General features: G+C 42.0%; 1 protein-coding gene across 1 annotated transcript; it reads left to right on the plus strand.

Moving 5' to 3' along the window:
- Positions 1-30,361: 30,361 nt before the first annotated feature.
- Positions 30,362-93,189, plus strand: LOC122550660 (transmembrane protein 182-like). The gene is made up of 6 exons (XM_043691742.2): positions 30,362-30,557; positions 48,690-48,860; positions 61,619-61,715; positions 76,250-76,345; positions 85,842-85,979; positions 92,128-93,189. The coding sequence occupies exons 1-6, from the start codon at positions 30,417-30,419 to the stop codon at positions 92,367-92,369; spliced, it is 885 nt and encodes a 294-aa protein (XP_043547677.1). The 5' UTR covers positions 30,362-30,416; the 3' UTR covers positions 92,370-93,189.
- Positions 93,190-144,179: the final 50,990 nt, after the last annotated feature.

Below are 144,179 nucleotides of genomic sequence, written 5' to 3' on the forward strand. Positions count from 1 at the left end.
AGGTACGATTTAAAGAGAGAGTTAAGAAGAACAAGGAGAGGACATGAGCAGTCTTTAGCAGGTAGAATAAAGGAGAACCCTAAAGCTTTCTATAAATATGTGAGGAATAAAAAGATTACTAAGGTAGGAATAGAGGCAGTCAAAGACAGAAGTGGCAAGTTGTGTGTGGACCATGTGGAGATTGGAGGGATGCAAAGCGAATATTTCTCATCTGTTTACACTCAGGAAAAAGAGAATATTGGAGAGGAGAAGACTGAGTTATGGGCTAATAGACTTGAAAGGATTGAGGTTAGTAAGGAGGAGGTGTTATCAATTCTAGAAGGTGTGAAAGTAGATAAGTCCCCAGGGCTGGATGGGATTTATCTGAGGGTTCTCAGGGAAGCTAGGGAGGATCTGGCGGAGCCTTTGGCCTTCATCTTTGAGTCATCGTTGCCTACAGGTTTAGTACCAGAGGACTGGAGGTTTGCAAATGCTGTGCCTTTATTCAAGAAGGGCAGTAGAGATGACCAAGGTAATTATAGACCGTTGAGCCTTATGTCTGTTGTGGAAAAAGTTTGGAAAGGATTATAAGAGATAGGATTTGTAATCATCTAGCAAGCAACAATTTGATTGGAGATAATAAATATGGTTTCATCAAGTGCAGGTCATGTCTCACAAGCCTTATTGAGTTTTTTGAGAAGGTGACCAAGAATGTGGATGAGGGTACGGCAGTTGACGTGTGTACATGGACTTCAGTAAAGCCTTTGATAAGGTTCCACATGGTAGGCTTTTGGAGAAAATGTGGGGGCATAGGATTGAGGGTGATTTAGCAGTTTGGATTAGAAACTGGCTTTCTGTAAGAAGGCAGTGAATGGTGGTTGATGGAAAATATCCAACCTGGAGTCCAGTTACTAGTGGACTCCAAAGATCTGTTTTGGGACCACTGCTGTTTGTCATTTTTTAAAAAGGCTTGGGTGAAGGCATAGGTGGATGGCTTAGTAAGTTTACAGATGACACTAAAGTCAGTGGAATGGTGAACAGTATGGAAGAAGGTTGCAGGGGGACTTGGATAAACTGCAGAATTGGGCTGAGAGGTGGCAAATGGAGTTCAATGCAGATAAATGTGAGGTAATTCACTTTGGGAAGAATAACAGGAAGGCAGAATATTGGGTCAATGGAAAAATTCTTGCCAGTGTGGATATGCAGAGGGGTCTTGGTGTCTATGTACATTGATCCCTGAAAGGTACCACCCAGGTTGGTAATATGGTTAAGAAGGCATATGGTGTGTTAAGTTTTATTGGTAGAGGGATTTAGTTCCAGAGCCAGGTCAGACTGCAAATGTACAAAATGTTACTGCAGCCTCACTTGGAATATTGTGTACAGTTCTGGTTGCCCCATTACAGGAAGGATGTAGAAGCATTGGAAAAGGTGCAGAGGAGATTTACCAGGATGTTGCCTGGTCTGGAGGGAATGTCATATGAGGAAAGGCTGAGGGACTTGGGTCTGTTCTCATTGGAGAGAAGAAGGCTTAAAGGGGGTTTAATAAAGACATACAAGATGATCAGAGGATTAAGACCATAAGACCATAAGACATGGGAGTGGAAGTAAGGCCATTCGGCCCATCAAGTCCACTCTGCCATTCAGTCATAGCTGATGGCCAGTTTAACGCCACTTAACCACTCTCTCCTGTATCCCTTTATTCCTTGCAAAATTAAGAATTTATCAATCTCTGCCTTGAAGACATTTAATGTCCCAGCCTCCACTGCACTTCGTGGCAATGAATTCCACAGGCTCATCACTCTCTGGCTGAAGAAATGTCTCCTCATTTCCATTCTAAATTGACCCCCTCTAATTCTAAGGCTGTGCCCACAGGTCCTAGTATCCCCACCTGATGGAAACAATTTCCCAGCATCCACCCTCTAAGCCATGCATTATCTTGTAAGTTCCTATTAGATCTCCCCTCAACCTTCTAAACTCTAATGAATACAATCCCAGGATCCTCAGCCATTCACTGTGTGTTAGGTCTACCATTCCAGGGATCATCCGTGTGAATCTCCACTGGACATGCTCCAGTGCCAGTATGTCCTTCCTGAGATGTGGGGCCCAAAACTGGACATACTATTCTAAATGGGGCCTAACCAGAGCTTTATAAGTCTCAGAGGCACATCACTTCTTTTACATTCCAACTGTCTTGAGATAAATAACAATATTACATTTGCTTTCTTAATCACAGACTCAACCTGCATGTCAACCTTTAGAGAATCCTGGACTAGCACTCCCAGATCCCTTTGTACTTTGGCTTTGGAAATTTTCTCACCGTTTAGAAAATAGTCTATCCCTGTATTTTTTTTTCTGAAGTAAAAGACCTTGCATTTGCTCACGTTGAATTTCATCAGCCATTTCCTAAACTGACTAAATCTTTCTGCAGCCTCCCCATCTCCTCAGTACGACCTGCCTGTCCACCTAACTTCGTATCATCGGCAAACCAGTCCTTTCATCCAGATCAATAATATATAAAGTGAACAGCTGCGGCCCCAACACCAAACCCTGCGGGACACCACTTGTCACTAGCTGCCATTCCGCTAAAGAATCTTTTATCCCAACTCTCTGCCTTCTGTCAGACAGCCAATCCTAATCCATGCCAATAGCTCATCTTGAACACCATGGGCCCTCACCTTACTCAGCAGCCTCCTGTGAGGCACCTTATCAAAGGCCTTTTGGAAGTCTAGGTAGATATCATCCACTGGGTTTCCCTGATCTAACCTTCTTATTACCTCTTCACAGAATTCCAACAGGTTTATCAGGCACGACCTCCCCTTACTAAATCCATGCTGACATGTTCTAATCCCACCCTGCACTTCCAAGAATTTAGAAATCTCATCGTTAACGATGGATTCTAGAGTTTTACCTACAACCAAGGTTAGGCTAATTGGCCTATAATTTTACATATTTTGTCTTGATCCTTCCTTGAACAGGGGGGTTACAACAGTGATTTTCCAATCATCTGGGACTTTCCCTGATCCAGTGACTTTTGAAAGATTATAACTATTGCCTCCACAATTTCTTCAGCTATGTCCCTCAGAACTTAAGGATATAGCCCATCGGGGCCAGAAGATTTATCAATTTTTAGACCTTTTAGCTTTTCTAGCATTTTTTCTTTTGTAATGGCTACCATACTCAACTCTGCCCCCACTCTCCTTAATTTTTGGGATATTACTCATGTCTTCCACTGTGAAGACTGACACAAAGTATTTATTAAGTTCTGAAAATGTGTTGCTGGAAAAGCGCAGCAGGTCAGGCAGCATCCAAGGAACAGGAGAATCGATGTTTCGGGCATAAGCCCTTCTTCAGGAATGAGGAAAGTTTGTCCAGCAGGCTAAGATAAAAGGTCGGGAGGAGGGACTTGGGGGAGGGGCTTTGGAAATGCGATAGGTGGAGGGAGGTCAAGGTGAGGGTGATAGGCCGGAGTGGGGTGGGGGCGGAGAGGTCAGGAAGATGATTGCAGGTTAGGAAGGTGGTGCTGAGTCCGAGGGATTTGACTGAGACAAGGTGGGGGGAGGGGAAATGAGGAAACTGGAGAAATCTGAGTTTATCCCTTGTGGTTGGAGGGTTCCCAGGCAGAAGATGAGGCGCTCTTCCTCCAACCGTTGTGTTGCCATGGTCTGGCGATGGAGGAGTCCAAGGACCTGCATGTCCTTGGTGGAGTGGGAGGGGGAGTTAAAGTGTTGGGCTACGGGGTGGTTGGGTTGGTTGGTCCGGGTGTCCCAGAGGTGTTCTCTGAAACGTTCCACAAGTAGGCGGCCTGTCTCCCCAATATAGAGGAGGCCATATCGGGTGCAGCGGATGCAGTAAATGATGTGTGTGGAGGTGCAAGTCAATTTGTGGCGGATATGGAAGTGTCCCTTGGGGCCTTGGAGGGAAGTAAGGGGTGAGGTATGGGCGCAAGTTTTGCATTTCTTGCGGTTGCAGGGGAAGGTGCCGGGAGTGGAGGTTGGGTTGGTGGGGGGTGTGGACCTGACGAGGGAGTCATGGAGGGAGTGGTCTTTTCAGAACGCTGATAGGGGAGGGGAGGGAAATATATCACTGGTGGTGGGGTCCGTTTGGAGGTAGCGGGAATGACGGCGGATGATACGTTGTACATGGCGGTTGGTGGGGTGGTAGGTGAGGACCAGTGGGGTTCTGTCCTGGTGGCGGTTGGAGAGGCGGGGCTCAAGGGCGGAGGAGCGGGAAGTGGAAGAGATGCGGTGGAGGGCATCGTTGACTACGTCTGGCGGGAAATTGCGGTCCTTGAAGAAGGAGGCCATCTGGGTTGTACGGTTTTGGAACTTATTTATTAAGTTCATCAGGTATTTCCTTATCTCCCATCACTAGCCTTCCTGCATCAATTTGGAGCGGCCCAATTTCTACTTTTGCCTCTCGTTTGTTTCTTATGTATTGAAAGAAACTTTTACTATCATTTCTAATATTACTGGCCAGTCATAATTGATTCTCTCCTTCCTTATTTCTCTCTTTGTTATCCTCTGTTTGTTTTTGTAGTCTTCCCAATCTTCTGATTTCCTAGTGCTCTTGGCCACTTTATAGGCTCTCTCTTTTTCTTTGATACATTTTCTGACTTCCTTTGTCAGCCATGGCTGTCTAATTCCATAAGCCCTCCCCTCCCTGTCGCCCCCATCCCCCCACAAGATTTTGCCTTCTCTCTTTCAAACTGCAGACTGAACTCTACTATATTGTGATCGCTGCCTCCTAAGTGTTGCCTTACTTTAAGATTGCTTATAAAGTCCAGAATAGCCTGCTCCCTTGTGGACTCAATCACAAAATGTTCCAAAAAGCCATCCTGTAAGCATTCCATGAATTCCTTTTTTTGGATCCACTGGCAACATTATTCACCCAGTCCACCTGCACATTGAAGTCCCCCATAACCACCATGACCTTACCTTTCTGGCATGCCCAAGCTCTTTCCTGGTATATCTTACACTCCTGGTCCTGACCACTGTTGGGAGGTCTCTACATAACTCCCATTATGTTTTTTTTGCCTTTGTGGTTCCTCAACTCCACCCACAAAGACTCCACATCATCTGACCCTATATCATTCAGCGCCATAGATTTAATTTCATTCTCAACTAACAAGACAACCCTGCTCCCTCTGCCCACCTCCCTGTCATTTTGACAACTTGTAAATCCTTGGATGTTTAACTGCCAGTCCTGAACTCCCTGCAACCATGTCTTTATGATTCCAACCACATCATAATCTTTCCCGATGATTTCTGCCGTTAATTCATCTACTTTGTTACGAATACTATGACCATTCAGGTAAAGCACTTTAATGCTAATTTTCTTATCCTCAGGATTTCCATCATCTCCACTAGTATGTCCTAAGTTACCCTTCCTTTTTCCTTCAGTCCTAGCCTGTCTTGAACTTAAACTCTGCACAAATGCCAACCTGCTGCTTATCTTTCTACTTTGACTCCATACTCCCTGATGTTTTCCTTTTCCCTTCTCCCCAACTCACAAGTTTAAAGTTCTAGTGATGACCCTATTTATCCTTTTCACCAGAACACTGGTTCCAGATCGGTTCAGGTGGAGGCTGTCCCATCGATACAGATTGCCCTGGTTCCAAAACTGATGCCAATGCCCCATGAAATGGAATCCCACTTTCCCACCAATATCTTAGCCACATGTTTGCTTCCCTAATTTTCTAATCCCTATGCCAATCAGCACCTGGCTCAGGCAGTAATTCAGACATTATGACCCTCGAGTACTTCTTCTTCAATTTCCTTCCTAGTGCTTGATACTCCCCAAACAGGTGCTCCTTCCTAGCCTTGCCTATGTTGTTAGTGCCAACGTAGACCACAACAACTGGCTCTTCTCCCTTTCGCTCCAATATCCTTTCAAGCCGGTCGGAGATGTCCTGCACCCTGACATTGGGCAGGTAATACACCATGCGGGACTCCGAATCTGGCTCACAAAGGATACTATCTGTCCCCCTAATTATAGAAGCCCCTACAACAACTACTTGTCTTTTTGCTCCCTCCTCTTGAATAGCCTTCTGCACCATGGTGCCGTGGTCAGCTGGCTCATCCTGTCCACAGCCCTTTCCCTCATCCATACAGGGAGCAAACATCTCATACCTGTTGGACAAGGACAAGGGCTGAGGCTCCTCCACTCCTGAACTCAGAATCCCCCTACCTGTCTCACTTACAGTCACGCACTGTTGTTCCTGATCACTAACTAAATTTGAATTACTTAATCTACTGGGTGTGACTGCCTCCTGAAAGAAAGCGTCCAGGTAACCCTCCCCCTCACAGATGTGCCTCCCGAATGATTAGATAGGGTGGGCAGTGAGAGTCTTTTTCAGAGGATAATGATGTTGGCTTGTACGAGGGGGCATAGCTTCAAATTGAGGGGTAATAGATTTAAGACAGATGCCAGAGGCAGGTTCTCAGAGAATGCTAAGGGTGTGGAATGCCCTGCCTGCAAGTATAGTTAACTCAGCCACATTAGGGGCATTTAAACAGTCCTTGGTTAAGCATATGGATGATGATGGGATAGTGTAGGAAGATGGGCCTAGATTAGTTCACAGGACAGCGTAACATCGAGGGCCGAAGGGCCTGTTCTGCGTTGTATTGTTCTATGTTCCATGTTCAAACATTTCTCAAGTAACTATTCAGGTACATATGTAGGAATGTCCAAAGTCTCTAAATAATAGTACAGGAATAACAGGATGTGAAATAATATGAACCCATGCAGCAGTGTATACAGCAGATACTCCCATGAGTAATAAACAAACAGAATAAACATACTCTGGAATCATGGCCAGGGTAATTGCTAAATTGAATTGAGAGGCTGAACTTGCTTACATGTAAACTGTAACTCAGAGCTGGAAACTTTTTCAGAAGGTTCTAGGGAACAAAGGAATTGTCTAGTGGAAGTTCATACTTCACAGCTAATACCTACCATCTCTGTAGGTCCAGAATTGCAAAGGTCCCAACATGTATCCTGGGTTGTATGATGATCTGGGATAACGTCTAAGGATGGAGGAGTTAGGGGTGATCACTTCCAACAGGTTGTGCTCTGTTTCTTCTTGTTGGAGATTGTACCAGCAGCACCTTCTTTCAGAGAGAGTGCATGGGTCAGTGTTGTACATCTACTTCCCTTGCCTGTACCTCACTTCCTAATGATATCTCTGTGAACAAAAATCCTTTACAATGGATTCAGGTAAAGAGAAGTGATTTGAGAAAGATGTTTCAAAATAGTTTGTTGTCAGACTCTACCATCACTTCCTCTCTCCCGAACTGGTACTGGTACTGGTTTAATAGAATCACAGAATTGAATCCCTATAGCGTGGAAACAGGCCCTTTGGCCCTACAAGTCCACAATGACCCTGCAAGGAGTATCCCACCCAAACCTATTCTCCATTACTCTACATTTACCCCTAACCTACACATCCATGCACACAATGGATAATTTAGTATGGCCAATTCACCTAACCTGCACATCTTTGGATTCTGGAAGGAAATCGTAGCATCCGGAGGAAACCCTCGCAGACACGGGGAGGAAGTGCAAACTCCACTCAGACAATTGCCCAAGGCTGGAATCAAGCCCAGGTTCCTAGTGCTGTGAGGCTGCAGTGCTAACTACTGAGCCACGGTGCCGCCCTGAACAGTTGAAAAGTTCACAAGCAAACATAATATCTGGAGTCGCTCTCTCAATCTGTGTACAATGTTATTCAGTCTGTGTTAAATTTCTGATTACAAATCACAAGTTAACTTTAATTTGGCTACTTAAGAAATCTCATAGACATACAAGTATTGAAACAATGGTTTAAACTTTATTGAACATAGCAACCAAAATAAGAACCCTCAAGTTAACAAGTTAAGCCTCACAACACAACTTGGCGATTACCTAATTAATGGTGGAATTTAGCTATGATTCCAACCAACAGTGTCTGTCTTTGGGTGTGTCCTTGGTTCAAACCTTATGGAGTATTGTTCTCCAGAGTTATGCTAAAGGTGGAGTTCTGGTGTTTGATTATTATGCAGGGTTTTTTTTTGTTTATGTAACCTCCACTCCTTATTTTCCCGGATATTGTTATTTGTTTTTAATCCCTATGTAACAACTTGTCTTTGTCCTTGAATAGTTTATTCCAGGCAGAGTTACTGCTACAGCTTTCTATATCTAACAGTCTATCTTTGTTGACTGAAGAATTATTAAAGTTCCGAAGTCTATAATATCACAGGATCTCCTCTTTGTTCATTACTTTTAATATGATGAACAAATACTAGCAATTAGCCATATCCCACCATATTGATTCATATTCCAAGCTGAGTTACTGCACTATACACTTTAAAAATGCACCATTTCATTTTACAGTACAGTTAAACGCAAATCAATAATCAATCAATGAATTACAGAATAATGATCAGTAAATAAATCACAAGAGTAATAAACATACACAAAACAAAAATAGAGTAACAAATATGCATATTCTCCATCCATTGCAGCTTTAAGATTCTCATTCTTAAGAAGACTAATTCCCATTCCAACTGCTACATGTGTTACTGACACCAATGTTGAATCAAGTGTAGAAACAAGTTTCAGCTTTGATCTCCAGCGTCTGCAGACCTCACTTTCTCCTAGAAACAAGATAGACACAAGTAAACAAAATAATAATAAGATAGGGGTCACCTAATAAAGGTTTATGAAATTATGAGGGGCATGGATTGGGGTAAATAGACAAGGTGTTTCCCCTGGGTTAGGTGAGTCCAGGTATGGAGGGTATAGGTTTAGGGTGAGAGGGAAAAATTTAAAGGAGACCTAAGGGGCAGATTTTTCATGCAAAGGGTGGTGGAGGCTGGTACAATTACAATATTTAAAAGGCATCTCTATGAGTATATAAATAGGAAGGGTTTAGAGGGTTGTGGCAAATGGGACTAGATTAATTTAGAATATCTGATCAGCATGGACAAGTTGGACTGAAGGATCTGTTTCCATGCTGTACATTTCTGTAACTCTATGATTCTAAGTCCCCAACGTCACAGATATCAGTTTTCAGCCAATGCAATTAAATTCATATGACACCCAAGAAAGAGCCAAAGACTCTGAACACTACAAAGACGATGGGCCCTGACAACATTCTGGCAATGACAATAAAGACCTGTTCTCTGGAATTAGTCTTGCCCTCGCAAAGCTATTCCAGTACAACTACAATACTGGCAACAACCAGGCAATGGGGAAGATTTCTCAGGCATGTCCTCCCCAGAGAAAGCAGGGCAAAGCAAGCCAAGTAATTACTGCCCCATCAGTCTACTTCAATCATCCAAAAAGTGATGGAAAACCTCATCAACATACAATTTGTGGTTAGCACTGCTGTCTCACTGCTCCAGGGTCCCAGGTTTGATTCCAGATTCAGGTGACTGTGTGGAGTTTACACATTCTCCCTGTGTCTGTGTGGGTTTCCTCTGGGTGTTCTGGCTTCCTCTCACAGTCCAAAGATGTGCAGGTTAGGTCGGGTTACCTATGGTAATAGGAAAGTTACAGGGACAGGGTTGGGGGGGGGGAAAGCTCTGTGTGGGATGCTCTTCAGAGCGTCGGTCCAGACCAATGGGCTGAATGGCCTCTTTCTGTAGGTATTCTATGATTCCTTCACCTTAGTGGGTAGAGTAAGACTGCGCTCATATTCTGGTGAGTACGGGCCGATAGCCAGAGGAGGAAGAAACGCCCGGGTCTTTGATGCTCAAGGGCTGCTACAAAACGGTCCCAATAATAAGCTGATGGAGCTGCATAGGTAATCAGAAGGGATCTAGCAGAGTCAGGCAAAATGTCTGTCTGGTATTGTTGCTATAGATTGCAATCCCATGGTTGCCTCCACTGAATCTGTATTAGTTACTTTGGACAGCTAGATCCAGTTGGCATTTGCAGGACAGACATGGGAATACTCATTCCATCGCTTAAACCAAGGATTCCTTTACTCATTGGCTTTGTGAGGGGGGGCTGTTAAACCCAGAGACCCAAGTAATGTTCTAGTGGTTGGTGGAAATAATCCAAGATGGAGGATGGGAAAATTTCAGGCTGTAACAGCTCCTCCTTTTTTGAGGTATTTTAGGTGTTGGAGGTGATTTCCTTGAATTCCAGGAGCAGCAATTACTGTTTTATATGCTGTTGCATTGTTTTGGAACTTCGGGGAAAAAAAAAGTCAAAACAACAGCAGTTTTAAAAGGGAAAAGAACAGACAAAGGAAGCACATGGTGAGGTCAGTGCAGGAGAGAGAGAGAAAGAAAGAAACTGATAGAGCAGTGAACCTGCACAGTTACTACTGCCTTTGCTGTTTGAATTCATGTATCGCTGGACATCAGAGTACGGCTGGGAAAATTAAAAAAACAGTGAAATTCACAACTGATCTTGGAGGAACCTGTCTGGGACAGGTAACAGCACAGAAGCAGAAAAGTAGATTTTAAGCGCGGCCTTACAATAAGTCTGCTGTCGTGCGTAGAGTGGGTTCTTTCTTGATTATATGTTTTATTGAACTATGTCTCTTGATTAAACTTAATATATAAGCCATTAGTACTAATTTAATCTGGAGCAATGTTTTGTAGAGGAATAAGACAGTGCTATTTTCTGGGTCTGTAGATTGAAAGAAGCAAAAATGGGCCTTAGTAGACTGATATGCTCTTCTTGTCAGATGCGGGAGGTTAGGGAGAATTTATGAGTTACTGAGGATTATGTCGGCAGTAAATGCCGTTGGTTGTGAATCCTATCAGATCGAATGGATCAGTTGGAGAGGCAGTTAGAGGCAATGAGAAATTTACAAGAGCAAGGGGATGTGATGGATAGCAGTCATAGGAGGGGGTGAAAGTCTCAGATACAGTCACATAGATGGGTTAACTCCAGGAAAAGCAAGCGAGGTAGGCAGGTAGTACAGGGGTCTTCCGTGGCTATCCCCATTTCAAGCAAGTATGCTGATTTGGAAAATGTAGGGGGTGATGGATTTTCAGGGGAATGTAGCATGAACAGCCAAGTATTGAGACCGGCTCTAATGTAATGAGAGGTACATTGGGTTCCAAGCGATTGACTGTGTTAGGGGAGTCTCTAATCTGAAGTACAGACAGACCGTTCTGTGGCCAGCAGCGGAAAATCAGAATCGTGTGTTGCTTCCCTGGTGCCAGGATCCAGGATGTCACAGAGAGGGTGCAGAATGTTCTCAAGAGCGAGAGGGGGCAGCAGGAGATCATTGTCCACATTGGAACCAATGACATAGGAAGGGAAAAGTTTGAGATTCTGAAGGGAGATTACAGAGAGTTAGGCAGGAATTTAAAAAGGAGGTCCTCGAGAGTAGTAATATCTGGATTACTCCCGATGCTATGAGCCAGTGAAGGCAGGAATAGGAAGATAGAGCAGATGAATGCATGGCTGAGGAGCTGGTGTACAGGAGAAGGATTCACATTTTTGGATCATTGGAAGCTGTTTTGGGGTAGAAGTGACCTGTACAGGAAGGGCAGATTGCACCTAAATTGGAAAGGGACTAATATACTGGCAAGGAGATTTGCTAGAGCTACTCAGGAGGATTTAAACTAGTAAGGTGGGGGGGAGGATGTGGTGGGACCCAGGGAGATAGTGAGGAAAGATTTCAATCTGAGACTGAGAACAAAGGCCAGTCAAACTGTCAGGGCAGGCAGGGACAAGGCAGAGAACAAGGTAGGATTAATAAATTAAACTGCATTTATTTCAATGCAAGAGGCCTAACATGGAAGGCAGTTGAAGTCAGGGAATGGTTAGGAATATGGGACTGGGATATCATAGCAATTACAGAAATGTGGCTCAGGGATGGACAGAACTGGCAGCTTTATGTTCCAGGATACAAATGCTACAGGAAGGATAGAAAGGGAGGCAAGAGAGGAGGTTGCATGGCGTTTTTGATAAGGGATAGCATTACAGCTGTAATTAGGGAGGATATTTTTGGAAATACATCCAGGGAAGCTGTTTGGGTGGAACTGAGAAATACGAAAGGGATGATCACCTTATTGGGATTGCATTCAGAGTCAGAGGGAAATTGAGAAATAAATTTGTAAGGAGATCTCAGTTATCTGGAAGAATAATAAGGTGGTTATGGTAGGGAATTTTAACTTCTCAAACATAGACTGAGACTGCCATAGTGTTAAGGGTTTAGATGGAGAGGAATTTGTTAAGTGCATACAAGAAAATGTTCTAATTCAGTATGTGGATGTACCTACTAGAGAAGGTGCAAAACTTTGCCTACTCTTTGGAAATAAGGCAGGGTAGGCAACTGAGGTGTCAGTGGAGGAGCACTTTGGGGCCAACAGCCATAATTCTTTTAGATTTAAAATAGTGATGAAAAAGGATAGACCAGATCTAAAACTTGAAGTTCTAAATTGGAGAAAAGTCAATTTTGACGGTATTAGGCAAGAACTTTCAAAAGCTGATTGGGGGCAGATGTACGGAGGTAAAAGAGACGGCTGGAAAATGGGAAGCCTTCAGAAATGAGATAACGAGAAAGTATGTTCCTGTTAAAGAGAAAGGGAAGGCTAGTAGGTATAGGGAATGCTGGATGACTAAAGAAATTGAGGGTTTGGTTAAGAAAAAGAAGGAAGCATATGTCAGGTACAGACAGGATAGATCAGGTAAATCCTTAGAAGAGTATAAAGGCAGTAGGAGTATATTTAAGAGAGAAATCTGGAGGGAAAAAAGGGGACATGACATAGCTTTGGTAAATGGAATTCACGAGAATCCAAAGGGTTTTTACAAATACATTAAGGTCAAAACGGGAAATAGGGAGAGAATAGGGCCCCTCAAAGATCAGCAAGACTGCCTTTGTGTGGAGCTGCAGGAAATGGGGCAGATACCACACGAGCATTTTGCATCAGTATTTACTGTGGAAAAGAACATGGAAGGTATAGAATGTAGGGACATAGATGGTGATATCTTAAAAAATGTCCATATTACAGAAGAGGAAATGCTGGATAAAACGCATAGGGAAGTGATTGCTGGGCCTCTTAGTAAGATATTTGTATCATCAGTAGTCACAGGTGAGGTGCCAGAAGACTGGAGGTTGACTAATGTGGTGCCACTGTTTAAGAAGGGCGGTAAGGACAAGCTAGGGAACTATAGACCAGTGAGCCCGACGCTGTGGTGGGCAAGCTGTTGGAGGGAATACTAAGGGACAAGGATGTACATGTATTTGGAAAGGCAAGGACTGATTAGGGATAGTCAACATGGCTTTGTGCGTGGTAAATCATGTCTCACAAACTTGATTGAATTTTTCAAAGAAGTAACATAGAAGATTGATGAGGGCAGAGTGGTAGATGTGATCTATATGGACTTCAGTAAGGCGTTCGACAAGGTTCCCAATGGTAGACTGGCCAGCAAGGTTAGGTCTCATGGAATAGAGGGAAACCTAGCCATTTGGATACAGAATTGGCTCAAAGGTAGAAGACAGGGTGGTGGTGGATAGTTGTTTTTCAGACTGGAGGCCTGTGACTAGTGGAGTGCCACAAGCATCAGTGCTGGGTCCTCTACTTTTCATCATTTATATAAATGACTTGGATGGGAGCATAAGAGGTATAGTTAGTAAGTTTGCAGATGACATCAAAATTTGAAGTGTAGTGAACAGTGAAGAAGGTTACCTCAGATTACAACAGGATCTTGAACAGATTGGCCAATGGGCTGAGAAGTGGTAGATGGAGTTTAATTCAGATAAATGCGAGGTGCTGCATTTTGGGAAAGTAAATCTTAGCAGGACATATACATTTAATGGTATGGTCCTAGGGAGTGTTGCTGAACAAAGAGACCTTGGAGTGCAGGTTCATAGTTCCTTCAAAGTGGAGTCGCAGGTAGATAGGATATGAAGAAGGCGTTTGGTATGCTTTCCTTTATTGGTCAGAGTATTGAGTACAGCAGTTGGGAGGTCATGTTGTGGCTGTACAGGACATTATTTAGGCCACTATTGGAATATTGCTTGCAATTCTGGTGTCCTTCCTATTGAAAAGATGTTGTGAAACTTGAAAGGGTTCAGAAAAGATTTACAAGGATGTTGCCAGGGCTGGAGGATCTGAGCTATAGGGAGAGGCTGAACAGGCTGGGGCTATTTTCCCTGGAGCATCGGAGGCTGAGAGGTGACCTTATAGAAGTTTACAAAATTATGAGGGGCATGGTTAGGATAAATAGGCAAAGTCTTTTCCCTAGGGTCGGGGAGTCCAAAACTAGAAGGTATAGGTTTAGGGTGAGAGGGGAAAGATATAAAAGAGACCTAAGGGGCAACTTTTTCACGCAGAGGGTGGTGCGTGTATGGAATGAGCTGCCAGAGGATGTGGTGGAGGTTGGTACAATTGCAACATTTAAAAGGCATTTGGATGGGTATATAAATAGGAAGGATTTGGAGGGATATGGGCTGGGTACTGGCAGGTGGGACTAGATTGGGTTGGGATATCCGGTCAGCATGGATGGGTTGGACCGAAGCGTCTGTTTCCATGCTGTACATCTCTATGACTCTACGACTCTAACTTAACAGTTAAAAATGCCATCCTGTTTTTCCAACCTATTGTCATAACAAGTTTTTGCTCTCCTGCATTTATTAATGACCTTCTATAATTTCTTGCAGCCCTCCAATTCAACTGGAACTAACCAGCAATACATCAGTGGAGAAAGGAATTCAGTTGGATCAAATCAAGATTATTTCACTGGGATGGAGAATTCAACCAGAACAAATCAACCACCTGACCATAAACAATTTTCAAATGGCAGAAGAGTATTCAAAAACACAGAGTCTTTACTGTGGTAAGTTGTACATTCAGACAACTTAAAATTTCCTTTTATTACTTACCCTTGAATGTACTCAACTTTGGTCTCCTAGACTGCGTGTTAGTACTGAACATCTAAAATTTCCATAAGTTATGATGAGTTGAAATTGTTGGTACGTATGCATGAATGTGCCAGGTAAAGGCTCCATTTCCTCATTGGCTTCCTACTTGTGATCATGTTCCTTGGTTCCATGTTGCCCAAAAGCATCAGCACAATCAAGCAGGTGGGACTAGATTGGGCTAGGATATCTGGTCAGCATGGACGAGTTGGACCGAAGGGTCTGTTTCCGTGCTGTACATCTCTATGACTCTTTGACTCTATAAGTGTCTAATGATGACCATGAAGCGAGGTCGCTTGTTGGCAATGACCTATCTACTTCACCAACATCCTTTAGGGAAGGAAACTGTCATCCTTACCTGGTCTGGCCGACATGTGACTCTAGACTCTTAACTCCTCTCTGGGCAATTTGGGATAGGTAATAAATACTGGTCTAGCCAGCAACTCCATCATCCCATGAATGAATAAAAAAATTTGATGAAAGGATCTAGCATTTTAAGAGGTTTTTGGTATTCTAATAAATCGTGTGATTCTCCTATGATTTAGGGATTAAAAGGTTAACTGTTGTGTTCATCTTGGCAAGGAAATGACTGGAAATAAGCCCATTTCCTATCTACTGTGATACATTTTATTCATATTGTTCTTTAATTCCTTAATATAACGTAGCTTGCTTTGAAACAGAAATTTGCTTTTGAAAATTTTCAATACTCAGTAGATCCCCGGTGGGAAACAATATTATTTACTATTTATTCCTCTCCAGGGCAAGTTTGCAAACAGAATAATGGCAGAACCCATGACTTATGAGGAAGGTTAGAGGTAGTATTTAATGCAAAAAAAAAACAAATTAGTAAGAATAAAGAATAGACCTAAGAATTGGGAATACTTATAAGTTAGTAAAAGAAAGCCAAGGAATTGATTAAGAAGAAAAATAATAGGAAACATAACTGGCTGTAAAAGTTTCTCTAGGCATGTGAAGAGAAACAGATTGTTGAAAGTTAATGTAGATCTCTTACAGTCAGAAATGGGGAGGTTCATAATGGGAAGCAAAGAATTGGCTGATGAACTAAATGCATACTTCCCTTCTGTCTTAACATAGGAAGACACAATAATGTTCCATAAGTGATGGGGAACATGGAGATTTACGAGAGGTAAGAGCTGAAGCGAAACTGAGTAGTAGAGAAATGCTTTTGGAGAAATTGATAGAATTGAAGGCTGATAAATCTCCATGGCCTGATAATCTACATGTCAGATTCCTTAAGTAAGTGGCCTTAGAGATAGTAGGTGCTTTGGTGATCATCTTCCAAGATTCTTTGGATTCTCGGACAGTTCCTACGGATTGAATGCTCGCTAATGTAACTCCAGTATTTGAAAAGGGAACTAGAAGGTGAACAAGAAATTATAGACCAGTGAGTCTGACACTAGTAGTGGGGAAGATGCTACGATCAAGGATGTTATAGCAGAAGACTTAGAAACTAGTGGTAAAATCAGATACAGCCTGTATTTATTTATAAAGGGAAATTATACTTGACAAACTACTGGAATCTTTCAAGGATGTTACAAATAAAGTTGATCAGAGAGAGCCGGTGGATGGCGATTTATATAGACTTTAAAAGTTTTGCGACAGTACCACCTAAGAATAATGTGTAAAATTAAAGCACAGGGGACGGGAGGTAATGAACTGAGGTGCTTAGAATATTGGTTTGCACTCAGGAAACAAAGAATAGAAATAAATGGATCTTTTTATGAATGGCTGGCAGTGACTAGTAGAGCACCTCAGGAATTGGCACTAGGACTCCAGCTATTCCCAACATATGTTAATGATTTAGATGAGGGAACTAAGTGTAATATCTACAATCCACAGATGACACAAAGCTGGATGGAAGGGTGAGCTGTGAGCCAGTTGCAGAAATATTGCAGTGTGATTTGGACAGGCTGAGTGGGCAACTGCAAAGTAGGTACAGCATAATGTGGATATATGTGAGAGAATAGGAAGGTTGTTTATGAGTTGAATGGCTGTAAATTGAGAGAGGGAGATGTTCAATGAGATCTAGGAGTCTTTGTGCACCAATCTCTGAAAGTAAATAAGTGCAGCAGGCTGCAAAGAAGGCAAGTGATGTACAGTATTGACCTTCAATTTGAGAGGCTTCGAGTACAGGAACAAAAATACTTTACTGAAAATATACAAGACATTTGTGAAACCCACCTGTAATATTACGTGTAGTTTTGGTTTCTTTATTTGAAGGATGATGATCTTGCTATGGAAGGACTACAGTGAAGGATTAACAGGTTGATTCCTGGGATGGCAGGACTGAAGTATTGAGTTGGTTAGGATTATATTCACTGGAATTTCAAAGAATGGGGCGGGATGGGGGGGGGGAATCTCATAAAACCTATAAACTTTGAACAAGATTAAATAAGTTAGATGGAGGAAGGAAGTTCCCAATAGTGGTGGAGTCCAGAAGCTGAGGGGCCATAATTTAAGGATAAGGGGTATATATTTTGGACTAAGATGAGGAGATTTTTTTTTACCTAAGAGTGGTGAATCTATGGAATCCATGCTGCAGAAAGAGATTGAGATCAAAACATAATGTGCTTGCAAGAAGGAAGTAGGGGTGGCTCTTCTGACTGAATGGATCAACCATCATAGGAAGGGCAGGATTAGGGCATTGAACTTGATGATCAGCCATGATTGTACTGAATGGTGGAGAAACCCAAGGCCTACTCCCACTCCTATAATCTGTGTTTCTATGTTTATATAGGCCCAAAACAGATGAGCAATTCTACTTTCCAAAAACATTCTTCTAAATCACTTAATCTAGACAGCTGAGTCCTAATCAAAGAGTGTGTTGCTGGAAAAGCACAGCCAGTCAGGCATCATCTGAGGAGCAACAAAATCGACATTTTGAGCATAGGGCCTTCATCAGGAATGAGGCTTGTGGTCCAAGGGGGTTGAGAGATAAATGGGAGGTGGGGGGCTGGAGGGAAGGTAACTGGGAATGCAATAGATAGATGAAGGTGGGGGTGAAGGTGATAGGTAGGAGAGGAGAGTGGAGCAGATAGGTAGGAAGGGACTCTGGACAGGTAGGACAGTTCAAGAAGGTGGTGCTGAGTTGGAATATTGTATCTGGGATAATGTGGGGGGAGGGGAAATAAGGAAACTGGTGAAATCCACATTGATCCCACATGGTTGGAGGGTCCTAAGGCAGAAGATGACGCGTTCTTCCTCTAGGCATCAAATGGTTAGGGTTTGGCTGTGGGGAGGCCTAGGACTTGCATATCCTTGGTGGTGTGGGAGGAGAGTTAACATGTTCAGCCGCACTTGGGGTGGGGTTGTTTTGTGTGTCTATCCTGGAGATGATGCCTGAAATGTTCCGCAAGTTGTTGTCCTGTTTCCCCAATGTAGAGGGAACCACATCAGGAGCAATAGACACAGTAGATGACGCGTTTGGAAGTACAGGTCTCCTCTACATTAGGAAGACAGGACACCAACTTGCGGAACATTTCAGAGAACACCTCTGGGACACACGCAATGAACATCCCCACCACCCTGTGGCCAAACACTTTAACTTCCCTTCCCACTCCACCAAGGACATGCCAATCCTGGGCCTCCTCCACTGCCAAATCCTTGCCACCTGATACCTGGAGGAAGAATGCCTCATCTTGCACCTTGGAACCCTCCAACCACATGTGATTTCACTAGTTTCCGCAATTCCTCTCACCTCACCTTATCCCAGATCCAACCTTCCAACTTGGAACCACCCTCTTGAATTGTCCTACCTATCCGTCTTCCTTCCCGCTTTTCCATGCCACCTTCCTCTCCGACCTAACACCATCTTCTCCCACCTTCATGCCTATCACATTCCCAGCTACCTTCCCACCAGCCCCACCCCCCTCCCATTTAGCTCTCAGCCCCCTTGGGTCACAAGCCTCATTCATGACGACCAGCTTATGCTCGAAATGTCGATTCTCCTGCACTTCAGATGCTGCCTGACCAGCAGCACCATACCTTTCCAACACCATACTCTTCGACTCAGATCTTCAGCATCTGCAATCCTCAGTTTCTCCTAACTGAGTCCTAATGTTAAGTGACGATTCTCTAACAAAGAAGTCACCACTAGATTCATCTCTTTGTCATCTGTTCGTTCAGATCATGTTGACTAGCACACATGATATTAGGTTTCTTGCTGGTTCAGCTATTCTACTAGAATACATATTGGAATCACATCGGGGATTGTGGAATTCACTGGATTCACTCCATCATCTTTTATGGTTAAAGAACTGTTACAGTGGTGTACAACCGTTAGATCTCCCCTTGACCGAAAGATTTCTTACTAAATTCTGTAGCTGTCTACTCAGAGACTTAAAATAAATTCTGCTGTCTCAAATAACTCTTTTGTATATTAAGTTAGTTTGGATTCTCTGTTAGAAAGAATAATTAATGTTCTTTTCCTGGAACAAATGGGGTTGTGACTGACTTGTTACCCATCATAATTTAAATGTTTGGTTCTTTAATAAACTGCTAGGTAATTTGAAAATGTAGCTTTTGTAAGCAAACTCAGGGACCCATCTCCCTGCACACTTCAATGGTGGATAAATTGTTGAGATGCTGGGAACCTTACGAAATCTGAGTTATTACAATCTGGCTAACATTCACCAAAAAGGCTATCTGGAGCAAGGCAATCTTCTTTGCTGGTTCCTTTCTTTCAACAAGAAGTAGAATCTATTCTTCAAAATGATTCAAGCATCAGTTAGGTCTGTTATTCGGAACCTTAAATGAGAGGGATCACCCATCGGGCATATACGCATAATCCTGAATAGTATCAATAAAAGGGCTAAAGTTATTGTTTGCTTTATGTCAAGTGGATCAAGTGCCATTGAAGGGACAGTGTTCAGAATCTTATAAATTTTAGATTATCAATGGAAAAGAATAAGGTAAAAATCTAGAATAAAAATATTTAATTGGAGGCTAAACTGTAATGGAATTGGGATATGCTTTTGAAACAAAATATGGTTCAATAGCAGTTCATGAATGTATAGTTCAGCAAGGGGAAAATATTATGGTATATAAAGCCAGAACTATTTAGATGACAGTAAAGATAGTATTGTGAAGCAGAAAAAGATGCATACAACAGATATCAGTGAAATGAGTCGAATCGGAGGGGACCTGTCGACAAGTTAGTGCAAAGCAGATCTTCGAGATAACAGAGTAAGCCCCTATGTTAGGTTGTAAGTCATCTCCAAGATGTCTTTGATGCATGGTAATGTGGCTAGAGTTTCTGGGTGTGTTGCAGCTACTTGTTTGGGCTTGGTGTTAAGGAATCAGCGGATTATGTTTATCGGGTACCCGTTATTCTTGAATATGCTGTATAGGTATTTTTCTTCTGCTGCTCGTAGTTCCTGGGTGCTGCAGTGTGATATAGCCTGTTTAAACAATGTCCTGATGCAGCTCTGTATTGAGGTATTGGGATGATTGCTCCTATAGTTGAGTATCTGGTCTGTGAGTGTTGCTTTCCTATAGACGCTGGTCTGCAGCTCTCCATTAACTGTTCGTTCCACACTGTGACACCTGGGAAGGGGAGTGTTGTTATTCTCCTCCTCTTTTGTGAATTTTATGCCAGTAAGGATGTTGTTGATGATGTTGTAGGTTTTCTCTAATTTGTTCCATTTTGTGATGACAAAGGTATCATCCATGTAATGGACCCAAAGTTTGGGTTGGATCATGGGGAGGTTTGGTTGTTTGAGTCTCTGCATTACTACTTCTGCTAAGGAGCCTGATATTGGTGATTCCGTTGAAGAATGGATACCCGATAAATACAATCCGTCGATTCTTAAACAATAAACCTAAACAAGTCAACACAACATGCCCAAAAACTCTAAACACACTACGATACATCAAAGATATGTTGGAGATAAATACCAGACTACTCTGACCCCTTGGCATCATGGTAGCCCACAAACCTACCACCACACTGAAACAGCAGCTATTGAACCTAAAGGATCCTATACCAACAACCAGCAAAATGAATGTCATTCACAAAATGCCATGCAAAGATTGTAACAAACACTATATCGGACAGACAGGTAGAAAACTAGCCACCAAGATACATGAACACCAACTAGCCACCAAAAGGAATAACCCACTCTCACTAGTATCTTTACACACAGACAATGAAGGACACCACTTCGACTGGGACAACACATCCATCCTTGGCGCGCATGGGAATACCTAGAGGCCTGGCATTCAAACCGAAACTCCATCAAGAAAAATGTCGATTTGGACACAATTTACCAACCTCTCAGAAAAAGAACTGCAAGTCATATCACCCACTACAACAGATCAAGACAGATAAATAGCAAACGGGACAGAACACCAGCCCTTCACTGGAGACTCACTGATGATGCTACTGAGCACGGTGACGAAACATCTGAAAACAAACCTGCTAGCTCAATGAGCAAACTTACAACCTGAACCTCAGCCTGAGCTACAAATCTTCTCAAAAATCACAAGCCCTTATATTACTTGATTCACCTACAAACCTGCTCTATCTTAAGAAAACATTAAAATGCAGTGAAGCAGTATATATGTAAAATATGTTCTTTCAAATTGGTTAAACCTTACAATGGCTTGCATTGTACAGTAAAAGACATTGAAAAAGTTTTGGGAGTCAGCTCTGGAAAGAAAAACGTTTTTCTCTGCTTTGAATGCTGTTTTCAGAGAAGTGATAACAGTCCACTTCGTTGTTAATGCAGTCATGCATGATGTGTTTTCGTGCTGCAATGTGAACTCTTTCCACTGTCTTTGTGACTTCAGCTGAAGTTCACCATGGCATGAAGTCAGTTAAATATTTGCAGACAGTCGTGTTGTCCAAGAATGTGTTTGCTGGTGGGCAAGATTTTTCATGCTGGCTCACCATACTGGTACAGCTGCTAACTTAGCGGCCTGAGTGCTCAGTTTGTTGGAGAGCTTTAGTGTTAATTCTATTAAGAGTAACCATTGTGGTTCCATCAACAAATATTCAGCCAGGAGATCTCTCTGCCACTTCCCAGGCTCCCTTGGGTCTTCACCCATTTTGGTTTTAGCATAAATTGTCCATAAGGACTTTTGTTGCCATCCAACTGACCCTCATGAGGTTCCCTTCTATAGCTCAAATTGTCAGCAAGGAAAGTAAGTACTTTGAATCATTTGACCATACTTTCACAGCCCATAAACATTAACACCAAGCGAGCTGTGCCATTTGGCTGACTATACAGTCTTTAATCCTGCAATCCCGTAACAGCTGAATGAGGGAGTGTTCATCATAATGGTTCGGGGTTCAGGCTAATAATGTGGCGAAAGCACTGTAGGACTAACAAGTGCTTCTCACACACAGAGATGTCCTGCTCTAATGGTGAAAGAATCTGGGAGGCATAAGCTACTGGTCTGAGTTGATTGTGCTAATCTTGGAGAGGTACTTATGGCTGCAACTCCCAAGGTGAAGGGACGTTCTGGTTCAGGAACCTCAGGCTGGAGGCCTGCACTAGGACAGCAGTATCCATGTACTGCTCTGTCCACTTCCACAGGACATCCTTTTTAAGGGGTTTTAAGGTTAGCCAAAATAGGTACTGTACTGTGAAGAAGGTTATCTTAGAGTACAACAGGACCTTGATCAGCTGGGTCGAAGAGTGTGTTGCTGGAAAAGCACAGCCAGTCAGACAACATCTGAGGTGTAGGAGAATCAATGTTTTGGGCATAGGCCCTGCATCAGGAATGGCCATTCCCAATGAAGAACTTATGCCCAAAACGTCGACTCTCTTGCTTCTCACATGCTGCCTGACTGGCTGTGCTTTCCCAGCACCACACTCTTCAACTCTGATATCCAGCGTCTGCAGTCCTCACTTTCTCCTACTTGATCAGAAGGGCCAATGGGCCGAGAAGTGGCCAATGGAGTTTAATTTAGATAAAGGCAAGGTGCTGCATTTTGGAAAAGACAAACCAGGGCAGGACTTATATACTTAATGGTCGGGTCCTGGGGCGTGCTGCCAAACAAAGAGACATAGGGATGCAGGTTCATCGTTCCTTGACAGTGGAGTTGCATTAAACAGGGTGATGAAGAAGGCACTTGGCACCCTCGCCTTTACTCATCAGTGCATTGAGTATAGGAGTTGAGATGTCATGTTGTGCCTATACAGGACATTGGTTAGGCCATTTTTAGAATACAGCCTACAATTCAGGTTGCCTTTCTATAGGAAGGATGTTGTGAAACCTGAAAGGATGCAGAAAGAATTTACAAGCATGTTGCCTGGACTGGAGAGTTTGAGCTACAGAGAAAGGCTAAAAAGGCTGGGGCTTTTTTCCTGGAGCATCGGAGACTGGGGTTAAGGGGGGTGGGGGGGGGTGTTCAAGGTCCTGTTGTACTCTAAGATAACCTTCTTCACTGTACAGTACCTATTTTGGCTAACCTTAAAACCCCTTAAAAAGGATGTCCTGTGGAAATGGACAGAGCAGTACATGGATACAGCTGTCCTAGTGCAGGCCTCCAGCCTGAGGTTCCTGAACCAGAACGTCCCTTCACCTTGGGAGTTGCAGCCATAAGAAGTTATAGAAGTTTATAAAATCATGAGGGGCATTGATAGGATGATTGGCCAAAGTCTTTTTCCTAGGTTGGGGAGTCCAAAACTTTAGGGCATAGGTTTAAGGTGAGAAGGATAAAATTTAAAAAGGACTTGAGAGGTAACATTTTCACATAGAAGGTGATGCACATATGGAAACGAGCTGCTAGAGGAAGTGATGGCGACAGGTACAATTAGAAAAGTTAAAAGGCATCTGGATGGGTAAATGAATAGGAAAGGTTTGGAGGGATATGGGCCAAATGCTGGCTAATGGGACAAGGTCAGATTGAGATGTCTGGTCATTGTGGATGAGGTGAACCAAAGTGTCTGTTTCCTTGCTGAGTGACTCTATGATGCTTTGGCTATAAGTTGGAGAGTGGGGTGGCTGTAATGGAGAAACCATCAATGTAGTTCTGTTAGTATCCCACTAAACTCGGACAGAATCACCTGAGCTCACCATCTGGGGTGAGGCAAACTGGCTCTGGCCACGATGTTGTTCCCTTCTTTATTATGTTACCCTGAGTTCTCACAGTTCCCAAGTTTGAGACTCTTCTTGGTGTTAACTTCCAGTCCTAGCATGGTAAGGAGAGATAACAGCTCCTTCAACTGTGTCAAATATTCAGTCCTTGTCTCTTTCTGCAGGAGGAGGTTGTCCACATACCATACCAAGCAGTCCGGTTCAGAAAATCTCTCCAGTTCTTTAGCCAGCTTCTGCAGGAGTATTGATGGAGAATTGTGAAGACACTGGGTCAAGCAAGTCCATGTGTATTGCTGACCCTGAAATGTGAGGGTGAATTTATATTGGCAGTGTCAGTGGAGGGGCATGGACCAAAGTCCATTGCTACTTTATGGGTAGCATGGTGGCACAGTGGCACAGTGGTTAGCACTGCTGCCTCACAGCGCCAGAGACCTGGGTTCAATTCCCACCTCAGGCAACTGTCTGTGTGGAGTTTGCACATTCTCTGCATGTCTGCGTGGGTTTCCTCCAGGTGCTCTGGTTTCCTCCCAAGTCTAATAATGTGCAGGTTAGGTGAATTGGCCATGCTAAATTGCTCACAGTGTTCGGTGAAGGGGTAAATGTAGTGTGGGTTGCTCTTCGGAGGGTTGGTGTGGACTTGTTGGGCTGAAGGGCCTGTTTCCACACTGTAAGTAATTTAATCTAAAAAAAACTACTGCCCAATACAGTGAATACATTTTGCTCATGGCCTGTCTTGACATGGTTTCAGGGCTAGTCACTGCCATTAGTGCCGTGATTCAGATAATTTTATTTGGTTTCCTGCAATCGATGATGGGCTGCCATCCAGTTTCTTAATAGACCATGTTGGTGAGTTATTGATAGATGCTACGGGACGTAGGACTCCTGCTAATGATCTTGGCCCACCTTGCTCTTCGCCTTATTTGGGAAAGTCGATTGTCTTTGTGGATTTGGCTCTGGTTGTTTATCACTGCCACTAATCATCTGCAGTCAATCTTGTGACTGAGTGAATGCACGCTTGTGCTCCACCAGGATTCCTTGCGCTTCTGGTTTCTCAGTCATTTCGGTGGGTCTCATCCACAATTCCCCCATGGACACACTCCCTGTGTATATGTGCCTGTCACAATCTCTGTTGGGGCCTCAATGAGGTCGGGCATTTGCCAATTGTTATTTGCCAGTAACAACAATTGACCAAGTCAAATGTTTCCCTCATAAAGAACCAAGCTTAAAATGTGCATAGTTTCTGTCTGGAGAACGACTCAGACTGCTGGGTGATGACAGACTAGGTTCCCGGTTTAGATTCCATAGGGTCTGCTGTCCCATCCTGTGAAACTGCCCAGGACAATCTTCCTACAGGTGCACCATGTATTATCTAAATGGTGGGATGCATTAAGAGAAGTTCTGGATCCCCCTCAGTCCTACAGGAACATGATGGGACAACCTCTGACCTCGCCTTGCCCTTGGATTACCCTTCACTATCCCACTTGGCACAGCACACTCACTGTGGAGGGGCCTGGTACCACCACGCTCTGGACTGAGTGTCTAATTGAGGATACATGGGGCTGGAGTGAGCCACCTCCCCCAATATATTTACGGCCCTTACTTTGTCAGTCCCTCTAGTAGCAAGGGTTAGGGTGGCGTTTGCTGACGGGGCTGCCCTACAATATTGAACAAAGTGGCCTGTGTGCACACAATTAGAACACTTGCCTTGCAACATCGATGGCTGCTGCCTTGAACCTCCCTGCTGCTGATGCCTGTCTTTCACTGTGAGGTGGAGGGGCTCACTCAGATAATAACTCCTTTGCTTCGGTCACCCTCCTTGTTTGTCTGCACAGGACTGGGGTTTGGGACTTTTATGGGTGGTCAGTGCCTTGCCTGATTTGGAGTGCTCTGATTCATGAATCTCTTTCTCCCAAGCCTGCACCATCCTCCTTATCACCCAGTTTTCTGTGTAGGTGCTGTCCATGGGATCAAATTTTGCAGAAGCTTTCCCCACTGCCTCAGTGACATATAAGACAAGCATTTAGGTCAAATTTGCCCTGCTGTGCAGTGACTACTCAGTCCGAGGTAGATTATCACATACTTGTGTGAACCATGTCCACAGGCTCCTGGTAAATAGTCGGGTGCTCTCCCTCTTACTACTTTCACTTATTTAATCCCATCATGAGCTCTCCCCTGTTGTCGCCTACAGAGCTAGCATTGCTGTTTTCATGTCCTGCAGCTCCCCTCCTCCCACATTTTGAGGATTCGGGAAGGCAGAGTGGATCACGCGGCTCAGGCACATTGACAATAATTTTACCTCCACAACATTGTGGGGCCTGTGGAGAGGCCTTTGTTGGTGTGTGCTATGGAAAAGATACATGAGTCAGCTGTGGGATCAAATTTGGGGATTTTTTTTGCTAGCTCTGCCAATTGGGCCACTGCAAGTGGGGTTGTACAAGTAATTGGATTATTGTTCTGGCCATTCTGATGGGTTGTGGTCACTGGGTTCATTGGGCCAGGGTAAGATGGAGTGCCGAAGGATCTACTGCCATCAAAATGGGAGTTGGAATTCCCCAGTCCTCACCACTCTCAGCGTTTCTACAGGCTTGTTTTTTCATTTCCTCCCAGTCTGTCGCGTAAACACTGCCCTCATCTGATTCTATTACCCTAAATGCATATATTTCCTAATTAAAGTTAGGGCTTTAATTCTTCAATCTTGTCCTGGCATTTTGAGACACCTGCAGTGTGGGCTCTGTTTTTGTAGCCTGTTGGGTGTAGAACTGTGGGAAAAGATCTGCCGCCCTGCTTACCCATACTAAGCCCACACAGAACATAGGAAAGCAAACTTGGCCAAACTATACCAGAAAAACCCAGAATGCCTCAGCAGTGACCAAACAGGCTGACAAGTGACACCAGACAGCACTCACAGACAAGGGAATACACTTCCTAAAACACACTAACAATAGCAGATCAACACAGCTGTCCCAAAGTCCCAAGGGCAGTCTCATAACACAGCAATAGCAAAGCCACACAAAGAATAGGTCAGACGGAGAGACACCACCAAGAACTTCACTCCCAGGACAGGCACATTCTCACCTACCCGCAAAGAGAACTGGAATTCCCTGATCCCTTTGATACTGTCAGGATGTATCAAAAATCAGGACAATTATCCAATAACTGTTTCTCAATTATTATCAGTGTAAATGGATTACTCCATTTCCAGATACATTGTATCTTTCCCCATTTCTAATTAACCTTATGATACAAGATTCCTACAAAACCTGGCTTCTTCCTCACCTCGGGGATGAGAACCCTTGATCTACCTGTACAGATTGTCAGTCCTGTGTCAGCCTAGTCAATTTCTCTTCCAGTTTGTCAATTTCATCCGATCTGGTTTGTATGATCTCTGCTTTATTGGGCTAATTTCTCTGATAAGAACTCTAAATATAATCTTTGCATTTCTCAATCTGATCGTCCACGGCTTCTTTGGGCTGTGTCTCGATCACTGACTGCACGCTATGGCTCCTGGTATGTTTTCTAGCAGTGAGTCTGAAACTGTTCTCTGTGTATCACATTCACCTGGATCCTCTACTCCTACTCTGCTGCTTTGAATCTTACTTTCTCCAGTTCCTATTTCATGTCCCCCAGCTTCTTACTGAACTTCACCTTCTCCCATTCTCTACCTCTCAGTTTCTCCAGCCAGCTGGCTATTACTGTAGCCTGTTGCTGAATTTCCCTTCAGCTTTCCATCCCGCCACCAGCAGGTCAGTGCTGTGGGTTCCAATACCAATATTTACTCACTCTAATGGTTGACCCATTTGGGCCACTTGTTATTGAGGTTCTTTCTACTTTGAGCACTGTGCCATTTCTCCTGTTGTTTCCTTTCAACTTACTGCTGTCACTCTCTCTCATGGGCACCTGACATAACATTAACTGCTTTTCACCTCTCTGTGATGCTGACCTGGATCCTTTTCACTATTACCTTGTGGGTCCCTGAACCTACTTGCACTTCTCTGTATTCTCATGGGTCACTAACCCTGTATGCGGCTTCCTTGCTTCTGTTTTCTGCATGTCCCTGACCCTGTACTAGCCTATGCTAGATGTTGTTATGATAAGTCACTCTGGTTCAGTCTGCTCACTCTCTGTCTCCCATGAGGATTCACCCCGGGTCAAAGAATGGGTCCTGTGTTCTTGCTAAATTCCCTCCTGATGGCACCTGCTCTCTGGACTATCCGAGGTCTGAAGACTAACTGTTTGACTGCCTCACGTTACAAGTACTTGGTTTATGGCCCAATCACTGGTCAGAAACCTTCATTCTCTTTCACCCACTCCAACCCTGGCCATCATGTGGGGCAGCTCTCACATAATCCAGGCTCAGGCTGGACGTCTAAGAATTCAAGGTTGGTGGGAATTGACATTGGTAGGTATACAAGCACTTCTCACCAATGCCCACTCAGGGAGGCCAATGTTGTCCATGTTTCCCACATCTTGACCAGTTTATGTATGAACAAATTCTTACCCTTGTTGGCGAGGCAGGCAAAGGGACTCATAATATGGTTTTTGGTTCAACTTAATTTTATTGACAATATATTCCTTATTAAGAACATCATGTGAGCATTTCCCAATTTCCCACAATATTTACTCCCTGTCTGCCTACCTCAACTCAATTTTTTTAAGATCATAAGACATAGGAGTGGAAGTAAGGCCATTCGGCCCATCAGGTCCACTCCGCCATTCAATCATAGCAGATGGACTTTCACCTCCACTTACTACACTCTCTCCATAGTCTTATTTCCTAGCAAGATCAAGAATTTATCAATCTCTGCCTTGAAGACATTTAACATCCTGGCCTCCACTGCGCTCTGTGGCAATGAATTCCACAGGCCCACCACTCTCTGGCTGAAGGAATGTCTCCTCATTTCCATTCTAATTTGAATCCCTCTAATTTTAAGGCTGTGCCCACGGGTCCTAGTCTCCCTGCCAAACGGAAACAACTTCCCAGCATCCATCCTTTCTAAGCCATGCATTATCTTGTACGTTTCTATTCGATCTCCCCATAATCTTCTAAACTCTAATGAATACAATCTCATGATCCTCAGCTATTCATCGTATGTTAGGCCTACCATTCCAGGGATCATCCGTGTGAATCTCCACTGGACACGCTGGCCAGATGAAAGGCTTAACAGACAATCAATTTTTCAATGTATAATTTCAGTTACATCACACTGCAAATTTTTGCTATAAATTCTGTGTTACGATCGAGCCCTTCACTATCACCTGATGAAGGAGCATCGCTCCGAAAGCTAGTGTGCTTCCAATTAAACCTGTTGGACTATAACCTGGTGTTGTGTGATTTTTAACTTTGTACACCCCAGTCCAACACCGGCATCTCCAAATTATGCCAAATAAACGTGTTGGATTATAACATGGTGTTGTGTGATTTTTAACTTTGCCTGGAAACAGAGATGGTTTGTGTTCTGGAAGGTGCAGCAGGGCATGCTCACCCTCCCTGACCACCTTTTTGTTTCCAAAAATAAATCTTTGTATATGTACATAGTCACAAACGCAGTTTGGTTCTGTGCAGTAGCTTATCAGGGAAACAAACATTGGAGTTTGTCTCAATCCAAACAAATCAAAGGCACATCTTATTTGAACCATGCTCTATTTACATGCATTTGAGGCACTAGGATGATCTGATAACTGAATGTACCCCCATTTAGCTTCACTTCTCTTTCAATTTTGAGAGGATGGTGTCTATGGGCATGCAGTGGGGATGTTGGGGTTGGGGAGTGAGGGGGAGAGAATGTGGTGAAGGTGGGAGTTGGCTGAAGGCCCAGATCAGTAAGTGTAGGGGTTGCTGTTGCCAGGTAACTCGCCTGACTCTCATGTTGGAAATGTGTTGCTGGAAAAGCGCAGCAGGTCAGGCAGCATCCAAGGAGCAGGAGAATCGACGTTTCGGGCATGAGCCTTTCTTCAGGAATGCTCATGCCCGAAACGTCGACCGTCCTGCTCCTTGAATGCTGCCTGACCTGCTGCGCTTTTCCAGCAACACATTTTCAGCTCTGATCTCCAGCATCTGCAGTCCTCACTTTCTCATATTGGAAATGACACGTGTCCAGTCTCTGAGGGGAGGAGTGAAGTGGAAAACAGTGCACAAATGAGGTGATTTGAAGGAGCCCTATAATTCCACCCACATTTTCTCTTGAATAATTTATAACTATCTAACATTCTGGTCTTAGATCCTCATACCTGTAGGAGGATGGTTTATTTTGGGAATCTTAGAGATAATGTACATATTTCCTTTGAGGCAAAAATAAAGTTGTGTGGTTTATAGCACACTCGTGTTGAGGCTTTTCAAATGAAACTTATTCCGGACTGAATGCGGAAGCGAAGGATTTTCAGGAATTTCCCACGCAGATTGGGTTTGGGCGGAACACGTTGTCGGTGAGGTCCAGAGTGTTTGAGGGGGGGGGGGGGGAAGCTCAGACACACACAGACATACAGCAGTAGTATCTCTTCCACCATGAACAACCTTCGAGTGAGACTGAACTGTGCAAGGCTCTTCGCTGCCGGGGGCTTGTTTCTCTTCTTTGTAACTTCGTGCACAAACTATTGGCTGCATGCTGTGACCTACCCGAGTCTGAACACCAGTGAGCTGGAGCAGGTTAGTGTCAGTGCTCCTCAGGGAGCCCACAGCTTCCAGCACGCTGCCCGATTCCCTATCGCTCGCAGGGGGGTGGGCTCTCTCTGACTGAGGGTGGGCTGGTATGGTTGCTGCCTCTTTCTGCCCCTTCTTGCCTCTTCCCCCATCCCTTTCTGCCCCCTCTCCTCAATTTACCCGTTGTTTCGCTTCCCCCCTGCCCCGCTTTGCCTCCTGTCCCCCCCTCTGCGTTGCGCCCACCCTCATGTTTTCCTTCACAAATAAAACTTTCGAACATGGGAATGGACGGCGAGGATTTAACTAACGAGTCCTTTTGTGAGTTTTCGGGAGGTTTATTTTGAGTTTCAGAACCGTGGGTTTTTTTTTCTGATTTACGTGGCGTCGCCCTGGAGACTGAGGTGATTTGTATCCTGGAAGGTGTAGGACAAACTCACCGTCCCCGCTCACCTTTTTTAAAAAAAAACAAAAGAAATGTTTGTTCCGTACATAGTCAGTTCGGTTCAGGGCAGTAGCATATCAGGGAAACAAACAAACATTGGAGTTTGTATCCAAACCAACCAAAGTCACCTCTTATTTGAACCAGACTCTATTTATATGCATTTGAGGCACTAGGATGATCTGATAAGTGAATGGACCTCCATTTAGCTTCACGCTGTCTCACCATTAGCGGGTCTGTGTGTGTGCACAGCCCCGATGTGTGTATTGCTTCTCCCGGAAACTGCTCTCCCACCCACACCCACAGGATCATTGCCAAAGAGATCGCGATTCGACGCCACAGAACGTGTCAGTGACCGAGAGTTCTTTCAGACAGCGGAATGTCCTAAGAAATAGTACAATGGGGCAATTTGTTAAAAGCCCTTAACTGTATGAAGAGAAAGTGAGGTCTGCAGATGCTGGAGATCAGAGCTGAAAATGTGTTGCTGGAAAAGCGCAACAGGTCAGGCAGCATCCAGGGAACAGGAGAATCAACGTTTCAGGCATAAGCCTGAAGAAGGGTTTATGCCCGAAACGTCGATTCTCCTGTTCCCTGGATGCTGTCTGACCTGCTGCGCTTTTCCACCTTAACTGTATGAAACAATGCAACTACCAAACTTAGGGCAAGGGTACAATAACACATAGCTCTCAGCTAAAAATCACACAACATCAGGATGTAGTCCAAAAGGCTAATTTGGAGACACTAGCTTTCGAAGTGCTGCTTCTTCATCAGGTGCTCTCAGAAATCCTAAAATCAGTAGACTCCACCAGCAGGGTTGTAGGAAAACCTACAGGAAAGATGGTCAACCCCCCCTTCCCCCCCATCCCCATTGTCCACACCGATCAGATCAGCACACAAAGTGTCTGATTGTGTGCTTACTTTTATCCATTATATTGTTTATTACTCATTTATTTTTATTTCAAAAATATACCCTATTCATGAAAAAATCTAGAAGTACACACAAATGTTCAAAATCTGTTTTGTACTGTTTGTGAAAACATTGAAATGTTGCCATTTCTCAAATCTCCGATTCCTGAAGAAGGGCTTATGCCCAAAATGTCGATTCTCCTGCTCCTCGGATGCTGCCTGGCCTGCTGTGTTTTTCCAGCACCACATTTTTCAACTTATTTCTTAGATCTCCTCTATCATTGCAAAAATCAAAGACATTTTCATCTTATGCTGTAAACTATGTGCATTTGGAGGCACTGGGAGGATCTGACAACTGAACAGATCCTCATGTACTTTGGCAGAGAGATATTAGATTGTGGACTTTGCTCATTGCTCCTTGCCAGCAGCTGTCCCAGGCTTCATTGTGTCCCTCAGCACATAGTCCTGGACCTTGGAATGTGCCAGTCTGCAACACTTGGTCAAGGTCAACTATTTACATTGGAAGTCCAACACATTTTGGGCAGACCAAAGAGCATCTTTTGCTGAGTTTGATGGTTCTTCAGGTGCAGTCAATATTTGTCTCGGTATCTCTGCCAGGGAACAGACAGTAGAATAGAGTCCTGTGTCAAGGAGCCGCTCAGGATAAACCTCACCAAAACCACTGCAACTCTCTGTAGACTTCCTTTACAAAGACACATTCCAGATGGAGATGTGCGACAGTCTTTGCTGTCACCCCCGCAGCTGCTTCAAGGACAACAGGCAGTGGTGGTCAGAGTCCAGGCGTACATGAAGGATCTGATGGGTCAATGCCCTTCTCACCACCAGCCAAGCGACATCTTGGTGCTTGTTGGAAAGTCTGGCAAAGAGGCATTCTGCCAAATAACTTTGACATTCTGCTCAGGGAACCGCCTGACAGGATCCGCCCTCTCCTTTCCCCACAGGGTCTTGAGAAGGTTATGTGCTGATCACTTCCTGATGGACTTGTATTCAATGGTGTTTTTCTTTATAAATTTCTCCATGAAGTACAGGTAATACTGAATGGTCAAACTGCTTGGAGCGTCCTGTGGCAAAGAGGCCAGTCCATCCTTCGCAACACTGGGGACAGGTAGAAGATCAGTAAATAATGACACTTGGTATTTACATACTGAGGACCTACACACAGCTTGATGCAGCCACACACAAAGGAGGTGATCAGGTTGAGGGCAGTGTTGGGTACACTCTTTCCCCTCCCCTTATCTAGGGCTTTGCACATGGTGCCCCTGCAGACACAGAACATTTTTTTCTTCCAGAGGAAGAGGAAGATTAGATTACTTACAGTGTGGAAACAGGCCCTTCGGCCCAACAAGTCCACACCCACCCACCGAAGCGCAACCCACCCAGACCCATTCCCCTACATTTACCCCTTCACCTAACACTACGGGCAATTTAGCATGGCCAATTCACCTAACCTGCACATTTTTGGATTGTGGGAGGAAACTGGAGCACCCGGAAGAAACCCACGTAGACACGGGGAGAATGTGCAAACTCCACACAAGAGTCACCTGAGGCGGGAATTGAACCCTGGTCTCTGGCGCTGTGAGGCAGCAGTGCTAACCACTGGCTCGGGTGACTGCAGTGTTAAATGGTTCTGGGAACGGGCCAGAATGCACCATGTACAACAACTCCAAGAGTACCTCACACCTGATGACCAGAGTTTTCCCTGCAGCAGAGAGGCCCAGGTTCTGCCTCCCCTTGCTGATATGCTCCTCTCAAATTCTGGTACACAGTCTAGCTCCTTTGAACCATATTCCCAGCACCTTCAGGTAATCTGCTCTGATGGTGAAGGGGATAAAGGATCAGTCGGCCAATTCCCAAAGAACATGGCCACACTCTCATCTTGATTTTTCCTGGCTGCCCAAGGCCAGTTTGAATTGGTTGCAGATGCTCATGAGACTGATCAGTGACAGTGGATCGGAGCAGAAAACACTAATCCCATTTATGTATGGGAGGATTTGACCTACAGGCCTTCGCTGCCTGGAAATTGTCACCCCTCTCAGGATCGTATTCTTCCTGATGGACTCAGCAAATGCTTCTGTACAACAACAAACAAGGCAGGTGAGAGTGGGCAGCTCTGCTTGAGTCCAGATCTGATCAAGAAGCTTTCTGATACCCTCCCATTGAATGAGACTGCGCTAACGAAGTAAAGCAGTTGGATCCAATTATGGATTCCCTCCCCAAAGCCCATTCTGGACAGTACATCCCACATGTAGATGTGTAATATCCCATCAAAGATCTTCTCCTGGTCCAAGCTGAAGAGGCACGTGTCCACCCCCCTGTCCTGTACGTAGGCAACCATATCCTTGAGGAGGGTGAGGCTCTCAGAGATTGTCTTGCCTGGTACAGCACAGGTTTGGTCAGGGTGAATCACAGATTGGTGATGATCTTACACAGGATTTTGTAATCTGCATTCAACAGAGAAATTGCTCTCCAATTTCTAATTTCTTCCTTCTTCCCCTTCTGCTTGTAGATGAGGATGATAAATATTTTTCCTCATGGATTCACACATATTCTCTGCTAGAAATATACCGGTGTACTCCTCCTGCAGGTCCTGGCCTATCAAGTCCCATACTTGCTGAAATAAAAGGATTTGCTGAGATGACGTTACCAAGCCATCTTCCTCCTTCAGGCTGCGGATTGCAGAGCTTTCTTTGTGTACCTTCTGGAAGAAGAAACACGATCACATCTCTGCCTGCTCCGAGGGGGTAAGATTATCTCTGAGGCCCCTTAGGCAAAGAGTGAGGCTTGCTGGCTCTTCACATCCCAGAAATCCTCATTGATGTCAACCCTCATTGTGTGCAGCAGGTGCATGTTCTGAATGTCTTTTTTCTGGAGTTTGGACAGTTTTGCCTGTCTCTTTGTCTCTCTGAACATCTTTGAGGATGAAAAGTGTCTCGATGTTCCCTTTGTCTGTTTCCTACCAGTTTCATAGTTCTCCAACCACTGTAATCCCTTTTGAGTTCCTCAGTGTTTTCTGGGGTCAAAAGTTTCTCATTCAGCCTCCACCTTTGCTTGCCGGCCTACTGGTTGTCCCCTGTAGGTAACAGTCAGCCAGCAGGACGCAGTGGACCGAGAACACGACCAGCACAATGTTACTGGATTTGACTGAGACCATTCGAGACGCAAACAGAAAGTTTATTCTTGAGTGGATAGACCTACCTGGCAGTGACCAGGTCTGTGGTCCATCTGTAGGTGTGCTGACGCATTCTGCAGCTTGCCAATTTTTAACTGGCTTCCGTCAGGAATCCGGACATGGTGTCCAGTTTGCTGTCAGCCACTCCGGATCATCCATCCGTGTCGATGATGCTGCTGGGAGCTGCTGCTGGACAGCCAGTCGCTCATTCTTTACCTTTGGGGCATACACGTTAATTAGTCTCTGGAGTATTTCCGTACCTAATGCCTGCTGTGAGGATGCACCTGCCCACCACCACGTTAACCTCTGAGATGGCTAAGTTGCCTTGCCACAGAAAAATACCCAAGCTGTGGAACGGCCACCATTGCTACCCAATCAAATCGAAGGCCCATTGGCTCAACGCCCTTGACCACTTCCTGTAGCTATTGAGGTGTGGTATCCCACACACTTGCAGAAAAAGGAAGTCGACTTTGATATTGGCTAGGTAAGCCGACGTAGAAACTCATATGGGTATCAGCTTTTACGCTGCATGTTTTTATGTTAGCAAATTTCAAATCCATTTCAACGCAACTTGGTGCCAGGTACGGCATTGTTGCTTGAATAAATTGCATAGCAGTGGGTTCCTTGTTTACTCTGCTTGAGGTTGCTTGTTGGTTGTGGTGTATATCAATATTTATACTTGAATGCAAAGGATTAGGAAGTTTCTGGGTGACAGAAAAATTGGTTGTCTGGTTGTAAGGGAGGATAAACCTGTAGCTTTCGACAGAAGATCTAAGTGTCTCTGGTTCAATCCCATATTTCGAAAAAAAGAGCGCTTCCTGACAGCTCAACCTTTGTTTCATGGGTGGCCCCATGGCTCAGTGGTTAGCACTGCTGCCTCATAGCACCAGGGACCTGGGTTCGATTCCAGCCTCTGTCTGTATGGAGTTTACACATTCTCTCCATGTCTATGTGAGTTTCCTTCCACAATCCAAAGATGTACGGGTTAAATGAGTTGGCTATGCTAAATTGCCCATAGTGTTCAGGAATGTATAGATTAGGTGCATTATTCGGGGGTAAATGTGGAGAAATAGGGTAGGAGAATGGGTCTGGGTGGGTTACTTTTTGGAAGTTCGGTGTGGATTTGTTGAGCCAAAAAGCCTGTTTCCACACTGTAGGGATTCTATTTTATGACTACAGGAAGATATCAATGGACTAGACAGCTGGGTGGAACAGTAGAAAATGGTTCAAAATTTGAAGGGGAAATCATATTAAGTGTCTGGAGGCTTGCCTATTTCTCTACATTTCTCAGCATCTAGACATTTAATATGTAGAGAAATAGGTAACCTTGAGTGTTTTTTGATAGATCCTTGAAGTTGATTGGTGTAATTATATGTACGCTCTAAGAATAACAACTGAGCATAAGCCATAGGAGCAGAAGTAAGCCATTCAGTCTATCAAGCCTGCTCTGCTGTTCAGTGAGATCATAGCTGATCTGACACTTCTCAACTCAATTTTCCTGCCTTTTCCTTTGAATTCGTGATTCTCTTCCTGATTCAGAATTAAACCTTGAATGTGCTTAATGATCCAATCTTGACAGCGGTAAAGAATTCCACAGATTTTCTACCTCCATGGAAGCAGAAATTCCTCCTCATTTCTGTCTTAAATATTCTCTGTCCTTAACTCCCACAAGGGGAAACTAGCTTTCCATATCTAAGTCCCCAAAAATTTCAATAAGGTTGCCTCTCATTCTGTTCAATTCCAATGAGTACAAGCAAACTACTCTTCTTAAGAAAATGCTTCTCTACCTGGTGTTAGCCTACTGAGCCTTCTTTGGACTGCCTCCAATGCCAATATATCTTCACTGAGAATAGGAGTCCAAAACCATTCAAGTGCCTTGTATAATTTTCGCAAATCCTCCCTACTTTCATACTTATTTCCCTTTGAAATGAAGCCAAATTTTTATCAGCTTTCTTGTTGAACTTGAACTTGCTGAATTGACTGCTTTTGTGATTAATAAATGAGGACTCCCAAATCCTTTTGATCTATAGCTTTCCTTCTCCAATTAAATAATACTCAACTCTTCTTCCTGCTGCAGTTCGGAACATCTCATACTCCCACATGCTGCCTGCCAAGTATTTTGCCCATTCGCTTAATCTGTCTATATCTCTGCAGAATCTTTGTGTCATCTCACCATTTGCCTTCCCACTGTTAATTTTTGTGTCATCCACAAACTTGGCTATAGTCCAATTACTTTTCCTTATCCAAGCCATTATATTATGAATAACTGGCAGCAGCACTGAATTTTATGGCACTTCATTAGTTTTAGGTTGCTAAGGTAAAAATGCCCCTTTACCCAGCTCTGTTGGGAATCTGTTGGTGCAAAGTAATGTCTTTATTTCTGAATCAGGAGACCTTGATTCAAGTCCAACCTACTTCAGAGATGTGCAATAACATCTCCGAGCAGGTTGATCAGAAACGTACCTAACCTAACTCTGCTTTCTATTAGTTAGCCAATCTTCTATCCATTCTGATATACTGCCTTCAAGACTGTGGGCTCGTTCATTATTAAGTGGCCTAATGTGTGGTACTTAACCAAATGCCTTTGATCAAGTTTTATAACATCTGAGGCTTCACCTTTATATATCCTGGTGTTACCTTGTCAAATAATTCTAGAACATTTTTCAGGCATGACTTACCATTCATGAAGTCAATACTGACTGTGCTTGACCATTATTATATACTTCAAAGTGCTTTGCTATCACATCCTTCATAATAAAGGATAACATTCTCCCAGTAACAGTTGTTTAGTTATTTTGCTTATTTGTTTCCTTCCCATTTAAATAAAGGTGTTACGTTGGTAGTTTACTGATCATCTGGGACTTTCCCAGAATCTAACGATAAAATAAGTGTTTTGGATGAAAAGGTAAGTGGTCTGATTAGTAATTTTGCAGACAACACAAAAACTGGTAGAGTTGTGGAAAACAAGGAAGGTTATCAAAGGATACACAGGATATAGATCAGTTATGTTGTGTGCAAGTTACCACAAGTTACCTATAATTCAGCTACTTGTAAAGAATTCTCACAACTAATGAAATACTAACATAATTATTTAAACTTTACTGCATGTAGCAGCTAAAATAAGACCCTCAAGTAAGCATGTTAAGCCTCACAACACGTGAGCTGATTGGAATTTAAACGACTCCAATCAACAGCTTTTGTCTCTGGGTATGTCCAGGTTGAGATCCTTGTGCAGTGTTGTTCTCCAGAGATCAGCATATCCAAATCTATTTATGTTTTTCTGAGTGGTGCTTGACATTTTGAAAATGCAGTTAACTGTTGCATTACCATTAGAATCAAAACCATATTTGGCTTCTCCCATTGTATAGATGGGATAGGACAAGCAAAATTTGATCAGTCTGTTGGCATTCCTGACGTGCTGCCTCTTCAAGAAATGACAGATTTGGTTTAATCTGGAAAAGTGTGAGGCGATCCATTTTGGGAAGTCCAGAGCAAGAGGAAATTATATAGTAAATAGCAGGACCCTTAGGAGCACTGATATAGAGAGAGATCTTGGGGTCTTAGTTCATAGCTCCCTGCAAGTGGTAACATAAGTGATAAGGTGGTAAAGAAGGTAGGTAGAAGGTGGTATGCACACTTGCATTCATCAGTTGGGGAAACAAGTATAAAAGTTGGGAAGTCACGTTGCAGCTTTATGAAACATTAGTTTGGCCTCATTTAGAGTGTTGTGTGCACTTGTGGTCCCCACACTGCAGGAAGGATGTGGAGGCTTTGGAGAGGGTGCAAAAGAGGTTTGCCATGTTGTTGCCTGGATTGAAGTGTATTAACTATAAGAAGAGATTAGACAAACTTGGACTGTTTTCGATAGAGTGTCGGAGGCTATACTTGTTATATAGAAATATATAAAATGATGAGAAGCATGGATAGAGAGGATAGTTGGAGTCTTCTTCCTAGGGTGGAAACGTCAAATCCTAATGGGCATAGGTTTAAGGTAAGAGGGGGAAAGGAGATGGTTGGGGACTGCCACGGGAGATGGTAGAAGTAGATACTAAAGTAATGTTTAAGACGCATTCAGACATGAGCAGGCAGGGAACAGAGGAATATGGTCCATGTGCCGACAGATGGAACTAGTTTAGAATTGTAGACTTGAAGGTCTGATGAGCCTGTTCCTGCGCTGTACTGTTTTATGTTCTATGTTCCTGCAAGATTACCACCAGTGCGGCCGCTATCTTTCTGGCTACTTTCTTTAATATTGTACGATGCAACCTTTCCGGTCCAGGGGATTTATTAGTCATTACCCTTAGTTGTTTCCCTCACACTTTTTCTCTAGTGACAGTTATTGTAGATATTTACTCTCCCCCTATTGTTCCTTGACCATTTACAAAATTTGAAATGTTATTAGTATTTTCTACTGTGAAGATTCCCAATATCATTTCTCCAGCCTCATTCTCTAAATGACGTATGTTCACTTTGGCATTTCTCTTCCTTTTTGTATATTTAATGACTTTGCTGCTGTGCATTTTGATGTTATTTACAAGCTTATTTTTGTTATTAATGTTTATTTTCTCCCTCTTTAATTATTTTGGATAATCTTTTGTTGATTTATAAAATTTTCTCAATTCTCATCTTTGATATATTTTCTATTTGTTTTCTTCCAATGTGTTGCTTTATTTAATTTCTCTGTTTAATCCTGTTTGGGTTATCCCTTGAACATATCTTTGCTATGATCAATCAACTATTTTCTTAAATAGTTGCTATTTTCCCTAAACCATCTTTGTTACTTAACTGCTTTCCCAGTCCACTCCAGCTAGCTCTGCCTTCATTTCTTTATCAGAAAAACTCATCTTGTTCACTAATGTCCTTTAAAGAAGGATTCTGCTATCCTTAACTATTCTGGCATACATGTGACTGCAGACCCACAACAATGTGGTTGACTTTCAGCTGCCTTGTGGGTAATTAGAGATGGACAATAGAAACTGGCCTGGCAACCATGTCTATGTCCTGTGAATGAATTAAAAAAACTAAAGTTAGCACAGCTGTGTTTGACCCAAGTTCCTCCTTCACAAACTGAAAGCTAAATTCTACCATGTTGTGTTCACTGTTTTTTGAGGAGATTAGATTAGATTACTTACAGTGTGGAAACAGGCCCTTCGGCCCAACAAGTCCACACCGACCCGCCGAAGCGCAACCCACCCATACCCCTACATTTACCCCTTATCTAACACTACGGGCAATTTAGCATGGCCAATTCACCTGACCTGCACATCTTTGGACTATGGGAGGAAACCAGAGCACCCGGAGGAAACCCACGCAGACACGGGGAGAATGTGCAAATTCCACACAGTCAGTTGCCTGAGGTGGGAATTGAACCCAGGTCTCTGGCGCTGTGAGGCAGCAGTGCTAACCACTGTGCCACCGTGCCGCCCAATCTTTTAATCCATCATCTAACAGATCCAAAAGAGCCTGAACCCTAACCCTAATCTGTTCCGAATACATTCTGTGAATTCTTTCTCTTTTTCTTTTATTTTCTCCTTTTCTGGAGTGTTTTGCCAAACTTTTAACTTTAAAATTACTCGGAGGGGAATGGAGGAGGCGAGTCCCGGACCAGAGGGCATCACAGGCGAATCCTGGACCTGTCCAGTGCGGGAGACAAATCCCTGACCAGAGACTGGGGCAGGAGGTGAGTCCTGGATGTGAGTTCCGGAGCAGAGGCCATCGCAGGCGAGTCCCAGACAAAGCCGGTGCAGGAGGAGAACCTTGGAGGCGAGAGGCGAATCTCGGACCAGATGTCAGTGCGGGGAGGCAAGTGCTGGTCGTGAGTCCTAGACCAGAGACTGATGCAGGAGGTGAGTCGTGGACCACGGGCCAGCTAGGGGAGGCCCATCCTGGTTGTGAGTCCTAGACTGGAGACCAATGTGGGAGGTGAGTCCTGGACTGGAGGCCGTCACTGGGAGGCATGGCTCTTGCAGACTGGAAGCTCGACGCTGACACAGATTTGGGTGAAAAGGACTGAAATTTGAGTACTTCTTTTTTCCTTTTCATTCTTACGCTGGACTTCTATTTGTTATTCTTTTAATTTTGTACCAAATGCTTAAGTATCTGTGCCTAGGTATAAGTGGCATCATTGCAAACCTTTCACTGCACTCACTCCAGTGCATGTGACAATAAAGCTAATTCAGTTCAGTTCCATCTACATGAAGCTACAGCCACTATGATTAATGTCTTGCCTTTGTTACATGCCATTCTCTGTCCCACTGTGTAATTACTTTTGCGGGGCCTATAAAACATTCCTCCTAGTGTCCATGATCCCTTTTTTTTAAACCCACCTCCACCCATATGGACATCTTCCAAACCAAATAATTTCTTACTGTAATAATTAGTCTGTATCCCATTGATAATGCATCACATCACCTTTTGCTTCCTGACTGACCTTCCGTATTTTGGAACATCTAACCATATCTTCATTATGATGCAAAATCCTACTCGTTAACTGTTTTTGTGCTATTGATTTATTTCTCTTATTCCAAATACTATACTCATTCAAATAAAGAGCCATTAATTTTGACTTTTCCCATCTTTGCTGCTTCAAACTGTATTTACTGCTGTTTTTCAATGTTGTATACTCTTGTGAATTATTTTCCCTGCTTGACTATTATTATGCAAATAGCTGTTCCGTCATGCTGCCATATTCTCTTGCTTTGTAAGCCTACATTTCACCTCTCCCAAAAGCTCTCCTCTCTAATTTAGTTTGAAGCCCTCTCTACAGCTCTAGTATTTGACCAGGATATTGGTCCCAGCAGAGTTCAAATAAAGCCCAACCCACCCTTCTCTCCCAGTACTGATGTCAGTACCCCACACAGTGAAAGCCATTCCTCCCACACAAATCTTCCAGCCACTCATTTAACTCCTTGACATTATTTACCTATTTGCCTGTGGCTCAGGAAGCAACCCAGAGATTATAATATTGGAAGTTTGGATTCATAATTTAGTTTCAAACCTCTCCAAATCTTCCAGTGAAAGCTTTTATCCGGTCCGACCAATGTCGTTGGTACTGATGTGGACAGTGACAAGTGGATCCCTCATCTCCATCTCCAAGTTCTCCTTCAGCTCTAAGGACATGTTCTTAACTGTGGCACCGGGCAGGCAATGTAGCCTCTGGGACTCTTGCGCATGACTGCAGAGAAGAGTATCTATCTCCTTAATTGTATTGTTTCCCACCAACCCTTCATTCCTAATTCCTCTTCTCCCCAATCTCCATTTGAATGTCTCCCTGTACCAAGGTGCCATGATCAGTTTGCTCATCTGCTGTACAGTCCCCATTCTTAGCCACACAACTTGCAAAAAGCTTGAAACCTTTGCCAATTGTTTAATAGAAGGCTCACATCATTGTGATGTCAGAGCTCTTGGATCTGGACCGTGAGGCTGCAAGAGCATGTTCCCTCTCACCATCCCTTGCAAATAGTTATATTAATCACAGGACTGTAAGATGCATCTTTCACAGTGGTGGCAAAGATGATTAGATCCATGTAATTGGAGGAAAGTGGTTTAAGGTTCTATCGTGACATAGGTGAACAGTTTAAGGACGGTTCAGTGATTCAACTCCAAGAGTGGAGAAAATGATGAAAAGATCTGCAGCAAAAGTGACCAGTAAGCAACAGGCTTCAAGATCGATCTAGGCACTAAAGCACAGGGAAGAAAGGTCCTTGCAAAATCTGAAAGATGCCTAACAACAGAGAAAAGGCAAAATGAAGTAACAAAATGCTAAAAAAAATTATCAGCCACAGTTAATAAAATACTTTTGAATTTCTATATTTTACAAGAAACAAATACTCAGAACGTTTACCAGCGGCAAGTGTGTAAGGTAACAGGGCACGGTTCGTGTCATGAAAATAACTCCCTGTTCATGAACCCAAACCAGGCAGTTTTACTGAGACTAGGTCAAGCTGCAATAGCAGAACAGAAAATTATGACGCTACACGCTGCTGCAATTGAGCGTTGATGGCGGGAATGAATAGTTTGGATATGGTGCCAACCAAGCAGGATGCTTTGCACTTGATGGTGTCAAACTTCTTGAGTGTTGTTGGAGCTTTACTGTAACGCTAACTGCACTCTTCCCAGACTGCTTCATTGTGTCATCATTTATGTTGATATCAATCATGATTTGGAGATGCCGGTGTTGGACTGGGGTGTACAAAGTTAAAAATCACCTGATGAAGGAGCGTCGCTCCGAAAGCTAGTGTGCTTCCAATTAAACCTGTTGGACTATAACCTGGTGTTGTGTGATTTTTAACGTTGATATCAATGATATTGCAAGGACTAGAACTGCTGAAAAAAATTCAAACAATGAGGAGCTAATTTAAAAAGCAGAACCTCCAAGGTGGTAATCTTACGATTATTACCTGAACAATAGGCTACATGGCATGGGGAAATAGAGTCAGGAAATAAATGCATGACTCAAAGATTGTGGATAGAATGGTTTCCAGATCAAGAGGCTTTTGTTTAAAAGAGAGGTTGCAGTGTGATGACTTCAATTGTACTGTTTTCTGGCGGATTGAATAACTAGGGCTGTAACAAGGGCTTTATATGAGTGGAGAGGTGAAGGATGGGCGAGGAGAAATATAGGCTTCTGGAAAATAATTGACAAACTGCCAATGTTATACTCTTATTCAAAAAAGGGAAAGAAACAAAAAACAGATAACTACAGGCCAGTTAGTTTAATATCTTCCATTGGGACATACTAAAATTTATGATAAAGCACATAGAATTCCTCTAGTGTGGAATCAGGTTATTCGGCCCATCGAGTCCAGAGCAACTCTGAAAAGCATCCCAACCAAACCCACCCCCTACCCTGACCCTGTAACCCTGCATTTCCCATGGCTAATCCACATATCCTGCACAACCCTGGACACTATGGGCAATTAACCATGACCAATCCACCTAACCTGCACGTCATTGGACTGAGAGACGAAACCCACGCAGACGCAGTGAAAATGTGCAAACTCCACACAGTCACTTGAAGGTAGAATCAAACACTGGTCCCTGGCACTGTGATGCAGCAGTGCTAACCACTTAGTGAGTAAGGCATCCATATGATAACAGAGCATTTAGAAAAACATAATCAGCTTCATGAAGGGGAAATCATGCCTGAAAAACTTAATAAAATTCATTGAGAAGGTGACAAGGAGTATGGATGTAAAAGAAAATTGGAATTCTAAAACGCTCAGAGATCAGTTTTTTATGGAGCAGATGACAAATATAGTTTCACAGCAGTCAGACTAAGAAATTGCACAACGGCTCTGGGGATTAGGTTTCACTAAAATAACAAACAAGCAGTACAGTTTGTCACTGGAGTGGGAGGTCTAATTTCCAGCTTCATGTGCATCTACAGAGATATGGTAAAAAAAACATTGCTTGAAATGCCAAGTGAAGAGGACATCTTTGGTTTTTGAGCCGTATTTGGTGTTAAGACTAATACAACTTCTAAAGGTTAATACATTTAAAAGACACCTGGATGAGTATATGAATAGGAAGGGTTTAGAGGAATATGGGCCAAATGCTGGCAAATAGGACTAGGTCAGATTGGGGTGTCTGGTCAGCGTGGTTGAGTTGGACCGAAGGGTCTGTTTCCATGCTGTATAATTCTATGACTTTGAGAAAGGAACAAACATCCGGCAACTTAATGACATAAGGACTTATGATGTTGGGGTGGCATATGAGCATGGAGAGAGGATTGGCCAACTAATACAAGACACATGGTTGGATTAAGGGAGGCATTCTCTGAATGGCACCCTGAAACCATTGAAGTGCCTGGGATCAGTGCTGGGGCCACAATAATTTATAATATACAGTCTATTGATGGCTTGGGTGAGCTATATGTAGTAAAGCCAGGTTTGCAGATTACACAAAAAAAGGTAACAAGGCAAGATATGAAAGCTAAATAGGCAGGTTAAGTGAGTAGGCAAAACTTGGCAGCTGGAATATAATGTGGGGAGTTGGTGTTATGCACGTAGGTAGGAAGAATAGATGAGTTGAATACTGTTTCGCTAAGAAAGGACTGCAGAAAGCTTGGGAGGAGTCCTGTATAATTCACACAATGTTAGCATATATCAAGCAAGTATTAAGGAAGGTGAATAGAATGTTGGCATTTGTTTCATTGGGGATGAAGTATGAAAATATGGACATTTTTCTAAAATTATACAAAGTACATGTTAGACAACAGCTAGAACCCTGTGAACATTTTTCCTCCCAAGGAAAGATATAGTGGCATTGCAGGCAGTTCACAGAGGGTTCATTAGGTTGGTCCTGGGTATTGAAGGATTTTATTCTGAGAAGAGGTCGAGTAGATTGGGCTTGCACTTTAGAAGAGTTGAGAGGAATGAAAGGCAATTAGATTACTTACAGTGTGGAAACAGGCCCCTTGGCCCAACAAGTCCACACCGACCCGCCGAAGCACAACCCACCCAGACCCATTACCCCCTTCACTTAACACTACGGGCAATTTAGCACGGCCAATTCACCTAACCTGCACATTTTTGGACTGTGGGAGGAAACCGGAGCAAACCCACAGAGACATGGGGAGAATGTGCAAACTCCACACAGTCAGTCGCCTGAGGCAGGAATTGAACCTGGGTTTCTTACATTGTGAGGCAGCAGTGCTAACCACTGTGCCACCGTGCCGCCCAAACTTCCTTGAAACCCACAAGATTCCTAGTGTGCATGGCAAGTAGATGCTGAGGTGTTGTTACCCTTTGTGGGTGAGTCTAGCATCAGAGGACATAATCTCGGAGTAAGTAGTCATACAGTTACGATAAAAGAAGAGGAATTTCGTCTTAAGGATTGTGAATCTGTGGAATTATATACTGCAGAGAGCTGTAGAGATTGTGTCATTAAGTGTATTCAAGGCTCATATAAGCAAATATTTAGTCAATAAAGGAATTGAGAGTTTTGGGGATGAGGCAGGAAAGTGAAGTTGAGAATTATCAGACCAGGTACGATCACACTAAATGGCGGAGCAGACTTGATGGGCCACATCACTTACTTCTGCTCCGATGTCTCATGGTCTGTTTCATGAGCAGAAAATAAATCTATGTAAGAATAGACATATTTTTTAAATTTCCAATAATACTACCAACAGCTTGCTGATCTTTTCAACCTGGAATTTCACTGCCATTAGGCAGCTTTCCCTCCATTTTTCCTACTGGCTCTGACACCCTCTGAGGCTTGTGTGTGACAACAACTTCCAGAATTGCTCAGAGACACACATTCAGTTCATGGAGTGGGCAGGCTACATCTCCAGTCTGTTTGCTTGCTGGCATAGTGTTCATTCACTGTGAGGATCCCTGGCATGTCTGATCCTTTTGCAATTTTCCCCCTCAGTTAGACTCACAAGGCTCACATTGTTTCTGTCTTGCATTGCCATTTCAAGCAGAGACAAAGCCAGGGAGCATGTCATGGTTGTCTGTGTTCCGCATTCAAATTGAGAGAGTCCCTTCAGTCAAGGCCCCTGGCCCAGTAAATCAAGGGCAGCCTCTGATATCAGCCTAAGATCCTGGACACAGTGAAGTCAGGATGCTCTCCATGGAGATGAGCTGGAATGTTGGGCAGCCCATTGCCTGTCTTAACTATTTCTGCCCTGCAGAGGGGCAATTTCTCCCATGGAACGAGAGAGAGAGGCAGTTATTAGACAGACAAGTGTAGGTAGCATAAACTTCTAACTTTAGTACAGGCAGCACCGAGTAACGCAAAGTTAGTAATGTCAAAGACTTGGGTGGATGGGTGACAGAGGGAGGACATTGCAGCAAGATGGGGAAGATTTTGCAGTAAGTGTGAGCTGTTGGAGAGAAGGCAGTGGTATATATGCTTGCAGGGTGGAGAAGGTCCTTGATCTTTTTCCTATACTGCTGTGCATTCTTCCAGACGGCTGAGAATGCACTGACGCAGTTGACAAAGCTTGGTCTGAGCTGGCATTGCCTAGTGTCATAGCTTCCACTACTGGTCCTGGAGGACAAAGACATCCCATTTGTGCATCACCCATCCAATGGGACTTCCAAGTGCCTGCCCACGAAGAAGGGTGCTAATTTCTCCTTGTTTGCATGTTCAATGCATTTGTCAGGAACAGTGCAGGGCAGAACAGTGATGGGGCTAGACCAGATGCATAATGGGTTTCTAAAGTAGTCTTAGTGCCAGGGATATCGGCCAATTATGGGATACCCGGTAAGTGGCAAGTTATTTTAGGACCAGTGCATGGTAAAATGGAGCTAAAATTAGACCGGGGATGCCAAAACAGTGGACAGGTGTGTTTGGTAAGATATGGCAAGAGGGCTTGCACAAACCCATGATTTAAAATCCTGCAGAAAACATGATTCAACTTGCACTTAGCAGAAAAATTAGCAAGATTCAGCCCATTATCATGATTTACATGAATCTCATTATACCATACTTGCTTCATATTCACAAAGGACGCACTCTAACAATTGGCAATGCCTGGCTGGACTTCAACTTCTAAGTCTTGTTTGAAGAAGCTATTTCTTAGTCTTGTGAACATTTGCACATTTTTCTAAACTACTGTAACTTGTCTGTCAAAACCGTCTATTTTCCACGTCAAGACCAGAATAAGGAATGGAACATTTAATAATCTCAGGTATGAGTTCCCAAATTACATTCAATAATAATTGTAAGTGAATGTGTAAATTTCAAATAGATTAAATCCAGATTTCTTTTTTAGGAATGCTTAAATAAGATACAAAACTAATTGGATTATATTGGACTCCCCTATCCTGGAAAAGGACCCTGGCTATTCATCCTATCCATGTCCCTCATGATTTTATAAACCTCCGTAAGGTCACCCCCTCAGTCTCTGATGCTCCAGGGAAAATAGCCCCAGCCTATTCAACCTCTCCCTGTAGTTCAAACCCTCCAACCCTTGCAACATCCTTGTAAATAATTTCTGAACACTTTCAAGTTTCACAACATCAGGCAGTTGAACAATTTTTTGAGATTCTTGGCTTTATAGGCTTATGAAAGTTTTTTAGTTCTGACTCCCTTTTTAACTGGTTTGCAGTATTTCACATGAGATAGGGGCTTTATCTGAAGCACATTGATAACTAAGAGAGAGTTATGTGAACTTTTCAGCAGGCCAGCACTCAAACTGAGTGTGGTACACACAACAGCCTTCAGTTCCACTAATCCACTCCAGTAGAGTTGAAACTAACATTTTAATCTTTGCCTTCTTCTGTTTTCCCTTGGAAGAATACATAATGTATCTGTACTTCAGGCATAATCCACCTCAACAGTAAATCAGTGATTTGCTGTTGAGCAGGGAATGGTCAACTCCCCTTTATCTTTGTAGTCACCAGAGATCACAGTCCAGTTTGTTTGAAGATTGTTGACCCTTTAGGTGTTGTTGACCCTTTAGTTCTTCAGGGTGTCTCTATAGATTATCACTTAATTTATATCTGTAGCCATTTCTGGCTGTATTAGCTGTCTTTTAAAAAATGCATTTTAAATTTAACAACTAAAAATGCCATCCTGTTTTTCCAACCCATCGTCATAACAATGTTTTGCCCTCCTGCATTTATTATTCGCCTTCTGTAATTTCTTGCAGCCCTCCTATTCAAATGGAACTAACCAGCAAAACACCAATGGAGAAAGGAATTCAGTTGGATCAAATGAAAACTATTTCACTGGGAATTCAACCAGAACAAATCAACCACTTGTCCTTAAACATTCTTCAAACAGCCGAAAACGATTCAATAAATACAGAATCTTAGCTGTGGTGAGTTCTACATTCAGACAACTTAAAATTTCCTTTATTACTGACACTTTAGTGTATGCACATTTGCTCTCCCAGACTGTGTGTTAGTACTGAACATCTAAAATTTCCATAAGTTACAATGAGTTGAGATTTTTGGTATGTAGCATGAATGTGCCAGGTAAAGGCTCCATTTCCTCATTGGCTTCCTACTTGTGATCATGTTCCCTGGCTCCAAGTTGCCCGAAAGCATCAGCATAATTAACAATCTAGTAGCAAGAGACCTTAAGACCACTTCCTCTGACTACTTGCACCTTGTTTTAGAGGCATAGAGCTGAACAGCATGGAAACAGACCAAATGGTTCATCCTGTCCATGCCAACTGAATATTCTAAATTAATCTAGTCCCATTTGCCAGCATTTGGCCCAAATCCCTCTGAACCCTTCCTATTCATATACCATTCAGGTGTCTTTTAAATGTTGCTATTATACCAGCATTCACCACTAGCTCGAGCCATACGCATGTCACCCTCTGTGTGAAAATGTTACCCCTTAGGTCTATTTTAAATCTTTCCCCTCTCATCTTAAAGCTATGCCCTCTAGTTTTGGATTCCCCTATCCTGGAGAAATATGTATCTTCACTATTCACCCTATCCATGCTCCTCGTGGATTATAAACTTCCAGAAGGTCACCGCAGAGCCTTCAATGCTTGAGGGAAAATAGCCCCAGCCTATTCAGCCTCTCCTTATAGCGCAAGCCCTCCTAACCCTGGCAACATCCTTGTAAGTCTTTTCTGAATATTCTCAAGATTTGCAACACCTTTCCTGTGGCGGAATTGAACACAATATTGTAAAAGTGGCCTAACAGATGTCATTTACAGCTATAACTTGACCTCCTAACCCCTGTACTCAATGCACTGACCAATGAATAGCAGTTGCTTCACCTGTGCAATTTTGTCCTACACCACCTTGAAAGTGGTTAAGAACATAGATAAGAGCAAGAGTAGATTATATGGCCCAGAATCAGCTTCACCATTCAATACAGTCATTGCCCATCATTGGCCTTAACTTCACTTTCCTGACTGCCCTCCATACCTGTTCATTACCTGAGAATCCAAATATCTGTCTCATCATTTAATATACCCTTTAAAATAATTAATACACAATCCTTTGGATCAGAAAAGACTCATAACCCTTTGATTGAAGTACTTTCCTAATCTTACTCCTAAATGATGTACCCTTTATCATGAGATCTTGTTTTAGATCCTGCAGACAGAGTAAACAACCTCTTGTATTTATGCTAGTTTGTGTCCTATCAAAATCTTCTAAATTCTACAGAGTAAGGCTTGATTTACATAGGTTCTCATCTTGGGACATTCCTTCCAACTCCATGAACAAACTAGTAGACCTTCACTGCATTATCTCTGATACAGATTTATCATTCCTTAAATATGGAGACCAAAACTGCATAATTTTCCAGGTATGGTTTTGTCACAATCCTGTACAGTTTAAGGAAAAAAACTTCCTTATTCTTATACTCCAGGCCTCTTGCAATAAAATCAAAATGCCATTTCCTTCCTAGTTGCTTACTGTAGCCGCATGTAAACTTTGAGTTCCGCAAACAAACGGTACTCCTGAGTGAAGAAATTTCTCTTCATCTTGGTCCTCAATAATTAGTTCTTGTCCTCAGACTCTGAACAGTCTTTGTTCTACATTTCACAGCTTGGGAAATCAACTTCGCCATATCTGTGAGTACACTCAAGTCCATCTGATCATTAGCATTTGTAAGCTTTTGCTAGTTAATACAGAACTTGAGTATTGCTGAAGGAAAAAAAGAGACATGCCGTTAAACCTTTTCATCTTGCACTCATTCGGACTAACATAAAATCTAAATCTAAAGGGAACACCAATTTACATTGTATGATGAAAGGTTGAAGCTTGTTTGGAAAGTGAACTTTGGTAAGACATTGCAATGAAGAATACAACAGGGAATAACTGTTCCTGGAGCTTTTGTCTAATTAAAAATACCTTTTCAACAGCGTTTTAGAAATACAGATGTAATATACCCACTGTTCACTCCCCTGTATCTACCCAGGCAGTTAAACTTTAGAAAAATCTCTAATAAATTTGTCAAGCATGATCTATCTTTAGTAAGTTGACTTTATCTGATCATACTATGGTTTGAAGCTAACTTGCCAATATATCGCTGTTTTTTTCTCCCTCCCTCTCCTGTCTTGAATAGCAGAGTCACATTTGCTAACTTCCAATCTGTTGGGCTCATCTGGACTGTAGAATGTGTTAGAAAATTATAATAGTTATATTTAAGGCTTTGAGGAATTCTTGATCAGTAGCGGAATCAAGATATGTGGGAAATGAGCTGGAAAGTGGACCTGAGGAGCATTGGGTCAATCATGATTCTATTGAATAGTGGAAAAGGCTTGAGGGGCCGAACAGCATACTCTTGGTCCTATTTCTTATGTTCTAATGGCATCCATTATCTCAGTCAATCAAAACCAAAGGGCAGAGGTGAGGCAAGAGAGAAAGGTATTAATATAGGAAATGATAAACCGACTTTGTCAGTAAGGGATACTGAGCACACATCTAAGTCTCTTTTGTTCATGGCATGTGGGAGTCATTGGCTGGGCTAGCAGTTATTTCCAATCGCTAATTGTGTCTGGAGTCAAGTGACTCACTACCATTTCAGGGGGTAGTTATGAGTCAACCTCATATCTGTGGATCTGGAGTTACAAGTTATGGGAAGGATACTATTAAGTTGGAGAGGGTTCAGAAGAGATTTATCAGGTTGTTGCCAGGTAAAGAAGGTCTGAGTTATAAAGAAAGGCTGGATAGACTGGGACTTTTTTTCACTGGAGCATTGAAGGTTGTAAGGTGACCTTCTAGAGGTTTATAAAATCATGAGGGGTTTAGATAGGGTTAATGGTGGATTTATTTTCCCTAGGATGGGAGATTTCATCAGTAAGGGGAGATTCTTAAGGTGAGAGGAGAGAGATTTAAAAAAAAAGACATGAGGTGAAAATGTTTTACACAGAGGGTGGTTCGTGTTTGGAATGAACTGGTTGAGGGATGGGGGCACAGTTACAACATTTGAAAGACTTTTGGAGAAGTACATGAATAGGAAAAGTTTGGAGCAGGAGCAGCCAGATGAGACTAGTTTAGTTTGGGATCATGTTTGGCATGGACTAGTTGGACTGAAGGGTCTGTTTCTGATTTGCATGACGCCCCGTAGACCAGACCAGGTATGGAAAGCGGACTCCCTTTCCTAGAAGACAGTAGTGAACCTGACGGATTTATTTTTATGACAATTGACAGTGGTAACGTGATTGCCATTAGACTAGCTTCCAATCCCATATTTCTATTGAATTAGCCCATGTCCCAGACCATTTGTATAGTGACATTACCACTTGCCATGAGATCTCCATTAACAAATACAGAGGTAAGCAGATAATGCTAAAATAATAATTAGTAAATAAAGTAACAAAAATATTAAAAGAGTTTAAAAAGGCTCTGTATCTAAACAGCCGATTTTCAATACAAAATATGAACTGATAAGAGAAAATAGAAGCAAATGGGTGGCACGGTGGCACAGTGGTTAGCACTGCTGCCTCACAGCGCCAGAGACCCGGGTTCAATTCCCGCCTCAGGCGACTGACTGTGTGGAGTTTGCACGTTCTCCCCGTGTCTGCGTGGGGTTCCTCCGGGTGCTTCGGTTTCCTCCCACAGTTCCAAAGATGTGCGGGTCAGGTGAATTGGCCATGCTAAATTCCCCGTAGTGTTAGGTTAAAGGGGTAAATGTAGGGGGTATGGGTGGGTTGCGCTTCGGCGGGTCGGTGTGGACTTGTTGGGCCGAAGGGCCTGTTTCCACACTGTAAGTAATCTAATCAAATAAAAAGAGTCTGATGATAATTATAGAGGCATAGTGGCACAATGGCATAGCGTGGGACCTAACTAGTGAAGGGTATGTTACATTTAGGAAAGATCAGAAGCTATGAAAGGGTGGAGAGGTTCGTGTTAATTAATGATGGTATCAGCAGAGTAGAGAGGGATCACAACTTTAGGAAACCAGGAAGCAGTGAAAAATGGTAAAGGCAAGAATTCCCTTGTGGGAGTGGTTTGTGGATCCCTCAACTGTAAGCATGTGCTAGAATAAACTATAAAGGAGGAATTTATTAGATAAGAAAAACTAAATGCTGAAGAAACTCAGCGGTTCTGTGGTGAGAGAAACAAAGTCAATATTTCAAGTTCAATATATTTGCCGTACCTGCTGAGTTTCTCCAGCACTTTGTCTTTTTACTTCAGAGCTCCAGTATCCACTACACCTTGTTTTTATTTTAGTAAGACATTTGTCAGAAAGGCATAGTGATAATCATGGGGGATTTTATATGACATTATAAAATGTTTTCAGGATACTTAGACCAGCAGTGAGGGAGACAGAAAGCAAGAAACGAGAGCGGTTAGGTTAACATTTGTCATGGAAAGGGTGGACAGACATCAGAGGTTCTTGCATTCATTTTCCAATCCTCGCTGGCGACAGAGGGAGTGCCGGAGTACTGGAAGAAGCTAACATTTTCCTTTTAGTAAAGTGTGGAGGATGGGATAGACCAGGAAATCATTCGGTTTAACCTCAGTGATGGAGACATTATTATAAATCATTTCGAGGGTCAGAATATATCTAGATTAGAGAAACACTGGTTAATCATGGATTGTGTAAGGTGTGGTCACATTTGAAAATATTTATCAACTGTTTTGAGGAGTGGTAGTGAGGCTAATGTATTTTATATGGTCTACAGTGACTTTAGGAAGGCTTTTTATAATGTCCCTCATGGTAGAATGATTAAATAAAAAGCCTATGTGGCATATTGGATTCAAACTTGACTGAAAGGCAGAGGATGTGTGGAGGCTGGTACAGTTACGCACTTAAAAGACATTTGGACAGGTACATGAATAGGAAAAGTTTGGGTGGATATGGGCCAAGTGCAGGCTAGTTTAGATTGGGATACCTGGTCAGCACGGATGAGTTGGACCAAAGGGTCTGTTTCTGTGGCCTATGACTATGTGCCATCCTAGTATGCAGGTACAGCAGATAATAAGGAAGGCAAATGGAATTTTGGCATTTATTTCTAAAGGAATAGAGTATAAAAGTGGGGAAGTGTTGTTGCAATTGTACAAGGCAGTAGTGACACTGCACTGGGAGTATTTGTGTACAGTTTTGGTGGGATTTTCTGTACATATTAACTGAAACACTATATGGTTTTGAGTGCTGGCCCATTGACTGTAATTTAGGGAGCTATTATGATGGATGATCACACGATTTCCAGAACTGCTCGATGACATTTCTATTTGGAAGTCTATGGTAAACTTTCTACTTATAAGTCTGAAACATGGTGATGGTAGATGGATATTGTTGCAATTCGACATTGGTTGCAAGTGGGGTTTCACAGGGTTCAGTGCTGGAGCCATTTTTTGTCACTATATATTTAAGTTCAGATCATTAATGTAGCAGTATGATCAAGTTTGCAGATGACAAAAATTTGTAACATAAATGGTGAGGAAGATGACCATAAACTGCAGGAGGATAGCAATGGACTGGTAAGGTGGGCAAAGCAGTGATGCATTTGGGGTAGATTGGCAAGAAAAGAGATTTCACTATAATGGTAGGATCTTGGAAAGTACAGAGGAATCTTGGTGTGTCTATCCACAGATTCCTGAAGGTGGTTAAGGCATTTGGAATCCTTGCCTTCATTAGCAGAGGGATAGAATACAAGAGTCGGAATGTTCAGCTGAAACTATATAAAATACTGGTTAGGCCTCAACTGGAGTACTTCATGTAGTTCTGGTCCCTAACCTAATAGGAGGGATGTGGTTTTACGAGAGAGAGTCCAGAGAAGCTTTACCATAATGCTGTCTGGGGTGAAGGGTCCGCCTTGTGTGGAGATGTGCTGTGGTTGGTGTCCTTGGAGCAGTGAAGCTTGAGAAAGGACCTGATAATGTGTGTAAGATTATGCGGGACATAGCTGAGTGGATAGGAAGGCACCTATTTTGGGAGGAGAGTAGTCAGTCACCAGGGGGCAAAGATTTAGGGTAATAACAGAGTTAAATATGGATGTTTTCATGCAGAGGGTTGTGAGGATCTGGAACTGAACAGGGAAAGTGGTGTTGAGTATTATCAGATCATCTATGATCTCATTGAATGGTGGAGCAGACTCAATGGATTTCTGCTCCTCTGTCTTATGATCAAGTCTGAAACTTTTGTAACACTTGAAGTGGTATTTAGATATTCAATTGTGTTGTCATATCCCATAGGGCTAGGAACCAAGAGCTGGAAATTGGATCAGTGTAGTCTGATCTTTGAAGAGAAAATGAGGTCTGCAGATGCTGGAGATCAGAGATGGAAATGTGTTGCTGGAGAAGCGCAGCAGGTCAGGCAGCATCTAGGGAACAGGAGAATCGACGTTTCGGGCATTAGAAGAAGGGCTACACATTTCCATCCGTAGTCTGATCTTTGTTGGCTGACAGACACGATGGGTCAAAAGGCTTCCTACTGTGATGTCAACATTGGAGTCCAAAACAAACTATGCACAGACAATACTGAGAGGCCAATGGAAATGAACTGTGACCATTGCATTGTACATATTATGTAGCGTGATGTTAACTGAAACATTATATGGTTTTGAATGACTGTAATTTAGGGAGCTGTTATGATTATCTGTCACATGATTTCCAGATATGCTCGATGATGTTTCTACTTGGAAGTCTGGAGTATGCTTTCTACTTAGAAGTTCTAGATACGTGAAGAGATGATGTTCAGTAATAGTAATGTTGACTGACAACCAGAGCTCCTCCCATCTTAATCAAATCACTGCAGAATGTAACTAAAAATCAATCACAGATAATAACACATTAATTGCATATCCTTGGTGAAAGTACCAGTTTTTTCTATGTCCATTATTCGAAGCCAACGTTTCCTCTAGCCTAACCTTTGGCAGTATTTTATTTTGCTTTTTACCCCTCGACATCACTGCCTTTCTGTTCAATGAGATTCCCTGCTTTCCAGGGCAGCCTTTTCCCCACTTGGAATGTTTTACTACATTAAAGAAATCAGGTAACTTGTATGTTGCAGAAGATGTAAGATATTGAAATAGGTCTCACAGTCCCATGATCTTGGCTGCAGCATTTAGTAAAGTCACAGTTGAAACTGAAACAAGAACTGCACTTTTCTGCCCTATCCCCACATTGTACAAATGTTCTTACAGTCTACAAATCCGATGACCTCAGCTTCAAATATGCTATTGACTGAGCAGATAATTGTAAAGATTCACATTCCCTCAATTAAACAAATTTATTCTCCGTTCAGTCCTTTATTGAATATGGCATTTAGTTCTGGACTCCATAAGCTGTGGAAAACAGATTTTCAGAATCGGTCCTGCCAAGCCACCAAAATACTCAAAGTCACTCTTCATTCTTGCCAACTCCAGAGAATATGGGAAAGAGAAGAAATACAAAATAATTATATCCTTGTTAGACTCATGCTGTACCATTGCATTCAGGTCTAGCTATTGCAGCTCAGAAACATGCCCCTTGTAGGGTGCAGTGAAAAATAAGAAGAATGTGGTTGGGTGTCACAGATTTAAAGCATAGGACAGCTTACATAAACTTGTAATGTGCAAATAAAATGGACAAATGTTCTTTTTGAGGCATTTAAAATGTTAAACAGAGTTTATTTCCATTAACTTAGATCAGGAGGGCATAATCTTAAACAATAGTCAAATTGTTCAAAAGTAACTTCAGAAGTACTTTGGTCTCAAAAGGCAGCAACATTCTGGAACTCCAATCTGCCAGCTCCTATTCTTCCAACATGTTGTGGATGCTATCTCATATAGAAGAGAGGGATCAATAGCTAAGAGTTAGAATGAGTCTGCATGTTGAGGCACGGACAAATCTTGATTGAACTGAGTATTGGAACACGCTTGAAGGACTGAAACGTCTGCAGTATCTAACCTCTGGAATGTTTCATGTGACTGAGTGAGTGAAAGTGAGAAAAACATAACAGGAAGAGGAAGGAGCATTCCATTCTTAGTTCCCCAGTAACCTCCTCAACCACCCATAACATGCCTTTCCTTTCCCAGGGCAAACTCTTGTACATTACCTATTTTTTCATTGTCCCTGGCCCCAATTCCTCCTTCAAAGTATAATCTGGATTGGATCTTATCATGTCAAATTGCTAAACTGAAAATTTGTTTTGCTCTGCTGTACATTGAGAAGATTGAACAGATATTGGATAATTGCTTTGTGGAATAGTGTTGTGCATTCAGTCTGCAAATGTGACCCTAAGATTTCAAAGGCCTGCCATTTGAATTCTTCATCTTGCTCCCAACTTGTCCTTTATGTTCGTCACAATGATCCAGTGAACTGCAGTACAAGTTTGAGGAACAATATTTCAGTTGCTGATTAAGTAATTTACAGATCTAGACTCAAGAAAACAGACTGTGACCTTTTGCCCTTTTTTTCCTTCCTTTTACTTCTTTGGTTTTGAATTCACTATCATTTTATTATCTTTATTTGCTTTTAAATAACAGCTTTTTATTGTTCTGCCATTTGCACCTCTTCCAGCAATATTTTTGTTTATTCGCTTTGTTCTATCAATGCTTTGCCATTTAATCTCTCTACTCTTTCCCACAGCAGACCATTTTTCCTTTTTCTCATTTTCTTTTTCACTCACTTAAACCCCATTACAATTTATTACAAAGCTAAAACATTTGCCAGTTCTGATTTTGCCTGAAACGTAGATTTCGAAGCTCCTTGGATGCTGCCTGAACTACTGTGCTCTTCCAGCACCACTAATTCAGATACCAGCCATAGCTGTTGTACCAGATTTGTGAGGGAAATGCAGTCTGCACTCAGAAGTCTGGAATGCATCCAACATCGCAAATTTATTTTTAGTTAATAAGACTTTGAGATTTTTGTTCTGGATAGGCAGAGGCTGGATGGACTTGCTGCCAAGTGGACTGGTTCAAGGCAACAATCGAGACAGGAGCAGTTTGGAGAATTTGCCTCCATTTACTGGATCTTAACCCAGTTGCAATGACGAATATCAGCCCTTCAAACCCACACCTCCTCATTCCCTCACTCGCCTCTCCATGCACCTTCATAATCTCCATGCCTCTGTTATGCCCTTCATGAACCTTACATTCTAACTTTTCCAGGAGTTACAATGTACTAAATCAATGAGCCATTGACAAGGTCCCACATGAGAAACTGTTAAAAAAGGTAAAGCTCATTAGATCCAGGGTAACTCGACAAGATGGATTCAAAATGAGCTTAATGACAGGAGACAGTGGGTGTTGGTAGAAGGCTGTTGGGTGACTGGAGCCTGGTGTGCATTAGTGTATCACAGTGATCAGGGCTGGATTCCTTATTGTTTGTGATAATCATAAATTATGAGGATGAGAATGTACAAGGGATGATAAGTAAGTTTTTGGATGACACAAAGATTTGCTGAGTGGTTGACAATGAGAAGGAAGATGCAAGGTTACAGGAAAATATAAAACAGATTGACAGATGGAATTTAAACCTGATATGTGAGGTGATGCACTTTGGAAGAAGGAATAAGGCAAGGGAGTACTCGATGAGTGGCAGCACCCTAGAAAGCTCAGTGGAACAGAGGGATCTTAGAGTGCTTGTGGACAAGTCCCCGATTGTGGCAGGACAGGTTAATCGGACAATTAAGAAGGCATACAGTATGCTTACCTTTATCAGATTATAATAGTAGGCAGATCATGTTGGAGCTGTACAGGACTTTGGTTAGGCCACTAGGTAAAAGCTGCAGATGCTGGAAACCAGATTCTGGATTAGAGTGGTGCTGGAAAAGCACAGCAGTTCAGGCAGCATCCGAGGAGCAGGAAAATCGACGTTTCGGGCAAAAGCCCTTCATCCTGAAACGTCGATTTTCCTGCTCCTTGGATGTTGCCTGGACTGCTTTGCTTTTCCAGCACCACTCTAATCCAGAATTTGGTTAGGCCATAGTTGGAGTACTGTGTGCAGTTCTGGTCACAATACTATCGGAAGGATGTGCTTGCATTGTAGGGGGTACAGAGGAGATTTACGAGGATGTTGCCTGGAATGGAACATTTCAGCTATGAATAAAGGCTGGATAAGCTCAGACTGTTTTCTTTGGAGCAGAGAGGGTTGTAGGGGAGACCTGATAGATGTGTATAAAATAATGAGGGATATGGACAGGGTGAATAGAAAGAAGCTGTTCTCCTTAATTGAGGTTTACAAAATTATGAGGGGCATGGATAGGATAACTAGACAAAGTCTTTTCCCTGGGATCAGGGAGTCCAGAACTCGAGGGCATAGGTTTAGGGTGAGAAGGGAAAGATATAAAAGAGACCTAAGGGGCAACTTTTTCATGCAGAAGGTGGTACATGTATGGATTGAGCTGCCAGAGGAAGTGGTAGAGGCTGGTATAATTGCAACATTTAAGAGGCATTTGGATGGTTATATGAATAGGAAGGGTTTGGAGGGATATGGGCCAGGTGCTGGCAGGTGGGACTAGATTGGGTTGGGATATCTGGTCGGTGTGGACAGGTTGGACCAAAGGGTCTGTTTCCACGCTGTACATCTCTATGACTCTATGAGGACTTAAACACCAGAGAGAATTCCCTTCTCCCTCATATCTACGAGGCTTCGCTTAATAGATGTTTCAACTCGATAATTTTTGCGTATGTGATAGCCTCTTCCCTGAGTTTCATTATGAATGTCTGGCAAAGCTCCAAGATTGAATCATGTATTTATCACTCAACAAGCAGTGCTAATACAGCTGCAGAAAGGAGCAAAAGCATTGTTTCATTTACAACTCTGCTATCTTGCAACAACCTACATTTTATTGAAAGATGTTTTAAAATTGCACAATTTCTTTTGCTTTTATCTATGTAAGATTAATAGGTCTGAAGTGGATACAAACTTCTAGAATCTCGAAGGAGAGGTCATAGCTTCAGAATAAGGGGTAGCATATTTAAAACTGAGATGAGAAAAATTACTTCTCTCAGAGAATCTGTGGAATTCACTACCCCAGAGCGTGGTGGATGTTAGGACATTGAGTAAATTTAAGGAGGAGGTAACCAGACTTTAATTATGAGTGGTTTGGCTGCTTATGGAGAGCAAGCAGGAAAGTAGAGTTGAAGCCAAGTTGAGATCAGCTGTGATCATATTAAACGCCTGAGCTGGCTCAAGGGGCGAAATTGCCTCCTCCTGCTCTGACTTCTTATTACATGTGATGTTCTAAAATTGATAATATGTATCTATGTAATTAATTGACAACATTTAAAAAAGGCAGGAGCACCAGTTTATTTAAAGAGGATTTGTTGTGTTTTTGTATTGATGACTTGAGACTGGATTTCCCCTACAGTTCAATGGAATGCAATTGATTCTCAGAAATCTGAAAGGAAGGCTTGACCCTCCCAAGTCTGCAATGGAGCCAGCAAGGCTAGAAACGCTCTTATCCAGAGCTGGGGCAAATTGCGGGAGATTTGAATAGGGGTGGCAGAGTGGCTTGATGGTTAGCACTGCTTCCTCACAGCGCCACAGACCTGGGTTCAATCCCTTGGGTGATTGTCTGAGTAGAGTTTGCATATTCTACCTGTGTCTGTGTGGGTTTCCTCTGGGTGCCCAGGTTTCCTCCCACAGTCCAAACATGTGCAGCTTTGGTGGATTGGCCATGGTAAAATTGTCCTGGGATGTGTAGGCTAGGTGGGTTAGCCATGGTAAATGTGGGATTCGCCAGGTCTGGCTGGAATGCTGTTCGGAGGGTTGGTGTGGTCTTGATGGGCTGAATAGTCTCTTTGCACTGTAGGGATTCTATGGAATGAGAGTGGGATTCCCAGAATGTGGTCTCGTCTGCTAGCTTTTCAAGTCAGCCTGACTCAGCAAAATTCATTTCACTCTGCACACCTGCTGTTTAATCTGAGTACTCCAGTTTGTTTTTTCTTTCAAGTATTGGGAATATTTTCCTTTCGTAGAAAAAAGGATAGTTCTTGCTGTGAAACTGAAGAGACCTATTGCTTCATATGATTATGCACTGCTGTCTGATAGCTAAGTTCATAGAATGTTATTTTCAAAAAGTGAAGTTCTAAAATTGAAGAGACATCTCTTCTGAGGATTTTCTTTTTTCTATTATTTAGCTTCCTGCTCTAAACCCATTACATTAATGTGTCGCGCAAAGTACCCCTCAACCCTTGCTCCCTAGCCCCTGGCCACATCTTTCCATAACTCCGACCACAAGAAATCCTACCTGCCTAGAAACACTAATTATCTTTCTCAGCATTTCTGGACTCCAGGTATTGCTGTTCCCAAAGTAGCCATAGCCTCCATTGATGCTGTGTTATGTCGGTCACGGTGTTGCTAGTCTCAGATTGCCTGTGGTAGACAGGAACTTTGCCGTTTGGGTCTTGATTTCTGAGGAAGGCTCACTGGTGGCCTCACACCTGCCTGCTTGGGGGAAGATCCAGTGAGAATTTCTGGGGAAGGACAGTGTGAATGTTTTATTAACACTACAGCCAGCAGGCAAGGTCCTTGCTGCCACCAGCAGAAGATTCCATCCTGGATGTGTACTGACCTAAACTTTACAATTATAATGGTAACCTTCAAAAAATGAATCAATCATTATGAATAAAATAATCAATATATATAATGTAATTGCCTCATAAATTTGAGTTCTGAGTTTTGATCTAGTAAATAATGTTTTATTTTCTTCTGGATGCATTTACAGAAACAACCGACTCTGATTTATTATCATGAAGGGTTCTTCTGGAAATGCTGGTTTACTGACCAATGGACAGAAGATACAATTTTAAAATTTATCTTCAGTAAGTGAGAACTCATTTTTTGATGTTATAATACTCTTCCTTCAGTTGTGGATGAACTGTGTCAAATTTGTACTTGTGTTACCTCGGCTTGCTTGTTATATGTGATAATGACTTTTCATTATTATCTGAGTTTTATTTCCAGCACATAGCATGTGGAGGACTGGGAGTATCATGCAGGCTGGTATGTCAAGTGACAAGTTGTTGTTATGTTGCCATAAATTGCTATTGGCCCATGGCTATCTGCCTGGGTATTGTTGTGTCCAGCTGTGCTCAGGGTGCAATTTGAATGGAGTCCACCTGCCAGATGGTAGTTCTGGGTATAATCTGTGTCCTCAGAAATTCTTCCCATTTTTGATGACCAGGTAAATTCTAGTGGGGCTGAGGGTGTATCTTCTGTCTGTTACTTCTTCCATACCAAAGTCAGGCTGACTTGAAAAGCTAGCAGACTGGGAAGTAATATGATTGACTACACTGACAATTCTGTGCAATGTACCCACTAAAGCCTAAACAGACCTGTTTCTGTGGAACTTTGGAAGAGGGTCCAAACTTGTAACTGATCCAGAAGGGAAAGAGTTATTATCTTTAATCAATCTTCTGTGGTGAAAAGCACGTTGCAAACTGCTTCTGTTCCCTGACACTTCAACCAATTCTTATTCCGTCAGATTGGCTTGGATGCGCTCTGAGTTTGTGCATTATTATGAGGATGTTTTGAGGTGATGTTATGGGTTCTGTCAAGCAACTCTTGACCACTAGCAGACTCATAAGGGGCCTTTCACTGAGTGTTCACATATGCAGCTTGAATATCTTCATTCTGGTAGGGACTGTCCACAGAAGATTGAGGACCTAAGGATCCCTTCCTCAATGTGACCGTCAAAGGGTAACGATAATGGATAATGTTCTGAATTTGGAATTAGGTCATTCAAAAACAAAAAATATCTCTCTGTAGATTTCCACAATTCATTACTTTAAATGTGCTTAGCATCTGGAGTGTCACAAGGTCTGAATGAGTCTTATACATATATCGTTATCTGACCCTGTTATGTTGGCTAGTCATGTTGTGTGCACAAAGTGCTTTGCGCCTGTGTTGTGACTTGACCTGCAAGTCTTAATGCCATCATCTCACACTCTTTAATGTAACATGTCTAGATAATCATATTATTGCCCTCCTGTATGTTTTTCTTTATGTAATGTAAATGTGACTTTCCTTAAATATGGAGTCCAAAATTACACAAAGCACACAGGGTACAGTGTAACTAATAACCTGCTCAGTTGTGAAGATTTTTTGTCAAGATTTTTACTCAATATCTCTTGCAATAAAGTCCAATATTCCATTTGCATTCTGAATTATTTATAGTACTTGCCATTAACTTTGTGTGATTCACACAGGCCCTTCACCACAATAGCATTCTGGAGTGTTTCTCCATGTTTTTTTCCATATGTTTATTGAAAAATCTTTCACTCTTTTACAAAAAAGCCAAAATGTTATGAAAGTACAAAAGTACAGAAAAGTAGAAATAACATTGTACAATTATATAACAGTAACGTTAACAATAAACTGCCTACTACTCTTCAAGATACAGTTGTCTCATATTTACTTTACTTAACCCAAATTAGAATAAGCTCAAATAAAATGGCATTAAATTAAATTATAATGCACTAAAATTAAATTAAACTACATTACATTACTCCACTTGCAGCACCTCCATCGAAGCTCCAGTTCACGGGAGCAATAGTTATTATGCCCGTATTTACTAGGCCACCCCGTCACCCCCTCCCGGGGGCCCCCGGACCACCATATATGACCCTCGTGGCTGTACAAAGGCCCTAATCTGTACTGCCGACAGATTCACGTCTGTGTAATTTAGAAAGGGCCGCCCTGTCTTATAAAATTGCTCTGTTCTGTGACGCACCATTCTGGTCAGATAATCATGAGAGGTGCTCCATCACAAGTCTGTGCTATCCTGCAAGACCTGGAGGCTTTTCTGATATCCAATTCATTAAGATGTTCTTCCTCACACGGTGTGTAAGAATATTGAATAACCTCTTCCTGTGCTTACCCAAAGAGCGCAGATTTGGTAGTCACAAAAGGAGGAACACTGGATCTCCCTTAACTTCCATGCCCAGGATCTTCTCCAGCTCATTCACTATGACACCCCAATATCCACAGATCTTGTAACAGGACCGAAAGCAATGTGTAAGGGTGCTTTATGCTGATTTTACATTTGGGACATTTCAGAGAAGATCCTTTAAATTTTACTAACCTCTCTGGCGGCATATGGGGCCTGTGGAGGATCATCAATTGCATCGCTTGTGCCTTATTGTAAATCAACATTTTCTTTACGTTCCCCCATGTTTCTGATGAGATTTTTTTGCCCTAACTCCTGATTCCAAATGTCATGGAGTCTCTCCATATCCCTAAGGTGTTCCCTCTCAGCAGATGATATATGGTACTAACTGAGAGAGCACTCCCACATCGGAGCACTCTTTGTTCTATATCTGACTTGTAGGGCTGGGCCAAAAGCATGGTCACCTTCGTATATGATCCCTAACCTGAAAGTATCGGAAAAGGTCCCTATTAGGTATTTCGTATTTCTGACCGAGTCAAGACCCCTCTCTCGAATGAATCTCCCAGACAGAAGGTTCCCTTACCTACCCAAGCTCTGAAGCCAGAGTTCATTGACCCCTGTCCAAATCCTGGGGCTCCCACTAATGGGGTGAACAGCGAAGTCTTAAGCAAATTGCCCTTACCCTACCACATTATCCTCCATGCTTTCACCATATTTATAATAATCAGACTGTCACAGTGCTCAACCACAGATCTCATCTTATCCATAAACAGTAAGTTTATGAGGTGACTTCTCGCCTGCGAGGCCTCAACATCAAGCCATATCGACTTCGAATCATTGCGCACACATTTGCCTACATATGAAAACATGGCACCTATTTGGTATCTCTTGAGATCTGGGAGGTCCACCCTTCCCCCCATATCCTGCGGAAGTTGCAGCTTGGTGAATTTAATTAGGGGCACCTAAAGCGCCAAATAAATGATCCAAACCACCCAGCAAACCTCCCCAGTGCTTGTATGGGTAATAACGATGGGAGTATCTTCATGGGATATAACAACCGACAAAGAACATTCATTTTAATCAAGGCTATACAGCCTAACCATGATATGAGTAGTCCCTCCCACCACTGCAAGTCCTGCTTTTTTCTCTCAAACAACTGTACAAAGTTAGCTCCGTACAGTTGCCAGAAGATAGGGATAATAAAAATTCCCAGATGGAGGAAACCTTTCTGTGACCATCTAAAAAGAAACTCCATTCCGTGCTCCAGCTTCGGTACTTCCAGCGACTCCGGAATCCACCTCCCGAGAAATTCGAGTATGAAATAATCAGACCCCTTAAGAATGCTTTCGTGGTCTTTCAGAGCACTGACGGATTACTGGCCGTACCCCGATTGATGTCCCAAAAAGCCTTGAACTCCCTTGTGATATATTGAACAAAGTTGTCATCCTCCATAAATAGGGCGGCACGGTGGCACAGTGGTTAGCACTGTGTTAGCACTGTTGCCTCACAGCACCAGAGACCCGGGTTCAATTCCCGCCTCAGGCGACTGACTGTGTGGAGTTTGCACATTCTCCCCGTGTCTGCGTGGGTTTCCTCCGGGTACTCCGGTTTCCTCCCACAGTCCAAAAAGAAATGTGCAGGTCAGGTGAATTGGCCATGCTAAATTGCCCGTAGTGTTAGGTGCAGGGGTAAATGTAGGGGAATGGGTCTGGGTGGGTTGCGCTTCGGCGGGTCGGTGTGGACTTGTTGGGCCGAAGGGCCTGTTTCCACACTGTAAGTAATCTAATCTAATCTAATCTAATCTAATCTTCAACAGAAATGGAACCATGTGCCACTGCCGCATGCCTCCTCCACTACCTTTGGTCTTAATATCTAAACATGCTGCCACATGGTCCAAAATAGTTAGTCTCCCAGTTCTGCAGGCTAACACAAAGTCCAAACAAACTGATGGAACAAAGAATATATCAATTCTCATGTGTAACTTTTGGGGGTTGGAATAGAAGGTAAAGTCCCCCCCATTGGATGGGGGCACCTCCACACATTCACTAGCCCCAGCTCCTCACACAAGTTCACTAACTGTCTGGACTGCCGTGGTGTACCTGACAGCCCTCTTGGCATCCTGTCTACCCCAGGGTCCATGAGACAAAAAAGGCTCCTTCTATAATCGTATGGTGCATCCCAAAAGCTATTAACTTAGAGACTGCATCAACTAAAAATTTGAGAGGATGCACTGGGGGACAGTAAATAGTCAGCATGCTATACTCTTCTCCGTGCATCAGCACCTTGAGAATAATGAACCGTCCGTACTCACCCTGAAATAAACGGTTCCTTTGTACCAGTGTGGGCACTCCTCTGTTTTTGGAATTAAAGGGGGAAAGGAATACCCTATCATAACCCCCATGCTGTAACTTTTGGTGTTCCCTATAGGTTAAATGTGTCTCTTGCAACACAGCGATGTCAACCCTTCTTAAGATTTGAAAGCACCTTTTTCCTCTTAATGGAGGAATGGCTCCCCTTTATATTCTAGGTGCATCACCTGAACAGATCGCTAGCCATGACCGCACACTACAGCCCACAGTTCCCTGAGAAGGTGAAGCCCAATCAATGTGCAGCGAGTGGAGAAAATACAGACTTCATCAAATCTAAAGACTATTCCTACAAACACTACTAAAACCACAAAAACTATTAAAACTAAGAAACTAACCACTACTCCTAACTTGAGCAAATAAGTACAAAAAGCCCAAATCACCAGAGATCTCCCCCCTCACCCATAGGCGCACTCACTTCCATCCTTACAGCCATCCTGGCTCCTTCCAGTTAAGGCAGTGGAAAAAAACATGTTATTTATACTCCTGCAAATTAACAATGGATGCCTACCCCACCCCTCCCCTCCACATCTCAACCTCACACACCTTTACATCAAAGAAGTAACCACCCCTCAGCCAAAAAAAAACAGAACACTGGAAGAATAGATAACTACCAAATGGATATAATATAAAACATAGCGGATTTTACACCAAAGCAATACCAAGCCTATAAGGCCTGAGACCCCAAAAGAGAAGAGAATAAAGAGAGAGAAGATAAAAAAAATTATACCATTGTTTGCACACATCTTTTCCTCTTTCCCCTCAGTCAAAGTCTATTATTTCAGCGAGTTCAAAAATTCTTTTACTTTTGAATGTTTAAATCTTTTAATTTCTTTCTTTACATCATCAAAGCTCTTCCTTTTCTTAAGTATGGCCCCAGAAATATCATGAAACAACATTATCCTCAAACCTTTATAAACCAAAACCTGTGAATCTTCTCCCAGTCTTCTGGCTGTTTCTACTATTAATTGCTTTTCTTTATAATGCTGGGACCAGGCGGGGGCGCGGAGCTAGCCCGGACCTCTGCATTGCGATCCAGGTGGGTCCGCTTCACACCCACCTGGCCAGACTCGATCTCCAACCCCAGCAACTCCGGAATCCATCTGTCGAGAAATTCAGCAAGGGTTTCGACCGCGTCATGCTCCGGAAGGCCCATGTTCTGTAAATTTTTTTCTCCGTCTTCCGTTTTCGAGGTCGTCTACTAGTTCCTTCAGGGCCTGAATTTGGCCTTCCAAGGTTCAAACCCACCCCTTGGAGCTCTACGTCGCAGCCTCTGAGGCTGCACTCCTTTGTTCAACCTCTTCTACGCGCCGATCAAAAGCCCAGGGCTTTAAGTGCTCTACCTATTTTACACTACAAACCCTCCTTGGGGTGACTAATGGAAGAGGGGTGGGGGGTGGGGGGGGAGCACAGGAGCCCAGCTTGCCTGAGGTATGGCACAGAGCCCAATACAGCAGGCTGTACAGACTGCCGCCATCTTGAATCTCTGTGTTTCTCCATTTAAATAATATTCTGGTTTCTTCTTCCTGTCCTAACCTCACAATTATCCACATTATATTTCATTGACAACTATTTGCCCACTCATTTAACCTATTTATATCACCTTCCAGACTCTTTGATCATTCTTATTTATTGCTTTCCTATGCTTTTATTTATAAGAGAAGCAGAGGGACCTTGAAGTCTGTGTCACAGGTTTCTAAGTCTGCATAATAATTGAGACGGAATATGAAGTACATTATTCTGTACGCTAGAATGTAACAGCATCATGACAATTAAAGTAGAACTTCATGAAACACTAGTTTAGTCATAGGTAGAGAATAGTGTACAGTTCTGGTCATGATATCATATGAAGGATGTGATTGCCTTTCAGCTGGAGTAAAGGAAATTTATGGAAATTGGACCAGGAATGTTTTAGTTATGAAGAAAGACTGGATAGACTGGAGATGTTTTCTTTTGACCAGATAGACTTAAGGCAGATTTAATTGAGGTGTAAAAAATTGAGGAGCTTTAGAGTGGGTAGGATAGTACTTCTGAATTTGAATACTAAGAATATTTTATTTTCTCCTGAAGAGAGAGACCTGAGAAGCCATATGTCCTTTTGCTAATTCGATAACATTCAGAAAAACATCATTCCTTACAGCAAACAAAAATATTTCTTTCATATGTAGAAGATAGATACTGCAGAACACTTGGCCAAAATTGTTAAATGTTTTTGGCACATCTTACTTGAAACATTATTATTGTATATAATAATGCTTTGTCACTTGAGTCTAATAATCTGAATCTTATGTTGGACATTGGAGTACATACAATATTCCCTGAATTAAGGAGACTAATAGCAGAAAGCGTATTAATTTGAAGTAATTGGTAGAAGGCTTAGAGAGTGGATTAGGATATGGAGCACTGCTACAAAGAAAGGTAGAAATCCACAGCCCATTTAAAACATATGCAGATATGCACTTAAGGTGTTGTTAATTGCATTCAGATTGCATTCTCTTTCACTGGCTCCTGTGTAAAGAGCTGGATGACTGTCTCCTGTGTCATAAATTTCCACAAACCTAGTAAATATCAGATTTTTCCCCCCAGTTAACTTCATGCAAGACTCACAATGTTCTATCCCCGCCATCACTCTGGTAGGGTAGAAACATTCCATCTTGTGCAATCACAATGAATTGTAGATGTTTTGATGCCGTGCTGTCAAATCTTTGAGACAATAAAAAGTCACAAAGAAATTGGATGTATTCCAATTTCCAGAATGATACTTATCCAGATTTATTTGACTCAAGTGACAGAGCACCATTGCATAGGCCAACAAATATTTGAAGTAGGATGTGCCAGAAGGATTTGAAATTTTTTGGCTTGTGTGTTCTGTGATATCTATCTTCCGTGCATGAAAAGAAATACTTTTATTTGCTGTAAGAAATTATATTTGTATGAATATTATAGAATTAGGACTGTTATGAACACTTAGCAGAAGGAGCCTTTCTCAGGATTCTCTCTTCAGGGGAAAATAAAATATTCTTAGCATCCGGGTTCAGATATAGACAAACACAATAGCTGAAGAGAAAAGTGCTCTCAGGGGATCTTACGTTGAGGTTGCCTGGTTCATGCTTCAATAGGGTGTAGGTTTGCTCGCTGAGCTGTAGGTTTGATATCCAGATGTTTAGTTACCTGGCTAGGTAACAGCATCAGTGGCCACCTCCAAGTGAAGCGAAGCTGTTGTCTCCTGCTTTCTATTTATATCTTTCTCCTGGGTGGGGTTCCTGGGGTTTGTGGTGATGTCATTTCCTGTTCGTTTTCTGAGGGGTAGATAGATGGCATCTAGATCTATGTGTTTGTTTATGGCATTATGGTTGGAGTCCCAGGCCTCTAGGAATTTTCTGGCATGTCATGCTTCAATGTTGACATTTCTAATTGATTCGAGCAGCATCTTGTCGTGACCCCCTAATTTGCACAAGTCTCTAACAAGAATTACCAATTGACACTGAGCATAAGACTAGCTAAAGAACTATCTTTGACCAAGTGGTGAAAAGAAGAAGGTTGTATATTGGGTAATAGTCATTTTATCATTAGCAAGAACTACCCAAAAACATGATTGAGGTAGTACTGCTGAAGAAGATACAATTTATGAAAGATTTTCATCTTGCATTCTTCAGGATATTTCTATGGAAATAAATTCAACTGGAAAAACACAATTTCTACTGTATGATTGGTTGATATGCAAATTCCAATGGAATCATCATGGAGAATACACCCATTAGTGCTGAATGACAGTTAATATCAGGCTGTCTTCAAATCAAAGACTGGCAGATCATATCAAGCAGCGTGTCCCTAGGCTATTCTCAACAAGCAAAGCAGTGACTGTACTCAACCAGGCAACCCTTACAAAACTTGAAATGCAGTATTCAGCATTGAATGTGATTCTGCAATTGTCAGCATTTATTCAATAACCGAATTATACTAACAACCAGTTCAGGATTATCAGTTAGACTAGCGATGTGACATGCTTTAGTGTACTGGAAGATTAGATTAGATTCCCTACAGTATGGAAACAGTCCCTTCGGCCCAACAAGTCCACACTGACCCTCCGAAGAGTAACCCACCCAGACCCATTCGCCACATTTACCCCGAACTAATGCATCTAACACTATGGGCAATTTAGCATGGCCAGTTCACCTGATCTGCACATCTTTGGACTGTGGGAGGAAACCAGTGCACCCAGAGGAATCCCACGCAGACACGGGGAGAATGTTCAAAGTCCACACAGACAGTCACCCGAGACAGAAATCAAACCCGCGTCCCTGGCGCTGTGAGGCAGCATTGAGCCAACATGCCGCCCCAAAGCTACATATATTAATATACAAGGCTGTGTTCTTTGCATACAGAAAGAAGAGGTACACATACTGCATCTATTTCAACTTTGCAAAATAGATGACAGCTGTTGGGGAAAGATGTCAAAGAGTAGCCTCGAGTTTGTGTTCAGAAGTACAATTGATCTTTATTCAAGTTCTTTACCACATGTGTGAGAGAGGCCAGAGACCACTCTGAGCCTGGCCTATATGTGGGTTCCAGTCTCCAATAGTTGGCTTAGCTTGGATGAGAGATCAACCAACGATGCTGTGATTTCCACAGTGGGATACTGCATTTTTATACATTTTGTGTTACAATAATTACATGCAACGTTGTCATTGTTCCTTCCTCGTTAATCTATACATCCAAGTTTTATGTAACATCTACTTTAGAATTCTTTAGCACCTTTGGTCCCATCTGACCTTGGAGGCTCAGTCAGACACTCTCCACTCTGTCTTGCAACTACATTATAACTCATTTTAGTCACATACTATCTTCTGGGATGAAATTTACTTCCTTGCTCTGACTAACACTTTTTACCTAATGAAACAACATCTTTCTCATTGATCCAAAAACTCAATCACTTTCACAGCACAATGAATTTTATGAGCCATAATCCTAACCTTATCATCTGTGTGTTATTGTGGGATCCTACTTTTCTTTTTAATGCTTGCTACACATGTCAGTTTTTACACATTTCTTAGCAAACTGTCTCCTACAGACCTCTGCAGCTGCTGGATGCGCAGAACTCCCTGTATATTAATTTGTAAGATTCTTTGTTCAAAGTAGACTGTGTTATCTTGAGGTAACCCCATTGTGCTAATTTATTATCTCATTTAAATGCTGGAGCAAGCATGCACATTCTCTTACTGCAGTCAGATTTATGCCAATGACAGGCACTTTTGTCAGTCTGATCGGGGTTACCTCAACAACAGCCATTTACTGATTCATATCTCAAGTCTACACCCTGACCAATCAGTGTCAACTTACTTGGTTTAAAATTTAAACAGCCTGTCTGTTAACTGCCAATCTTTATTGATGTGTGCATTCTCCACGACAATACCTCAACCAATCTGAGTCCACTTGTGAACCAATCAACACTTCTCTCATGTTGAATAAATATTAGATTTTCCCTTGAATTTGTAGTCTTACAAAATGCTCTGATGAATACAAGATAAAAAAAATGACAAAATGTGTCTTTTCAGTAATGCTCATTTTTGTACTACCAACCAACGAACTGATTGACAGAGGATAAATAAAGGAATGCAATGGCTTTAGCTTCAAAGGCTCTAGCTAAGTGGTGAGACAACTTTAAAAAAAAAATCCATTCCTGTCGCATTCTCAGATTGAAAAACAATGTTAAGAAATTTTATTGTGAAGATACATTTACTTTATGTCACGTTGCATGTGTGGGTCATACCTCAGACATAGGTAATGTGCTGAGGAACCAGGTTCACATCATGCTCTGGCAGATGGTAGAATTTGAATTTAATAAAACTCTGGAATTAGGGATCTAATGATGTGGAGGTCTTGGTATTGGGCTGGGGTGGACAGTTAAAAACAGGTAAACCTGTTGGACTATAACCTGGTGTTGTATGACTTTTAACTGGATCTAATGATGACCTTATAGATTGTCAGGAAAAATCTGTCTGGTTCACTAATATCCTTTCTTATCTGGTCTGATTTATGTGTGATTCCACACCCACAGCAATGTGGTTGACTCTTACCTGTCCCTCTGGAAAATGAGGGATGGGCCAAAAAAAACTGATCCCTAAAGAAATGACACGTAAGGTGAGTCGACCAATTTCATCAGGCAGATGGAGGAAGACAAAAAATAGTGAAGACAACTTTGGGAAGAGATTCTCAAACCTTCAGCAAAAGCACAGTCAACAGTTATGATCCCATCTGATGTTATTACTGGACAAATCTGATCCCAAGTTGAAATCTGGCTTGATAGATCATGTTTTTTGTTTTGTTTTGTTTTACTAAGATATTCTTTCACTGAAACACAATGCTAAAAACTTGATTTCACAATAAGAAAGAAGTTTATTAAGCAAAAGAGATGAAAAATAAAATAAACATAATTATTTACAAATAACACAAGTTTAATTCTAACAAGTATTCAAATACCAGAGAGATTTCCCTTCTCTATCAGATCTACAAGACCTAATTTAGCTAATGCATCAATTCTTGGTCTTGAGAATTTGATTGTCTCTCCCTTGAGTCTTCATACAATTAAGCTTAGACTTTATCAATTTTAATTAACCCCATCAACATTTTAACCAAACACTTCTGTTCTGCAACATTCAAGCTAAACTCCTTCCACTGAGGTAACCTCATTTTGGTGCATCTTGAGACACTGTTGTACTACATTATTTATTCTGTTGGGAAGTAGCTGGTAAAATTAGAACTAAGTAATGAGGGAACTGAAAAAATTACCAGCCATTCCTGTGTCATTCCTAGATTGAAAATCATTGTTAAGAAATTGCATTATAAAAGTACAATTATTTCATGTTACACTGCATGTTGGTCATACTCAGATAAACTGGTAACAGTTACACCATAATTGTTGTTTCTCAGGGCATTTGTTAAAACTAAACGATTATTCAACAGACAAAAAATATTGCTGGCAGTTGTGTGGAATCTTAAGGGTCTAAGTCACATGGGCTATGGTAAGATTTGTGATAGAATGGATACAAAGTATGATGTGGCTGACCTTAATGGGTCAGGAGCATCTCACTCCATCTGTTATGCTTTTGACAAGCAGTGCGCCGACACTTCTGCTTCGGCAGTGGCAAATTGTCAGTTAAAGGCGCTTATTACTTGTTAAACAATTTATTCATGTCATAAACCAACCTCATTAATATTCAGCTTACTATCTTATCAAACACACCAAACAAACTAGGTATTGGGAATTCCTGACTTGAAAGATAGAGTGGGTAAGTGGTGACTTTGTCTTGCCTCTTGCTGTATATTGAAGTATGTATGCATGTAGTTTTGGTGTTTAAAGGGGTAAAGATTTATATTTCCATGATATAAATATTGTGTGAACCACTTCTTGCATCTTCATTGAATGTGCTTTGGGTATTATAATAAATCAATGATTTTGCTTGTTGATTAACCTGGTTGATGGATCTTTTAATTCTAGGTCTTTAGTATATGATTGGTTGTATTGGGACTTGATTTAATCATTTAAAGTTATGGCCATTTGAGTAGTGGGTCTAGAAAGTGACAGTATGTTTCTCGAACTCCAGTTGTAACAAGATCACCACAGTTCAGACAGTGCATCTAAGGACTTGACGTGTGTATCATAATCTAATCAAACAGAGTTAGCATGGCTGCCTGAAGAAGGGCTTATGCCTGAAACATCGATTCTCCTGCTCCTTGGATGCTGCCTGGCCTGCTGTGTTTTTCCAGCACCACATTTTTCAACTCATGCATGAAAGGAAAATCAAGTCCAACTAATTTATTAGAATTCTTTGAGAAAGTCCCAGTAGAATGGATCGAGGGGAACCAGTAGATATGTTGTAGTTAGACTTCAAGAAGACATTCAACAAGGTACCTCGTTAAAGATTAAGTTAAAAGACAAGAGCCCACAGTATTGGAAGTAGTATATTAGCATGGATATAGAATTGGCTAATGTGCAGGCAACAGCAGGAGGGTATAGGACATTTTTTCAGGCTAATGATCTGTAATCGGAAGTTCCACAGGGATCAGAGCAGATACAGCAACTGTTTACAATAGATATTAATGGCTTTGATGAAGGAAGGGAATGTACTGTTGCCAAATTTGCAGACAACAGAAAAATACATAGGCAGGTTATGAGAGGAATACAAGTAGTTTACAGAAACATTGATAGGTTAAGTAAGTGTGAAACACATTGGTAATTGGTGTATTAGTGGTAAACAGTGAAGTTGTTCACTTTGGAAGGGAGAACAAAGGAAGGGTATTTTTTAAATAGAGAAATAGTGCAGAAAACACAAGGGACTTCTGTAGTTCCCTCATGAAACACCAAGTTAGCACAAAGTGCAGCAGGTAATCAGAAAAACTAATTCAATGTTGGCCCTTGTTTTAATGGGGATGGAGTATAAGAGTAGGGAAGTCTTAGTAGAACTGCACAAGGTGCTGGTGAATCCATGTCTGGAAGTTCTGTGAGCAGTTTTGGTTCCTTTATTAAGGAAAGATATTGTTTCATTGGAGGCAATTCAGAGAAAGTTCACTAGGATCATCAACATTTTGGAGGGATTGTCTTTTGAGCAAAGTTAAACAAGTTGGCACGCCACTGACTGGCATTAAGAAGAATGAGAGGTGATCCCATTGAAACACATAGAGTTCTTAAGGCGCTTGGCTGGGTAAATGCAGGGAGGATGTTTTCCCTCATGGAGAAGTCTAGGATCAGAGTGCTTAGTCTCAGAATAAAGGGAAAGCATTATAAGACTGAGATGAGAAGAATTTCTTCTCCGAGGTTGAGAATTTTTAATCTCCTTGCTCAGAGTACTTTGGTATACAGTATTTAAGGCTGAGACAGATTCTTTATCATTAGGGGAATCGAGAGTTATAGAGTCATAGTCATACAATTGTACAGCATGGAAACAGACCCTGCGGTCCCACTCGTGCATGCCCACCAGTTAGCCGAAACTAATCTTGTCCCATTTTCCAGCATTTGGCCTATATCCCTCCCTCTAAACCCTTCCTATTCATGTACCCATTCAGATGCCTTTTAAATGTTGTAATTGTACTAGCCTCACCACTTCCTCTGGCAGCTCATTCCGTACATGCAGTACCCTGAGTAATAAAGTTGCCCCTTAGGTCCCTTTTAAAGCTTTCCCCTCTCACCTTAAACCTATTCCTTCTAGTTTTGGACCACACCCTGGGGAAAAGACTTGGCCATTCACCCTATCTATGCTCCTCATGATTTTATAAACCACTATAAGGTGACCCCTCAGCCTCTGACCCTCTAGGGAAAGTAACCCTAGTCTATTCAGCCTCTCCCTGAAGCTCAAACCCTCTAACCTGACAACATTCTTATAAATCTTTTCTGGACCTTCCAAGTTTTACAACATTCTTCCTGTAGCAGGGAGACCAGAATTGAATGCAGTATTCCAAAAATGGCCTAACTGATGTCCTGTGTAGCAAAATGACCTCCCAACTCCTATACTCAATGCACTGACTAATAAAGGCAAGAATGCCAAATGCCTTCTTGACTGTCTTATCTACCTATGACTCCACTTCCAAGACACCGTGATCCGGCACTCCAAGATCTCTTTATTCAGAAACATTCCCCAGGGCCCTACCATTAAATGTATAAGTTCTGCCCTGATTTACCTTTCCAAAATGCAGCACCTCATATTTATCTAAATAAAACTCATACTGCCACTGCCTTGGCCCAGTGACCCATCTGATCAAGGTACCGTTGTACTCCCTGGTAACCTTCTTGGCTGTCCACTACACCATCAATTTTGGTTGTGGAGAAAGGGTAGGAAAATGGACGTGAGGAATGTTGGGATTTGGTATGATCCTGTTGAATGGTGGAGCAGCCTCGAGATGCTGAATGGCCTACACTTGTTCTTATTTCTTAGTCTTATAAATTCCCGGAACATCTGATTTGGTCCCTCTTGTGATCATGTCTAAGAAAACCTGACCCACATGTCAAATTCCAATTCATTTATTTTTAAAGTTGAAATTCTGCTCATGTTGATAATGTGTTGTTCAGTTATATTTGGTATTAATGTGTCATTCCTTCTCGGTGCAGTTAACCAACCACCTTCAAAGTGCTGTGTCCATGCTTATTCTTCCCCGTTTCCAAGCAGCAATGGGGAAACCTCCATCGAATTTGAATCTGCATTAGGTAAGCACTTGAGGTACCATTGAAACAATTATAAAATTAAAAATATTTTATTAAAATTAGCTGCTATAAGAATGTGTTAATTTCAATTTTTGCAGTTGGAACTACATTTAAGGAATTTACACTGTAGATTTCTGTTTTCGAATTTTTTTAATAAAATAAGCTTCATTTAATTGTATTATTGGTAGAGACTGGTCAACTACCAAATGAATTATCTCTGAGTTATTACATGAAAAGATATGAATCAATGTATCATATTTTTACTGACAAATGAGAAAGAACAAGCACAAACTGAAAATTACACCTTAGATAGACTCATAGTGATGTACAGCACAGAAACAGACCCTTTGGTCCATCTCGTCCATGCTGACCAGATATCCTAAGTCAATCTAGTCCCATTTGCCAACACTTGGCCCATATCTCTCCAAACCCTTCCTATTTATATACCAATCCAAATACCTTTTTAATTGTTGTATTTGTACCAGCCTCCACCACTTCCTCTGGCAGACCATTCCATACACACACACCACCCTGTGTGAAAAAGTTGCCCCTTCAGACTCTTTTAAATCTTACCCCTCTCACCCTAAACCTATGCCCTCTAGTTCTGGATGCCCCCACCCCAGGGAAAAGACCCTATCCATGCCCCTCATGTTTTTATAAACCTCTGTGAAGGTCATCCTTCAGTCTCTGAAACTCCATGGAAAACAGCCCCAGCCTATTCTGCTTCTCCCTAAAGTTCAAACCCTCCAACCCTCGCAACATCCTTGTAAGTCTTTTCTGAACCTTTTCAAGTTTCACAACATCCTTCCCAAAGTAGGGAGACCAGAATTGCGGACAAAATTCCAACAATGGACTAACCAAAGTCCTGTACAGCTGCAATCTGACCTCCCAACTCCTTTACTCAAGGCTCTGACCAATAAATGAAAGCATACCAAACACCTTCTTCACTATCCTATCTACCTGCGACTCCAGTTTTAAGGAACTATGAACCTGCACTCCAACATCTCTTTGTTCACTAGCACTCCCCAGGGCCTTTCCAAAATTCAGCACCTTGCATTTATCTAAATTATACTCCACCACCACTTTCGCCCATCTAATCAAGATCTCATTGTACTCTGAGGAAACTTTCTTCACTGTCTCCTATACCTACAGTTTTGGTACCATCTGCAAACTTACTAACTATCCTCCTATGTTCACATCCAAATCATTTATATAAAATGACAAAAAGCAGTGGCCCAGCACCAATCCTTGTGGCATGCCACTGGTTGCAGGCTTCCAGTCTGAAAAGCAACCCTCCACTACCACCCTCTGACTTCTACTTTCGAACCAGTTCTGTATCCAAAAGGTTAGTTCTCCCTGTAATCCATGTTATCTAATCTTGATAACCAGTCTATCATGAGGAACCTTGTTGAACGCCTTACTAAAGCCCATATAGATCCTGTCCACCTGCCCTCAACAATCCTCTTAGTTACTTCTTCAAAAAACTCTTGTCAAGTTTGTGAGACATGATTTCCTACGCACAAAGCCATGCTGACTGTCCTTAATCAGTACTTGCTCGCCTTTCCAAATACATGTAAATCCTGTCCATTAGAATTCCCTCCAACAACTTGTCCACCACTGATGTCAGGCTTGCCCGTCTTTCGTTCCCTGGCTTTTCGTTATCACCTTTCCTAAATAGTGGCACCCCGTTAGCCCAACTCCTGGCAAATCACCTGTGACAATCGATGATCCAAATATCTCAGCAAGGGGCCCAGCAATCACTTCCCACAGAGTTTTTGGTTACACCTGATCAGTCCTGGAGATTTATCCTCCTTTATCAGTTTTAAGACATCCAGCACCACCACCTCTATAATATGGATGTTTTTCAAGATGTCACCATCTATTTTCCCACATTCTGTATCTTCCATGTCCTTTTCCACAGTAAACACTGATGCAAAATACTCATTTAGTGTCTTCCCCATCTCCTGAAGTTGTACACATAGACTGCCTTGATGATCTTCGAGAGCCCCTATTCTCTCTCTAGTTACCCTTTTATCCTTTATGTAGTTATGTGGATTCTCCTTAACCCTGTATGCCAAATCTATCTCATGTCCCCTTTTTGTCTGCCTGATTTCCCTCTTAAATATACTCCTACTGCCTTTATATTCGAAGGATTCAATTGATCTATCCTGTCTATACCTGACGTATGCTTCCTTCTTTTTCTTGACCAAAACCTCAATTTCTCTAGTCATCCAGCATTGCTTACACCTACCAGCCTTGCCTTTCACCGTAAAAGGAACATACTGTCTCTGGACTCTCAGTTCATTTTTGATGGGTTCCCATTTTGTAATACTTTAAACGGAAAATTCATATGGAACATTCCCTGTTCACGTCAACTGAGAATTCCCTTTATTATATTAGATCCTCAAATGTTCATTTAAATTATCTGGAGCCAAGCAAATGTGTGTTTCAGATCCAGGGATTCATTGTGATTCTCCTTTTTGTCCCAGTCTAGCAGACAATACACTTTCTGTGAGCATTCCACTGTTGATCTCTTCTACTAGTATTTCTCGAAACCTGACTGGCTGTAATTCTTTGTGAATTTAAATTTTTCTTCCCAAGCAATTCCTGTGCTGTCAGTCTAAGCCAGAAATTCCTCTGGATCAAGTCAATGATCCTGCTGCTTGACTTTGCTTTTGGAAGCTAGCATGCCTTCACACAGAGCACTCCCAGCATGACTGCATTCCTGGGCTGCTGCCAAATTCAGGCTGACTAAACAGCCAAAATACATCAAAACCAAATAACCTTCCCAACCTTTACAGGCCAGTCTCATGGCAATCTGACGTATTTAGCCTTTTCCAGGTAAAAGTGCAATGTCTTTATTTTTAAACCTGCCTGTTTGTATGGATATGTTAAAATCTTCAATTTTTCCCCAGTTGCTTTCAACCCCCTTTTGATCCAATAAATTATGAGAATTTTTCAAACCCTCCAGTTTATTTCTTAACTTCAGTCTCTCTTGAGATGCCTACAAACAAGCTGTCTCCTCAAGAAATAATTAACAAGATTCCCATTGCTTAAATTTAAACATATCACATCTTGGATTCACTAGCATAAAGACTATATTCGTCATTTCTAGTGCACAGTGACAGCTATATGTACCACATGCAATATAACCTGTCAAAGCTCCTTTGACATCAGCTTCCAAACCACTGACTTCAGTCACCCAGAAGCACAAGATGAGCAAATGGAAATTCCACCAGTGGGTGTGTCACAATCCACACTGGGAACTCTATCATCATTCCTTCCAAGTTACTGGGTCAAAGTCCTGGAACTCTCTTCCTAACAGCACAGTTTATGTTCCTAGACCATGTGGACTCCTGTGGTACAAGAAGGTAATTTAACATCATCTTCCCAAAGGCAATTAGAGATGAGCAATAAATGCTGGTCTCGGCAACAAGAATTTTTTTTCAACTCCTTGAAAAGTAAGAAAAAAAATTGAAAAAAATAACATTGGCCTCACTTTGATCTTTATTTATCTGGGTCTGGTCTGCCAGCACCTCAGGTCAGGCATTCTTTGATTTATACTGCATTTGCAAATTATAATTTTCGAACTAAAAGTAATCTTCTGGATCCAAACGTGAATTAAAATTGCTGTACAGCTATGTCTCTTAGCAGTCTAATCAAATATAAGTCAAATCAAAAGCTTTTTTGCATTACTTATCTTTACAATGATGTCTTGCTCTATAATTTACAAATGACAACTGACTTGACAAATTCATACCTAATTCCTTCCTGTATAGCTATGGGAGTGAAACTGAGCTCTTTATAACTTGTTTTGTGGGTGCAGTGAATCTAGTAAACCTACCCAGCATGACATTTGTGACGTCTGCGCACTCATTTTTAATTTGTCTGTAGAATGAGTGTGGCTGACTAGGCCAATATATTATTGCCCTTGAACAGAATGGCTTACTAGGCCTTTTCAAATGCCAGATTGGATTAACTGTGGAGCTGGAAAAACCCCAGCAGGTCAAGCAGCAGCAGAAGAGAAGGGGAATCGGCGGTTCAAGTCAGAACCCCACAATTCAAATGCCATTTAAGCATCAGCCATATTTCTGTGGGTCTGGAGTAACATGTAAACCATGGATGTGAGATTTACTTCCCTCAAGAACATGAATGGACCAGATGGGGTTTTAAGCAGTCAACAGTAGTTACATGATCATCATTAGACTAGCTTTTAATTCCAGAATTTAAAAATATTCAACTTCAACACTGTTGGATTTGAATCCATGGGGGACTCCAGACTGTACTTCAGTGACAGTACCATCATTACTGCCCAAACATCAGCCTTGGAAAGGCTGTTTAGCATAAACACACTTAGCAATTGCTAGCTCTGCTATTCTGAAGCCCCATGCTACATCCTATCCCTCTCTAAGGTTCCAAGTCATGAAGGCCCTAGCCCACATTCTGCCCTATATTAAGGGAAGATCAGTGGCTGGATTACTTCTCCTGGTTATTGCTGGAAATAGGTGTTTATTATAATTGATTCATTGAATGAGAACCTCACTGGCATTTATTATCCATCACTAATTGCCCAGGAGGCAGTTATAGATCTATTGAGTTATGCTGCACAGAAACAGACCCTTTGGTCACCTCATCCATGCCGACCAAGTTTTCCAAACTAAACTAGTCCCACTTGCCTGTGTTTGGACTGTATCCCACTAATCCTTTCCTATTCATGTACCTATCATCTATATAAATAAAAATGCATATGATAGAGAGAGAAGGTCAACCACATTGCTATGGGTCTGGAGTCACATGTAAGCCAGACCAGGTAAGGACAGTACATTCCCTTCCCTAAAGGATAGATGGGGTTTTCCTGACAATCAACAATGGGTTTCATGGCTATCATTAGATTCTTATTGAAATCAAATTCCAATATTTGCTTGGGTGGGATTTGAACCCAGGTCCCCAGAACATTTTCTGGGTTTCTGGATTAATAGTCTAATGATCATACCACTAGGCCACTGCCTACCCTTGAACTTGTTCTAATGCATTTACATCCTGCCTTAAATAAGGAGACCAGACTGCACACAATATTTAAGAATGTGGTCTCCCCAATGTCCTGCATGACTGAAGTATTACATCCTTACAATGCAATTTAAAAGAATGTAGTTTGGTAACCAGAGAATCCTACAGCCCAACAAGTCCACACTGACACTCTGAACAGTAACCCATTCCCATGCCCTATATTTACCCCTGACTGATGCACCTAACCTACATATCCCTGAATGCCCAGGACAGTTTAGCATGGCCAATTCAGCTAAGCTGCACATCTTTTTGGATTGTGGGAGAAAACATGAGCACCAAGGAGGAAATCCACGTAGACACGTGGGTGGCATGGTGGCACAGTGGTTAGCACTGCTGCCTCACAGCGCCAGAGACCCAGGTTCAATTCCCGCCTCAGGCGACTGACTGTGTGGAGTTTGCACGTTCTCCCCGTGTCTGCGTGGGTTTCCTCCGGGTGCTCCGGTTTCCTCCCACAGTCCAAAGATGTGCAGGTCAGGTGAATTGGCCATGCTAAATTGCCTGTAGTGTTAGGTAAGGGGTAAATGTAGGGGTATGGGTGGGTTGCGCTTCGGTGGGTCGGTGTGGACTTGTTGAGCCGAAGGGCCTGTTTCCACACTGTGAGTAATCTAATCTAATCTTGACAAGGAGAATGTGCAAACCCCACACAGACAGACAGTTGCCCAAGGCTGGATTCAAACCCAGGTCCTTGGTGCTGTGAGGCAGCAGTGCTAAGCACTGAGTCGCCATGCTCCCTTTCACAGCCTGACGATATCAATTGTGTTTCAGAAACAGTCTGTCCTATTTTGCTGTATTTGCTTTGATGGACTTTACTTCTCCTGTGTACATCAGTGTAGTGGCAACATAACAAGATCTTATCTGTTAAGTTTCTTCTACTGTTTGCTATTTTTAAAGGTTGAGTCTCCAAATGACTGCTCAGATGTTTGAGAACAGATTGATTTCTTCAGTGAAAGTGGGCACTGCAAGTGTTGGGAGATCAGAGTCAAAACATGTGCTGGAAAAGCACAGCAGGTCAGGTAGCATCCGAGGAGCAGGAGAGTTGACGGTTTGGGTGTGAGTCCTTCATCAAGTATGTCCATCCTATTCCTAATGAAGGGCTTTTGCCCAAAACATCGACTCTCCTGCTCCTCAGACGCTGCCTGACCTGCTGTGCTTTTCCAGCACCACACGTTTTGACTCTGATTTGTTTAAGACTTTGGTTCAAACTTACATAGACAGGTAAATCATCTTGGAATCACTCCCACTTTTGTTTAGGTTCTCTTGTATCCCCTCAGGGTGATTCCTCTTTATCTTCATTAGGTGAACAACAGATTCTAGAACATTCTCATGAGTAGCAGGCTCATTATCCTACAAGCCACATCATAGACGCAAAATATTATGACAACACTGAGTTAGTGTCACATACTTCCTCTCTATTAAAACTTTCAAAAACCCTCTTGAATAGAGCAAGATTTGCCAGCATCGAATACCATATCACACCAGATTGCCCATTTTTCTCAATGGTGGATAAAACATTACTAAAGACCCAGTGACTTCACCAACAACATATCATCTTCAACAAGGAACAATTATTAGTTGAAAAACCTAAAACAGGCACTCCAGCCTATTTCTTGCATTTCTCTTTGTCATAACTGAAGAAACTTGGAAGCAACTGAAACTCTAAGCAAACAAACCCTCCTTCTATCATTTTTGATTTGACACAGTTGCAGACAATAGATTGAACAGATGACAGTGAACAACAACCAAACTTTACTCTTGTTTGAAGAGAGTTAGCCTCAATGTGACTCTTATCCATCTTTACACAAATCTGTCAGTAGGAGTAGGAATTGTGGACATACTCTAATATTGGACTCTGTAATCCAAGCTTCATTAATTGGGGCATAGAGTATGAAAGCAGGAATGTAATGCAGCTTAGACCTCTGCTGGAGTATTGTGTGCAAGGATCAGGGTGTCTTCATGCATGAGTTGCAGAAAACTGGTATGTGGCTACAACAAGTAATAAGGAAGGTAAATGGCATTTTGACATTTGTTGCTAAAGGAAAAGTTATTACAATTCAAGACATCAGTGAGACTCCACCTGGAGTATTGTGTATAATTTTAGTCCCCTTGCTTGAGGAATGATATAATTTCATTGGAGGCAGCTCAGAGCAGGTTTGTAGATTAATTCCAGAGATGAGGAAATTACCTTATGAGAAAGGATTGTTCAATTTAGGCCTATACTCTTTGGAGTTTATAAGAACGAGGTGTATAATTGAGGTGTATAAGGTACTAAGTGGGATTGACAATGTATATGTAGAGAGAATGTTTCCACACATGGGACAATCTAGAATAAGAGGTTATTTCTGTCAGTGGGCCATGAATTTGTGAAATTCACTACCCCAGAGTATGGTGGATGCTGGGTCACTGACTAAATTTAAGGGGGAGACAGACAGATTTTTAATGAGTAATGGGTTGGAGGTTATCGGGCACTGGCAAGAAAGTGGAGTTGAGACCGAGATGAGATCAACCATGATTATATAATATGACAGAGCAGCTGACGTACCTACTCCTGTTTCTAGCTTTGTTCAAGTCACCACACTTTCGGAAGGATAGAAATGCATTGGAGAGAGTGCAGAAAAAGTTTACGTGAGTAGTTCCAGGGATGAGACACTTCAGTTATAGGGATAGATTGGAGAAGTTTGGGCTACTTTCCTGAGAGAGAAGGCAGCTGAGGGGAGTTTTGATAGAGGTTTTTGAAATCATAAGCAGTCTGCCAGAGAGAACCTGCACCCTCTCAAAAAATGATGATGAATGAGAGGGCAGAGCTTTAAAGTCCTACTTGAGGCATTCAAGAGGGTATTAGATGATGTGCAGGGTTACAGGGAAATGACAAGACTTTGACACTAAGTTAATATGTCAAGAGGGATGATCCAGACATGATGGCACTAATTGCATCCGCTGCACCCCAACTTGATAAGTGGGGTTAATTAGTGATAATTGAACAGCTTCCAACTTCTTAGACAGATGAGGGGGACCTGTGCTCAATAAAAGCAAGTTTCCAATAAATCTTAGTGTCCCACAATAGCACAAAAGCTAAAGTAACCAATGATCAGGTGCAAACACACTGACTGGGACTTTCCAAAGCATATACTGGAATTGCACACGGGGACCCTGCAGGTTCCCTGACATGACAAACACTGAGGGAATTGTCCACAAGATTGTGATCCCAGTGGTACCGAATCTCCCAAAACTATCCATTCAAATTGGAGAATTTGGCCAGTTCTGCTGCAGTCAAGTAAATAACTGGTCTAACTATAAAACTGACCCTGAAATGACCACCTCCTATTATATCTTCCCCCAGTCCCCTGGTACAGCATCTTCTACCTCCAGGACCCAATATCATTACCTATCTGTTTGATCTGACCACTTCCATCCTGGCACTGGACCAGATCTGTCACCCTCTCACCTTGCCACCATGCCCATTAAGCTGCACCATCCCAGGGCCTGACATCCCTCCTTTGCCACGAGGGCTGAACCCCCTCCCCCGCCACTGGATCTGATGCCCTCCTGAGACCCGAGACACCCGACTTCATCTATCATTAGACTTGCCCATCCCGACTAACACTCCATCACTTAGTTGGCCCCTTTGCCACCTTGTATTCTGCCCATCTGGAAACCTATTTTGGCACTGTACCTACCTGACATCCTGGTGCCTTACCCCTAGCCATGTGGCACCCGTGCTACACACCTGGCATCCTAACTCTCACTTTATATGCTTACCATTTCACAACAGCTGCCAAGGTTACAGTGGTGCCAGACCTCTTAAGTCACAGAAGAGGGCGACTGACTATTGTTAATAAAAGGGAGCAGGGTTTGCCATCTCCTGACAATACTGCACTACTGAGGACCGGTCAGAATTACATCCAGTTCTACACTTTTAATCGGAATCTTCTTTCAGAAATGCCTATTCACACTTCATATAGAAAAAACAAGCAGAGGGGCAATCCTTTGAAAACCCACCCCAATATCAAGGATGCTGCCTGCATTGAGTTTTACATGAGCCTTGCAGCTTGGAGACAGAATTCAGCCATTTACGCTATTTAATAGCCCCATCTGATCTAAGCCCTTCCGTTTTTGTGGTTAATATTCTCCGCATAAAATATGTTTATGGTATAACACTTTTTCTATGCTTTCAAAGGTATTATTGTTCAGAGGGGATAGTTCTGGAAGCAAAGGAATGTTAAATCAAACTGCTGCACATACTGTAAGAAAAAGACTTGCAGAATTGGTGAATTAATCTATTTTTCTATTCATTCGATGTTCAGGTAATTTGTAGAGGCCATCTTCAACAGCGTTATTGTTAGATCAATCCCTTCAGTTTATTCAGAATGAAGAGCTATGTTTATATACGAAATAAAATTGTTACATGTGATCAATTTGTACTCTCTGTTTCTAGTTTATCGTCAATGCTGGAGTGCATTCATGTTCTTGGCAGTGATAGTTATTACAATTGGATCTATTGTCATCATTTTTAAAACATTTTGGAACAATCATGAGAAGAATAAAATTGTGGGAGGCATAATGTTTCTGTGTGGTAAGTGAAGATTTTTTAATTAGTGTTTTATTTGAACTCTCCCTATTGCACTTTATTTCTTCCCATTGCTTATCATTGATGGCATTTTTTTTTCTTGGGCTGAATGGGGTTTATAGATCCAGGAATACCATCTAAAGGTCATTATTAACAACATCTGACTTTTTATAACTTTGCATGTAATTTGTGAAATTGTATTAAGTGGTAGTGGTGGTGGGGTAGGGGGTAGGGTGGGTTAGTGGAAGATGTAGTGGAAATTTAGGGGTGTGATTGAGAGAGGCACTGTTACTGGTATAAACATTTAGAAACCCAAGGTAACATTCTGTTGCTACAAATTCAAGTCCCACTATGCCATTTAAATACAAAATCTTAAATCTGGAAATCTAGGAACAAAATCTGCTGTCCTTGCTTGGATGGTCCACATGTGACTCCGGAGTCTCAGTAATGTGGATGTGCAATCATCAGTGAACAATATTCAGCACGCTTTGCAATGACTTAGATACTGAAACCAGGGACTCGGGTTCGATTCCAACCTCAGGTAACTGTGTGACGTTTGCACATTATCCCCGTGTCTGCGTGGGTTTCCTCTGGGTGCTCCGGTTTCCTCCCATAATCCAAAGATATGCAGGTTAGGTGAATTGACCATGCTAAATTGCCCATAGTGTTCAGGGATGTGTAGGTTAGATGCATTAGTCAGGGGTAAATGTAGAGTAATAGGGTAGGGAAATGGGTCTGGATGGGTTACTCTTCAAAGGGTTGGTGTGGACTTGTTGGGCTAAATGGCCTGTTTCCACACTATAAGGATTCTGTAGGGATTCTGTGAAGCAGTCCACTGAAGCCAAAATGTAACAAAACCTGAACAACATCCAGGTTTGGGTTGACCAGCTTGATGTAGTGTTCACATCACACAAGTGCCAGACAATGGCCTTTTCCAATAAGAGACAATCTAACCATTATCCTTAACATTCATCACCATCATGGAATCCTGTGCTGTCAGCAACCATGGAAACTAAACTGAACTGGACAAATAAATGTTGTGGCTACAAGAACAGTTCAGGGGCTAGGAATCCTGCAGCAAGTGACTCACCTCCTGACTCCCCAGGCCTGTCCACAATCTGCAAGGCACAAGTCAGGAGTGTGATGGAATTCTCTCCAGTTGCTTGTATGATTGTAGCTTCAGCAACACTCAAGAAGCTTGACACCATCCAGGACAAAGCTGCCCGCTTGATTAGCACCACAGTCACATTCACTTCCTTTAGCATAGGCCCTTAGTAGTAAGTGTGTACTATCCACAAAATGCACTGCAGAAATTCATCAAGGCTCTTTAGACAAGTATCTTCCAAATCCATAACTACAACCATCTAGAAGGACAAAGGCATCAGGTACATGGGCACATCATCATCTCCAAGTTAGGGGAGTAACTGGCTTGGAGGCTGTCTTGGAGATATATCAGCATTCCTTCAGTGTCACCCACCCCAGAGTGTTGTGGGTCTACCTACAGCATATGGACTGCAGCAATACAAGAAGATAGTTCACCACCACCTTCTCGAGGGCATCTAGGGATGGGCAATAAAAATGCTCACCCAGCCAGTGATGTCCACATTCTGTGAGTGAGTAAAAAAAAATCTCTCAGCTGCCCTCTGGAATGTGTATACAGTTAGTACAGAAGAACAGATTAAAAAAAAACAGATGGATGACACTGCATTAACCTGTGTACCTGAAATAACTCTGCAGTATACTTTGTGGTCTTGTACCAAGATTGGGAAGCTGTCCACAAACTAATTAAGCAACTGCTTGACAGCCTCAACATTTTATACCTCACTGATAATATCCCAGACCCCATCCTTCACTTGGGATTGTCCTGTCCTTCCGTTAGGAAACAATGAAGTTTTATCCTTGGACAGGGAAATCATCAATTAGTTTCACTCTGTACTCTTTCATGTTGAACAACCTTTGGAACAAACACAACATGCACACTGAATGGGTGGGTGGGGTGGCCTTCAATGTCCATGACCAAGCGTGCCTCAAGAACCCCACTACTAATTATGTTGGCCAAGTCCTGAATAGCATGTCTGCTGAACTGGGCCTGAGAGAACTGACAACTGGGGGAAACATGGTCGATGTTGTTTTCCACCAATCTACCTGTCACTTGTTCATGACTGTACTGGTAGGAGTGATCACTACAAAGCTCTATCTGGAATTCTGTGTTGTGTTGCAATGTGCTAAATGAAGCAGATTCATAACAGACCTTTCAACTAAAAACTGGGCATCCATTGGTAAAACTATTTGGTAATCTCATGGCATGGCATATAATCCACTTTACTAATATCATCAAGTGAGGGATTAACTCTGGTTTAGTGAAGAGAGCAAGCAAGCAATATCAGGTATCAGCTATATCTCATGCTTTGTACATCATAAGATACAGTATATCAGTATATTTTTAAGAGAAATGTTCATGATATCAGCACTATTGTGCCATGAAACCTGAGGCTGGGATCACTTAAAGCATGACATGCCACTTAAAGTATATTTTTCAGTAATCTCATAGTTTAGTCTTAGCTCAGCACATGTGGGCGGCACGGTGGCACAGTGGTTAGCACTGCTGCCTCACAGCGCCAGAGACCAGGGTTCAATTCCCACCTCAGGCAACTGACTGTGTGGAGTTTGCACGTTCTCCCAGTGTCTGCGTGGGTTTCCTTCAGGTGCTCCAGTTTCCTCCCACAGTCCAAAGATGTGCAGGTCAGGTGAATTGGCCATGCTAAATTGCCTGTAGTGTTAGGTAAGGGGTAAATGTAGGGGTATGGGTGGGTTGCGCTTCGGCGGGTCAGTGTGGACTTGTTGGGCCGAAGGGCCTGTTTCCACACTGTAATGTAATCTAATTTAATCTAAACCACATGATGTACCTTTCAATGTAATGTTTGTATATAACAGCAAGTTATCAACCCATAGAGTCATGGAGATGTATAACACAGAAACAGACCCTTTGGACCAATTCGTCCATGCCGAATAGATAACCTAAATTAATCTAGTCCCATTTGCCAGCACTTGGCCCATATTCCTCTAAATGCTTCCGATTCATGTACCCAACTAGTTACTTTTAAATGTTATAATTGTACCAGCCTCCACCACTTCCTTTGGCAGCTTATTCCACACATGCACCATCCTATGCATGAAAAAGTGCCCCTTAGATCCCTTTTAAATCTTTCCCCTCTCATCCTAAACCTATGCCGTCTAGTTTTGGACTCCCCTATCCCAGAGAAAAGATCTTGTCCATTTATCCAATCCATGCCCCTCATGATTTTATAAACCTCTATAAGGTCACAATTCAGCCTCTGATGCTCCAGGGAAAACAGCCCCAGCCCATTCAGCTTCTTCTTATAGCTCAAACCCTCCAACACTGGCATCATCCTTGTAAATCCATTCCGTAACCCTTTCAAGTTTCGCAATATCCTTCCTATGGGGGGGGGGAGACCAGAATTGCACACAATATTCAAAGTGACCCAATGTCTTGTACAACCGCAACATGACCTCCCAACTCCAAAACACAATGCTCTGACCAGCAATGGGCAGCATACCAAACACCACCTTCACTATCCTAGCTACATGAGACCTCACTTTCAAGGAACTATGAACCTGCATTCTAGTTTTCTTAATGTTATATGGGATAACATAGATATTGTTGCACCAAGTAGAATTATCTGTTGGAGGCAAAACTTATAACACCAGGCACACCTGTCAGTGAGGTGCATTTTATGAAGTTACAATGTGAGGTTGTGTTCATTTTAAACAGTAGAAACAGTATACATGCTAAGCAATGCCACAAAAAGCAGATCAGAAAAAAACTTTGCAGTCCAGTCATGAATGGTGGACAGTTAAATTACTAACAGAAGAAAGAAGATCATTAAGGAAGGCCTTTCAATGATAAGACTGCTCAGAGACAAGGTTAAAGCATTTGCAACAATCTGCTGCCAAAAATGTCAAGTGGTGAAAACATCCTGACTTCTTCTAAAGGCCCTACCATCACAGATTTCCTTCTTCAGCCAATTTAACTCACTGCATGTGATATCAAGAAGCAATTGGAGGTTCTGGATATTAAAGGCTTTGGGTCCTAACAACGTTCCAGTGGTAGTGAAGACTTGTACACCCCAACAAGCCACAGCCTGAGTCAGCGTGTTCCAGAACAGCTACAATGCTGCCATCAACCCGACATTTTGGAAGAATGCCCCAGGTATATCTAATGTGCAAAGTATAGTGCAAATTCCATTTGATTAATTGCTGCTGTACCAGTCTACTTTTGAACATCAGCCAAGCGAGAAGATGCAGAGACATCTATACTCTGGTATTTTGTTCATTGATGCTTTGGTTCAAACATACACAAATAATTTGAATCCAATAGGTGAGAGGTCGTTGGGATTCAGGACAAAATCTCTGCTTGTTGGAAATATGTCTCATCCAAAGGAAAATAGTTGGTTTTTAGAGGCCAACCATCTCAGTCCCAAGATTTCCTCAGGGTGGTCTTCCAAACCATATTTTTTCAGTTGCTTTATACAGACACATGAATTAGGTGCAGGTGTAGGACTCTTGAAACTGCTCAGCCATTTAATAAGATCATTGTTGATATGATCACTTTACAATCTGCCCTATTCTGGTAACCCTTCACACCCCTTATCAAAAATCTATTTACTGTGAATATTTAAGTATTCAAATTTCATCATCTTTTGAAGCTGGGAGTTGCAAAGAACATCTGTGACAAAATAAATTCTCCCAATCTCTTTGTTAAATGGGGCAATTTAAATTTCATATTAAAATTTAAAATTACCTTCCTCAATGACTTTACCCCCATGATAAGGTCAGAAGTGAAGATGTTTGCTGATGATAACCTCATGTTTAGCATCATTCAATTGAAGCAGACTCTGTCTACATGCAGCAAGACATGACAACATTCAGGCTTGGGCTAAGCAGTGATGAGTAACATTTGTGCCATAATTGCCAGGCTCATTACCACCTTCTCAAGGTTAGTTAAGGATCGTTACTGGCCTTGCCAGCAAAACCAACATCTCATGAATGTATAATTTTTTTATAAATACTGTTGCCACCCTAATCCACAGTGGGTGAATAATGTATTTTGTCCTCTCTCTTGGCTCCAGTTCTCTAAAACCTCCATTGTAACATTCTTATGCTTGTACTGAAACCTCTTCCTTAACCTGTACCCCCTTCCAGTGTTACTACTGAAATTTTCAAAATTGAGATCAATAGATTTTTGAAGGTACACACGTTGAGGGATTCAGAAAAGGTGGGTTACTGGAACTGTGGTATAGACCATTTATGGTTTACTGAAATGGTGAAATAAGCTTGAAAGATAGTTTCTATCCTTGAATGAAGTTAAATTTTCATATTCAGCAACACTCCCACAAAAAAAACTTTTTACACCAACATCAGTTACCCAGTCTTCAGCCACTGAGGCTGTACAGTCTGGACTTCAATAAATACATCTTGCGTTCTCTGTCAGTCCATGTTTAAAATCAGTTTCTTCTACCAAGGTTCTCATAAATTCTCATCTTTTCACCTTTGGTTGGATGTGCATGATTTCCATCAGCCTCTGAAAATCTATGGAATGCAAGTTGCTATTCTGTAGAAACAGTTTAAAAAATAATGTGCTAGTATTCGAAATAAACTCAATGTGGAAAATTTATTTGCTGTACATGGGGGAGCACAGTGGCTCAGTGGTTAGCACTGCTGCCTCAGAGCACCAGGGGACCTGGGTTTGATTTCACCCTCAGGCAACTGTCTGTGTCATTCTCCCCATGTCTGCGTGGGTTTCTTCAGGTTGCTCTGGTTTCCTCCCGCAGTCCAAAGTTGTGTGTGTTGGATGCATTGGCCATGGTAAATTGCCCATAGCGTCCAGGCAAAGTGGATTAGCCATGGGAAATGCAGGAATAGAATGGAAAGATGCTTTTTGGAGGATCCGTGTGGACTCAATGGGATTCTGTATACATTATCAATCCATTTTATTAATAAACAATCGCTTTCAGCGAAAATGTCGACTAGATCAGCCAAAATTGATTAATTAAAATTTATTTGAAGGCAAAACACACTTTTAAGATCAGAGTAAATGTTTTGATCTAACTCTAATCCTCACTCTTTTCCTTAGGTGGTCTTTACATTGCGTCTATTGTCATGTATGTCTGCTGGATATCAGCTGTATATCAAATGGTGAACCAAGACGTTACATTTCTAAATGTTGATGAGACGGTAGTGACATATGGTTGGTCTTTCATGGCAGCTCCTGTTGGAATACTGCTGTCTTTGATTTCAGGCTTGTTGTTCTGTAATCTCTCTGGTACTGCGAGCAATAGAAAGGACATAAATGTGAATTCAAAGTTTGATTGGTAAATTCAATTTAAATGTACAGGCAATAACAAAATCTGAAATGTATCATTGTATTTTATCCTGTCAAGATATCAAAATATTCTGCTTGTATTCAATAATAATTCTTGCTATATAGCTTTAGAATTTTATCTTAACATCTTCAGTTTTGAATGCTTAGTATGGTAAAAGTGAGATGAAATGGTTTAAAGAAAAAATAAATGTGAGAGTATTTTCTTTAGTTCCAGAAAAAAAATATAGAAGCTATCTGTTTGGGATTAATTTTGATGCAAATTTTATACAGATGAGGAACTTCGGAAAGGTTTGGTTGATGAATATCCAAGCTGTATGGAATAATATACATTCAACAAAAGCTGACCCTAAAAAATAGCTGAGGATTGACCTTGCTGATATAAAGGAACTGTGAAAAAAATATCTAAGATAAAGTGAGTTGATGAAAGATGCCAATTATCAAGCTGTTTTACAAAAAGCAAAATGCTTGCTTGAAGAAATTCTGTGAAGTAGTATGTCTTGTACTGCGAAGGTTTATATGGAAAATGCTAATCAATATTTTCTTTAATTTTTCTTTGTGAGTAAAAATTTTTGTTTAAAAGAAAATGAAAGTGTTTAACTTTTTTTTTCTGCAGGTTACAGTATGTGTTAGTTATTTGTTAGTTATGTCTTAGTTATGTGTTGGTTATGTGTTACTTTATTTTAATAACATGGTAAAATGTATCCTTTAATTACCTTGAGCACTTAGGGAGAGATTGCTGGCACATATAAGTATACAACATAAAACAGGCATGTGTAATGTTTCAAATTCCAAATAAAGTTATTGCAAAGAAAAGTACTGGTGTCTAGTCTAATGTTTGACCAGTTTACTTAAAATCAATTTAACAGAATGATACAGAGCTTGATTTTCCCCTTTGCAGTCTCTACTGTAAATGTAATAAAAATAAGAAAAGCTACAAGTTGAACAGTCATTCCATTATCATGATTAAATGTCATTGAAATAATTTGACCATCTCATGTATTGGAACAGTAACAATAATGATGAAGTATAGAACTTATTGCTGCATCAAGCATACTGACCAATTTTTGATTGTTGTAACATTGGGATTAGGGAAAATGAAGGCTGAATTAGATTCGGGAATTTTTAAAAACCTCTGAAGTAAGTAAAAACTGAGTTGTACCACACTGAACTCATCTGCCATCCATTTGCCTTGTTCTTTTTGTGCTTTTAAGCAGCCAATTGCAAATGTTGATGGCATGTTAATTTTAAACATTTAGCTAATGGTTGTTGCTATTGTGATTATGTTACAGTTTTTTTTAATTCATAGAAGGTAAAAATGCCAATCCAGGATTGGATAATTACCAAAGTATGAAAGAAATAAAGCACAAAGCCTAGAATCTGGTCCACTTTCAATATTTTGAGAGGGAGTGTCTTTATTTTCAGGTCCTGATGCTTCTATAAGCTGTAGTCCATCTACCAGCATGGTCTTACAGGTGTTGGTCATTTAAAAGGCCATTCCCTCATTTCCCCCCCCCCACACACACACAGACCCCACATCTGATCATCAGTTAGGGATGGTGGATAACACGTGGATGACACTGGGTAATCAGAAGGGTAGAGGGGAGACTTGGCTGGCTGTTACAGTGGGCAAAAATGAGCACTTCTCAGGCAGTCAGTCCCAAGAGTGCCACAAGATGGAGTCACTCACCTCAAAAAATCCTTTAAATAATGACCAGAGACATTTCAGGGATCAATGTATGAGAGGAACTACTCCAAAAGCATAAAGGTTAGTTGCTTACAGTGTTGTCACTCATCTTAATACTGAACACTTGGACTCTGCACACTGATCTTTTGAAGTCAGGTTGCCTCTGGTGAATTGCCAGTGGTGGGCCTGTGTATTCTTGGCAAAGTTTCAATGCATTATTGGAAAAGGGGCTAATTGCCTTATTAAATGTTTGAATATCATGACCAAAATCTGAATGCTTTTGTCAAATGAGAACTGGAAACCATACTAATACAAATTAAAGAACATTTATTAACTGTTTACAATATTGACAGAGACCTGGCTCATTAGAATGTTCTTCAAATGGGTCCTAGTTTCATGTGATCTGATATCATATAGCTATTTGCATAATAGCTATTAATCCCTACACTAATCCTCTCAAAATATTTCAAGAAGGTCGCCTAGACCCTAACTTTTTCTTACTTTAAAGGTAGATGCGAAGTGAGTGTTCCAGCTCTGGTGCAGCTGGTCAAACCATTCGACTTTAGACAGAACAGAATTTATTTCAATACTGCACTTGAGACATGAACAAAAGAAATCAGAACTTAAATAATTTAATTATTTGAAAACTTAACCGACTCAATGCTGCAACTTAATAATGAGCTGTTCCAATTTTTGTAACATCCATCAACACTGTAAGCAACTAACCTTTATGCTTTTGGAGTAGTTCCTCTCATACATTGATCCCTGAAATGTTTCTGGTCATTATTTAAAGGATTTTTTGAGGTGAGTGACTCCATTTTGTGGCACTCTTGGGACTGACTGCCGGAGAAGTGCTCATTTTTGCCCACTAACAGTCAGAAAAAGTACATTTAAACACTTGTTCTTACAGGCTGGAGAGATTTCAGAGAGAAAAGTCAGCCAGGGATCATCTGCTGAAGTCTAGAACCTACTTGCACTGCAACAGCTTCTGACTGACTGCTAACAGCAGCTTCTCTGCTACAACTAAACCAAACTAGAATGAAACCTGAACTGGGAGAACTGGCCACTTCCCTGCCATCATTAAACTAGGCTCTTTACGAGGCAGACATTTTGGCACCTCTGCCTTTATGACCACGCCTAAAAGGAGACCCAAGGACAAAATAACCTTGTTAAAGTGACAACATTGTCAAACTATACTCACCCTGCCGTCATTCAACTCATAAATTATGTACATCATAAACTGATCACATTCTTATGTTTTTATCTTACTCCCCATGAAGACATGTTGGGACCTCTAAGAGGGAAGGACGCTATGGTAATTTGCCTGACTCACTTCATTTCTCTGAGTAGCAATTGAAATGAAGATATGCATCTGGAAGAGGAGGATGTACAGTTTCTACAGGGATTATTGAGATGTCTTTCAGTTCATTTGGGCAGTTCATCCAGGTCGATAAAAGGCTGGTTGCTGGTAAACATCAACTCTTTTGTGCCTGAGGATACCATGGTCAGTGTTGACTAAGTGAGACTGAGGTCAAAGGACTCTCAACTCAGCCTAGGCAGCTTCCCCAGGGCAGCATGCTGGCAGCTCTCATACGTTATGGTGGTGGTTGAAGGAATTGGCCTGGTTTAAATCACAGTGATCCTCCTTCTAAGGCCAAGACATAGGAGCAGAAATACATTATGCCTATTCCATCAATGAGATTGTGGATGATCTGATAATGCTCAACTCCACTTTCCTGTCTTTTCCCTGCAACCCTGAATGAAAGTCTGACCAGCCCTAGTTGTTCTTGAAGGAGAGTGATTTTTCCAAGATTTTGACCCAGTAATACTGAAGCAATAGATTTCCAAGTCAGCATGGTGACTGGCTAGATGGGGATTTTGGAGGTGATGTTGTTCTCATGTATCTGCCACCTTATCATTCTAAATGGTAGTGCTCGTAGATTTAGAAGATGGTGTTTGTAGATCGTGATCAAGATCTTGCTGTTACTGAGCAGCAGTGATGGAAGGAATGAATAACAATTAAACATGTTGCTTTGCCCTGCAATAGTGTTAAGATTCTTGACTTTTAGTGGAACTGCATTCATCCAGGCAATTTGAGAGTATTCCATCTGGACTCAAAGGTTACTTCAAGTGTCGTGGTCTCCAAAAGAATAGAGATCCCTCTCCTGTCATCAATTAAACATGTCAGAAGTCCAAAATTGCACTTTGGATTCCTTGACCTCATATAAAAAGTATTTGAGATTCTCAAGTGTCCCCTAGTTAGAAGCTGATGTGAGCGGCAGTGTATGTTTAAGTTTTCAAGTTGGGGCTGAAAGCTGCCCACAATGGCATTCTTATTCAAAATGCCCCTTCCTGTGGCAGAAGTGGCACTGCGTATCAATTGCTAGACAGCTTGGCAGTAATATGGTGTTTTCCTGGCACAACAGAAACATTGATTAAGGCCAACAATTGCACTGTCTACCCTCCATCCCTGTCTCTTAGCCCTTTCCAACTTAGTCCTTAGCTGGTGCCTGATACAGAAAATTAGCAAAAGAATGAAAATTTCTTGCAGAGCCTTATTATCTGTGCTAAAATTTTCTAAGCCTACAAAAATTAAAGGTTTTAATCTCCTAATTTTTAAAAAGATTTTTTAAAAATCAAGCCATTGTGTTTTTAAATTATTGTTGTTGCAACTGCTGTTTGTATACAGGAGGACATTGACCTGATTCTTTTCTACCTTCTGTGTTGAGTCTGAGAGTGGTTGGTATCAATTGAATCCACAAAACTATTTTTCCAATGCATAGTTTGGCTGAGATTTTGTGAGGTTCAGGGTGGAGATGGAGGTAAGACATTCTCCATAGCTCTGTGCACTTTCTCAATGAGCTGTACTAATGATCAGTCACTCTAATCATCTTGCGAGTGTTTTCTCAAGTGTCTCTGTCATGTGATGAACATTAGCAGCAAATTTCAAAATTGTACGTAATTTACATTTAATGGAAATTTCTAAGGAAAAATGCTAATGAAATATTGAAGAATATGGGTTACAAACCTCTTTTTTGCCTAACAATTGTTTCAGAATATGATTCACCAAGACATAAAAATCAGTTAAGTGTCATTTTCGGGGAATTTCATGGAGGATTTGTCTTCATTTGCTCTAACAAGTTTTTGCATGTAATTCTCCGCTGCTCACCACATTCAATATGCAGCATGCCTCTGTGTCACCATTCTGTGGCCAAAAACTGAACTGGATGGGCTATATAGATATTGTGGCAACAAGATCATGTCAGAGACGAGGAATCCTGCAGGGAGTAACTTATCTCCTGACTCCCCAAGTTTCATCCACCACATAAAGCACACATAAGGAGTGTGATGGAATACAGCTCACTTATCTGGATGAATGCAGTTCCCAACAAAGCTCACAGAATTTGATACCATCCAGGTTAAAACACTTCCCCTTACTCCTGATTCACCCTTTCTGATCCTGAGTTTCATTCCTCAGATGCGCAAAAGCAACTGTCGCATACCACCTTGAAATGAAGATGAATTAATGCCATAAGATTCTCAAGTGCCATTGAAGGCAGGATATTTTACAAAATGTTTTAATAAATGAGTATTCATAGCATGCAAATGTATTTTGTGTAGAAAAGAACAACTTGATGTGAGGGGTTGGAGTGTGACATAGTGTGAAGGACCACGAATATGCCACTGACATATTCTGTAAATTTGAACCCATCATTAGGAATCAAAATTTAGCTCCTGTCTAATTAAGTCAACCCACTCTTACATTTTCCATTCTGACAGACGTGATCAAATTTTCAATCATTGTGATGAGATTTTAAGTGCATTCAAGTAGAGGAAAGGAATTGAGGGCTGCTCATGAAAGTACTCTAAGAGAAAGGTAAATGTGGTCAGAGAAATCAATAAATTCTATAACTAAGTAGGTGTTATCTTTAGTTGAAGCAAAGTCATCTTTTTGAGTCTTTAAGGAAGAGATATGTTTAAGCCTTTATTTCTTTCAAATCCTGGTGACAGCTAAGTGACTGATCAGAAAATTTATTTGAGTTGAACAAAATCAAATGTTGGTAGATGAAAGCTATTGACAAGTTTGAAGAGGTTTTAACGAGGTTAACTTTTAATCTTGGTAATTTAAATTGTCAATGTGAATCAACAAACATGGTAAACACTGCCATCTATAGCTTGGGTCTGCCAGGTCAGAATACAGATTCATTCACAACCTAACCACTGAAGCATTATTCAGGTAGATGCTGACAATTCTGACATAGTTGCCCTAACACCAAAAAGTGATGACAGGTTGTCCGCAAGGACACAAATGTTGGTGTAATATAAAATCACAATCCATCAATTAAACAGTTTCCAGTTGCCAACAGACATAGCCACTTATGTCTTTCACAATGAAATGGTGACTGACCCAGAAGAAGCCCACTCGTAATTTGCTCATCCATTCACTCACTGCTACACACCAGCAATACCTTCACAACAAACTTAATTTGTGTTGCATTAAGCCTGTCAAACATAATTGTTGTGTAGCAAGTTATAAAGAAAGACTAATTTGGACCAATCAAGATTTAACAATTTAACATGCTGTCAATTAACCTGTATGTCATAAGTCTTTTATAATTTAAACAAAAAATCCTGACAAGAAATCGCAATGGCAGACAATGTATGGCAATGTTTTCCTCTGTGGGGAAAATTTAACATATGATTTACAGGTGAGCAAGACTAATAGAAAAATTATAATGTAATGTCTTTCGACTTTATCACAATTCAGTGTTGCTTCCATTATAAAACTTACTCATGAAGCCTACCAGGAAGTAAATACTTTTGGTTGTTTGATTATTGTTGAAAAGCAATTTTATCTGTTTTGCTCACATGAGATAAATATTAAGATTGAGTTCATTGTTGCTGCCTTATCAGCAAAGGCAAGAGTGCTTTTGTTTAATTTTAACTTGATTTGATGAAAAGCTATAGTACTGCTTGGGGTATTCTCAAGTCATCAGATCAACATTAAGATTTTTATCAATACTTTGATTCAGAGCCACAATTAGAAATTTCTCAAAATTCAAGCAGTTAAATGTTAGTTTTCATCTTCAGGAAAATAGCTTCCACTAATTTAGCTGAATTAAAACTCAACTCTTACCATGTCCAGTGTGTTACATAATGAGTGGCAAATTTCAAGTTTCAATACTTTATATCTTGTCTCTATATTTGCATTTAATGGAAATTTCCAGGGCTAAGTGCAATTGAATTGTTGAAGAAAATGAATTTACCTCTGTCTTGCTTGGCTATTGTGTTAGAATCATGATTCATCAAAACATAATCAGTTAAGTGTTAATGTCTGGGAATTCATGGAGGAATTCTCTTCATTTGCGAGCCATGTCATGCAATTCTCTGCTGCTCACTGCATCAAATATGCAGCATGTCGCTATGGCACCACTCTCTGGCTATCCTGTGCTTCCCAGTTATGGAAATACTTGCCAATACCAGGAGCTGCCAGAATTCATGCCACTGACACTAAATGTGTGCCCAAATGTGCACCAGGTCAAATGTTGCCAGCCACCAATAGTCTTTCACAGAATACAGAGAAGGAAACAATGAAGGAATGTTGCTCAGGGCACATTTAAGGCAAAGGTGATTTACTTTGGAAAGAGAATCTCGACTGTCATAGCAGTCGCAGCTGCAAGAATGACGCTATTGAGACTACTTTTCCTACCCACAAGTTACATGGCACTCTTGTCTCCCACCCACCTGCCATCCCTGATCACACCACCGGGAACTCTTTGCCTTCCTCTTGGCACATTTACCTCCCCTTCCCCCAACTCACAAAGTCACTGGGGCAGCACAGTGGCTTAGTGTTAGCACTGCTGCCTCACTGGGCCAGGAATTTGGGTTCGATTTCCACCTCTGGCGACTGTCTGCGTGGCGATTGCACATTCCTCCTGTGTCTGTGTGGGTTTCCTCCCACAGTCCAAAGATGTACAGATTAGGTGAATTGGTCATGCTAAATTGCCCATAGTGTTCTGGGATGTGTAGGTTAGATGCATTAGTTAAGGGAAGGGTGGGGGAATGGGTCTGGGTGGGTTACTCTTTGGTGGTTGGTGTAGACTTGTTGGGCAAAATGGCCTGTTTCCACATTATAGGGATTCTATGACAACCAGACTTTGTGAATTAATTTATTTAGAAAAGGATTTAAATGCCTATTGTAACAATTCTATTTATAGCCATGAGAGGGCATCCACGCCATATATTTGAAAAGAATAAGGTCAGATAAATAGGAGCAAATTACTGCAGATGCTGGAATCTGTACTGAAAACGACAAATGCTGAGGATCACAGTGGGTCAGACAGTTTCCATGGAGAGAGAGAAAGCTAATGTTTCGAGTCTTGGGGGAGCACAGTGGCTCAGTGGTTAGTACTGCTGCCTCACAGCGCCAGGGTCCCGGTTTCGATCCACCCTCGGGCAAACTGTCCGTGTGGAGTTTGCACATTCTCTTCGTGTCTGCGTGGGTGTCCCCCGGGTGCTCTGATTTCCTCCCACAGTCCAAAGATATGCAGCTTAGGTGAATTAGCTATGCTAAATTTGCTCATATTGTTCAGGGATGTGGAGGTTAGGTGCATTAGTCAGGAGTCAATGTTTGGGTGGGTTGCTCTTTGGAGGGTTGGTGTGGACTTGTTGGACTGAAAGGCCTGTTTCCACACTGTAGGGGTTCTATGATTCAATGATCTATGAATCCCGATGCGTCTTCATCACGAAACGTTAGCTTGCTCTGTCTCCATGAATGCTGTCTGATGTGCGGTGCTGTGATCTGCAGCAAGGTTATGTGTTATGTGATCATCCTGGAATTTTAATTCTGCCAAAAAAAAAGTGCCCTGGGGAAACAATGGTAGTGGCTAGAATGCATTCTGCAACTGCCTGTTATTATGGACTTAGGACAACATCACATTTGGTCAGCACATTCTAATAGCATAGTGTTATACTGCTCATCTTTTTGTAATTGGAAAATCAAGCTTCATGATTAGCTTTTAGTGGCAAATAATGGGTCTTATGGTGCAATATTAATCTCCCTACATCTGGTCTGGTAGGCCTAGGTTCAAGTCCCACCAGAGGTGTGCCATAACATGCCTGAACAGGTTGATTAAAAATGTCTTCAGTTGTCCCCTTAAATTTTAAAGTGGAAGAGCATTCCAGTTACAGATATCAAGAACAATTGCAGCTAGGAGAAAATGCTGAATTTTCTGATGCAACTTAGAATCCCTTAATCACAGAGAAGACCGAAGAAGCAGAAAATAAACCTGTTTCCATGGCACGGGATGGGAAGGGTGGATTACACACATTCAGTGTAACACCATCACCAGTGGAAAGAAATTACTGAAGAGATCAGTTATGAAGCTTAGCTCCTGAAATGCGGGTCCATGCACTACAGCACACTCCATTCCAATGTCTGTTCCCCCTGCCCACAGAATCTGAACTTCTTATTCTCATCACAGCACTCACCTTCTCAAATTGTATTTAAAACATATAAGTTACTTGGTCATGATGAGCACATTCTAAAACATCATTCACAGGGCTATCACTGACATTGTACTTTCCTGTAGGAGAGTATTGCAAACGTGTTGAGACAGCAGAAAAATTCTAGGCCCTCTCTTCAAAATCAGTCAACAATATGTCTTAATATAAATTTAAGTATTAATTTAGAAGGAAGCAGGCTCATGCCCATAATCCATAGAATCTCATTCATTTCATCAAAGTAAAGGGTTCCATACAAAGCTAATTCCACTGGGCCTTGTGACATAACCAAGTGAATCTAAAGGAACGTTTACAACAATTAAATCTTGACATAATGTGTGATGTGCTGTGGCATCGGAGATTCAATGAAAAAGTGATAAAGATTTCCTCGTTAAATTCCATGTAAATTAATCAAAATGATTGACATATAAGTAAACATAAGCAAAACAAAACTGTAAGAAGTACATAGGAATTATGTTTTTCAAAGTAATTTTGAGATAGTTTGAGCGCTAGATTTATTAGATGCTGGAGACTTTGCATATAACAGGTTTGTGGTTCATAGAAGCAGCAACCCATATAATCATGTCTGATTTTCATCAGCAAAGAATGAGAAACACCCCTATAGGGAACAGATTTGATAGTAGCAGGTCTTGTCTTTGTGAATTTGCTTGGAAAGGTAAGGTACCCCTCTGACAGTGGATCCTGTTGGTTATGGTCCAGAATACATTTGGGAGAGACTCAGTGGCATTTGTGATGTTAAAAGTGACATGATTATGTAATAAAAGGGTATAAATGCAGCAGAACTGTCAAACTCATTGGAATTGTCAAAGGAGCTGTCAAAGTGAACTGAGAAGAGCAGTTGTCAAGCTCTCAAGACATTATAAACTTGTGCACACTAAATATTTGAACATAAAAATGCAGTGTTCAAACACCACTGTTCGCTGTCAGTTGACACTAACCTGAGAGGTGCCATTATTAGATTGGGTCATTGGATTTCACAGCCTTCCATTATCATGCTGGGGTGCTTTTTGTTCACAGTTTGATTGACAATTCAAATGACTATAGAAACTTTGAAGTGGAAATATGAATGCCAATGATTTTTAATACGGGATTAAAGAAAGTTAGATGCAGTGAATGTTTCTTTATATCAAAAGAGGTGATTATTTTGAAATTGCGATTCTTCAATAATAGAAAATGTTATTTAATCTCAGTGTGATTCCTGAGATTTTCAGGCACTGGATGAGTTAGCATGGAGTGCATCATGGCAAAACATGACCAGTATGGGATCATGGATTAACGCTACAAAAGAAGCTAAGATAAAGGACATGGACAGAGGGGCATATGTTCAAAGAGAGTCTATAATGGGCTAATGAAGTGGCTATAGGGGTACAGCTTGTTATGGTGGGCAAAATAGATCAAAGAGATTGGGTTATGTGTGGAAGGGGGGAGGGGGGAAGAGGGAAGCGGGGGAAGAGGGAGGAGGGGGGAAGGAGGGGGGAAGAGAGGGGGGAAGGAGGGGCGGAAGAGGGGGTGAAGAGCTCACACACACACACACTCTCACACACTCACACACACACTCTCACTCACACACACACACACTCACACACAGACTCTCACACACACACACACACTCACACACACACTCACACATACACACACACTCACACATACACACACACACACACTCTCACACACACACACACACTCTCACACACACTCTCACTCACACACACACACACTCACACACACACACACTCACACACACTCACTCACACACTTTCTCCTATCTGGTTGGCTTAGACAAGTTGGATCAAAGGGTCTGCTTCCGTGATGTACGTTTCTATGATGCTATGACTAAATAGTTCTGCATATAATAGTATGATTTGTTTACAATCAAGTGAAAGGTGTTGGATCACTTAACACAATAAGTTATCTTGGAGGGTCTGGAAGGTTATGGGGTTGGCTGAACAACATGAGGTGGCATTGAAGAAGCCTAGGGGAATGTGGGAGGGGAAGGGCTGAGGGCTGAAGGGAGGCTTAATGTTATATTCTTAATAATATAATCTTTGACAAACTGCTGGTGCAACGAGGCAGGCATCCAGCTCGCCCTGTTCCACACCCAATAACCTCTGCACTGTTTCTTGGGTCACCCACAACATTTCTGAGAGAAACCAAGCTCCAAAACCTTAAAATAGAAACCTGTAGATCAGGACATTTTCTCCCAGATCGGCTTTGTGGAGCCAGAAAATGGACTTATCCACAGTCCTGATTTGGAAGCAGAGACTCTGGTTTGTTTGCACAACTTTGATAATATTCATTCAAACTGCATTAAATAGTGAAGCAGTACACGGAGCCTAGGAGACTGCAAATGTTATGCCCCTGTTCAAAAAGGGCTAGTCAGTCTACCAACAATAATAGAAAAAATGGCTAGACTATTGTTTACTTGGACTTCAGCAAGATTTTTGATAAGATCCTGCATGGGAGATTAATAACAAAGGTAAGAACCTATAGCATTCAAGGAAATTTAGCAGATGGGTTCCAGAACTGGCTGAGTGGCAGGAAGCAGAGGGTAATGGCAGAGGGTGTTTCAATAAAAAGAAGCCTATATACAAGTGGGTTCCCCACAGATCAGTATCTGGGTCCTATCTGTATCAATTCAGACTTGAATGTAAGAGAGTTGATCAATAATTCTGTAAACGAACAAAAATTGGTAAATAATGAGGGGATTAATGTTAGTTTACAGGGGGACCTAGATGGACTGTTCACATGGGCATTTCAGTAGCAAACTGAATTCAGTCCAGGTAAGTGCATGGTGGGGCACATGGACAGGACAAACAAGGCAAAGGAATACTTGATTAATGGTAGGACATGGAAAGCACTGAGAATCAGAGGAACCTTTGTGTGCATGTCCACTGTCCTTTAAGGTAGAAGGACAGGAGATAAAGTGATAAAGAAAGCTCATAGAATATTTCCCTTTTTAGCTGAGGTATAGGGTTTAAAAACAGGAAAGTGATTCTGGAACTGTATAAAAACATTGGTTAAGCCACAGCTAGAGTATTGAATGTAGTTCTGAAATTCACATTATAGAGAGGGTGTGATTGCACTGGAGAGGGTGCTGAGGAGATTTACCAGGATGTTGACTGGGCTGGAGAGTCTCAGTTATGAAGAGAGATTGGATAGACTGGAGTTGCTTTCTCTTGCAGTATGGGATACTGAGGGGGTAGAAGCATAGTTGAGATGCATGAGGGGCATGAAGAGGGTAGACAGGAAGAAACTTGGTGGAGGGATCAATGCCTGGTGCTAGAAGGGGCAAAATGTTTAGAGGGGATGTGAGGAAATATTTTGTTACTCATAGGTTGGTGGGAATCTGGAACTCACTGCACGTAAGGGTGGTGGAGACAGAAATTATCATAACATTTCAGAAGTGTTTATTGTGGGCGGCACGGTGGCACAGTGGTTAGCACTGCTGCCTCACAGCGCCAGAGACCTGGGTTCAATTCCCGTCTCAGGCGACTGTGTGGAATTTGCACATTCCAGTGGGTTGCACATTCTGCGTGGGTTTCCTCCGTGTGCTCCGGTTTCCTCCCACATACCAAATGATGTGCAGGTCAGGTGAATTGGCCATGCTAAATTGCCCGTAGTGTTAGGTGAAGGGGGAATGGGTCTGGGTGGGTTGCGCTTCGGCAGGTCAGTGTGGACTTGTTGGGCCGAAGGGCCTGTTTCTATACTCTATGTAATCTAATCTAAAAAATGTACAGAAAATGAACTGCAGCAATTCAAGAAAGCAGCTCACCACCACCTTCCCAAAAGCAGCTAAGCACAGGCAATAAATGCTGGCCCAGCCAGTGACACATTTCATGAATGAATAAATCAAATGTAATCCATAAAAAACTTATTCAGAAAATAGAAGCATGTGTGATTAAACAGTAACTTGGGTAAATAATTGCTAAAGAATCGGAACTGAAGATAGATCATCATTAATGTTTTTCTGATTTAATTGCATTTATTGTTATCTATGAATAAAACATCAAATTGGGGAGGACATAGAAATATGGGAAATAGGAGCGGGAATAGACAATTTAACCATTTGTACCTGATCTGCTATTTAACTTGACCATGGCTGAATTTTTGACTCAAAACCATTTTCCTGCTTTATATCGTATTGATGTCTTTAAAATGTAAAAACCAACAATTCCTGTCTTGGATATACTCAATGATTGAACCTCCACAGCCTTCTGGTATAGAGATTCATCACTCTCCCAGTGATGAACTCCTTCCTACACTCCCTCCTAAATGGCTAGCCCCTATCCAGAGATATTTTTGAAGTTTGCAGATGGTATGAAATTTGACAACATAATAAGGAGTGAGGAATATTGAATACTGCTTTAAATGGATACAGGCAGATGGATGAAACAATGATAGATGTTATTTAATACGGATAAATATGAGAAGGAAGAAACTGTTCCTTCTGGCACATTGGACCTAACGAACAAGTCAAACAACTGCATCTCCTTAAGCAGTCAGTTTGAAGAATAATTAATGAGCATCACACAGACTGGAGCAGGAACTGTCATAAACTTAAAATAATTGGCAAAGGAACTAGAGAGGAAATGACAAGATTTTTCTCTTAGACAGTAAATGACTATACATTATCAACGCAGGTTCTGAGTGGGCTTTCTAAAGGCAACTGGGCGCATAGAATTGAGGAAGACTGATTTGCAAGGTCATGGGGAAAACATGATGATGGCGTGAGACCAAACTGATTTGTATTTGCATCATATTATTTCCAGGCCTTAATATCATAGCAATTGTTCCAAAAACAGAACAGAAGCAAATTACAAGATTATGCTGATGTAAGACAACACAGGCTGAAATTTCCCATCCCATGACAATGGGCTGAGGGTTGGGAAAGATAGGCAAAAGTGAGGACTGTAGATGCTGGAAATCAGAGTCTGGATTAGAATGGTGCTGGAAAAGCACAGCAGGTCAGGCAGCAATGAGGAGCAGGAAAATTAGCGCTTCGGGCAAAAGCCCTTCATCAGGACTGAAGGCAGGGAGCTTTCAGGGTGGAGAGATAAATGGGAGAGGGGTTGGGCTGGGGAGAAGGTAGCAAAGAGTACAGTAGTTGGATGGGGGGGGGGGATGAAGGTGATTGGTCAGAGAGGAGGGTGGAGTGGATAGGTGGGAAGGAAGATTGGCAGGTAGGACAGGTCATGAGGATGGTGCTGAGCTAGAAGGTTGGAACTAGGGTAAGGTGGGGGGAGGGGAAATGAGGAAACTGGTGAAGTCCACATTGATGCCCTGGGGTTGAAGTATTCCGAGGTAGAAGATGAAACATTCTTTCTCCAGGTATCGGGTGGTGAGGGAGCGGCAGTGGAGGACGCCCAGGACCTGCATGTTCTCGGCAGAGTGGGAGGGGGAGTTGAAATGTTGGGCACGAGGCAGTGGAGTTGTTGGTGCGGGTGTCCTGGAGATGTTCCCTAAAGCGGTCTGCGAGAAGGTGTTCAGTCTCCCCAGTGTAGAGGAGACCACATCGGGAGCAATGGATACAATAAATGACATTGGTGGATGTGCAGGTGAAACTTTAATGGATGTGGAAGGCTCCTTTGGGGCTTTGGATGGAGGGGAGTGTTGGATGCAGGCTTTGCAATTCTGGCAGTGGCAGGGAAAGGTGGCAGGTGGGGAGGGTGTGTTGTTGGGGGGGGGCATGGACTTCACCAGGTAGTCATGAAGGGAACGGTCTTTGCGGAAAGCAGAAATGGGTGGGGAGGGAAATATATCCCTGGCGGTAGGGTCTGTTTGTAGGTGGCAGAAATGTCAGAGGACGATGCCGTTTATACGAAGGTTGGTAGGGTGGAAGGTGAGGACTAGAGGGGTTCTGTCCTTGTTATGGTTGGAGGGGGATAAAGGTAAGGCCTTTGCTGAGGACTGATCATTCGTCCTTAGTGAGGGGGAGGTCTGGGGAGATCACTCCTCAAACATTCCAGAAGGTTCCCCCGGTCTCTGGAATTTCTCAGATGCCATTAGCTATGAGGCCTGTACAGCTACCATCCCCATGGCGATCAATGACTTCATTTCCACCCCCATCATGGCTGCATCCGCAGCCACTTCCGCCCCTCACATCATCTCTGATGTCACACGCTCAGCGACTTCTGCTCCCCCACTGCCATTTTTGTCACCACTTCCGTCCCCACCAACGTCACTCACCTGCATACTGCCAATATGCCCCCCACAAATCCCACTGTCACCATCCCCGTCCCCAACAACCCTGAAGGGAATATCACCCCTGCTCTTGACTCCACCCCCATTCCCTCCACCACCACACCCACTCCACTCAATGGCTCCACACCCACTCCCAGCTCCACACATACCCCAGGTCCTAGCTCACAGCCCTGCTGAGTTTTCACTATCCCCCCAGACCTCCCCCTCACTGAGGATGAACGATCAGTCCTCAGTAAAGGCCTTACCTGTATCCCCCTCTGTCCATGCATCAATGAATTTAATACACATCGTGACGTCGAACACTTCTTCTGCCGCCTTCACCTCCGAGCTTACTTTATCAATCAGGACTCTCACCCACCTCCAACACACACCATCCACCTGGACACCCCGCGCTGGCCTATTACCCGCCCTCAATCTCTTCATTTCCAATTGCCACCGAGACATTAACTGCCTCAACCTGTCTTCCCCCCTCCCCCACTCCAACCTTTCACCCTCACAACACACAGCCCTCCAATCCCTCTGCTGCAATCCCAACCTCACCATCAAGCCAGCAGATAAAGGGAGTGCAGTGGTAGTTTGGTGCACTGACCTCTATACCACTGAAGCCAGGCGCAAACTCGAAGGCACCTCCTCCTACTGCCCCCTCGACCATGACCCCAACCCCCATCACCAAACTATCATCTCCCAGACCATACAGAACCTCAGGCGATCCCCCACCCACAGCTTCCAACTTCATAGTCCGGGAACCCCACACCGCCCGATTCTACCTCATTCCCAAGATCCACAAGCCTGACCACCCTGGCCGACCCATTGTCTCAGCATGCTCCTGCCCTACTGAACTCATGTCCACCTACCTCGATATTGTCCTATCCCCCCCAATCCAGGAACTCCCCACATACGTTCGAGACACCACCTACGCCCTCCACCTCCACCAAGACTTCTGTTCCCTGGCCCCCAACACCTCATCTTTACCATGGACATCCAATCCCTCAACACCTCCATCCGCCATGACCAGGGCCTCCAAGCCCACCGTTTGTTCCTCTCCCGATGTTCCCAACAGTACCCTTCCACTGACAGTCTCATTTGTTTGGCTGAACTGGTCCTCACCCCTAACAATTTCTCCTTTAAATCCTCCCACTTCCTCCAGACCAAAGAGGTAGCCATGGACACCCGTATGGGCCCCAGCTATGCCTGTCTCTTTGTCAGCTACGTAGAACAGTCCATCTTCCGTAATTACACGGGCACCACTCCCAATCTCTTCCTCCGCTACATTGATGACTGCATTGGCGCCACCTCATGCTCCCGTGAGGAGGTTGAGCAGTTCATCAACTTCACCAACACATTCCACCCTGACCTTAAATTTACCTGGACCATCTCTGACACCTCCCTTCCCTTCCTGGACCACTCCATCTCCATCAATGACGACTGACTTGACACTGACATTTTTTTACAAACCCACTGACTCTCACAGCTACCTGGATTGCACCTCTTCCCACCCTACCTCCTGCAAAAATGCTATCCCATATCCCCAGTTCCTCCGTCTCTGCCGTATCTGCTCCCAGGAGGACCAGTTCCACCACAGAACACACCAGATGGCCTCCTTCTTTAAAGATCGCAATTTCCCTTCCCATGTGGTTGAAGATGCCCTCCAATGCATTTCATCCACATCCCGCACCTCCACCCTCAGACCCCACCCCTCCAACTGTAACAAGGACAGAAGCCCCCTGGTCCTCACCTTCCACCCTACCAACCTTCACATAAACCACATCATCCGCCGATATTTCTGCCTCCTCCAAACAGACCCCACTACCAGGGATATATTTCCCTTCCCACCTCTTTCCACTTTCCGCAAAGACCGTTCCCTCCATGACTACCTGGTTATGTTAAGGCCCCGCCCCCCAACAACCCACCCTCCCATCCTGGCACCTTCCCCTGCACCCAAACCTTCTCCCTCACCTCCATCCAAGGGAACACTTTAGGGAACATCTCCAGGACACCCACATGAATCAACCCCACTGCCCCATGGCCCAACATTTCAACTTCCCCGAGGACATACAAGTCTTGGATGTCCTCCACCACCATTCCCTCACCACCCGATGCCTGGAGAAAGAACGCCCCATCTTCCGCCTCGGAACACTTCAACCCCAGGGCATCAATTTGGACTTCACCAGTTTCCACATTTCCCCTCCCCCCACCTTACCCCAGTTCCAATCTTCCAGCTCAGCACCATCCTCTTGACCTGTCCTACCGGCCAATCTTCCTTCTCACCTATCCGCTCCACCCTCCTTTCTGAACTATCACCTTCATCCCATCCCCATCCACCCATTATACTCTTGGCTAGCTTCTCCCCAGCCCCACCTGCCTCCCATTTATCTCTCCACCCTGGAGGCTCCCGGCCTTCACTCCTGATGAAGGGTTTTTGCCTGAAACGTCGATTTTCCTGCTCCTTGGATACTGCCTGACCTGCTGTGCTTTTCCAGCACCACTCTAATCTAGGTTGGGAAAGATAGGCAGGGGGAAGGCACAAGAGGATGATTTCTCAATCAATCAATTTCCACCACCAGCGAACTTTCAGAGGATAGCCTGGGATGCAGGTTGTTGTCGACAGGTGAGGCCTCAGTTGGGGCTGATATTACACAAGCTGGCATTTTGCTGGAGCTGGACTGGTCTCCCACCTTGTGGAAAGAGGTGCAAGGGGAACTTTTTACAGCATGGAGTCATACAGCACAGAAACAGACCCTTTGGTCTAACTTGTCCATGCTGACCAGGTTTCCCAGACTAAGTTAGTTCCATTTGCTGCATTTAGCCCATATCCCTCTAAACCTTTCCTGTTTCATGCACTAGTACAAATCTCTTTTAAATGTAACTGTACCTGCAGCTTAAATGATGGTTCCAGTCTGCAAGAGCGGGAGGGGGTGCAGACTGTGTTTATAAAAGGCCCCAGCAAGGCTTATACCAATACAAGTAAGGGTTTCACCCTCACCCCATTTGATCCAACTGCCTGGATCTTATTTTGTTTTTATTATTGAATGCTGGGTGAAGGCGCCTCCATGCTGAGGTATGTACGCATTTAACAACCTGCATTTGCACTGACAGTCTCTGCCAATAGACTGCCAAGGTTTCTGAGGGTCCCATCATCGTATTAGGCTAATGGCATTAAAAGCCCACTTCCTGTTCACTGCAGGACACTGATGGTTAAGGTATTTAACTAGGAGGCTGCCTCTGGGTGAAAGCTCTGCTGGTCTTGGTCAGGGATGGGGGCGGGGTGGGTCAGGTGCATGAGAAAATAAGGGAAAGGTTCAAGGTGGGGAGCTCTCAGCGGAGGTTATTGAAGTTTCCAGATCAAGTAATAGGCAGAGCGTATGGAAAGGGTCAGGAGTCTAACTTCAGGCATAGCAGATAAGGGGACAGCGATAAGAAGGGGTGAGGTCAATGCAGGACTGAGGGTGATGTATTTAAATGCGCACAATATGCAAACAAGGTAAGTGAGTGAGGTTGTAGCACAGATTAAAATTGAAAGGTATGATGTGGGTATGACAGAGGATGCAAGGGAATCAGAGCTGGGAATTAAAAATGAAAGGATACACATCCTATCGAGGTGACAAGCAGATGGGCAGAGGGGAAGGGTTACGTTGTTGCTAAGTAATGAAATGAAATCAATAACAAGTTGTAAGGAGTAGAATGTGTCTGTGGGTAGAGTTGAGGAGCCACAAAGGTAAAAAAAAAACACCCTGTTGGGTGTTATGCACTTGGACGCCAGCAGTAGTCAGGATGTGGAGCAGAAAATAAATCGGAAGATAGAAAAGGCATGTGAGAAAGGCACTATTACAATAGCTATGGGTGACTTCAAATGCAGGTGGACTGGGAAAACCAGGTTGAAAATGGATCCCAAGAAAAGGAATTTGTGAAATGCCTACGAGATGTTTTTTTTGGAGCAGCTTGTGTTATAGCCCATTAGGGAACAGGCCATTCTGGATGTGGTGATGTGTAATGAAACAGGTTTGATCAGGAAGCTTAAGACGAAGGAAGCCCAAGGGGACAGTAACCATTATATGATAGAATTCAGCCTGCAGTTTGAGAGGGAGAAACTGGAATCCGATTTACCAGTATTACAATTGAGTTAAGGTAATGACAAAGGCATGAAGGAGGAGATGGCCAGAGTTGATTGGGTGAGGAGCATAGAAGCAAAGATGGTGGATAAGCAATGGCAGGATTTTCTGTGGGTAATCCAGAATGTACAGCAGAAATTCATCCCAAGAAAGAAAACAAAACAGAGGACGAGGCAACTGTGGCTGACAAGGTAAGTGAGGGATAGCCAACAAAGCAAAACAGAAAGCATACAACATGGTGAAGGTTAGTGGGTTTATAAAACAGCAGAGAATATTTAAAAAACATCAATAAGGGGCAAGAAGATGAAATATGAAGATAGTTATTAATTTAAAAGAAGATTGCAAGAATATTTAGATATATAAAAGGTAAGAGAGAAGCAAGAATAGACATTAGAAGACTGGAAAATGAGACTGGAGAGGTAACAATGGGGTACAAAGAAATGACTGAGGAAGTTAACAGTATTTTGTATCCGTCTTTACAGTGGTAGACACCAGTAGAGTCTCAAAACTTCAAAGAATTGGGGACAGGAATGTCGTGGCCATCTCTAAGGAGAAGATGCTGAGGAAGCTGGAAGGTCTGAAGATGGATAAATCATGTGGACCAGATGGGCTGCGCCCATGGGTTCTGAAGAAGATAGTTGAAGAGATCGTAGAGAGATTGATGGCAATCTTTCAGTAAACACTGAATTAAGTAGGATCCTGTCGGACTTGAAAGTAGCTAATGTAAATTCCTGTTGAAAGAAGGGATGCAGAAGACTGGAAACTATAGGCCAGTTAGCCTGACCTTGGTCATTGGTAAGATTTTAGAGTATATTATTAAGAATGAGATTGCAGAGCACTTGGAAGTGAATGATAAACTAGGGCTAAATCAAAACGGCAAAAGTAGGTCATGCCTGAAACATCTCTTAGGATTCTTGGAGGAGGAGGTAAAGAGCAAGTTAGACAAAGGAACGCCAATGGGCATGATCTATTTGGACTTCCAGAAGAGCTTTGGCAAGGTGCTGCACAGGAGACAGCTAATTAGGGTAAGAGCCCATGGTGCTTGGGGCAAGGTAATGGCACGCATAGAGGATTGGCTGACTGGCAGAAGACGGAGAGTGGGGCGACAAGGATCTTTTTAAGGATGGCAGTCAGTGACTAGTGGAGTTCCACTGGGGTCAGTTTTGGGATCATGAATATTGACATTTTAGGTTAAGGATCGGGATGACCAAACTGAGAGCATTGTTGCTAAGTTTACAGATGACACAGAGATAGGTGGTGGGACAGATAGTGTTGAGGAAGCATCAAGGCTACAAAAGGATTTGTGAAGTTATGTACTTTGGGGGGAAGAATAGGGACATGGACTATTTTCTAAATGGGGGAAGGCTCTGGAAATCTGAAGTACAAAGGGACTTAGGAATCCTAGTTCAGAATTCTGTTAAGGTTAGTACGCAGGTTCAACTGGCAGTTAGGAAGGCAAATGCATTCTTAGCATTCATTTCAAGGGGGCTAGAATACATGAAAACAAGGATTTACTGCTAAAACTAAATAAGGGTCTAATCAAACTACATTTGGAATATTGTGAGCAGTTTTGGGACCTGTATCTAAGGAAGAATGTGTTGGCACTGGATAGAGTCCACAGTAGGTTTCCAAGAATGATCCTGGGGATGAAGGGCTTGTTAAATGAGGAGCAGTTGAGGACTCTGCATCAGTACTTGTTGGTGTTTAGAGGGATGAGAGAGAATTTCATTGAAACTTACAGAATGCTGAGAGGTGTGGATAGTGTGGAGATGGAGAAGATGTCTCCATTAGTAGTAGAGACCAGGAACTGAGGGCACAGTTTGTGAGTGAGGGGATGACTTTTTAAGAACTGAGATAAGGATGAATTTCTTTGCATCATCCTGAACACTTGCGTTTTCATTTGTTCATAGAATCCCTACAGTGTAGAAACAGGCCTTTCGGCCCAACAAGCCCACAACGACCCTCTGAAGAGTACCCCACCCAGGCCCATTCCCTTGCCCGATTACTCTACATTTACCCCGATTAATGCACTTAACCTACACATCCCTGAACACTATGGGCAATTTAACTTGGCCAATTCACCTAGCCTGCACATCTTTGGATTGTGGGAGGAAACTGGAGCACCCGGAGGAAACCCACACAGACACAGGGAGAGTGTGCAAACTCCATACAGAGAGTTGCCCGAGGCTGGCATCGAACCCAGGTCCCTGGTGCCGTGAGGCAGCAGTGCTAACCACTGGGCCACCGTGCCGCTCAAGGATGATCCTGAGGATGAAATCTGTGTTTGCATCATTTGATTGTAATTTTCCTCATCCAAATAATGAATCCATATTGTAAATAACCCAGCACTGATCGCTGTGGCACTCCACTAATCACAGGTTGCCATCCCTGAAAATGACCCTCTATCCAATTTCCTGTTTGATATTAGCTAGCCTATCCTTTCTGCATGCTGATATATAACATCCAACACCATGGCCTCTTACCTGAATTAATAGCCTACCATGATCAACTTTATTGAAATAATTCCACAGAGGCTGATATTCCATCACCAAGTCACCCTTTATTTACATACGGAGAGGCCTTGATAATGATCCAACTCCCTCAGAGCCAGATCTCAGAGTGAACAGAACCTCTGACACTTCTATTTATCTCTGACAGCCAAAACTCCCTGATTGGACCTGATTAACAGCCCCAATCAGGAAACTCATACTCTATGAGGTCTACCCGGCTGACCACATTACAATCACGACATCCCTTCCCCTCAGAGACCAAGGACATAGGTCAGTTATTTTATTTGTGGCTCCTTCTAGTGCGTTTTAGCACCAGGTCAGGTTCCTCTAACTCTGCCTCAGTTACGGGCAATGTGAAACACACAATAGCTAGCTCCCTGTGCCCGGAGTGTTTCGGACAAAATTCATTCTCTTCTTCAGTTGGCAAAGGTGCCGAGTTGGCAATATTCACGTGTCCATCTCAGGTACTGCTCAATTTAGGTCTCTTTGGATGCTGTTTGTGTCATGAGTCTGCTTACAGTCAGCAACTATAATTGCTTGCTGGCCTGGACCCTGAAGAATATGTTAACCGTTTGGCCAAGGCTTGGCTTTGTTTTGGGGTTTGGCTGTGGGCTGACCGAGAGTCTCTCTCTTCAGGATATGTCCTAAGTGAGGCTGTGCAATTGCTTTCACTCAAGTGGTGTTCTCCAAGCTCAGTCAGATTAACGAGTGTGTCCACTTCCATCTGAATACACTGCAACTCATATGTTCCACTTACCACATTTTCCAATGTGGAGGAGAAAGTGAGAACTGTAGATGCTGATGATCAGAGTTGAAAAATGTAGTGCTGGGAAAGCACAGCATGTCAGGCAGCATCCAAGGAGATGGAGAATCGATGTTTTGGGAATAAACCTTTCATCAGGAATGACCCTAGTAAAGTCAGATGTAGTGCCTGTTTGAACTCATGTTGGGCTTTAGTTAGTAGATGCTTTTGCATAGTTACATCATTACTCTCACATACCAAACAGTCTCTCAGCATCTCACTAAGGGTTAAGTCAAAGTCTCATGCCTCTGCCAGTCATCTTAACCTCATCAAAAATCCCAATATAGAGTCCACTGGATATTGAATTGCCAAGTAAAACTGACAGCATCTCAGAATTAGCGGAGGCTTGGGGTCTTGATATTACTTAACTAAATCTGTCAACACTGGAAAGGTTTTAGTATCTGGTGCCTCAAGGAAATTTAAGCTCTTAATCACCAAATAAGTTGCAGCTCCACAAGCTGTCAGGAGAATTATCAATTGCTTTTCATCTTCCCCAATGCCATTTGCCTGGAAAAAAAAACATTCCTTCCACAAACTGGGCCCGGTCTTTGTCGGCAGGACTGAACATGCCACGCTTTCCATATAATGGCATGATGCCAAAAAGGTTTATCCTAACTTTAAGATTCCTGATGAAGGGCTTTTCCCGCTCCTTGGATGCTGCCTGACCTGCTGTGCTTTTCCAGCATACTCTAATCTTGACTCTAATCTCCAGCATCTGAATACCCACTTTTGCCCTGGAAGATGAGTGTTGCAAGCGAATTTCTTTAAGAGTGTGTTTTACTTTGTTTGCTGCTGAAATAACTCCATAGAGCCCACATCCTGACAGTAAGTCACCCTTTATGTACACGTGGAAAATCCTTGACACTGATCTAGTTCCCTCAGAGCCAGCTCTTAGAATGAGCATGATGTCTGACACTCCTTTGTTTTTAATCTGTCAGCCAGGGCTCCCTGATGGGACCAGGTTAACAGCCCTAATCAGGGAACTCATATTCTATGAGATCCAACTAGCTGACCTTGTTACGATCACTACACTTATAAAAAGCCTTCTGGAAATCCAAATAAATTACATCCACTAATTCCCCTTTATCTATCAGGCAGGAAAATGGTCTTGAGGCCAAGATGAGACCAGCCACGATTGCATTCAATGGCACAGTAGTATCGAGGGGCTGAATTCCCTACTCTTGCTGCTAGTCTTTAGGCCACAGTTTCTAAGGAGACTTTCACAAGATGATGAGATTACAAAAGAGGCTATCCTCAGTGCCAGAAGCTATTCTTCTCAAAACTCCTAAAACCCTTCAAAGTGCCTGAGCAAATTGTGACAGTCAGGGAAAGCAAAGTATTTGAATGAGGGCTTGAAATATCTACATCATGAACTTGTAGAACCAAGGTCAACAAAAATTGATCTTCTATTAAAGGTTGAAGCATCAGAAGGATCTATGCAGAATCGTGGAAACACCTTGAACAGGAAAAGGAATCACTGAAGAATCAGAACAGTTGGTTGGACACACAAATAAAAACCAAGACTGACAATCTATTGGAACTTTATTGTGAAAGGGGTAATGAAGGCCTTGAACTGTAATGTGTTCTGGTGAAAGGAAAGATGAGATGTGCAGCCAAGAAGAACTGTTGCAGTGTTAGCAGTCCATAAAAGTCCATTTGAAGCCTGAAGAAGATTGGAAGGATGCTGTTATTGAATTGAGTGGGAGAAAGGAAAACAAAAGTCCATAATGAGGAAGCCATGGATGTTGCTCAGGAAAAAAACTAAATGAGGCATATTTGGAATAAGATTAGGAAAAAAAATGAAAGATCACAAAGTGTTTGGAGGCCAAAGCCAACTGGAATATAATAGACTTTCATCTGAATATGTAAGCATCTCAATAATATTCTGAAAAAAAGCCAAAAGGCACTTTGATCACAAAACAGATGAGTTGTTGGCATACATAAGTTAACTTATCCCTATAAATTCTCATTTTGAGACAATATGTTTGAGTATGGAAAAAGGAAGGATTAAATAATGGAATTACACCTACTGCTGCTGAAAGAAGTGATAATTAGGCTGTGGACATAACTCCACAATGAATATTTCATTTAAAGTAAAGGGGTAGGAGAAATGCTGGCACTAAGTTGTGTTAATGCTATAATGTTTAAACCTTGCTAATCCTACTTATATATGCAGTTGCTTTGGTTTGAGTTAAGTTTAGATAGGTTTATTAATATAATAGGCAAAAGTGCTTTTCTAGCACCACTCTAATCTAGACACTTATTAATATGATATATGCAAGTATGTAAATGGAAAGATTATCTGCAAACTATGTAAAAAGCTAGAAGTCTATGGTGATAAGAACTTGAATTTTCAAAGTCATTGAAACGAAACCTTTTTTGATCTCAACCTATTTTGAAACTTCATTTCCTTCATTAAAAGACCTATGATGAAGATATGTAATGTCAGATTATGAATTTTTTTATTCATTAAATGTAGCACTATCTGGGCCGACATTAATTTCCTATCCCTAATTGCCTTTGAGAAGGTGGTAGATGAGCTGCCTTCTTGAATTCTGTCTGTACATCTCTGTGACTCTATTCATAAATAGGAAAGGTTTAGAAGGATACAGGCCAAATGCTGGCAAATGGGACTAGATTAATTTAGGATGTCTGGTAGGCATGGATGAGTTGGACCGAAGGGTCTACTTGCATGCTGTACATCTCTATGACCTTATGACTCTATAGCTGCTTTTCTTGTAGGCAGGTGAAGCCTTAGTTGATCTAGGTGGTCAGTCTGGTTTTCTTTTCTCTCCTATCTAGTAGTTGATACAACTGAGTGCTTTACTAGGCCATTACAGACGGTAGTTAAGAGTCAATCCCATCATTGTGGTCTTGGAGTCATATGCAGACCAGGCCATGTAAGGACAGCAATTCCTTCCCCAAGGATGTTTGTGAACTAGATGGGTTTTCACAACAATGGTAATCAACTTTTAATAGCTGAATTAAATTTTACCATCTGCCATGCCAGGATTCAAACTCAAGTCCCCAGAACATTACTTAGGCCTTTGGATCACCTTCCCATGGCTCACCGATTGGACATCTATACATCTTCAATGTCTTGAAAATAATACTTTAATAAAAGGCTCAAGTTACAATAACAAATATGTCTCACTTGCACAGGACACAAGAGTCACTGAATCTGGAACACTTCCACAGTCACATGATTACTCAACAAACCCATGATAAAAGGGGCCTCCAGGATATGCTGCTCACAATACGATAGAACATCATGTTCAGTTTAAAAGGGAAAAGTTTGGATCTATGACTAGTACCAATGAGTTCCACTATTTCTAGATCATAAGGGTAACTAACCATGTTGTTATTCCTATTACAACATTCAGCTCCTTAAATCAAGGTGACTACAAATTGTATTTTGAGTAAGATGCACTGTCAAAAGATGTTGGTCTGAATTTCACTGACCCCAGGATAGAAGGAGATAGCTTTGTTGGGGGTTTCTCTCCAATCAGTGGAACATGTTGGTAAGTGTGGACTCAGACCCAGATTTGATCCTGATATCAAAGTCCTGAGGCTTGCAGAAAGATACAACTCATCACTTTTTGTGTGAAAGGGTTTGAGGACTGGGAAATCTATATAAAACATAGGAGTGATTTCTCTTTCTAATTGATATTATCGATCAGTCATAAACTACTTCTATATTATCATTAATATTAGGATATCTTACATCCCATTTCTGCGCTGTGTTTAGACAAGGAAAAGAATTAAGAGCAGAAGTGTCTCACATGCCCAACTCTTGAATTTTCACAGGAATGCCCATGTGATTAAGTGAATCCATAATTCTGCAGAGCTCCTGGACACAGACCCTAAAAGCTCTTGCATTGGTTTAGCCTTGTTTAAGGTTAATCTTTGAAGTACCATGGGCAAAATGTTCAAAAATATTCCTCTGGTGTAAGAGCTGTAGATGTGATCTATATGGACTTCGGTAAGGCGTTCGACAAGGTTCCCCATGGGAAACTGATTAGCAAGATTACATCTCATGGAATACAGGGAGAACTAACCATTTGGGTACAGAACCAGCTCAAAGGTAGAAGACAGAGGGTGGTGGTGGAGGGTTGTTTTTCAGACTGGAGGCCTGTGACCAATGGAGTGCCACAGGAATCGGTGCTGGGCCGTCTACTTTTTGTCATTTACATAAATGATTTGGATGCGAGCATAAGAGGTACAGTTAGTAAGTTTGCAGATGATACCAAAATTGGAGGTGTAGTGGACAGTGAAGAGGGTTACCTCAGATTACAACAGGATCTGGACCAGATGGGCCAATGGGCTGAGAAGTGGCAGATGGAGTTTAATTCAGATAAATGCGAGGTGCTGCATTTTGGGTAAGCAAATCTTAGCAGGACTTATACACTTAATGGTAAGATCCCAGGGAGTGTTGCTGAACAAAGAGACCTTGGAGTGCAGGTTCATAGCTCCTTGAAAGTGGAGTCGCAGGTAGATAGGATAGTGAAGAAGGCATTTGGTATGCATTCCTTTATTGGTCAGAGTATTGAGTACAGGAGTTGGGAGGTCATGTTGCGGCTGTACAGGACATTGGTTCGGCCACTGTTGGAATATTGTGTGCAATTCTGGTCTCCTTCCTATCGGAAAGATGTTGTGAAACTTGAAAGCGTTCAGAAAAGATTTACAAGGATGTTGCAGGGTTGGAAGATCTGAGCTACAGGGAGAGGCTGAACAGGCTGGGGCTGTATTCCCTGGAGCGTCGGATGGTGAGGGGTGACCTTACAGAGGTTTACAAAATTATGAGGGGCGTGGATAGGATAAATAGACAAAGTCTTTTCCCTGGGGTTGGGGAGTCCAGAACTAGAGGGCATAGGTTTAGGGTGAGTGGAGAAAGATATAAAAGAGACCTAAGGGGCAACTTTTTCAGGCAGAGGGAGGTACGTGTATGGAATGAGCTGCCAGAGGATGTGGTGGAGGCTGGTACAATTGCAACATTTAAGAGGCATTTGGATGGATATATGAATAGGAAGGATTTGGAGGGAAAGATGTTGTGAAACTTGAAAGCGTTCAGAAAAGATTTACAAGGATGTTGCAGGGTTGGAAGATCTGAGCTACAGGGAGAGGCTGAACAGGCTGGGGCTGTATTCCCTGGAGCGTCGGATGGTGAGGGGTGACCTTACAGAGGTTTACAAAATTATGAGGGGCGTGGATAGGATAAATAGACAAAGTCTTTTCCCTGGGGTTGGGGAGTCCAGAACTAGAGGGCATAGGTTTAGGGTGAGTGGAGAAAGATATAAAAGAGACCTAAGGGGCAACTTTTTCAGGCAGAGGGAGGTACGTGTATGGAATGAGCTGCCAGAGGATGTGGTGGAGGCTGGTACAATTGCAACATTTAAGAGGCATTTGGATGGATATATGAATAGGAAGGATTTGGAGGGATATGGGCCGAGTGCTGGCAGGTGGGACTAGATTGGGTTGGGATATCTGGTCAGCATGGACGGGTTGGACCGAAGGATCTGTTTCCATGCTGTACATCTCTATGACTCTAAGTACTTAGTGAGGCTTCCTGTCACTTGTGTGAATTACCCTAATTCCTATTCTTTCATTAGAAAACCTAAGCAAAATGTTTTCTAATATATTTTCAGCAATAACATATTTTCCAGAAAGCGTGCAATGCACTGAAACACCCCATAAATCAACCTACAATATAGATTACAATAGGGGATAGTGACATGTAACAATTTCTCTAGATCTTTTCAAATTTTGACTAGATTTTACTCAACACAGGAGAATTGTGGATTTAATTTATATGCAGGCAATAACCACTAAGTATGAGTAATAAATCAGTAAAAATTAGCACAATCGAAAAGATGCATCCCTAACAATCTGTAACCAAATATGCCAACGTATGATTAAATGCAAGAAATGTACAGAATGTGTAACCCATGCTTGAGCTGACTTGCAGTAGATATAGTATAGAGACCAACATTTTCAATGTTCTGTTGAAATTCTAGGCAGTTTTAATTTAAAAAATAGTGTAGGGTTTGTATTCATATCATTATTATCTGGAATGCCTGGGGCAGGGGTATATTGGTGGTAGCCAGAGGATAAGGGTATGACTAGGTAGATTACAAATATGTTTGTGTATCTGATGGAGAGTTTAACGGCACAAGCAAGGTGTAAAAATGAAAAAGAAAATCACTAGCAGTATATACAAAACAACTGAAAAGATGCTTACAGTTTCATTTTTTTTAAAAATGTATCTATTTCTTTTGATGCTTGAAAGATTGTCCAGCATTGAGTCATAACAGTATTGGCTGGAGCCACATTGACCATGAAAGAGCTGAATGATCACATACAATTGGGTTCAAGGCTGTGTGTGCTGGTTTTAATTCAGCTCATTCATTCTGTCTAACTCAATAAATCATTGCCAGACAATTTCCTTAGTACTGTAGTCAGTAATGTTCCCTCTAAGATGTGCAGCTGTATAGCCATAAGACTACAAGACTATAAGACATAGGATCAGAAATGAGCCTTTTGAGTCTTCTCTGCCATTCAATCATGGTTGGTAAGTTTCTCAACCCCATTCTCCCATTTTTTCCCTGCAATCCTTAATCCCCTTGATACTTAAGAACCTAATTATCTCAGTCTTGAATATACTCAATGACCTGGTCCCCACAGCCTTCTGTGGCAATGAATTTCTCAGACTCACTAGATTCTGGCTGAAGACGTTTCTCCTTATCTCCATTCTAAAGGTCTTCCCTTTACACTAAGAGTGTGCCCTCAGGTCCTAGTCTCTCCTACCAATGGAAATATCTTCCCAACACCTACTCTGTTCAGGGCATTCAGTATTCCGCATGTTTTAATTTGATCCCCCCCTCATTCTTCTAAGCTCCATTGAATGTAGACCCAGAGTCCTCAAACTTTCTTCATATGTTAAACTTTTCATTCCTGGGACCATTCTCATGAACCTCCTCTGAACATGCTCCAGGGCCAGTGCATCCTTCTGTGATATGGTGCCCAACACTGTGCACAATAATCCAAATGTGGCCTGACCAGAGCCTTATAGAGCCTCAGAAGTACATTCCTGCTTTTATATTCAAATCCTCTCAAAATAAATGCCATCATTGCATTTGCCTTCCTAACTACTGACTCAACCCATAAGCTTATCTTGAGAAAATTCTTGACTAGAAGTCTCAAGTCTCTTTGCATTTCAGACTTCTGAATTTCCTCCCCATTTAGAAAGTAGTCCATGCCTCTATTCTTCTTCCTAAAGTGGATGAACTCACACTTTCCCATGTTGTGCTCCATTTGCCACTTCTGTGCCCACTTTCCGAACCTGTCCAAATCCTTCTGCAGTCTCCCGCCTCCTCAATGCTACCTGTCCCTCTACCTATCTTTGTATCATCTGCAAACTTAGCCAGAATGCCCTCAAATCCTTCACCTTGATTGTTAACGTAAAAAGTGAAAAGGTGTGGTCCCAACACTGAGCCTTGCGGAACACCACTTGTCACCAGCTGTCATGTGGCCTCTCCAAGGGTCCATGCATACCAATCAGCAAGCTAACTCATTGACTTCCATCTCCCGACCTTGGGCTCCCATCAGAAGAAATAAAAATTAGAGGAGGTATAGATTGTCAGCAGATGTTATTGTACAGCGTTGTTTTGAAAACCAGGAGAAATATAGTGCATGCACCCTCATGTTAATACCACTCTTATCCAGAGTTGAAACAAGGGACCAGATTTCCATCTCTCAATGATGATATAAAGAAAATTGCAAAATGCTGAACTATTTCTCTTTCATGGAAAAGCTGTTTTTCTCTGCCTTCCCGATCCTGAGATCTAATTCCCTGTGGTGAGGAGCACAGGAAAATTCCCCCTGCACACAATTTTGTATATTGGTGTGCATTTTGGAAGTCTAAAAAGAAGTGTCTCCTTGGAGTATTTTTGATCATAACAGAGAACCTGCGAGAGTTAGGAACATTTAGCAAGGCAAGTGTAAAATATTTTGACACTTTAAGATGTCACTGTTATTAGGTGCTGCATTGCATTGTAAATGTCTTTTTAATATAGAGATTCATTATAGAGATCTACACTACAAATGTAAGGTTATCCTTACATTGATCACCAATGTGTGGTCAAGCACTACCATACTTTTTCCATTGGAGAAAGTGCTACAATGCATTAAAATGTAAACAAACCTTCCTAATCAGACTTTACTGTCATATTTTGTGCTGTTATTTAACCTGGCTAATGGCTCTGGTTGTTAAAAAAAAGCTTAATTTTGAAAAAAATCTTTACACTTTCTCCTTCCCATTAATTGACAGCACTCTGCTTTTAAATGAAAATGGGACACCATTCTGTTCTGTTAGTTCCAACCAATGTGTCTGGAAGCCTTTTTAAAAAAAAACTGACAGCTGCATCAATTATGAATGCTTAGCTTGGTTTCAAAATTGAATAATGAGCTCAGTGAGGGGCCTTTGATCCAAGAACAACTGAATCTTTCAAGAGGCTATTATAATGCATCAAGTAATATGACTTAATATAATATAATATGCTTTGATGGGGTTCCTTCTGAATTTTTGAATGTAATAACCACTTAAATGATAAATATTTTGCATTGGAGTAGTTTTGGTTTTCTTTCCAATATCAACTCTACTGGAACTATATTGAATTATAGTCAATTATAGTATTTAAATTGAAATTGAGATCTTTTTGAGATTGCTGGAAGCATTTTTGAATGATTTTAAAATAGTGCCACTTGGTGTGACTCCTATGAAGGGCACATGATGCATATTGGGTGAGTACCAATGGACAATATATAGGGGTGAAATGGAAGTGGAATGAAGGGGGGGGGGGGGAGGATGGTGTATGGGTGATCGGGGGAGTGAATGGACAATCTGAGAGGGATGACATGAAGGTGGAATGGGGGGGCTGGATGCATGATGATTGGGGGAGTGAATGGACAATCTGAGAGTGGTGAGATGGAGGTAGAATGGAGGGGGGGAAAGGGTGCATGGATGATTGGGGGAGTGAATGGGCAATCTGAGGTGAAGTCTGAAGGAGGTTTGAGATGTGATTTAGGGCGCCATGAAGCCACGTTGGGAGCAATGTTGGAGGATTTAACTAACTCACTCCACATCCAATGTTCTCATATATTCAATTGTGGTTTGTAAAATGGATTGCAAACCTTACTGTGCAAAGGTAAGGATCCCAAGAAAGTCATCCATGGATCACGTGTTTATTTTGATAGGTACAAAAGCATGCGCCTCGGAGTTTTCTGATCTTGCATAAAAATCTGACTGAAAGTGGCAGTTATCATCCTTTTTGTAGAGAATTTCCCTTTCCTTTAAGGAATGGAAGTTATTCATTGCATTGCAATCTCTCATAGTGTTTATTTGTAATGAACAATCAACTTAAATTATTCTGAAATACTGTGAAAGTTATAATTTTAAGAACAGGAGCAGAATGTTTTTGTTTTCGTATAATATTATTCATATTGTCAACATCCACAGAACTTTGTTCCCATCTATGCTGCAATATTTATTTAAGAATCATTGACTAAATGCAATTTGATGGGCTGATTAGACTACAGTTATTTTCTTTCATTGTTTCTTTCATACGATTAGGATTTTTCAAATGCATTTAATTAACAAAGTAACTTCTAAATGTATTTCACATATACACTAGAGGGTGATGTATGTGTTTCACAGCAGCAGGAGTCCTCCTACTCACACAATTCCTTGAAATTCATAATAACAGTGGAGGTTGAAGCAATTAAACTGTTTATCAAAGAGTACAAGGAGACCAGTTCCTGTGGGGACAATGTTAGGTTGCACAACCTACAGTCCCAGAGGAAAAGCGATGGAGTATTTAAAGGAATAACCCAGGATTAGACCAAATATTAAAACCACTCTAATATATCATGTTTGGGTTTGTAATATATAACTGTTAATGAAAATCACCATTAAGAAAGATAATTTAGTCAGGCACTGATTAATTCTTCAAATATTCAATTGTGTTTCCTTAATAGCCAACAGCTGGATGAGGGAAATATTTTTCTTTCTGCTTGTCACAGCTATAGGCTTGAAGGGCTGGGGGTGTTTATGAAATAAAAACAGTATTAATATCATCAAATGTAGACTGGGAAGTTGCTGGAATAATGCATTCCTACATATATATAGTATGTATATTACTTTTTCAAATCAAGATCTACCTATAAATGAATGTGACTAAATGCAGGAATATAAATGCAATTGATAACATCAGCCAACAGGAATCTTATGGGGCTGAATTTTCCCAACCCCTTGAAAATGTTGGCTATGGTGCATCAGTTGAGAAAATAGGACAGGAACGCATCATCAAAAAATGAGATTCTTGAATTTGAGAAGAGATTCTGACTTTGCTCCCAAGACTTGACCAGTGAGAGGCGAACCTCACCTGTGAGCGGCAAGAGCCTATTTGCAAACATTAACACCTTGTTATTATCTAGTCTCATCTTATTTATAGTAAGTTTGGAGGTGTGACCAAAATTGGAGGTGTAGTGGACAGCAAAGAAGGTTACCTCAAAGTGCAATGGGACCTAGATCATATGGGCCAATGGGCTGAGAAGTGGCAAATGGAGTTTAATTTAGATAAATGCATTTTACACTTAAAGGTAAGCTCCTGGGGAGTGTTGCTGAACAAAGAAATGTTAGAATGCAGGTTCATAGTTCCTTGAAAGTGGAGTCACAGGTGGATAAGATAGTGAAAGTGGTGTTTGGTATGCTTGCCTTTATTGGTCAAAGCACTGAGTGTAGGAGTTGGCAAGTCATGCTGCAGCTGTACAGGACATTGGCTAGGCCACTATTTGAATATTGCATTCAATTCTGGTCTCCCAGCACTCGAAAGGATGTTATGAAACTTGAAAGGGCTATACATGGATGTTACCGGGATTAGAAGGTTTGAGATCTAAGGAGAGGCTGAATGGGCTGGGGCTATTTTCCCTGGACCTTCAGAGGCTGTGGGGTGACTTTATAGAGGTTTATAAAATTATGAGAGGCATGGATAGGATAAATAGACAAGGTCTTTTCCCTGGGGTTGGGGAGTCCAAAATTAGATGGCATAGTTTTAAGATGAGAGGGGAAAGATTTAAAAGGGACCTAACAGGCTGCACTTTCACACAGCGGATGGTGCGTATATGGAATGAGCTGCCAGAGGAAGTGGTGGACGCTGGCCCAATTACAACATTTAAAAGGCATCTAGATGGGTATATGAACAAGTTTAGAGTTTAGAGAGATATGGGTCAAATGCTGGCAAATGGGACTAGATCAGGTTAGGATATCTGTTTGGCATGGATGACTTGGACGGAAAGGTCTGTTTCAGTGTTGTACAGTGCAATGACTCTATTTATGTGCAGTTTGCTATCTTTCCACATGGCAGAAAGAAGCTAGACAGAAACAATTTCCAATATGAAAGTCAGAGTGGGTACATGGTGATTCCACTCCTACATCTCAGGGCAGACCTCATGGGCAGTGACTGCCAACATTTTTCATCCACAAGAGCTTGGCATCAATAAGCCACATACAATGCTGTTGCCTGGTTGCTTTGCACACAAGGACAGGAACTCATCTCAAGCATGTGATCAGCGTCCATCTGAGAGCTGTTAGCTTGCTCTCTTAGCACCCCCTCATATTGTATTGATGTGAATGGTCACAGCACTTCCACCTTGTCTTGCCTTGCCCTTTTCTGCTTTACAGCTTCAATCAGAACTTTCAGTCTCGCAGCACTAAAGTCTCACTTCGGCTTTTAGTCACACAACTTGTCATGGTTGTCATTGGTTATCAGTCAAGAAGATGGCTATGTTGTTCTCTGGAACTATGCAACATCAATGTCACATCAACTGTTTTCGCTACTAGGTAGCACAGCAAACATACGGCATGTATTTCAATCAAATTGTCTCATATCTAACCTAACAGGGGTAGTGCAGTGTCCACTCATTGGGGAGCCAACATATCAGGCCACAGTCAGTAAAGTGTAGCATGCACACTCAGTCCTGGGACTTGGTCACAGTCAGTCAGATATTTCAGGTTATCAGGGTAGGAGCATCAATATCATGAGAAACCAGGGTGTATGCCATCGTCAATCCTGCAGGCCCAGGGCAACCAGTCATAAATTCATAGAGTCCTACAGCACAGAGATTGGCCCTTTGGCCCAAAATGGTCCATGCCGACCAAAATGTCCATCCACGCTAACCTCATTTCCCTGCACCAAAATGTCCGTCCATACTAATCCCATTTTGCACGTGGCCCACTTCCTTCTTGTCCTTTCCTATCCATGCCTTTGTACAAATGCCTTTTAAATGTTGTTAATGTACCCACCTCAACTACTTTCGTTGGCAGCTCATTCCATATGCGTACCACCCTCTGTGTAAAAAAAGGTACCCCTCAGGTACCCTTTTATTCATTCTTTTCTAACCTAAACTGATGCCCTCTAGTCTTTGATTCCCCAAGCCTGGGAAAAAGACCAAGTTTATTTACATTATTCATGCCTCTGATGATCTTATACACCTCTATAAAAATCCCCCCTCAGTGTCCTATGCTCTCGTTTGTCCAACCTCTCCCTATAACTCAGACCATTGAGTACACGTAAATTTCTTCTGCACTCTTTCCAGTTTGATAACATCCTTCTTGTAACAAGTTAACCAAAAATGAACATAATACTCCAAGTGTGGCCTCACCAACATCCTGTACAACTGCAACATAACTTCTCAGCTTCAGTACTCAATGCCCTGACTGATGAAGGACAGTGTGCCAAAAGCTTTCTTCACTGCCCTGTCTACCTGTGACTCCACTTTCAGAGAACTGTGAACTTGAACTCCAAGATCCCTCTGTTCCAATACACTCCTTAGGGTCCTACCATTCACCATAAAATTCCTACCTTGATTTGATTTCCCAAAATGCAAGACCTCACACTTATCTATATTAAACTCCATTTGCCATTTCTTAGCCCACTTCCCCAGCTCATCAAAGTGTTGCCACAATTTCTGATAGCCTTCTTTATTGTGCACATTTTTAGTGTCATCAGCAAACTTACTGATCGTGACTTGTATATTCTTATCCAAACCACTGATATTGATGACAAACAGTATTGGACCCAGCACAAACCCCTGAGGCACTACACTAGTCACAGAGCTCCAGTCTGACAAGCATTTTCCACTATTACCCTCTGCTTCCTACCATCAAGCTAATTTTGTATCTCATTGGCATCTCCTTCTGGATTCCATGCGATCTAATCTTCCAGAGCATCCCCCCATGTGGAACCTTACCAAAGGCCTTAATGAAACCCATATCGACTACATCTACTGCCTTGCCCTCATCAACCTGGTCACATCAAAGAACTCTGTGACAACTCTGTGATCTCCCATGCACAAAGCCATGCTGACTACTCCTAATCAAGCTCTGTCTTTTCAAATGGATGTATATCATATCTCTCAGAATCTCCTCAAGTAACTTACCCATCACAGATGTTAGGCTTGCTGGTCAATAGTTCCCAGGCTTTTCTTTGCAGCACTTCTTGAATAAAGGCACAACATTCACTACCCTCCAGTATTCCAGGACCTTACCTGTGGCTAATGATGATGCAAATATATCAGCCGAGTCCCTGCAATTTCTTCTGTAGCCTCTTGCAATGTTCTTGGATATATCTGGTCAGTACCAGGAGATTTATCTACCTTCATACATTCTAACACATCCAATACATCCTCTACTGTGATATGGACTGTCCCCAAGATATTACACTAACTTCCCCAAGTACCCAAGCCTTCATGTCTTTCTCAGTCAGGAGATTAATATTAAGACATTTGAGGAGCTGGACAGAAATCAGTCAAGAGAGCAGTCATTTATCAGTTGGATTATCATTCCAGGTTAGTTGTGAGGTGGGCTAAAGTCAGTCCTGTTCATTGAAAGTCTAGGCTGGCTATCAGGAGACAGCTCTGTGGTGGGGAAATTAGGGAAGCCAAGTGTGGGGATTGGATGCAGCATGTTAGGATGCAGAGGGGACAATAATTTGAAAAATGTAAATGAACATATAAGGCTAGGAGACATAACATATTGGAGGACGTGGGTCACTGTGGTTGCAGGAGTACGGATTTCATTTATAGTCATCACCATCCTGGCTTTGACCTGGAGACAGTACATCATGATGGTTGGCTTGTCTAAGCTGTGATCATTGGTACCACATCTTTGAAGTCTGTGCCAATACCCGAAAGCTGCAATGATGTCTATCTCCATGAGAGCTCATTTGGTTCTGACTTATTTCAATGGATGGATGTCTTACAAGGATGGTTAATGAGAGATAACAATAGCTGGTGACTCAGTTACGCATCCAACTGACTGAGGCCATGAGTAGATGAAATGCAGCCTAGTTTTCCACCATAGCCATTGTGATAGGCAATAGGCTTCCTGAGATGAGGTAAAAACAATGACTGCAGATACTGGAAACCAGATTCTGGACTAGTGGTGCTGGAAGGGCACAGCAGTTCAGGCAGCATCCGAGGAGCAGCAATATCGACGTTTCGGGCAAAAGCCCTTCATCAGCAATACAGGCAGAGAGCATGAAGCGTGGAGAGATAAGCTAGAGGAGGGTGGGGGTGGGGAGAAAGTAGCATAGAGTACAATAGTTGAGTGGGGGAGGGGATGAAGGTGATAGGTCGGGGTGGTGGGGGGGAGGGTGGAGTGGATAGGTGGAAAAGAAGATAGGCAGGTAGGACAAGTCATGGGGACAGTGCTGAGATGGAAGTTTGGAACTAGGGTGAGGTGGGGGAAGGGGAAATGAGGAAACTGTTGAAGTCCACATTGATGCCCTGGGGTTGAAGTGTTCCGAGGCAGAAGATGAGGCGTTCTTCCTCCAGGCGTCTGGTGGTGAGGGAGCAGCGGTGAAGGATGCCCAGGACCTCCATGTCCTCGGCAGAGTGGGAGGGGGAGTTGAAATGTTGGGCCACAGGGCGGTGTGGTTGATTGGTGCAGGTGTCCCAGCGATGTTCCCTAAAGCGCTCTGCTAGGAGGCATCCAGTCTCCCCAATGTAGACGAGACCGCATCGGGAGCAACGGATGCAATAAATGATATTAGTGGATGTGCAGGTAAATCTTTGATGGATGTGGAAGGCTCCTTTAGGGCCTTGGATGGAGGTGAGGGAGGACGTGTGGGCGCAGGTTTTGCAGTTCCTGCGGTGGCAGGCGAAGGTGCCAGGATGGGAGGGTGGGTTGTAGGGGGGCATGGACCTAACCAGGTAGTCACGGAGGGAACGGTCTTTGCGGAAGGAGGAAAGGGGTGGAGAGGGAAATACATCCCTGGTGGTGGGGTCTTTTTGGAGGTGGCGGAAATGTCGGCGGATGATTTGGTTTATGCGAAGGTTGGTAGGGTGGAAGGTGAGCACCAGGGACGTTCTGTCCTTGTTACGGTTGGAGGAGTGGGGTCTGAGGGCAGAGGTGCGGGATGTGGACGAGATGCGTTGGAGGGCATCTTTAACCACGTGGGAAGGGAGATTGCGGTCTCTAAAGAAGGAGGCCATCTGGTGTGTTCTGTGGTGGAACTGGTCCTCCTGGGAGCAGATACGGTGGAGGCGGAGGAATTGGGAATACGGGATGGCATTTTTGAAGGAGAAACTGTTAAGGGTGAGGACCAGTTCGGCCAAACGAATGAGAGTGTCGGTGGAAGGGTACTGTTGGGGACGTCTGGAGAGGAAAAACCGGAGGGCTTGGAGGCCCTGGTCATGGCGGATGGAGGTGTAGAGGGATTGGATATCCATGGTGAAGGTGAGGCGTTGGGGGCCAGGGAAACGGAGGTCTTGGAGGAGGTGGAGGGCGTGGGTGGTGTCTCGAACGTATGTGGGGAGTTCCCTAAAGGAACTCTAAAGGCCCTAAAGGAGCCTTTCAAATCCATCAAAGTTTACCTGCACATCCACTTATATCATTTATTGCATCCGTTGCTCCCGATTCGGTCTCTTCTACATTGGGAAGACTGGACGCCTCCTAGCAGAGCGCTTTAGGGAACATCTTTGGGACACCCGCACCAATCAACCACACCGCCCAACATTTCAACTCCCCCTCCCACTCTGCCGAGGACATGGAGGTCCTGGGCCTCCTTCACCGCTGCTCCCTCACCATCAGACGCCTGGAGGAAGAACGCCTCATCTTCCGCCTCGGAACACTTCAACCCCAGGGCATCAATGTGGACTTCAACAGTTTCCTCATTTCCTCTTCCCCCACCTCACCCTAGTTCCAAACTTCCAGCTCAGCACTGTCCCCATGACTTGTCCTACCTGCCTATCTTCTTTTCCACCTATCCACTCCACCCTCCCACCTACTCCCTGGCCTATCACCTTCATCCCCTCCTCCACTCACCTATTGTACTCTATGCTATTTTCTCCCCACCCCCACCCTCCTCTAGCTTATCTCTCCACGCTTCAGGCTCTCTGCCTGTATTCCTGATGAAGGGCTTTTGCCCGAAACGTCGATTTTGCTGCTCCTTGGATGCTGCCTGAACTGCTGTGCTCTTCCAGCACCACTAATCCAAAATTCCTGAGATGAGGTTCAAATGCTTGGTTCAATCTTGGCCTTGCAGTGCAGTCCAGACATAATGTGCCGCACATTCCTTGCATTCTGTGCCTTGCATAACTGAAGGAAGCAAAGCTGGGATGTGATGGACAATAAAGAGCATGGACAGATGCAGCATTCTTCTGAGAAGGAAGATGAGGACAGTAGGTAAGTGGATGATAATCTTCACCACAACAGAGGCATGCAACTTTGGGCACAACAGCTGGACAAGACTTAATTGGCATCTGTTCCCAATCGATCTGAGTTGAAGTGATCATTCATTGACCATAAATTTGTTGTTGATTGAAAGGGAAGCAGCCACTGTTTATTTCCAGAAGCAACTGCAACTTATTTTGTTGTTTTTCTCTTCATTGGTGCTTATTGCCGAATAAAAGTTAATGTTCTCAACTGTTTGAATGCTTCCCAACATGTGACTCTCCCACATTATGTTATGCTGGTTTCAGGAAAAGCACTCCCAGAGATAAAGTTTTAACATGGTATGGTGCTAAAGTCGGTTGAAAGAATTTAGAAGCACAGAATCTTAGCCAATCCACGAAGCTAAAGAACACAAAAGCCAACTGTTCAGCTAATGACATCAACAATGCTAGTAACTTCCAATCAGCCAGAATGTTTAAAAAATTTACGCTTCCCAAACAATTCAGGAACTGTTCTCATATCTGTTTTTTATATCTTTTTGGACTTAGCTTATTTCTAAGCTGTGTGTTTGTGTATTGTGTTACTAATTCATCTCACATTTAATAATAAATTCACACTTTGTTCTCTGAAACCCAGTTGAATTGGCTTCTTATAAAACATAATTTCATTTATTTCTGTGTGAAAGGTATCCATAAGCGAAGGGGTCATTTTTAGATTAACTCTTGTGCAACTACCTGAGCAAGTGAGTGAATAAAGAAGGGGAGCCAGTTCATTTCTCTTCACTAGAAAGCTTGACAGTTTGGGATGTTCCATCTGGAACCAGAACAAATTTGGGATCTTTGCCCAAAACTGCTTGTAACAGTTAATGTGCAAATGCAGCAAAATCAGAACAATGGGGAGGCTAAGGATGAAATGCAGCTCATGGAAGGCAAACGATGAAGTGGTATAAATCAATCAGCACATTATGAAGATTCACAACTCACAGCATGTCTCTCCTTTTCCAGAACTTGATTTGTACATTTCTAACTGTGTGCCTCATTAACATGCCATTATTTTTCCAGGAAGACTTTGTGTACTTAAATCATTAAATTGCATTTTGATTCAGAAAAGAACAAGGACAAAGATATGAGCATTTCTAATCCTTTAAAAGTGTTCCTATAGCAGCCTGTCAGCTGACCTGAAAAGGAAATTAACCCTCCATTTTGATTTTATTGTTATTAAGGTGACATGTGTTGTTTAAAATAAATTATGTGTCTGTGCATGCCTTTTGTTAAGTCTGTAAATTTCAGGGCTCTCTTATTTCACACTATATAAAGAAGAGCACACTGCCTAATTGTGAGTTCCACTTTCAATTACAAAGCATTGAGATATTTGTAGCCAAGGGTAACTAGAAGAAGACAGATCCTGTTAAATAAAATGTCACACATAATAGCTGCCAATAAGCTATTGGAAGTTTGCACATGAAAAGATCCCAAAGCATCATGCAATGGCTTAGTGCTGCTGCTGCACACCTTGCTTTTGGAATGGGAATTCTCATAGTTTCTAAATATTTTTATCAGGCCAGTTAAACCTGATGTTACTCGATATGGTTCCCTGGATGCTGCCTGACCTGCTGTGCTGTTCCAGCAATAAAGTTTCAACTTTGATCTCCAGCATCTGCAGACCTCACTTTCTCCTTACTCGATATGCACCAACATTGATAACAGAGATAGAAATGAATTAGGTCTTCTGAGATTTCTGAGAAGTGCCATAAATTATATCTATCAATATATTTCTTATTCAGACATCTAACATCTAGGAATATAACTTGACACTTGATGATTATTGCTTTTAAGAAGTAGACACTGGCTGACAGAACCTCTGCAAGCCTGTAGTGGAGTGAACAGTGAAAAAGGCAGCTGTAAATTGAATTTCACACAAGAAAGAAAGTAAGTAACTCCAAAAGGCAAAATTGAATACAGGTGCTTTTGAAATAGAACCAATAAAGAAGGTAATGACCCTAAACCAACATTTTGTGCACAAGGCAACAACACAATATGTCATAATACACTAGTTAGGGTAAACTTCTAAACTCCTACTCTTTCAAAATGACTTACTTTTATCAAGTTAAGAATCACACAACACCAGGTTATAGTCCAACAGGTTTATTTGGAAGCACTAGCTTTCGGAGCACTGCACCTTCATCAGGTGAGACCACCTAATGAAGGAGCAGTGCTCCGAAAGCTAGTGCTTCCAAATAAACCTGTTGGACTATAACCTGGTGTTGTGTGATTTTTTAACTTTGTACATTCTAGTCCAACACTAGTGTCTCCAAATTATTACTTTTGTCAAGTACCTTCATTCTGATAAAACATCCCGAAGTATTTCAGAGACATAAGGGAAGCAAATACATACAAAACCAAAAAGAAAGATATTTGGAAGAATAATGAAATCTTTGATTATGAACTGTCATAAGATAATAGAGAGGTGAAATGTTTGGAGGAAGTTTCATAATGTCTTTCCAGTTCTAAATCTATATAGCATCTCTCTCATGCTCCGTGTATATCATTATTGTGCATAAAACTAGGGGCAAAATTGTATCTGGTCCAGTGGGCTTGCAGTTGATGGAAGGATGCACATAAAATTCTCCATTTATCTATCCTATTGGCTACCCTGATCCATCTTCAATTTTATAGGGGACAACCAATGCTCATGATGACCCATGTGCCTTTGCATCAATTGAAGACCTGAAGTGATGTATTAATGAAGGGAGGTAAAGATGTGGAGTGCCTGGGGGAGAAGCCCATCAAGTTACTCTTCTCAGCCTTTGAACAGGAAAGCACAATTACACCTCCCTTGCAGGCTCCTTTTCTGCATTCCCAAAACTTGCCAAGCCCCCTTTCTGGTGTTCTTCCCCTCTTTGGCCTCTGTAAAAAAAGCCCCTACCTCTCTCTGCTTCTTATCCCTAGTCCTTGCTCTGACACCAAGGCACTTTCTTCCAACTTGGCTCCAGTTCTTTGGATTGAATTGGCAAGGAGCTCTCCAAAGCAGGATGCCCTCTTAGGTGACAGGGTCTTCCAGCCGCAGGAGTCTAAACATTGATGAGAATGTGTGTCCTGCCAATTCTGTGTGTGGCAGTGTAAGAAACCCAGTCACATATTTAATGTTACACTAGGAGTAGGATTTGGGACAAATAATTGATTTTCTAATATGCAGTAGAGGGTTTGAATGATACAGACTGATTGCACCTTCAGTTTTCTCAAATGATATTATAGAGGCAGGTTGATTATAATGTGTCCAGTCTCCATTGCTAGAAACTGCAAGCTAGAATAGATAATTGCGATAAACATTTATCACTTTAGATGTGATTCTAGAACATATGGTCAATGGGCTGAAGAGTGGCAGGTGGAGTTTAATTTAGATAAATGTGAGGTACTGCATTTTGGAAAGGCAAATCAGCCAGGACTTCTACAGTTAATGGTAAAATGCAGGGGAGTGTTGCTGAACAAAGAGGCCTTGGAGTGCAAGTTCATAGTTCCTTGAAAGTGGAGTCACGTGTCGATAAGATAGTGAAAAAAGTGTTCGATGTGCTTGCCTTTATTAGTCAGTGCATTAAGTGTCAGAGTTGGAAAGTCACATTGCAGCTGTACAGGATGTTAGTTGGGCCACTATTAGAATACTGCATACAATTCTTGTCTCTACAGATTAGATTAGATTAGATTAGATTACTTACAGTGTGGAAACAGGCCCTTCAGCCCAACAAGTCCACACCAACCCGCCGAAGCGCACCCACCCAGACCCATTCCCCTACATTTACCGCTGCACCTAACACTACGGGCAATTTAGCGTGGCCAATTCACCTAACCTGCACATTTTTGGACTGTGGGAGGAAACCGGAGCACCCGGAGGAAACCCACGCAGACACGGTGAGAATGTATAAACTCCACACAGTCAGTCGCCTGAGTCTCCATGCTATAGGAAGGATATTGTGAAACTTTACAAGGAAAATTTACAAGGATGTTGTCAGGATTGGATGGTTTGAGCTATAGGGAGAAATTGAATAGGCTGGGGTTATTTTCCCTGGAGTGTTGGAGGCTGAGGATCTTATAAGGTTTTTCAAATTATGAGGCCCATGGATAGGGCAAATAAGCAATGTTTTTTTTTCCCAGGGTAAGGGAGTCCAAAACTAGATGGCATAGGTTTAAGGTTAGAGGGGAAAGATTTAAAAGGGACCTAAGAGGCAACTTTTATCACACAGAGGGTGATGTCTGTATGGAATGAGCTGCCAGAGGAAGTGGTGGAGGCTACAACATTTAAAAAGCATCTGAATAAGTATATGAAGAAGAAAGATTTAGAGGGATATGTGCTAAATGCTGGTTAGGATATCTGTTCAGTGAGGTTAGGTTAGGATATCTGTTCAGTGAGTTGGGCTGAAGGGTCTGTTTCCAAGTTGTATATTTCTATAACTCTATGACTCTATTATTAAATTCAATTCTAAAATAAGATCTTTGAAATGTCTGTCAATTATTCCTGGCTATTAAAGAATCATAGGCTGCAAATACTATCCTAAATTTTATGGGAACCAACATGCTTAGATAACCTTTCCAACTGCCTGGACAAAAGCCACTGCTCATCATTATTATTCCTCTGAAACTCAGAATTTTTTGGAATCTGTACAAATGCATTAAATTTGAAAATCCCAAACATTTAATCAATTATGCTTCCTTGGTTGAAATTCTACTGAGGTGTCCTCATCGTTATGTGAACAGTCCTAATCTTCTCTGAACAAATAGACCATTTCGCCAAAGGCATGAGGAGCCTAAAGTGCAGAACTGAGAATTAGATTTTGAGACATAGAAAATAAACAAAGGGTTAGATAAGTTGGACAATGAGATCCTTTTTCCTTGGATGGCGATGGCTAGCACAAGGGAACATAGCTTTAAATTAAGGGGTGATAGATATAGGACCGATGTCAGAGGTAGTTCCTTTATTCAGAGAGTAGTAGGGGCATGGAATGCACTGCCTGCAAAAGTAGTAGACTCGCCAACTTTAAGGACATTTAAATGGTCATTGGATAGGCAAATGGATGAGAATGGAATAGTGTAGGTTAGATGGGCTTCAGATTGGTTCCACAGGTCGGAGCAACATTGAGGGCTGAAAGTCCTGTACTGCGCAGTAATGTTCTATGTTCTAGATGCTGTTTAGATTTCAGCAAAGGAGGACAAAGGGATTGATTAAAAAAAGGAAAATAAGTGTATGAAAATAAGCTTGTGGTGAATGTACAAACTGATTGTAAAAGCTTATATATGGATGTGAACAGAAAAGAAAATTGTGGAGACAAATGTAAGTCTCTTACAGTCAAGATTCAGAGGAAGTTATAATAGGAAACAAAGAGATGGCTGACCAATTGACTACATTTTCTTATTTTGTCTTCAAAGCGGAGGATGCAAATAATATCACAAAAATGTTGGGGAATGCAGGGTCTAATGTGAAGGAAATCAATATTAGTAGGAAATTGTGTTGATGAAATTAATAAGATTAAAGGTTAATAAATCCCCAGGGTTCCAATCATCTACAATCCAGAGTATTTAAGGAAGAGGCTTGTGGACAATAACAGGTGTATGGGTAGTCATCTTTCAAGATTCTATAGACTCTGGAAGAGCATGTATGGTTTGGAAGGTAGCTAATGTAACCACACTATTTAAAGTGCGACGGAGAAAGAAAACAGGGTATCATGGATCATTTAGCCTGTTATTGGCAATGGGGGAAGTAGTAGAGTCCATTATAAAAGATTGACTAGCAACACACTTAGAAAACAGTGATAGGATTGGATAGAGTCAGCATGGATTTACAAAAGAGAAATCATTCTTGATAAATCTACTGGACTTTTTCCAAGATGTAACCAGTAGAGTTGATAAGGGGGAGCCAGTGGATGTAGTTTACTTGAACTTTCAGAACTTTTGATAATGTCACATTATTAATTGTTAATACATGGCAGTAAGCCATTAAAGGAAACTAGAGGAGAAACAGGCTTCATGGAAAACAGCCTGTTTTGTTTGCAATGACCTTGCTCTGGTTTGCGAACACGCTGTTTTGTAGTGACACCTGGAATTGCTTGTGACCACCAAGCACACAGAAATGCTTGGGGAAGTACTCAGAGATGGCAATATAGGCAGAAGATCCTTTATCAAAATGCTCAGGACCAGCTGTTTTTCAGAATTTGGAACTTTTTGGTTTTCAGAATGTGATAGTTTAATGGTGAAAGTCTTAAAAATCTTACTGGATAAACAGACTTCTAACTAAGAACGTGCTTGGCCACCCCTCCAGCCCACCATGTCACATCTGAGTGACACACATCGAATGGGTGTTGACTTGGGTTAACTATTTATTCGCCAAACAACTTTGTTAACAAGAAAAAAAAACTTCACAAAAAGACCTTCAGATTTCGGAGCTTTTTGGTTTTTGGATGCTCGGATAAAGGATCTTCTACCTGTACAACATGTAATATCAGATTCAGAATATGGTTAATATTGGGGAGTTTTCCCAGCTTGGAAACCTTTCACCTTTGGACTGAGGTTCATGGACCGGTGCCGCAGAAACTGAGATAGTGCTCCAAATGCAAGCAGTCACCCAAGAGTCCCTGACAGGTCAGACTCACTTGTTGAATATGTCTAAAGTAGTGAAGATAATAGATTCACTCAGTTATTTATATAAGCCTAAATTAGATGAAGCTAATTAACTTTGATTTATATCAACGTGCACACGGCTTCTTCGACTTTCAGCCAATCAATGCAAACACATAAGAGATTAGCATTTAAAATTGATATGCATGGAACTGGGGTTGCAGTACTGATATAGATAGAGAACTGACTGACAGCTAAGAAACAGAAAGTAGGAATAAATGGGTCCTTTTCCAAGTAGTAGATTGTTGATTAGTAGAGGGTACAGAAGGAATCAATGCTTGGACCCCAGCTATTCACAATACATATTAATGATTTAGATGAGGGAATTAAATGTGATAGCTCAAAATTTTCAAAAGATAGAAAGCTGGCTAGAAGGTTGACCTGGGAAGAGGATGCAGAGGTACTTCAATGTGAGTTGAACAATTTGAGTGAGTGGGCAAAAGCATGGCAGATGAAGTGTAATCTGGATAAATGTGAGGTTATCCACTTTGTACCAGGAACAGGAAAGCAGGTTATTATCTGAATGGCTGTAGCTTGAGGAATAGGGAAGTATAATGAGACCTGAGTGTCCTTGTAGACCTGTCACTGAAGTAAGCTTACAGTACAGCAGGCAGTGAAGGAGGCAAATAATATGTTGGGCCTTCATAGGGAGAGGATTCAAGTACAGGGGTAGAGATGTTTTACTGAAATTGTATAGGGCTTTGGTGAGACCACACCTGGAATTTTGGTTTCCTTATCTGAGGAAGGATGTTCTGGCTCTGGACAGAGTGCAACGAATGTTTCCCAGGCTGATTCCTGGAATGGCAGGACTAATGGCAGGAATCCGTCAGGGCTATGTTCATTGCAGTTTAGGAAAATGAGGGGGTAGCTTATATAAATGTAGAAAATTCTAACAAGACTGGACAAGGTAAATGTAGGAAGGATATTTCTGATGATTAAGGTGTCCAGAATCAGAGATCACATTTCAAGGATATGGGTTAGGCCATTTAATATTGAGATGAGGAGAAATTTCTTCACCCAGAAACTGGTGAGTCTGCGGAGTTCTCTGCCCTAGAAAGCAGCTGAGGCCAAAATATTGAATGTTTCTGAGAAGGAGTTAGATATAGTTTTTTGGACTAAAGAGATCAAAGGGTGTTGGTCGAAAGGGAACCAGGTACTGAGTTGGATGATCAGCCATGATCATGTTGAATGTCGGAGCAGGATTGAAGGGATAAACGGCCCACTCTTGCTCCGATATTTTATGTTTCTGTTTCTAAGTGGAACCTTACATGAGAAATGTCCTTCTGAGTCATGGCTGACTGGATGCCATAAATCTCACTCAACAAAGCACCTGAACTGAAAATGAGAAAATTCAGTCCTTCCACATTCCAATATTAAGATGCTCAATAGATGTTGATGGACAAAGCTAATAAGCTCAGAATTCATGTTATAACCAAATTTATGTTCCTGTCCACTGGTCTGCATTGAGGGAAAGCAAATAGTGAGAAGTTATCTTCCTTTTAATTAAAAATTATCCTGTTGTAGTAATATATTTTTTCTCCCATGTTAAATAAAATAATAAATTTCCTAAGAAGGAAAGTAGAAATAAAAAAGGTTCACAGTAATATAAAAATGAAGAAAATACAATAATAAAATGGATTTGTCTATTTGGTCGAATATTAAGGATAATAAGGAGTCATTCTGAAGCAACATTGTGTGTGACATACAACTGTATTGTTCCTGAAATTTTAAAGAATCTATATTTCATATTATCTGAAATGGACAGTTGACAGAATGACAAAAATGGATTACAGTTCCCGATAAGTTTATACCTCATAGATTATAAGGCATTTGTCAAATTTATTTCACTAATGAACTGTTGTTTTAATCTACTGTGTCAGATTTCCTACTTGCTCTTTAACCTTTAAGAAATAATCAGAATAAATTGATATTTTTAAGGTATCAGTTAATGAATAATCTGGTTTCTTCAATCAACTCTTCAGGTAAAATGTTATCAGCCTTTGGCAGATTCATTACTTTGGAGGCACCTAGTGCATTTTATATAAAGTTCTTTAATTTTTTCCCTTGTACATTCTCAATATCTGACTGTCTTGGAATCTAATTCTGTGTCCTTGAAACTCTCCTGTCTATTGCAATTACTGGCCGAACCTGTAATCTGCATGAACTAAGGCATTTTAATCTTTTCCTTGTGGAAAAAAAATGTCATTAAATGTACACTCTGTTTTAAAATGTACATTGTGATTTGCTTTAGGCTCACAGCATGAGTTAGTTTCTACACTTATAATGAAATAAATCTGGGGTTGGGAATGAAATCTATTTGAGTAATGACTGTTCTTCTATATCTGCGTATATTCTGCTATTGATTTGAGTCATATACATGCATATTCATTATTTAAGTTGTATTCCAAAATACAGCATGTGTTTACAGACCTCAGGGGCCCAATTAATAATACAAATATAAAATGAATATCTCTGAACTAAAAAAGAACGAAAGGAAACATTTACATTTCAAACAACCACTGGCTAGCTTAATATAATGTATGAAATTGATGAAGCAAAGTACCAAAGTGGTATTTGAAAGGAGAAGTCTTACAGAGTGGATTCTAATTCTGACTTTTTCTAACCTCAGTGTTAGTCTTATCATTTAGACTAAGTAAGGTAGAAGGAAAGAAATGTAACTCTGTTTTCATTCAGCCCTGTTGGTGGGTTATGGTTATAGTATTGAATCAACATGTAAGCATGGACAGACTAACAGACAGAACCATCTCATGAGTTGACCCCTATTTCTAACTAATTCTTGGGACATGGGTGTTCCTGGCAAAGCTGGAATTTCTTGTCAATCCTTTGAGTAGATGAAGATCGGTTCTTCATCAATCAATATGGTGCATGTGGTGACGCTCTGCCCACAATGCTGCCAGATAGGCAGCTACATGATTTTGAACTAAGGAGGGGTGCCAACATTGTTCTAATGTTTATGTTTTATACTGTCACGTTCAATTATTTTTGAACTGTTTTCCAGATCTGGAGAAGATATAGAGTAGGGTTCACTCTGCTTGGCTTTGCAAAGGGTTCAAAAGGGTGGTCGAAGGGAACTACTATGCAGACAAACAATTTTGGCATGGAGGATTACAAAGATCGCTTTAAAAACATTTCAGAGATTGTTAATTGTACCATTCCTTGTGTTTAATTATATGAAAGTCAAAAGATTAACTGAAGATTCACTTGCACCCTACAAATAGTCATTGATTAAAACGAGTGGTTGTTGGGTTAGGAGGTGTTTGCTTGAAATGTGTAATGCTGTAAATAACTAAAAGGGTGGAAAAGATTGGCTTCAGCTCTCTCCTTCACCAAATGAGTTAGAACTGTGATGATTACAAGGTACACCCAAACCCAAATTATCAGAGAAATATATCGTAAGCTTTCTTTGTAACCATTCTATATATCCCTTACCTTCATGTGGGGAGGTTGGTTAGCTCAGATGGCTGGAAAGTTGGTGTGCGATGCAACGTAATGCCAATAGCATGGCTTCAATTCCGGCACTGACTGAAGTTGTCTTATTTTCAACATCTCTCCTCACCTGAGGCATGGTGACCCTCACATTCAACAGCTACCAGTCATCTCTCTGTCTCTGATGAGAGCACAGCCCTATGGTCCAGACTTTACCTTCATTTAAATTCCAATTAATTCAATGCAGCACACACCACAAAACATCCTGACTAATACCTTTCCAAATGAGGCTGACAGCCTTCAGCATCTCTATGAATAACTGGTGGTGAGTTTGCTTACTGAGCTTGAAGGTTTGTTTTTAGATGTTTCATCACCATACTAGGTAATATCACCAGTGCATCTCCAGTGAAGCACAGATGTTAGTGACCTGCTTTCTATTTATGTGTTTCAGGTTCCTTGGGTTGATGATGTCATTTCCTGTGGTGATGTAATTTCTCATGCTAATGTAATTTCCTGTTCTTTTTCTCAGAGGATGGTAAATGGGGTCTAAGACGATGTGTTGTTGATAGAGTTCCGGTTGGAATGCCATGCTTCTTGGAATTTTCATGCATGTTTCTGTTTGGCTTGTCCTAGGATAGATGTGTTGTCCCAGTATAAGTGGTGCCCTTCCTCATCTGTATGTAAACTTGCATACAGATGAGGAAGGACACGCACGAGAATAACTAGAATCATGGCATTCCAACTGGAACTCTATCAACAAACACGTCAACTTGGACCCCATTTACCATCCGCTGAGAAAAAGAACAAGAAGTGATATCACCACAGGAAATGACATCATCAACCCAAGGAAACCAAAACACATCTATCAAAAGCAGTTCACTAACACCAGTGCTTCACCAGAGGCTCACTGATGATGTTACCTATTACGGTGATAAGAGTTCTGAAAACAAACTTTCCAGCTCAGTGAGCAAACTTACATCCAGAACCTCAAACTCAGAGCTACAAATCTTCTCAAAACTCATTAACATTTATGAATAACTGTGCACAAGTAAATGCATCGTTTTCTTTTTGTCAGTGCTTTCAAAATCACCACAACCTGCCCTTCTCCTTCCCATTCTTGAAATGTGTTTTCCCCTATTGTCTAAGTGTTCTTTACTTTCTCCCATTCTGCTGCATCTCCTGGGAGATCCCTAAAAGTCAGAATCACTCAACGTGGTTACTTCCTGATGTGGCTATTTAAGGTTCTTGGGACTTAAATGCAATAGTTGTTTGCTTTTGAGTGGGGAACAATAACTGTGATTGAATCAGTTGTACATTACTGTGGTGTCACCTATATGTCACTTGAACTGTGCTTTAAAAGAGAAGTTGCATGTGCTGTGGACACAAGAAATAGAAACATCATGTAGATGCACTTGAATTGTCACTATTGCCCTGGGCTCCAGACCAGTTTGGCCATTGCTTGTCTAATAGGTGCTGGTAGATGGAAGGACCAGGAAGTTGTTAATGGTTGCCTTTGAGTAACCTTTAACCAGTTATTCTAACATCAGATGTGGGCACACTCTGAACAAAAATTTATCGGTAATAAAATTGCTAAATGAGTTCATCAAGTACTGTTAGTCCTAATTTGTAAGAGATAAAATTAGTTATGTTTTGTAAAGAGATGACTGATTAAAAAGATAGACATAATGTAATACATGGAGTCGAAAGGGATTTCAGTGAGGATTCAAAAAAGAATCTCCCAAGAGAATTGATACAAACATTTAGCCATATAATAAAAGGAAATGTAGCAATTTGGATGAACAGGTGGTTGATTGAAAACAAAGTAAGAAGATGCTGGATATTCTTTGGATTGGTGATGGTAATGATTGGACACAGAATTCAGTTTTAAACCCACTTTTACCTGCAGTCAGTGTAGGGAATTTGAATTTAAGTGCACAGAACACAATCTCACATTTGTTGATAACATAAACATAGCAAGCCTCAGAACTTTAAAAGTCATCATGAAGACAGACAGTTTAGCAGAACTGGCAGACAGAGTTCAGTTACAATTTAGACAGCTATAAATACTTGGGGAGAAGGGAAAATGAATGGGAATGTATATTCAGTTGGAAGATACTGATAATTCTGGAGAGTTA

This window comes from Chiloscyllium plagiosum, unplaced genomic scaffold (assembly GCF_037043375.1).
Source record: "Chiloscyllium plagiosum isolate Xiang-an unplaced genomic scaffold, Cpla_swu_hap1 HiC_scaffold_6, whole genome shotgun sequence".
Taxonomy (NCBI): Eukaryota; Metazoa; Chordata; class Chondrichthyes; order Orectolobiformes; family Hemiscylliidae; genus Chiloscyllium; species Chiloscyllium plagiosum.

Excerpts from the sequence above, each read along its gene's own strand:
- LOC122550660 (XM_043691742.2), top strand. The coding sequence starts at position 30,417 with ATGAACAACCTTCGAGTGAGACTGAACTGTGCAAGGCTCTTCGCTGCC. Across the intron at positions 48,861-61,618 it reads AATACAGAATCTTAGCTGTG|AAACAACCGACTCTGATTTA; the intron begins GTGAGTTCTACA and ends ATGCATTTACAG. Across the intron at positions 61,716-76,249 it reads AATTTTAAAATTTATCTTCA|TTAACCAACCACCTTCAAAG; the intron begins GTAAGTGAGAAC and ends TTCTCGGTGCAG.